The sequence below is a fragment of the Pristiophorus japonicus genome, chromosome 4 (genome assembly GCF_044704955.1).
Source record: "Pristiophorus japonicus isolate sPriJap1 chromosome 4, sPriJap1.hap1, whole genome shotgun sequence".
In the NCBI taxonomy this organism is placed as follows: Eukaryota; Metazoa; Chordata; class Chondrichthyes; family Pristiophoridae; genus Pristiophorus; species Pristiophorus japonicus.
The window spans coordinates 233,447,494-233,591,672 of NC_091980.1; the positions used below are offsets into that span (position 1 = coordinate 233,447,494).

General features: G+C 42.4%; 2 protein-coding genes across 7 annotated transcripts; one reads left to right on the forward strand and one right to left on the reverse strand.

The window, feature by feature from the left end:
* Nucleotides 1-987: 987 nt before the first annotated feature.
* Nucleotides 988-32,892, reverse strand: ap5m1 (adaptor related protein complex 5 subunit mu 1). Of its 5 annotated transcripts, XM_070877474.1 has the most exons (9): nucleotides 32,716-32,799; nucleotides 31,535-31,707; nucleotides 18,708-19,368; nucleotides 17,400-17,627; nucleotides 14,744-14,883; nucleotides 10,723-10,808; nucleotides 8,445-8,572; nucleotides 2,049-2,145; nucleotides 988-1,324 (listed from the first exon to the last, which is right to left on the reverse strand). In XM_070877474.1, exons 3-9 carry the CDS (start codon nucleotides 19,260-19,262, stop codon nucleotides 1,242-1,244), a joined length of 1,317 nt encoding a protein of 438 aa, XP_070733575.1. In that variant the 5' UTR covers nucleotides 19,263-19,368; nucleotides 31,535-31,707; nucleotides 32,716-32,799; the 3' UTR covers nucleotides 988-1,241. The 5 variants fall into 5 exon arrangements, 4 of the variants coding, with proteins under 4 accessions (XP_070733575.1, XP_070733573.1, XP_070733574.1 ...); XM_070877472.1 differs by lacking the exon at nucleotides 31,535-31,707 and having other exon boundaries at nucleotides 32,716-32,892; XM_070877473.1 differs by lacking the exons at nucleotides 31,535-31,707; nucleotides 32,716-32,799 and adding an exon at nucleotides 25,913-25,996.
* Nucleotides 32,893-32,993: 101 nt separating this feature from the next.
* Nucleotides 32,994-112,773, forward strand: exoc5 (exocyst complex component 5). 2 transcript variants are annotated; one of them, XM_070879158.1, is made up of 18 exons: nucleotides 32,994-33,215; nucleotides 42,213-42,307; nucleotides 46,520-46,667; nucleotides 69,637-69,831; nucleotides 72,500-72,564; nucleotides 73,076-73,104; nucleotides 73,538-73,647; nucleotides 76,249-76,293; nucleotides 76,467-76,607; nucleotides 87,481-87,563; nucleotides 91,546-91,755; nucleotides 96,211-96,358; nucleotides 97,504-97,612; nucleotides 102,734-102,854; nucleotides 103,516-103,602; nucleotides 106,386-106,494; nucleotides 108,389-108,604; nucleotides 111,358-112,773. In XM_070879158.1, exons 1-18 carry the CDS (start codon nucleotides 33,189-33,191, stop codon nucleotides 111,544-111,546), a joined length of 2,127 nt encoding a protein of 708 aa, XP_070735259.1. In that variant the 5' UTR covers nucleotides 32,994-33,188; the 3' UTR covers nucleotides 111,547-112,773. The 2 variants fall into 2 exon arrangements, with proteins under 2 accessions (XP_070735259.1, XP_070735260.1); XM_070879159.1 differs by lacking the exon at nucleotides 76,249-76,293.
* The last annotated feature ends 31,406 nt before the right edge of the window (nucleotides 112,774-144,179 follow it).

The window sequence follows — 144,179 nt, forward strand, 5'->3', positions numbered from 1 at the left end:
GAAAGTCCCAGTTTATCCAGTGATTAGCAGCACCGTGCAGACCAGGAAAGTCCCAGTTTATCCAGTGATTAGCAGTTCTGTACAGACCAGGAAAGTCCCAGGTTATCCAGTGATTAGTTGCACCATACCGATCAGGAAAGTCCCAGGTTATCAAGTGATTAGCAGCACCGTACAGACCAGGAAAGTCCCAGTTTATCCAGTGATTAGCAGTTCTGTACAGACCAGGAAAGTCCCAGGTTATCCAGTGATTAGTTGCACCATACCGATCAGGAAAGTCCCAGGTTATCCAGTGATTAGCAGCACTGTACAGACCAGGAAAGCGCCAGTTTAGCCGTGATTAGTAGCACTGTGCAACCAGGAAAGTCCCAGGTTATCCAGTGATTAGCAGCACTGTACAGACCAGGAAAGTCCCAGTTTATCCAGTGATTAGCAGCACCGTACAGAGCAGGAAAGTGCCAGTTTATCCAGTGATTAGCAGCACCATACAGACAAGGAAAGTGCCAGTTTATCCAGTGATTAGCAGCACCGTACAGACCAGGAAAGTGCCAGTTTATCCAGTGATTAGCAGTTCTGTACAGACCAGGAAAGTCCCAGGTTATCCAGTGATTAGTTGCACCGTTCCGATTAGCAGTTCTGTACAGACCAGGAAAGTCCCAGGTGCGTTCCATGGTCTGAGTTAGCTAATCTCTACTGAGATGACAATAGTGACCCTACAATTGGCAGGAAGTGGGGAGGAAGAGAAGAAAATAAAATTCATCAAAGTTTCTGATCCTGACCATCTTACAACAAACTTGTTGGCAAGATGCATAAGTGACGTTGCGGAACCGGGATGAATAACCTCTTGATACTCATTGTCAAGGTTCAGACATTAATAATGATCAATCGAGCACGGTGCTGTAGGGCACCCGTAGAACTGTATCTCAGCAAGGAGTCAATATATTTGAGAGGAGTGCTGGAGAGAACTTCAAAAATTTACAACTCATCGTGTTTGTAATAAACTACTTTATTTCTCAGAACAAGTTTTTCATATTTTATCATAATATTTACAATATTTATTAGTACATCACTTGATCAAACTTTACTGTTACACTTATGGTAAATTCTCACTTTATGCACTTTAAAATAGAGTAGCTTCTGGAACACAACTAAAAATGTACTGACTAATTATTTAAAGAAATGCATAATCAAACTGGTGACTTTTGTTTTGAAATTTTTAGTCCATGTATTTACTCCAAATTGTATTAGGATATTAATGGCCTGCTGGCCACAGGTGCTTCACCTTTGGAGTTCCAGATGTAGTACTCAGACGAAAGCAGTTCCTTGGCTATAAAAACAAAAAGTTACTCAATTAACAAAGAAACGCTGGCCATGTTTCAGTGGAGTGTAGAATTCAGTACTCTCTCTCACACACACACACACATACACACACACACACACACACACACACACAAAGGTCAAACACTGACTAAAGCAACTGCAGACATTTAACAATTGCTACTCTATAAAAATGTCAATTCTGAAATACTATTAAAACATTAAAAGTTTATAATTTATGAATTTGCAATGAACAGGTAGGATACATGTGTCAGTCTAAATTCCAACTGGATAGGAAAGTGCTCCCTCAGTGACTAGCTCAAAAGCAGCATTGACAGATGACTGGAAGCCAGTTGCTTAACTGTCCTTTTGGACAAGAAATGGTATGTGATACAGGGATACTAAAGAAGCTAAAAAGTTTAAACATTGGGGTGAGCGGGGAGAGTAAGGATCAATATTTCTAACTGCCACAATAATTAGATCATAATAAAACCGTGTAGCATTTTTGAGTTGAATAAGGCTTAGCTTATTGGGCAATTACATGTCATATGCCATAAATACAACATGACAAGGCGAATTGGCATGTCAATCTTTTTCTCACTTTACTAGTGTACATTGCTTTCAGCTGTGTAAAAACAGGCAAGACTGACCCCTGCAGGTGAAATTTATTCTGGTTAACAGACAATTCAAAATATTTATGGTTCAGACAATACAAGAAAATTATTGAAGCTTACATGTGATGATTCTGGGTTTTGCTGAAGAGTACACCTGTACAGAATGTTGGTCCACATAGCAACCAGTCAATGTATAATCTGGGATTCGAAAGTAAAGCTGGGTTGATAAAATAGAAGCAAGAAAATATATTAATAGCTTCAGGGCAACACGAGGTTACTCAGGTTTTATTAATCCTAACATTGTCTACTTTGAAAAATGTCCATTATTTAGCTTGCTTTCTGTGTACTCTCAATTGCCACAGTGAATTTCCTCTAGAGGGTGAGATGAGCTGAAGTCTAAATACCTTCATAGCTGGGATATCAACAGATCAGCTGTTCAACAGATCAAGTGTACCCAACTGAACTTTAGGATGAGAGAATTAACTCTGGCCCAAGTTACATGGCTATAACTGTGTCTTGTCCTATTTATAGTTGCTAGATATGAAGCATTTAAGTTAACACCTTTTGCTGAAAGACATGAATTACGTTTTGTTACCTTATTTGAAGAAGTTTTTCTTAAACAATCAGATTATTCTCATAAGATTATACCTTGTTTCCCATTACCAAGCCAACTTTACCGTTAAGCCCCCACCCCCTCATATTTGCAGGAACTCGAGTGGAATGGCTCTTTTAACCAGTTCTTTTTCCTAAAGCTGGATCTTGTGTTCTGCACTGAACAAGTTTATAATCTATCTACAAAATCCATATGAAAAAATATATGAAGAAGACTTAATGGCTTGGAAATCCCAGCCTCCCGGGGTCGGTACGAAATTTTTACGGACCTGGGAAGTCATCAGTAAAGCCGGTTTTCAGCACGCAATGCGCATATTGGAAGCGAGGACATTTTCAAGGGCAAGATTGCGGGATTTACGCATATCTTGCCCAGCAAATGTCCTCAAAACTCTTGCGCCTGATTAAAGCAGGCGCATAGCCTACTTTTATAGGCGTAAGAGTTTAAAAACATAACAAAAACATTAAAATAAAATTTAAAACATATTTATGTTAAAACCCATAATTAAAACTTTTTTTTTTAAATCGGCAAATTTTTTTTCTTTTAAAAACATTTCTATCAACTTTAATTTCTAGTGTATTTATGCTATTTATGTTTTTTTTTAAATGTTTTATGTAGTGTTTGGGGGTGTTTCTCATTCATAGTAATAGGAGTTTCGGATTTACGAAATTCCGATTACTATGAATGAGAAAATACTTTACCGTGATTGGGTGTCCAGGCCCACGTGACTCCTGCGGACATCCCAACGTGAACGCGCTCCGTTGTGCAAGAGGAGGCCTCGAGTCTGGGATCTCTGGTGGGTATTCGACCAAAAGGTAGGTGTGCATCTTCTCTCCTATTTTTAGTCGAATGCCCGTGGGAAGAAGAAACAGGGATTTCTGGGCCATTAAAAATCTGTATTTTCTTGAATAAACAATCTATTTTAACCCATTATTCTGTTCAAAGTCCTTGTTCTATCAAAGTCTATATAGTTGTACTTTGCTTAATTAGAGGTTTGCTTTGAACTAATTATGACATTTAAAGTACTTGTTATTTCATTTGATCTTGTTTGAATCATTTAAACAGCTAGTTCCTTTGAAAAGGTAGGAGCAATCATGACTAAATATTTTAAGTAACATTGGGCCCAAAATTGCCCAGGAGCTGCTGTTTTTTTTGGAGCAACTTGATTTTTCTGGAGTATCTTAAAAATCCCCATTTTGCACATTCAATTTGCCCCAGTGTAAGTGAGTTAGTTAAGATTTTTTTTAGTTTAGTTTTTTTTTCCCCCAAAAGGGGATGTTACCAGCTACCTATGCCCGTTTTGGCCACTTAAGCCAGTTTGGACAGCTAATAGTTGCTCCAAACTAACTTAGGCCAGCGTATGTGGCTACTTGTGGCCGCACAGAAAACCCTTGCGGAGAGTTAAGAAATCAGCGCAGGTAGGTACTTAATGACTTGACTAAATAATGTGAATAGGATCAAACAGCGATACAGGACTGACAAACTTCACAAAGTTAATTTACTATACAACAGAAGCATTCATGGAAGCTTAAACTACAAAAATAAAAGTAGTAAAGAGACAAAACATATTTACATAATTTTTTCAAAATATCCAAAATAAAAAAATAGAAGCACCTCCTGCTCGTAGGAAAGTATTTTCATCAACAGGGTTAAGGAAAGATTTGAATAAGCTTATTAAAATTACTGGCTACACAGTTATCACACCCCCACCTCCCCATCAAAACTCTTCTTTTCTCTCCTCCTTCCCCCCCCCCACCCCGCCAATCAAAAGTCTCCCCGCACCAACCTGTTTCTTATAGCCCTCAGCGCAGGAAGGCAGCCCTGTGCGGCAGGTCACTCGGCCTGGGATGGGGCGAGACGCGTTGGGTCCCACGCTCCAGGCATGCACCATTATAATCATGGGAGGAGCTACTGCGCATGCGGACAGCTGCTGGAACTCTTTTAGGCGCAGGACCCGAGCTCCCAATGGACTCGCCATGCCGCGCCAAGCCCCGGAGTGTCCGTAGAGGGGCCAGAATCCGGGAACATTTTTTTGCCGTCATTTGGATCGCAGGAATTCGGCGCATCTCACGTGAGCGTGCCGAAAAAAAACGAGTGGGCCAAGCCCATTATAAGGACTTTAATTGCTATTGTAGATTAACTCACTTACATATCCTTTGTTATTATATCTTATAAGAAACTAGGTTATCTTGACAAAGATTGAGCAAAGGCAGGGAAGAAAAAAATTGCACAATATAACATTTGAAAACCAAAAATAGTTGAATGATTGTGTCCAAGTATCCAATATGCCATTTCAGTTACAGAAATCTCCCGATTGAAAAGGTCACCTGTTAAATATCTGATACTTTTTTAGACTGATTTAGGTAAGTTAATAGTATGAATAATTACATTTTACTTGTTTCTAAAAATAGTTATACCTAGTCAGAACTTACAGGTAAAATTTATAGAAACATAGAAAATAGATGCAGGAGTAGGCCATTCGGCCCTTCGAGCCTGCACCGCCATTCAATGAGTTCATGGCTGATCATGCAACTTCAGTACCCCATTCCTGCTTTCTCGCCACACCCCTTGATCCCCCTAGTAGTAAGGACTACATCTAACTCCTTTTTGAATATATTTAGTGAATTGGTCTCAACAACTTTCTGTGGTAGAGAATTCCACAGGTTCACCACTCTCTGGGTGAAGAAGTTTCTCCTCATCTCGGTCTTAAGTGGCTTACCCCTTATCCTTAGACTGTGACCCCTGGTTCTGGACTTTCCCAACATTGGGAACATTCTTCCTGCATCTAACCTGTCTAAACCCGTCAGAACTTTAAAGGTTTCTATGAGATCCCCTCTCATTCTTCTGAACTCCAGTCAATACAAGCCCAGTTGATCCAGTCTTTCTTGATATGTCAGTCCCGCCATCCCGGGAATCAGTCTGGTGAACCTTCGCTGCACTCCCTCAATAGCAAGAATGTCCTTCCTCAAGTTAGGAGACCAAAACTGTACACAATACTCCAGGTATGGCCTTACCAAGGCCCTATACAACTGTAGTAACACATCCCTGCCCCTGTACTCAAATCCCCTTGCTATGAAGGCCAACATGCAATTTGCTTTCTTAACCGCCTGCTGTACCTGCATGCCAACCTTCAATGACTGATGTACCATGACACCCAGGTCTCGTTGCACCTCCCCTTTTCCTAATCTGTCACCATTCAGATAATAGTCTGTCTCTCTGTTTTTACCACCAAAGTGGATAACCTCACATTTATCCTAATTATACTTCATCTGCCATGCATTTGCCCACTCACCTAACCGAGCCAAGTCACTCTGCAGTCTCATAGCATCCTCCTCGCAGCTCACACTGCCACCCAACTTAGTGTCATCCGCAAATTTGGAAATACTACATTTAATCCCCTCGTCTAAATCATTAATGTACAATGTAAACAGCTGGGGCCCCAGCACAGAACCTTGTGGTACCCCACTAGTCACTGCCTGCCATTCTGAAAAGTACCCATTTACGCCTACTCTTTGCTTCCTGTTTGCCAACCATTTCTCAATCCACACTACCCCCAATCCCATGTGCTTTAACTTTGCACATTAATCTCTTGTGTGGGACCTTGTCGAAAGCCTTCTGAAAATCCAAATACACCACATCAACTGGTTCTCCCTTGTCCACTCTACTGGAAACATCCTCAAAAAATTCCAGAAGATTTGTCAAGCATGATTTCCCTTTCACAAATCCATGCTGACTTGGACCTATCATGTCACTCTTTCCAAATGCGATGCTATGACATCCTTGATAATTGATTCCATCATTTTACCCACTACCGATGTCAGGCTATAATTCCCTGTTTTCTCTCTCCCTCCTTTTTTAAAAAGTGGGGTTACATTGGCTACCCTCCACTCCATAGGAACTGATCCAGAGTCTATGGAATGTTGGAAAATGACTGTCAATGCATCCGCTATTTCCAAGGCCACCTCCTTAAGTACTCTGGGATGCAGTCCATCAGGCCCTGGGGATTTATCGGCCTTCAATCCCATCAATTTCCCCAACACAATTTCCCAACTAATACGGATTTCCCTCAGTTCCTCCTTCTTACTAGACCCTCTGACCCCTTTTATATCTGGAAGGTTGTTTGTGTCCTCCTTAGTGAATACCGAACCAAAGTACTTGTTCAATTGGTCTGCCATTTCTTTGTTCCCCGTTATGACTTCCCCCGATTCTGACTGCAGGGGACCTATGTTTGTCTTTACTAACCTTTTTCTCTTTACATATCTATAGAAGCTTTTGCAATGTTAATTAAAGCAATGGAAATTAAAGCAATGTTTAGTGTTTGTATGTTTGATTATCATTTAAAAATTGTATTTTGATAATCTACCTACTGGCAGTATTTGGTTTCTAAATTATTCACAGTTTAAACTGATTATTTAGATAATTTTGAATTGAGGAAACTGGCCTGAAATTGTCAGTGTGTCATCAGCAAAGATTGAGGGGACACATACAGTCTTAATTACCAAAGATCAACACAAGTGATTTTGGATTACAAAATGCATTGTTAGCACTGTAAGCATTTATGCGCATTGTGACTTAAAATTTGCTGGAGTTGCCACCTGAATTCACTAAACAGACCATTAATAAGTAACGAGTCAATGTATCTATTGTTACGGAAAATGTTCCCGACTGTGGATCTTTCTATACTCAGCTATTGGATACTTGGACGCAATCATTCAACTATCTCTGGTTTTGAAATGTTATATTGTGCAATTTTTTTTCTTCTATCTTTGCTCAATCTTGGGCAAGATAACCTAGTTTCTTCTAAGATATAACAAAGGATATGTAAGTGAGTTAATCTACAATAGCAATTAAAGTCCTTATAATGTTACTTAAAATATTTAGTCATGAATGCTCCTACCTTTCAAAAATCTTAGAAAGGAACTAGTTGTTTAAATGATTCAAACAAGATCAAATGATACAAGAAGTACTTTAAATGTTGTAATGAGTTCAAAGTGCTGCGGTAATTATACAACTGGCAGTAAAACATTATGGGCTAGAGTTTCTTCTCAAATCGCCTAGATACCGCCTGGCGGTAAATTCCAGTCATTACCGCCGGGCGGTTATCCAATACTATCCGCCCATATATTACCGCCCAAAATGGAAGTTTCATCATTAAGATCCGTTTACCACCGGACCTCAATACCGTCCTGAAAAAGCAGGTCTTACTGGATCTTAAATGGGTATGGACACAGATATGACAGGTTTGTTTGATATTACACAGATCTTTATAGTTCTCCACAGTTTGATATATTTTTAAATGGATTGTAGTATTTTCCAGTGTTATGCAATAATATAAATGGTCTAATAAAGCCTTATTTACTCCTTCAGTCTCTCTCACTCGTTAGTCTCAATCACATTAGTCTCACTCAGCCGCCAGTCTCTCTCCCCCGCCGACCCACCAGTGATCCTTCCCCACCCCCACCACACACAGCGATCTCAGGCTGGCAGTCTCTGGCCTCTCGGGGGGGGGGGGGGGTGGGGAAGCTTGACAGCCGCACGCATGCACAAAGAGCTTGTGAGCCGAAGATTCCAGAGTCAATAGGCCTCCTCTGCCGCACACCGCCTGCTGCACTTTGCTCCCGCACCGCTTCACCGCTGCCGACATGGATCACCCGGAAACCGCGGGAGCGCGCACCAGCGGCATTCCGGCGGTTGAAAAACACCGCTAAGGATCAGGCGGGGACTATTTAAAAGGAAAATCCAGCCCATTGTTTAACTAAAAAGGGCACCCTGCAAATATTTCTCAATTGCAGGATTGTTTGCACTTGACATTTGCACTAGTTTAAATGTACGAACATTACATTTCTAGTTCTTCAAATGACAGGTTTAGATAATCAACTTTAAAATTAAAGGACCAAGCTAAATACCTTAACGTATGCAGTAAGCCCAGTGCAGAACGGATCAGTTGGCTGCACTGAATGGTTTGCTACACCAAACCCAGGGAACATTACTGTGCCAGTTAAAGATATTTCCAAAGATTTAGGGAATTTCTGACCTAAAAATGGAATAAAGCAAACCGTATTTGCAATACAATCATAATACTAAATGCATTAAAATATTCTAATATTCAGTGTATTCCAAATGATTCACCAATATAGCTGATCTCTCAAAATTAATTTCCATAATTTCCTTGGCTTCAAAATTTCCATATAAAGTAATAAAAATACATTTTAAGGCTCTGCAATAACTTTACAGGTTAATAAATAGTACAGAAGCTTCAATTTCACAAAAGGTTTGTTGTTCCATAAGTAGGAGATTGGCTCAGTGGGAAAAGAATCAGCAATGTAAAATATGAAATTGAGTGGTTAGAAAACATACTGGATGATAAACATGTAGGTTACCCTCTATATTATCATTGAGAGAAAATTTGCGGTCAGATGCCTTCAATGTGCAAAAAATCTACAAATTTACCTGGTGGTCTGGGAGGTTCGCAGATTTGCGCTCCTGGGCCTCTCCGGGTACCCGCTGGTAGAGGCCCACATATCCCAGGGGCGCATGTGGTTCGCAAGCACCCCTGGGGTCACGTGGGCTGGTCCAACCATTAAAAGAAGGGCATCCCTATTCATACTTATAGGGTTTCTGTTTGTACGGAACTTCCATAAGTATGAATGGGGATCACTTAAAAACTACACAAGCACATGAAATATATATTTTTTTAAATACATATTTAAAATTTCATTTAATTAAATATGTTTTTAATATGTTTCAACAGGGCTAAAAATAAACTCCTTATTGGACAAGGTTTTTAATATATAAATATGAGTGATGAGTTTAAAAAAAAATAGAATAATAAACTTACGCTAATAAAATCAGGCCTTATGCCTGCTTTTACCAGACGTAAGAATTTAAAGGGCATTCGCTGGGCAGAAGTTGGGTAAATAGTCCAACTCTCCTCCCGCTGGGGTTCATTTCTTTCGGATTTGTACGATTTGTCAAGAGGATTCTTGACAGATCGCAAGTTCCGAGTTTCAACACATGCGCATTGCATGCCTAAACCTGGAGCTTACGTGACCCCTACGGGCGTGGGTGCACCTCGTATGCACCCGCAGGAGCAGCAAATTCAGCTCCATAGTATTCTTTATTCATCAAACATTTGAAATATGCAAGAAATCAGTAAAAGTATAAATCTCTGAAGTCGGATAAACATTTCTGTCGAGCTCTTCAGTACAAAGCAAAATAAATTGACTTTAAACATTATTCAGCATGAATATACAATTACTTCAAATTTGAACAGCTATCACCTATAAGTACAATATCATTATTCCAATTGTTGAAGCAAGCAAACACACATGGAATTAAACCAATGTGAATAAATATGGTGCTCGAGTCATTTAAAGGGAAGCTCTAAACATACAATTTTCCTCCCACTGCCAGAAAAATAAAATATTGCTAAGATCACATGAAATGCTCAGCTATCCTGAGTACACAACTACATTTTTGTTTGGACAATTTATCTCATTCCATTCTCACAAATAATCTCTCTCTCCGTGCCACCTTGTGAACAATAAATGTGCAATTTAATAAGTGACACTGATGACATTGCTGAGCAAAGCCAAATAGCTCCACATACTATACAGTCCGGCCAATTTGAAGTTATCAACATGCTAAACATGCTGGAAATAAACAGTAAAGCCCCTTCTGCATTTCAACAATTTTTCTTCCACTTCTGTACCACTAAAACAGGGGGCCATGTTGAGTGACCGACACCCATTTAAACGCAATATAGATATAGCTCTTTCGGGCATAAACTTATGGTATATAAATTATAGGATTATACAAAGGACTTTCCTTTTACTAGTAAAGCTGAAATTGCTGCAATCATAGCGGGAAAATCCAGCGTGTGGATTTCTGGCACAGACATAAAAGCTCTTTAACAGATTGAGTTAAGTTTCCGTGTGTCATACTGCCTATTAAAGTATAGAGAGTCATTGAGGACACTGCTTTTGTTTAAAAAGAGATAGCATTGTTAATGCTGTACATTTTAACAATATGTTCACTGATCTGTGAGATTAACTGCAAGGTTTAATTTATGAACAGTGAAAACAGATTTATTTAAGTTTCGGGAATGACTACAATATGTTACTTTACAAAAGGAATTCTGTTTCTTAAATCAAATTTAAGTGAAATAGAACAGTCAGAACTAACCGATGATCCAAACCAGCAAGCTTTTTTCTCGTGATACCTCCAGCTGCCCGTGGCTCACCTTGCATTCAGTGTGTACTATTGGACCCCTATTAAGAAATAAACTGATTAGGGTAACTGGACAGTTTAAAACACTTGAAATTCATATATTTTTCTTTATTTGAAACATTTATGTATTCTTTTGTCTTCCTTCAGGAATAATGTTTAAAATTAACAAATATGACACTAAGTAAATCAGAGAATTAGGCTAATACACCAAAATTAAAATAACTAGCAAAATAAAGCCCAGTATATTTATCCTCAATAACAGACTATTGTGAGTTTACTTGATCCCTGTTGACCTTCCTGATGATTGCACACTTGAGACGATTAGGTGCGGTGGCACATTATTAAGACCACTTTCTACAAACCACATAATTTAAATAACGTTACATCTATTGCTAGTACAGGTTGAGCATCCGAATTCCGGAGTTCCAAAATCCGGACAATGGGCCGATCCGTGGGAGGGTCGTCTGGAATCCGGAAAATGTTCCGAAATCCAGACTTTAAAAAAAACGATTACCGCTGCGAGTTGGGCCGAGGGAAGGGGAAAAATACCAAAAAAGAAATTCAAAAAAAAAATTCACAAAACATTCTCAAAACCCTTACCTACTAAATTGCTGAAAAATAATAAAAACTTTAACTTACTTTTTTGCAGGTCTTCAACGCAGGTTTTACCCTGCTGCTGACCCCTGATCCACAGTCGATGTGCCGATCCTGGAACCGCCGACCCCTGACTTGGAACCACCGACCTCTGACCCGGAGCCGACCTCCCCCCACCCGTTACCTCGGCCCAGGCGTTTCGGGACGTTGGAAAGGCGTTCCGAAATCCGGAACTACCCGAATCTTGGCCCGACGTTTCTGGTTTCGGGACGTTGGAAAGGCGTTCCGAAATCCGGAATGGCCTCGGTTCCGAGGTTTCCGGATATCGGACGCTCTACCTGTATCTGCAATATATTATTTACAAAAAGATCAGAATGATACAGCAGGCAGTTTCTGTTTGAATTAGAAAACTGCAAAATCTTGATTTCCTTTTTTAAAAGGAGAGAATTTTGCATTTCTGTCTAAAAAGGGCATTTAGTTCAGTACAGACATAAGTCACAGCAGTCAACATAGGAAGATTTTTGGCAGACTGAGCCCCTATTTGGCTTTCAATGCATGTTCAAGTAGAACTGCATTTTCTAATGCTTTCACTTTTGTAACTATTCTATAGCACATACCAGAATTCTAAGCTTTTAAGCAGAAACTTTGCGCTATTTTTCATGTGGGCAAATGTTTACTGACTTAATTTTGTCTTTAATTAAACTCAATGGGGTTTAGATGAAATATATTAAACATTCTGCATGCTGTCTACAAGAACAATTTAATTCAAAGCACAGGATCAATACACACAACTGTAAGAAGGACTATATGTGGCCAAAAACATTACGATTATAAACCTAACTACTGAAAAGACCTGGAAGGAAAACGTAATTACTATTAAAAATTCTGCAGCATCTAATGAGAAAAAAAAACTTTCAAAAGTTGTTGTGGTTGTATTTTTGTAAACTCACTTTACATCTAGACTATACTAAAATGCATTATTGGGCTATGCAACCCTTTGGAATTTTATTACTTAAATTCAGTGTGGTTATAACAGTGTGAAATAATGGGAGGAAAATTGTGGTTAGAGGCTTCCTTCGTACAAACGCCTCAGACCCGAAAAAAATCTACAAAAGTAACTGGTGGCCCCGGAGGAATGTAGGATCCCAGTCGGAGGCCTAGATTCGCTGCGTAGCGCATGGGAAGATGTACATGCTGGAGTCACGTGGGCCTGGGCCACCAATCATGTACATGCTGGAGTCACATGGGCCTGGACCACCTATCACTATGCAGTATTCTCATAGATAAAAATGGGAACGCTGTACGAGTTTCCATTACTATCAATGAGAATAACCCCCTAAAACACAGCATAATAAATAAATAAATAAAAAAATACCTCACATTTAAAATTAATTGAAATTAAATGTAATTAAATGTTTTAGAAAAAAAAAGTGTTTTGGAATTTTGTGTGTGTTTTAATAGCATTAAAAATACACTTACCTTAATGGAAAGAGTTTTTTTTAAATATAAAAATGAGTGTTTCAATTTTTATATGTTTTAAAAACTTTTATCCTGGTAAAAGTATACTATGCGGCAGCTTTTACCAGGCGCAACAATTTGAAGGATATTCGCTGGGCATGAGTTTGGCAAATAGCCCAATCTCACCCGCCCGGAAGTCCTTCTCCTGGGGATGCGGTGGACCTGTCTTTAGAAATCTTGACAGATTGGAAAAGTCAGGGCGCGATAAACCGGCTTTTGTGAGGCCTCGCTGAGTCCGTGCGCATTCGTACGGACCCGGAGAGGCCGGAATTTTCGGCCCATTATATTCGGATATTCAAGTGCAAATTTATCAGTGGTAGTTCTTTTTTAAATATTTTTAAATTATGCTTTGCAAAATGAAAACATACTACTCTGCACAACAGACGATAGGATAATAATAGAATTCAAAAATTGTCACGGTTGAAAAACCCCTCCAAATAACTTTGTTCTAATAGAATTAACATTTGGTTAAAATGTAAAAACAGTTATTAAAAGTATTTAACAGCCTGGATGTGAATCAATATTGTTAATGTAACTGGTATCTTTAAATGTTAGGCTTGTTTGCAGTGCTTCTAACCATCTATTTAAACTACCAAAGAAAATCCCTTGAACAAACAGTCCACAGGAACAGTATGTATAGCCTGTCCTTTTATATACAGAAAGGAAAATTCACAATGTTCAGAAGCAATTTCCCAAGGAAATGGATTCAGATGACCATGTATCACGCAACAGATGAAATTCTGTTACAATGAGATTTACACCACAATTGTAATCTGCAAATGTGACTACAGAACAACTAATATCTATTCAATTGAAATTAAATTCTGTTTTCTTTAGGATATTCAAGTGCAAATTTATCAGTGGTAGTTCTTTTTTAAAAAAAATATCTGCACTAGTCCCACTTGAGAAAAGGCTGCACTTTTACAAAATCATCCCTATCTATAGCCTCCCAATCCCCACCTTACACAAAATCCAACTCATTCAGAATTCCACTGTCCACATCCTATCCCATACCCACCCATTACCTTCACCTATTTGCCATCCTTTGCCTGAAAGCAAAAGAAAGAGCGAGTCACAAAGCAAACCACTGAACTAGCAGACACCAAGGGGCTGGATTTTCCGGACCTGTCTACCTTTGTTTCGCCCCGGGAGCTCTTCTGGGCGGCCGGCTAGCTTCCAGCACCCCGCCGGGGTTTTCGGGGCTGATTTCGGCAGGGCGCGGAGCATTACCACGCGGAAGAGGCGAACCGGTGTGCAATGCCCCTAGTTGTGACACTGGCTCGATTTTTGAGTCCCGCCCGACCCGTAGCGCTGCATAGAGCGCCGTGCTGGGACCGACTTTGAAAACGGGCCTTCCAACCTATACCAGTTGGTGTGAGGTAAGTAATGTCCACCTCAGGTAAGTGTGATTGTTTTTTCTTTTTTTTTTTGCGATTTATGTTGTGGTGGCATGGGCTATGTATTGGGAATGTTTTTGGTGTTATTCCCCCCCCCACCCCAGTGTTTTTCTCTCCGCAGGCCTCTTGGAGAGCTCCCAGGCCGGCTGGTTAGCTCGGGATTTTCGCATGCTCAGCTGACCTAGCACCCTAAGAGGTGTGCAACATCTCCCTTAGCGCTCTGCTCCACACTCAAGGCCCAGCTGCCCAATTTTGCTGACTGAGGTGCAAACTATACCCGGGCACAAATTTACCGCCCCGAAATGAGCAAATCCGAAAATCCAGCCCCACATTCTCCTGGGCAGTTGAACAGACCGCTTACAATTTGCCCCCACTCCACAAGTTTGCTGGTTATTGTGAATACATTTTCAATGCAAAACACTCATTGGCATAGCATAAATGATTTCTCAAGCTGTCACCTGCTTTACCTGTTGAAGAAGGGAATGTGAGCTTCACAATATTCAAATCCATTTTTGACACTTTCATGAAGTTTCAGATTAACTGCAACCTTTAATTGTTGCTCTTCTTCCTTCATTTGATAAAAACCAAGAATCGGAGGAATTGGTACCTGCAAACAAAGAGTCAGCATCAATATTACTTAACTATTCAAGCTCTAAATTGAAATGAACCACGCTCATTCAGATGACTATATAGATTGACAAGGACTGGCAATTTATGGTTTCTGCTCAAATCAAATTGTAATGGCCTAGAAATTGCAGTCAGAGGCGTACCTCCATGCTGCAAAGAGTTTGGGTCTCAGGCCGAGTAAAGGCCCACGGATCCCAGAGAGGCAGACGGTTTGGAAGTGGCCCTGGGATCTCATGGGCTAGGTCGTCCAATCACAAAAGGAGGATTCCATTACAGTCATTTCCGAACGGAATCTCCTGATGACATACAATGGAATCTGCAAATAATTAAACAATTTATGTAATTCTAACAAATATAAATTTCAATTTTATTCATAAGTCCCTTCATTACACGAAATACAATATTTATTTTGAAAAATATTTGCATAAACTAATTTAAAGTGTTTGTGCATCATTTTTTATTTTTAAATGTTTAATTTAAAATTTATAATAACCCTTACATTGATGAAAGCAGCCCTACTCCTCTTTTTACTAGCTGTAAGAGTTTTGTGGGCAATTTCTGGGCAGTTGTTGGGCAAATAGCCCGTCTCTGTGCCAGCAATACTGGTTTTACTTTTAGTTTGGTAGATATGTCAAAGTGTACCTTGACAGATCACAAATTCCGGGTTTCACGGGCCTGTCGGCGTACACTGAAGACACCGCAATTTCAGGGCCAATGCTTTTTGTCATATTGAAAGATTCTGAAATTGCAGCAAACCTGAACTAAAAATGTGATTAATGAATTTTTAAAAAATATTTCAGTAATTCTGAATCAATTTCTTGTGGAAAATATTGTGATAATTTCAATAGCTTCAAAATTATCACAAGCAAATTGTAATGTTTAAAAAATTTGCATACTAAAAGAATTTTTGGTTTACTTCAGAACTTTTCGACCATCAGCAGAGGTGGGGGTCAGTGAAGGTTAGACAAATCACACAACTTACAGATGCTGATTGTGATCAATTGCTATGGAAGTTGTAGAGTTATAATGGTTGGATAAATGGTTACATTTCTAAATATTGATACGGAAAATTACTTTTCATAGATCAAGAATATTTCATTGACATCACCAAACATTCTGGGAGTTTCATATGCCACAATATGCAACATATTAATTGCATACCACTGGAGCAAGAGGCTGCAGAGTGACTTGGATAGGTTAGGTGAGTGGGCAAATGCATGGCAGATGAAGTACAATGTGGATAAATGTGAGGTTATCCACTTTGGTGGCAAAAACTGAGAGACAGACTATTATCTGAATGGTGACAGATTAGGAAAAGGAAAGGTGCAACGAGACCTGGGTGTCATGGTTCATCAGTCATTGAAGGTTGGCATGCAGGTACAGCAGGCGGTTAAGAAAGCAAATGGCATGTTAGTCTTCATAGTGAGGGGATTTGAGTACAGGGGCAGGGAGGTGTTACTACAGTTGTACAGGGCCTTGGTGAGGCCACACCTACAGTTTTGGTCTCCTAACTTGAGGAAGGACATTCTTGCTATTGAGGGAGTGCAGCGAAGGTTCACCAGACTGATTCCTGGAATGGCATGACTGACATATCAAGAAAGACTGGATCAACTGGGCTTGTATTCACTGGAGTTCAGAAGAATGAGAGGGGATTTCATAGAAACCTTTAAAATTCTGACGGGTTTAGACAGGTTAGATGCAGGAAGAATGTTCCCAATGTTGGGAAAGTCCAGAACCAGGGGTCACAGTCTTAGGATAAGGGGTAAGCCATTTAGGACCGAGATGAGGAGAAACTTCTTCACCTAGAGAGTTGTGAACCTGTTGAATTCTCTACCACAGAAAGTTGAGGCCAATTCACTAAATATATTCAAAAAGGAATTACTACTAGGGGGATCAAGGGGTATGGAGAGAAAGCAGGAATGGGGTACTGAAGTTGCATGTTCAGCCATGAACTCATTGAATGGCGGTGCAGGCTCGAAGGGCCGAATGGCCTACTCCTGCACCTATTTTCTATGTTTCTACATCGCATGGTCTGCAAGTTATTAAAAAAACTGCAAAAAGCTGCAATTTTCTGATGAAAGGGCATCGAACTGAAATGTTAACTCTGTTTCTCTCTCCACAAATGCTGCCTGACCTGCTGGGTATTTCCAGCATTTTCTGTTTTTAGTTGCTGCAATTTACTGGTTGATTTCACGGCAGCTTTGTTTTCCAGCTACAACTTCTTCTGTGTAGGACTGCAAGAGCTCCAACACTCAGAATGCATTTAGGAAACCATCATATACAGGTCTAGAATGAAACTGTATTTCAAACCACAACTTGATTACAACAAAAATGAAGAATCAAATCTTGAAACAGACAATCCAAAGCAAATTAAATACCTCCACTGAAAATGCCCCTTTATTTACACAAGTCTTTTTATAAAGAAGCTGCACCAGTTGTATCAAAATGCACTACAGACCTTTTGTTTTACATTTAATAAATACACTATATTCTGACCTGAGAGGTGTAGTAGCAGAGTTTAAATACATCTAATGGTGGTGTGAAAGGAAATTTGTATGGTCCATTGAACAGTGAATCATCCATATCGTCTACACTGTTAAAAGTAAGGATAGTGGAGTCAACTGCACTAACACAGGGATGCACAAGGATATCCTGGAGAGGAGATCCATTGATGGGTAGATTCAGGCTTACTGTAACAGTTGGCATTATTCCTTCCAGATCGCACTAAATTGGAACAAATGCAGTAAGTTAGAAACAAATCCATGCGAAGGAAATCAGAATCAAGCTTTTTTTAAAAAAAAAGTAAATATAGCAGAGTACTTGCAGTAAATACTTCCAATGTCTAATATAGTATAGGCAATACACAGATATAAATAAAAAGAGCATTTATATAGTGCTTACAGATAATGAATGACTTTTTAAGTGCAGCTACTGTTGTTATAAACACGGCAGCTAATTTGCACGCAGCATGGCCCTGTAAACAGCAATGACATAAATGTTTGGTTCATCTATTGGTTTTGGTTGAAAGATAAATGTTGGCTCGGACACCAGGATCATCTCTCTGTTCATTTTCATATAGAATCGTAGGATCTTTTACACCCCCTTGAACAGGCAGCCTAAGCCTTGGTTTAACATCGCTTTTGAAAGATGGCACCTTTGACAGTGCAGCACTATCAGTATCATCTTCAGGATATGGGCTCATATCCTGGTGTGGGGCTTGAACCAATAACATTCTCACTCTCAAGCAACAGTGCTACCACTGAAGAGAATTCCCTCATGTTATAGGTGCATATGCTGAGTGAGAATGATGTCTTCGGTCAGAATTAGCCCCTTTTTGAGTGTCTTGGTTCATTATAAAAAAGGTACCAATAAAATGGACTCGAGGAATCAAGAGATATGGGGATAGGGCAAAAAAGTGGAGTTGAGGTCAAAGATCAGCCATGATCTTATTGAATGGTGGAGCAGGCTCGATGGGCCATATGGTCTACTCCTGCTCCTAATTCTTATGTTCGTAAGTAAAATAAATTTTATTCATGAAACTAAGCATGAAGCCGTAACTCAATTATGTAGCCTTTCATTTATTTAGTTAGGATTCAGCAGAGAGAAACATATTGAAGTTTACAGCTATAACAAAAAGTGATTTCTCTAAATAAATCAAGAACATAAACGTAAAGCATTTAATCATCCATATCTATGCAGTTTTAGTATTAAAAATGTAAAATGCTCTTAAAGAACACAGCTTCCCTCATTTTAGTTGCACATGTGATTTCTGAAAACAGTTTACTGCACATAAACTGACCTCACCTTACATGTTACAGTTCCATACTCCTGCCATACATCAATGACATCTTTCTTGTCATACTGCATGGATCTAATCTGTTCAGTGACACAGACATTAACCTGTGGTTTCCCTTTGTATATACCAGGCTTCCAAGCTGGCTGCTTTTGCGCCTGCGCTGAAGATGAACTCTGAGAAGCAAGGCTGCCGGAGAGGGTCTGCATCAATCCAAAGTCAGTATCTGTTGCAGTCCCCAACGGACAAGCATGCATCAACATAGCAGGGAGCTGAGCCACTTTGGCAGAAAATTCGGATTCATTTCTTTGCGCCAAGTTTAAAAAGGCCATTAACCCGGTTAGTAGTGCAAATGCGGGAGAAATTCCACATAGATTTATTAACGGTGGGTGGGGAGTCAAAGATTGCTCAACTAAAGGAAGACAAGCATAGAGGATTGCATTTTGTGTCATTACAAGGACAGGCCAAAGAATACCATCTCCAATAGCAACTTCATAAACAGATGTCCTATTTATTCTGCAACAGCTATCTCTGTGTTCCACAAAGTTCTTGTCCACATCAGTCATGCCGAGCTCAACTAACAGCGCATTTAGGAAGATTTGGTCTTCTGGCACCTCTGTATAACTTTTTCCATTGAAAATTCTGGCTCTTTTTTCAACTGTTGGATATCGTCTATAAAATAAAGGCATGTTTTTCTTTTAATAACAAATATCATAGAATTATTATTTATAATATTTGCATGCTTTGTTTAAAGCAGGTGTTTTATATGCATGATGAAATTACCCAAAATGAAAATAATAGATGTAATATTAATGCAAAAGAAGCATTTCACTATTTTATATGTGCAATATAACCTATTTAGCAAATAAACTCTCAAAATCAATTGGATTTTTTTTCTACCCCCACCTTTATTGGGTTTACTATCAATACACCATTGCACAGATCTTTTACTGGCTTGAACCTAGCAGTATTACCAGTGTGCTGTGGTAAACATACTAAAATGTCCAGATTTCACAGATGCAATAATGTATAATATTTGAAAAGGTAGTGAGTGAACATAGTAAACTTTAAATTTCCATGTTTTTTTATTCAAAATAGAAGCAATGTTTGCATTTACTTTATGAAAAAGTGCACTGTAGGTAATAAAAATACTTGCATTTATATACCACCTTATCACATCTCCTACAACTGTACCAAACAGGTCACATACAATAAATAATGGGGCTGAATTTGCTCTCCAACCTGCAAAGAATCTACGAACTTACCTGATGGTCCTGGAGGTTCAGGCACTTGCGCTCCTGGGCTTGCAGGCGTAGGCCTGGGTAGAGGCCCACGTATTTCAGGGGCGCATTTGCTTCGCGAGTGCCCCTGGGATCACATGGACTTGTCCAACCAAAGAAGGGAATCCCCATTTGTGCTCATGGGGATTCGTATGTGCAGAACTCCCATAAGTATGAATGGGGATCACATTAAAAAATACCTCTACATAGCAAATAAATTTCAAAAATACATATTTAAAATTAATTAAAATGGCATTTAATTAAATATTTAAAACAAAAATGTAATACAATTTTTTAAAACATGTTTTAACGGGGCTAAAAAATAAACTTAGCTTATTGCACAGGATTTTTAATGTATAAATGAGTGTTAAAATTTTATTTTTCTTTTTTTTTTTAAAAACTCTTATGCTGGTAAAAGCAGGCCTTACACCTTCTTTTACCAGGCGAAAGAATTTGCTGGGTAGAAGTTGGACAAATGTCCTTCATGGCGGAGAGTTCCTGGGGATGCGTGCAATCTGTCAAGAGAATTCTTGTCGGATCACAAGTTCCGGGTTTTCGCGCATGCCTAAACCCAGAACTTGCGTGGCCCCTACAGGTGCACCTCGTACGTGCTCGTAGGGGCCGTAAATTACGGCCCAATGTTGTAATGTAGTGATGTTGTTAATCCAACGTAGCAGCCATTTTCTATACAGCAAGATCCCAAAACAGCAATGAGATGAATTACCAGTTAATCTTTTTTGGTGGTGTTGATTGAGGAAGAATTTTGGGCAGGACATCCTGTTCTTCTTCGAGTAGTGTTGTGGATTCTTCAACATTCACATGAGCATGCTGATATGGCCTCACTTTAAGGCATCATCCAAAGAAAGCACTTCTACCAATGCAGCACTTCCGCAGCACTGTACTGAAGTGCCAGTGAGTATTGTGTGTTTAGGAGTGATGCTTGAACCTACAGCTACTTATTTAGTGGTGACCGGGATACATAGAAAATAGGTGCAGGAGTAGGCCATTCGGCCCTTCGAGCCTGCACCACCATTCAATAAGATCATGGCTGATCATTCACCTCAGTACCCTGTAAGGGGGAAATGGGATAGCCAGGATTTCAGCCACTGTATCGGCGGTGCAATTCCTGGTAGCAAAGCCTTCTACCCATTTTGTAAATTGATCTATTACTCCCAGGCAGTACATTTTTCCCCTCTGGCTGGGCAGTGGCACAGTAAAATCTATTTGTAGGGCTTCCCAGGGTCCCTTTGGGCAGGGTTGGTGTCCCAGCCGGACCTTTATCTTTTTTCCCGGGTTGTATTTTGCACAGGTTATACACCTCCTACAATAGTTTTCTACGTCTCTCCCCATTCCTTCCCACCACCAACATCGTGACATGGAGTTTATCATGCCGGTCCTACCGGTGAGGGTGTACCTATGGTAGAGATCCAATAGATTCTGTCGGAGACATTCCGGGGCCACCACGTTGTCATCTCTCCTCCACACTCCATCTGCCCCCTTTCTTGCTCCGTTCTGTTCCCATCCTTTTATTTTTTGTGGGCTGGATTCTCCCTGTACCTTGAGTATGTTTATTCCTTCTGTTTGGGTGATACATGAGCCAATTGGGGTCATGTCTGCTTCAGCTGCCTGTCTGGCAGCTTCGTCTGCCCAGGCATTTCCCTGCTGGTGCCTGTTTGTGATTTTTGAGTACGCTTTAATTTTTATTACTGCACGTTCCTGAGGGAGGGGGGAAGCTTCTACCAATCCCTTGACTATCTCTTCATGCCTAATGGGTCCCCCTCCCGAAGTCACGTATCCCCGCCTCTTCCAAGCAGTCATGTAATCGTGCACCACTCCGAAGGCGTACCGGCTATCAGTGTATATGTTGACCCTTTTTTCTGCTGCTAGTTTCAATGCCTTAGTAAGGGCTACCAATTCCGCTACCTGAGCCGATAGATTTCCCTCTAGGGCACCCTTTCCCTGTCTTGCCCATTGTTGTCCACGACTGCCCACCCTGTCCGGGGGGGGGGGGTTCCGTTTACATATCGACGGGATCCATCCACATAAAGATCCATATCTGCCCTTTCGAGTGGGGTTTCCCTAATCTGGCTCCCTTCTCCCTCGCTTCCTGTGGGGTCACACTGGTGCTCCTTGCCTTCGGTGGCTATCCAGCCTACGGGATTATTCCCGCTATCCTTTATGATAGTCAAGGCGCCATTTGGGGGCAAAAGCATTGCTTCCCAATTGGCGCGTCGTGCGTCTGATATCGTCCTCAGCCTCCCAGTGTTGAGCAACTCCACAAGGGTATGTGGTGTATACAGGATAATTTTCCCAGTCATTATGATAGGCTCTCGAACCCTCACGGCCCATGCCGCACAATCAAGGGCTGCGACACACCGAGATAGGCCCGCGGCCACTGCTCCTTGTTTCGTGGAGTAGTATGCGACAGGTCTTTGTCTATCCGCGTGTTCCTGGGTTACCACTGCATTGTAGTGGGTCTCACTATTGTACATATACAGGTGGAAGGGCCTATTCTGATCCGGCAACCCCAAGGCGGGTGCGCTCATAAGGGCGTGTTTAAGCTGTATGAACGCCGCCTCCTGGGGGCGGCCCCAGTCTACAGGCTCCTGGGAGGGTTTACCTTCTTTCACTAGATCCTGTAACAGCTGGGCCACCTCTGCATATTCTGGGATAAAGTTCCGGCAATAATTAAATAGCCCCAGTATCTGTCGGGCCCCTCTCACTGTCCCTGGTCTAGGCATAGTTCTAATAGCCTCCTTCCTATCAGCGGGCATCTGCCTGTTCCCTTGGGATACTACGTATCCCAAATATGTAACCTCCCTTCTTCCGACCTGGGTTTTCCCAGGGTTTGCCTTCAACCCAGAGTGCTGTAAGGCCCCTAATACTGTAGTTAGGGCCACCAGGTGTTATGCCTCAGTACCTGAGGCGATAAGAATATCATCCACGTACTGTAGTACAGTGCTTCCTCCCCCTACATCCAGGGCCTCCAAGATCCCTGACAATGCCCGGTGAAATATTCCCGGGCTATTGTGAAACCCCTGGGGCACCCTGGTCCATGTATATTGTCTCCCCTTTATAGTGAAGGCAAACTTCTTCTGTGACTCCTCCTCTAAAGGTATGGCCCAGAACCCGTTTGCTATGTCAAATACCGTGAAGATTTTATGTTCTGGGTTCAGGCCGTTGAACACAGTAGAAGGGCTCGCCACAATCGAGTATTCCCTTGGGGTGACTTTGTTCAGGGCGGTATAATCAACGTTGAACCTATAAGTCCTGTCGGGTTTCTTCACAGGCCATACTGGTGAATTAGTGGTGGCTGTTACAGGCTTCACCACCCCTTGCGTTTCTAACTCTTGGACTATTTGGTGGACTGCTGCATCAGCCTCGAGTTTTAAGGGATATTGTTTATGTGCCTTATGCTCTGGCCCGGGAATATTAACTGGGTTCATCCGGGCCAGCCCGCAATCTTGCTTGTGCCGTGCCCACAGTGTCGGGTATAGTCGGCAGCCACTGCCCCACATGCCCTTCGTTTCCCATTCGGGCTGTATTGGGACTATCCTTGCCACTCGCTGCTGCGGATGTCTGGTGCAATCGAACTTCTGTTCGGTCTGATGTTTTCCTCCCCATATAATTCAATTACGCTGGGGGTCGAAAAGTGCCCCGACTTCCCTCAAAGTGTCTATCCCTAGTATGGTGCCTTCTGGGTTAGGGCAGCACCAGAATTGGGTGGGTATCATTATGCCCTGTATCTCTATAGGTAATACTTCACTCAATGTTGCTTTTTTAAATCCCCCCCCTATCCCTTTATCCCCTGAATATTGACCGTGGTCTGGGTAAGGGGGAGATCTAGGTTGGTTATGGATACCAATGCTCCCGTGTCTACTAGCATGTTGCACTGCCGGCCCCCTAACACTGTACTAATAAACATACGGGAGTCTAGCGTTGGCCGTTCCAACCTTCCTTCGGGGGCCAGTAACCCCTAGCAGCCACCACTAGCCAGTTTGAGCAGGTTGAGGAGCTCTTCATTAGAGGGTGGCTCCGGCGGGGGCAATATTTTTTGCTGGAGGATCTCCACCAGTTCCTCGCAGGTAATGGGCGTCCCAGTTTGTTTCCCAGTTTGCTGGGGACCCTTTCCTGCCTCCCCCCCCCCCCTCCCGGTGCTCGGCATCTTCTTGCTATGTGTCCTGGTTTATTGCAATTATGGCACCTAAACGTCCCCTTTCCGGCCTCCTTTCGTGGGCATTCTCTGCTAATATGTCCGTCCTGATGGCATGTGTAACACGTCAAGAGGGCGGCGCGGAGGTCCCCATCCCCTTCCTTTCCTTCTGTTGCTAGTGCCATCACCTTAGACACTTTCTCCTTCTGCTCGGCCTTTAGCTCCTCCACATTCTGTGCCCACTTTAAGATCTCATCATAGTCATCCCCTATCTTGAATCCTAGTTTGATTATTTTTTGACGCGCCTCCCCCAGCCCATGCTTAAACATTTCTAGGAATGCCTCGTCATCTTTCTCGGGGTCATTAGCACCGGAGTGGTCCTTATACTCGAGCCATTTCCGCTCCCCATACTCTCTTGCAGTTTCGTTTGGCTTCTGGGTTATCTTTAATATTCTGCTCCAGTTAGTTCTTATAGGTCCCCAACATACATCCATCCCGTGTTTTAGGTCTAGCAACCGCTGTGGCTTGGTCCGGTTCCCTATCGTCATCCAGCCATCATTTTGCACGCCTAGGGTAGCCCTCTGCCAATTTACACTACCGGTTTTGGCCTTTACCAAACTGTGTATGTCTCCTAAGGTTAAGTTATGCGCATCAAACATTTCCTCAACCTTTTGCCAGAACTCTGTATTTCGGCTATTGGGTTTGGGTGTGGGTGTGGGTAGATCCTTTAATAGTGTCTGACTCTCATGCGGGGTGAGGGGAACTTCTTGTATAGTGACGTGAGCGGGTTGCTGTCCATGTGCAGGGGGGTAGCTGTGCGTACGGGAGCTGCCTATATGTATTCATTATATGCCGGGGGCTCTCTCTGTGTTCCACCATCTGGAGGCTCTCCTGCTGATATTTCCTCCAGGGAGGGATACAGTGGAGCGGTTATCGGGGCTGCCTTTGGGTTGGGTATTGCTGATGCACACTGTAGGGGTTTACCGTTCTCCTTTACGCCCCTTTCTAAGGTTGCTATTTTCGTGTTTAATCTCTGAATCAGCTCAACATGGGTGTCTATTTCCCTTACTAGTTCCCGGTAGCAGGTGAGGATGATTGCCTGGGCCATTTTAACCTTGTTTTTGGTCTGACAATCCCACCATTTTTTCTGCCTATCGGGGGCATCCGTGGGCTGCCACCCTCTCCGTTTCATCCCTTCCATTAAGGTTGCATATTTGTTACTTAGTAATTCTAATAGAGACCCTTTGGGTCCCTGGTTACCCTCTCCCCTTTTCCCTTGTTTAATGGCCTGGGGTCCCCGTTCCCTCACCAGCTCCATTTGTTCCTTTACTTGCCGAGTTACCCATCTTCTTCGGGCTATGAGGATTGTGGGTACTCCCTTAAATTCGTGTCAGGTATGCAGGACGCTATTTATATGTCTTCCCTTGGCGCCGTACACTCGTACTGCCACGCTTTGGGTCAATATATCCCGTCACTGCCGGGACGTTGTCTCTATGTCCTCACTCTCTCGTCCCAGCACCGTGCGCTCGTACCGCTTCGGGTCAATAGACCTCCCTCTCCCTCTATATCTTCCCTTGCGTCATACCCTCGCACTGCCGTGCTACCTCCACGTACGCGTTTTAGGATGCACCTTTTGACCCCCTTTCACCCCTAGATCGTCCTTGTCCTCCGTCTCCGTCCCGCCGGGACTCACTACAGATGGTTCTTTTGTACGGATGTCCTTCCCTTGTGGTTTACAATGCCACAGCTCTAACTTGAAGGTGGTAAATTAAAACATACTCACCCCAACAGCTGGGTCATTGTTCCGTTCGGGAAGTCCGTACCCTGCTCGCAGCGCCAAATGCAAGGGGGAAATGGGAAGGCTTCTTTTCCCACGAGGGGGCCCACTGATAGAGGGTCGGCGCTCGCCCCAGCCCACGTAGCAATTCTCGAAGTTAGCAGACAGAGACGGATGGCAAAGTATAACGATCTTTATTATGAACGTCCAGGAACAACCCTCATCACAGCCGCCCGTGAGTGGAGATGCTCCCCGAACAGCACAATCATACAACTCTTATACATTTCAAAAACCCCTCTGTTCCCGGACAAGACCTCCCTAGATCTCTAATTGGACTACCTTATCAGTGCTACTTCTCTAATTGGACTACCTTATCGGTACTACTACGGATTGACAGGTCATGAGCTCTGACTGACAGGCCATGATCTCGTGACCATCTTAGACCGTTCCCAGAGTGGTATCTCTAGCTTGGAATTTGTTATACATTTCCTTTGGTGCCATGAAGTCTATCTCGGGTCTCTTCTCACGGCCTTATCAACGGTCTGTTTAGGTTCTCTCCTATTGACATTCCATGTTGGAATACTATCTGGTATCCCAACCCATAACAGTACCTTCTGGAGCTTTGGTGCTGGAATGTACAAGGCGTGAGAAGAAAGGCGTGAGATGAAAGGCCTTTACCTTCTTATGGGCCAGTACGGAAACCAGCACTTTAACCCTTGTCCCGCTGGTACCCCTAATGCCAAATTTCCCCCTTACAACCCCTTTCCTGCTTTCTCTCCATACCCCTTGATCCCTTTAGCCATCAGGGCCATATCTAACTCCCTCTTGAATATAGTTAATGAACTGGCATCAACAACTCTCTGCGGTAGAGAATTCCAGAGGTTAACAACACTCATCTTGGTCCTAAATGGCTTACCCCTTATCCTTAGACTGTGACCCCTGGTTATGGACTTCCCCAACATCGGGAACATTCTTCCTGCATCTAACCTGTCCAGTCCCGTCAGAATTTTATATGTTTCTATGAGATCCCCTCTCATTCTTCTAAACTCCAGTCTCTCCTCATACGTCAGTCCCGCCATCCCTGGAATCAGTCTGGTGAACCTTCACTGCACTCCCTCAATAGCAAGAACGTCCTTCCTCAGATTAGGAGACCAAAACTGAACACAATATCAAGGCCCTGTACAACTGCATTAAGACCTTCCTGCTCCGAAACTCAAATCCCCTAGCTATGAAGACCAACATGCCATTTGCCTTTTTCACTGCCTGCTGTACCTGCATGCCAACTTTCAAATGACTGATGTACATGACATCCAGGTCTCATTGTACCTCCCCTTTTCCTAATCTGCCGCCATTCAGATAATATTCTGCCATCATGTTTTTAACCACAAAAGTGGATAACCTCACATTTATCCACATTATACTGCGTCTGCCATGCATTTGCCCACTCACCTAACCTGTCCAAGTCAACCTGCAGCCTCTTAGCATCCTCCTCACAGCTCACACCGCCACCCAGCTTAGTGTTATCTGTAAACTTGGAGATATTACACTCAATTCCTTCATCTAAATCATTGATGTATATTGTAAATAGCTGGGGTCCCAGCAGTGAGCCCTGCGGCACCCCACTAGTCACTGCCTTATATTCTGAAAAGGACCCGTTTATTCCTACTCTCTGCTTCCTGTCTGCCAACCAGTTCTTGATCCACAGCAATACGTTACCCCCAATACCATGTGCTTTAATTTTGCACACTAATCTCTTGTGTGGGACCTTGTCAAAAGCCTTTTGAAAGTCCAAATACACCACATGCACTGGTTCTCCCTTGTCCACTTTACTAGTTACATCTTCAAAAAATTCTAAAAGATTTGTCAAGCATGACTTCCCTTTCATAAATCCATGCTGACTTGGACTGATCCTGTCACTGCTTTCCAAATGTGCTGCTATTTCATCTTTAATAATTGATTCCAACATTTTCCCACTACTGATGTCAGGCTAACCGTTTTCTCTCTCCCTCCTTTTTTAAAAATGTGGTGTTACATTAGCTACCCTCCAGTCCATGGGAACTGATCCAGAGTCGATAGACTGTTGGAAAATTATCACCAATGCATCCACTATTTCTAGGGCCACTTCCTTAAGTACTCTGGGATGCAGACTATCAAGGCCCTGGGGATTTATCAGTCTTCAATCCCATCAATTTCCCTAACACAATTTCCTGACTAATAAGGATTTCCTTCAGTTCCTCCTTCTCGCTAGACCCTCGGTCCCCTAGTATTTTCGGTAGGTTATTCGTGTCTTCCTTAGTGAAGACAGAACCAAAAATATTTGTTCAATTGGTCTGCCATTTCATTGTTCCCCATTATAAATTCAGCTGATTCTGACTGCAAGGGACCTACGTTTGTTTTCACTAATCTTTTTCTCTTCACATTTCTATCGAAGCTTTTGCAGTCAGTTTTTATGTTCCCAGCAAGCTTCCTCTCATACTCTATTTTCCCCCTCCTAATTAAACCAACTGAGCCAAGTATCTGTGAAGCTCTTTAAGACATCCTGAGCTCATGCAGGCGCTGTTTAATGCAAATTATTTTCTTTTTCGCCAATTGAAGGAAATACACTTATCAGGACTATTTCAATACTAAAATGTACCAATCAGGTGGATGTCCAATCCAGTACATTTGTAATTTGGTGCTACTGGTATCATTTCTAACCCATTTATACTTGAAATTGAAACTTACTATAAGCCTCTGGTTCATTACCTAAGTTGGCCTGTGGTATGAAATGGGAGATTTCCAATGGTGTTTCTCAGATACAGAAATTTCAATACTTGTATTGGCCGGAGTAACTTACAAAAATTACTAAGCGGAATACCACCAAAGCAAAGTACATCCCTTTTTCACTTTCATCCAAGAATGTTGTGTTCCTCTAATTCAGGCCTCTTGTGCATCCCCTCACTTCCTTTGCCCCAGCAGTGGTGGCTATGCTTCAGCTGTCTCGGCCCTAAGCTCTGGAATTTCGCTCCACCTCTCTCTCCTCCTTTAAGACCCTGCTTAAGATCTCCCTCTTTAACCAAGCATTTAGTCTCCCGACCCAAAAGCAAGAGTGGAGGGAGAGAAATCAAGGGCAAAAACCAAAAAGGGCCACATTACAACATAATTCTAAAAGGACAAAGAGTGTTTAAAAAAAAAGCCTGAAGGCTCTGCGTCTCAATGCAAGGACCATTCGTAATAAGGTGGATGAATTGACTGTGCAGATAGCCGTTAGCGGATATGATGTAATTGGAAACACGGAGACATGGCTCCAAGGTAACCAAGGCAGGGAACTCAACATCCAGGGGTATTCAATATTCAGGAACAAGGACAGGAAGGAAAAGGAGGTGCGGTAGCGTTACTGGTTAAAGAGGTGATTAACGCAATAGTAAGGAAGGACATTAGCTTGGATGATGTGGAATCTATATGGGTAGAGCTGCGAAACACCAGAGGGCAGAAAACGTTAGTGGGAGTTGTGTACAGATCACCAAACAGCAGTAGGGAGGTTGGGGATGGCATCAAACAGGAAATTAGGGATGCCTGCCATTCTGAAAAGGACCCGTTTATTCCGACTCTCTGCTTCCTGTCTGCCAACCAGTTCTCTATCCACGTCAATACATTACCCCCAATACCGTGTGCTTTAATTTTGTACACTAATCTTGTGTGGGACCTTGTCAAAAGCCTTTTGAAAGTCCAAATACACCACATCCATTGGTTCACCCATGTCCACTCTACTAGTTACATCCTCAAAAACTTCTAGAAGATTTGTCAAACATGATATCCCTTTCATAAATCCATGCTGACTTGGACCGATCCTGTCACTGCTTTCCAAATGCGCTGCTATTACATCTTTAATCATTGATTCCAACATTTTCCCCACCACCGATGTCAGGCTAACCGGTCTATAATTCTGTGTTTTCTCTCTCCCTCCTTTTTCAAAAAGTGGTGTTACATTAGCTACCTTCCAGTCCCTAGGAACTGATCCAGAGTCAATAGAATGTTGGAAAATGATCACAAATGCATCCACTATTTCTAGGGCCACTTCCTTAAGTACTCTGGGATGCAGCCTTTCATACCCTGGGGATTTATCAGCCTTCAATCCCATCAATTTCCCTAACACAATTTCCTGACTAATGAGGATTTCCTTCAGTTACTCCTTCTCACTAGACCCTCGAACCCCTAGTATTTCGGGAAGGTTATTTGTGTCTTCCTTAGTGAAGACAGATCCAAAGTATTTGTTCAATTGGTCTGCCATTTCTTTGTTTCCCATTATAAATTCACCTGATTCTGACTGCAAAGGACCTACATTGGTCTTCACTAATCTTTTTCTCTTCACATATTTATAGAAGCTTTTGCAGTCAGTTTTTATGTTCCCAGCAAGCTTCCTCTCATACTTTATTTTCCCCCTCCTAACTGGACCCTTTGTCCTCCTCTGCTGAATTTTAAATTTCTCCCAGTCCTCAGGTTTGCTGCTTTTTCTGGTCAAGTTATATGCTTCTTCCTTGGATTTACAACTATCCCTAATTTCCCTTGTTAGCCATGGTTGAACTACCTTCCCCTTTTTATTTTTACTCCAGACAGGGATGTACAATTATTGAAGTTCATCCATGCAATCTATAAATGTCTGCCATTGCCGATCCACTGTCAACCCTTGAAGTATCATTTGCCAGTCTATCCTAGCCAATTCACGTCTCATACTATCGAAGTTACCTTCCCTTAAGTTCAGGACTCTCGTCTTGTGAATTAACACTGTCACTCTCCATCTTAATAAAGAATTCTACCATATTATGGTCACTCTTCCCCAAGGGGCATCGCACAACAAGATTGCTAATTAGTCCTTTCGCATTACACATCACCCAGTCTAGGATGGCCAGCTCTCTAGTTGGTTCCTTGACATATTGGTCTAGAAAACCATCCCTAATACAGGCCAGGAAATCCTCCTCCACTGTATTGCCACCAGTTTGGTTAGCCCAATCTATATGTAGATTAAAGTCCCCCAACAATATCCAAAGCGGTATATCTGTTTTGGAGGGAGATGACCGCAGGGGACTCCTGCACTGCCTTTCTACTCCTGCTCTGCCTGATGGTCACCCATCCCTATCTGCCTTTGTAACCTTTACCTGTGGTGTGACCAACTCACTGAACATGCTATCCACGACATCCTCAGCATCGCGCATGCTCCAGAGTGAATCCATCCGCAGCTCCAGTGCCGTCATGCGGTATAACAGCAGCTGGATACACTTCCTGCACACATAGTCGTCAGGGACACTGAATTGTGAACCTGTGGAATTCTCTACCACAGAAAGTTGTTGAGGCCAGTTTGTTAGATATATTCAAAAGGGAGTTAGATGTGGCCCTTATGCCTAAAGGGATCAAGGAGTATGGAGAGAAAGCAGGAATGGGGTACTGAAGTTGTATGATCAGCCATGATCACATTGAATGGTGGTGCAGGCTTGAAGGGCTGAATGGCCTACTCCTGCACCTATTTTCTATGTTTCTTCTTTGGCTCGGTGTCAATTTGTTCTGATTGCGCTCCTGTGAATCACCTTGGGGTATTTTCCTACATTAAAAAGGTTTTATATAAATGCAAGCTGTTGTTGTTTTTCTCCCTACCTGCTGGAAGAAATCTTTTCTGAATGCTCTCTTCCCAGTTTTGATGAGACTCAACATTTTGAATCAGGAAGTTGCTCAAGAGCCACTCAGCTTACGTCAGCTCTCTGGCCATTGCTTGACTTGAAGTGTCAGTCACCAGAATGTTGCAAGATGAAATTAAATGAAGATTTCTCCTATCAGGTAAGCAGAGCTTTGGAATATCAAATATGTAAAAAAAAAGGCTAAAACTGATTCAGTGACCCTCAAATGTTCTTGGAATCGAACCTAGCCCTAGTCAATGTGTATAATGTAACATTTTCAGTTCCATTTCCCAAGAAAATCATATTTCCAGTACTTGTATTAAATACATGTAAAATGGTAACAATTGCCTGTGCTTATTTGTACAACATACTTCGCTGAAAGGATATTACTGCATGAAGGTCCCCTTTGCTGCTGAGAAGAGCATGTTAGACTAGTGTCACCCACGGCTCAGTTGGTAGCACCCTCGTCTCTGCATCAGAAAGATTGTGTACTCAAGTCCCACCCCAGATACGCAAGCACAAAATCCCTAGATTGAAACTCCGGTGCAGTACTGAGGGAATGCTGCACTGTTTGGCGATGCCATCTTTCGGATGAAACGTTAGAGCAGAAGGAACCTTGGTTTATCAGGTGGACGCAAAAGATCCCATGGTACTATTTCGAAGAGCAGGGGAGTTATCCAAGGTGTCCTGGCCAGTATTTATCCCTCAATCAACAATATAACAGATTATCTGGTCATTGACAAAAGGTCATCGACCTGAAAAGTTAACTGTTTCTTTCTCCACAAATGTTGTCTGACCTGCTGAGTATTTCCAGCATTTTCTATTTTTATTTCAGATTTCCAACATCCACAATATTTAGCTTTTGTGTTATCTGGTCATGATCACATTGCTGTTTGTGGGAGCTTGATGTGCTCGAATTGGCTGCACTTCAAAATAGAAAATGGTTGTAAAGCGCTCTGGGACGTCCGGTGGTCTTTCGTTTCGTTATTTTCAGTTCTGCTTTTTTTTCCTGAGCAAATAATCATGTTTCCAGTACTTGTTACCATTTTACATGTATTTAGTACAAAATGCCTATTTGTACAACATACTTCGCTGAAAGCAGAGCACTGCCTGCAGATCTGAGGAGAGCCTGATGATTATTCACAGTTTCCACACATTTACCTCGAGAATTTCACCGACGCCGCTTCTCCCCTCTCGAGCCCCACCAGCCAAACCGCCCGAACGCTCATTTCTGCTGAGCTGCGATAGATTGCTATTAAAGCTCTTTCTGTAGAGGCGGCGCCCAATCAGCCCACCGGAGAGGAGCGACCGTCGACACCCAACCTGTTCACGCGGGGGCTGACAACATGGAAACCGCCACGGCGCCTGCGCACTGCCGGTGGGTCAGAGGGCAGGCGCCGGCTGCGCAGTGGCTCCGATTTTACTTTCAGTTGCGCAGGTGGCCGACTTCCGGCCGAGCGGCCGGTGAGGGAGCGCCTGGCAGCAACACTCCTCTCCCACCCAAACACCCCCCCCGGGATCCCACATCGGTCCTCGGCGGGCACATTAGCATCTTCCGGGCCGAACTGTGACTCTTGCTCATTATGTAGGCGTCTAGGCCCACAGTTAACGAGCCGCTCTTGTGTTAGGGCGGAATGGCTACTACAGCGGAACTGTTCGAGGTGGGTCCCCGGCAACAGCGGCGGCGGCGGCGGCTGCTGCCATTCGGTTGTATGTTCTGCCCAAGCCCCTTTGTCAGTGCTCGCACCGAGCCTGATTCATCTCGGGCCTCTGTGCATTGGGTAATTTGGGAAAATGGCTGACTATCCAGATGTGTTGGACACGGAAATGGGCTTTTAATTGTTAACTGTCATTGTAAGGATTTCATGTTTTAAGTTGTCGGTTGTTAGTGTGTTAATTGATGTGATAATTAACGGTGACTCACACTGCACTGTGGTTAATTCAGCAAAATCAGTTATTACTATCGAGTCGCAGAGGCAAGGAGTGGTGTAAGGTTGTTTTCTGTATTGGTCTGATGCACAGCGTTAGAGTCACTCTTCAAAGCTATTTTTATTGCTCAGTTTGGTGTTTATAATCGAATGTACTTTGGCTGTGCACTAAGATTTATTGGTGACTAATCGTAGAAATAAAAACACGATGCCATTTGGTCCATCATGGCCATACTAGCTCAACTGAGAATATCTTGAAATCCTGTTTCCCTGCTCTTGCCTAAATCATTTTAAATGTTATACTATCTGTGAATAACCATTTATAATTTGAGCACTTCTTCTAGTAATAGCCTATGAAAAAGCATTCTTTTAACATACTGCTTCTGTTAATCCTGGATCTAGGCCCCTGTTTAGTGGGTTACCACATAATGAAAACAGTATTACACTAGTTCTTAACTTTTAATAGTTTTGAAAACTTTCATATAGTCCCTTCTGTTCCAGTGAAAAAAGCTGTAATTTTTCAATCCTTTCTTCATAACTATAACTTCTCCTTTCCAGTATAATTGTAGTGAACCTTTTCCCATGGTTCTAATATCCTCTCTGTAACATGATGCCCAGAACCACATGCAATACTTTAAACCAATACAGTCCCACCTCCATCTTCATTGTGAAAAATAAGGTAAAATACTTGAGCATCTCCATCTTCTCCTCACTCTCAACGACAAGATGGCCTTTGTTTACGAGTGGACCACACCCCTTTAGCTATCTGTTTACTTTTTACATTCTTATAACAGCCATTTGTATCTTCCCTTTTATGTTGACTGACAATATTTTATACTTCATTCTTAGCTATTTTTATTTTTTCATAGCTTTTCTCTGAATTATTCCCCCTATATTGTATACTTATTTTGCTCCTGCCTCTCCCTCTCCATCAAACCACAATCTTTGACATACCCCTCTTTACTCAAGAATTATTTAACCTACACCTTATTCATATAACAATCTCGCACTGATCTGTTTTGTGATTTTTTTTTTCAGCCAATTAATCAGACCTAGCTACTATTTCCATCCCACCAAAATTAGCTAATTTCCAGTGCAACACCTTTCACTTGAGCTCTTAATGTCCAGCCTGCAAATATTGCACCTTTAATGAAGACTTGCTTTTATATAGAGCCTTTCACAACCACCGGACATCCCAAAGCGCTTTACAGGCAATGGAGTACTTTAGAAGTGTAGTCACTGTTGTAATGTAGGAAACGTGGCAACTATTTTGCACACAGCAAGCTCCCACAAACAGCAATGTAATAATGATCAGATAATCTGTTTTAGTGATGTTGATTGAGGGATAAATATTGCTCAGGACACTGGAGATAACTCCTCTGCTCTTCTTCAAAATACTGCCATGGGAACCTTTAAGTGCACCTGGGAGCAGATGGTGCCTTAGTTAATGGCGCCTCCGACAGTGCAGCACTCCTTCAGTACTGCATTGGAGTGTCAGCCTCGATTTTTATGTTCAAGTCTCTGGAGTGGACATAGACAAAAGTCTCAAGCCACTTCCAGTTAGTATAAAGAAAAAATGGAGTCCATGTCAAAGAAGGGGATATTGGAGCTAACCAAAAACTTGGTGAAAGGGGTGGGTTTTAAGATTGGTGTTAAGGAAAGGTGGGTAGGGAATTAGTCTGGGGCCTAGGTGGTTGGAAGGCACAGTTGCCAATGGTGGGGGTAAAAGGAGGGGGTGCATAAGAGACTTAAATCAGAGGGACAGAAAGTTCAGTGGAAGGAGTTGTGTAACTCTAGAGGGGTTTATCGAGATGGGGAGGAGTGGGGGGGGGGGACGCTTTAAACACGAATGAGAATTTTAAATTTGAGATGTTGAGGGACTGGGAATTAATGTAGATCAGTGAGCACAGCGGTGATGGGTGATCAGAACATGTGGGATAAGAGAGGGTCAGCAGAGCTTTGGATGAGCTGAGGTTGGAGATGGGAGGCTGATGAGGAAAGCATTGGCACAACTGAATCTGGAGGTGACAAAGGCATGGATGGAGGTTTTGGCAGTAGATGGGCTGAGGTAGGGGCAGAGTGGACAAGGTTATGGAGGTGGAAGTAGGTGGTATTTGGTGGAGATAATATGGGATTGGAAGCTTGGTTTGGGATGAATAGGGGACACAAGTTTGAGCAATCTGGTTAAGCCTGAGATAGTGGCCAGGGAGGGGGAATACATTTGGTGTTGGGGGCTGAAGATAATGGGTTCGGTCCTCCCAATGCTTAAATGGAGGATATTACAGCTCATTCCAGATGGATGTCAGACAAGCTGTCCGAGAGGCGGCGGAAATGTTGGTCACTGTTTCCCAAGTATGTTTATAGTCTGGCTACTTACTTGTCCTGCCTTGTTCCCCAGAATCAGACCTAGTATTGCTTCTTTCCTTGTTGGGTATGCAACATACTGGCAAAAACATTTCGAGATCCATTCTGGAAACCTCTCACCATTCGACCACAAAGTTTTACCTTTATCCCAATCTACCTTGGGATCATTAAAAGCCATCATTATCACAACTGTTTCGATTGCATCCCTCCCTAAATTGCCTACAAATTTCATCATTTCTTTCCTACTATTTGCTGGTCTATACTATATTCCCATATAGCAACAGATTCCTTATTATTTCTTAACTAAACCCAGACTCCATCTGAGTACTGTCATCAATAAAAACTGTAATTGTGTTCTTCATATTATCATCTTCCTTCCTTTTTTTCCTTCTCTAATTCTTCTAAAAATTTTATTGATGGGAATAGAGTTCTCAGCCTCAACTTGATTGAAGGCATGTTTGTATCACATCCCCCTGTTCTAATTAATGTCTCTAGTTCTAATGCCTTACAGATTCTTTTATACTTGATAGTACCCATTTCCTTTTTTATTATTTGATTTATTCTTTTTGCTGAACATTGTATATGCAGTGTCAGCTGTGGATCAATGGGACACACACACCCCTCGGAGTCAGAAGGTTGTGGGTTCAAGTCTTACACCAGGAACCTGAGCACATAAATCTAGGCTGACACTTCAGTGCAGTGCTGAGAGAGTGCTGCACTGTCAGAGGTGCTGTCTTTCGGATGAGACGTTAAACTGAGGTCCTGTCTGCCCCCTCAGGTGGACATAAAAGATCCCATGGCACTATTTCAAAGAGCAGCAGGAGAGTTACCCACACTGTCTTGGCCAAAATTGATCCCTCAATCAAAATAACAAAAAACAGATTATGTGGTCATTGCTGTTTGTGGGAGTTTGCTGTGCATAAGTTGGCTGCTGCATTTCCCACATTATAACAGTGACTACGCTCCAAAAGTAATTCATTGGCTGTAAAACGCTTTGAGATGTCCAGTGGTTGTGAAAGGCGCTATATAAATGCATGTCTCTCTTTCCACCTCCTTTTCCTTTTCCTTTCTTTCACAATGGTCACGATGCAGGTTGTATGTATTAGATTTCATACAATGAAATATTGATCAAGAAGGAAAATAATTGTAAATCTTGAATGCAATTGTATTATTTATATTGAATATTTAACATCTTTTCTTCAAAATGTGGAGATTATTGATGGGTTAGATTTCTTAATGTGCAATGATGACATGATTAATGTGCTGGAGTGTCAGGGGCAGCAAAATAAAAGGCAACAGTCTTAAATTCCATCAGCTTTCTTACTGATCTAATAGGGAACTAAAATTGATTCATTGGTCAACGTATGCGTCTTCTCCACCTACTCACTTGGAAGTGCAGTGATTTATTTTAAAATCATGCTTGACAAATCTTCTAGAAGTTTTTGAGGCTGTAACTAGTAGAGTGGACAAGGGAGAACCAGTGGATGTGGTGTATTTGGACTTTCAAAAGGCTTTTGACAAGGTCCCACACAAGAGATTAGTGTGCAAAATTAAAGCACATGGTATTGGGGGTAATGTATTGACTGGGATAGAGAACTGGTTGGCAGACAGGAAGCAAAGAGTGGGAATAAACCGGTCCTTTTCAGAATGGCAAGCAGTGGGGTGCCGCAAGGTTCAGTGCTGGGACCCCAGCTATTTATAATATACATTAATAATTTAGACGAAGAAATTGAATGTAATATCTCCAAGTTTGCAGATGACACTAAGCTGGGTGGCAGTGTGAGTTGCGAGGAGGCTGCAGGGGGGCTTAGACAGGTTAGGTGAGTGTGCAAATGCTTGGCAGATGCAGTATAATGTGGATACGTGTGAGGTTATCCACTTTGGTGGCAAAAACAGGAAGGCAGATTATTATATGAATGGTGACAGATTAGGAAAAGGGGAGGTGCAATGAGACCTGGATGTCATGGTACATCAGTCATTGAAAGTTGGTATGCAGGTACAGCAGGCGGTGAAGAAGGCAAAGAGTATATTGGGCTTCATAGCTAGGGGATTTGAGTGTAGGAGCAGGGTGGTCTTAATGCAGTTGTACAGGGTCTTGGTGAGGCCTCACCTGGAATATTGTGTTCAGTTTTGGTCTCCTAATCTGAGGAAGGACGTTCTTGCTATTGAGGGAGTGCAGCGAAGGGTCACCAGACTGACTCCCGGGATGGAGGGACTGACATATGAGGAGAGACTGGATCGACTGGGCCTGTATTCACTGGAGTTTAGAAGAATGAGAGGGGATCTCATAGAAACATATAAAATTCTGATGGGACTGGACAAGTTAGATGCAGGAAGAATGTTCCCGATGTTGGGGAAGTCCAGAACCAGGGGTCACAGTCTAAGCCTAAGGGGTAAGCCATTTAGGACTAAGATGAGGAGAAACGTCTTCACTCAGAGTTGTTAACCTGTGGAATTCTGTACCGCAGAGAGTGTTGAGGCCAGTTCGTTAGATATATTCAAGAGGGAGTTAGTTATGGCCCTGACTGCTAAAGGAATCAAGGGGTATGGAGAGAAAGCAGGAAAGGGGTACTGAGGTGAATGATCAGCCATGATATTGAATGATGGTGCAGGCTCGAAGGGCCAAATGGCCTGCTCCTGCACCTATTTTCTATGTTTCTATTTCACTTTAATAGTTGTTACCCATATCTATTCATGTTCCCAGGTTTTTAATTTGTGCTCATTACCCTATCCATTTCATCCTCCTGCAGCTAAAAGTATTTACACTAGAAAACAACAGCTGTTATAAAATGTTAGTATTAAAATATTCTACCTATTTCCTATTGCAATTTTAAGATTAAGGCTTCGTTGTATTTTTAGACAAGTGTAATATATTTGCTCTCTTTTATTCCTATTCAACAAAACTACAAATAGCAAGCCCGGAATGTCTATGAAACATTATTTTACAACAGTTTCTTCCCCCCAAGAATCCAGATAAATATCAACCCGATCCAACCATATAATTTTTGGGTATGAAAACCACACACTACTATTGTATAGTCATCTTGATCAAAGCATAAATGACCCACTTACTCAATTTTTATAAATGTTCTGTTAACTAATTGCAACCACAGCCAGCCTACTTTTAAAATATTTAGATAACTCCAGTGCTGTGTCAAACATGGTTTTAAAAGTGCCCAGGAGGTCCTATTGGATCTGTAAGAATTACCCTAATTTGATTGAAATTGTGTGTGAACATTCTGGCCTGCAATCAAAACATTTGAAGTTTAATCGCCTGGAGTGGAGATCTGCACGTGGCTGTAACCATTCAGACTGGTAGTTGCAGTGCAAAGCACTCATGGATTCAGGGGCATTCATCTTACAACTTTGTTGTGAGTAGCATGGTGTTATATTAGAGCTTTCAACAAGCGGTCTCATGGTATAGTAGGATTTAGGTTTGTGCCTCCAATTCCTAGGTAGCAAGTTTCTAATCTCTGATGTCATTGGGGATGCTTAGTGGAGATTAGGTTTTTCTTCATAGGAAATCAGAAGGAATTAATCCTGGGGCAGTCTTGTTTCTTCTACTGACTGGTTCAATAGTGGGAATGGAGAAGAGAGGTGATTTCCTGAGCACAATCTCGGATGGGAAATACTGTGTAAATATGGTCGGGAGAAACTGTGTTAAGAAATTAAAAATGGGCAGCTGTTCTCTGCCATCTACCAAACAAAATCTCATCAGGGGAAAAATCTTTAGGGCTATGGGGAAACAGGAGTGGGGAGGGGACTAATTGGATAGCTCTTTTTTGAAAAGTCGCAAAAAGAACGATGGGCCGAATGATGACCTCCTGTGCTGTATCTTTGTATGATTTAATGTTAAGAGATCTATTACATCAATTCATAGTAACTATGCAATTTATAGATAAAATATCATATCAAAATGACTCTAAACTCTTCCCATCTTCATCAGAAGGACTTGCAACAGTTTAAGGATATGGCTGACCACCTGCTTCTCACTGCAACAAGAAATAGGCAATAAATGTGGTCTTGCCATCTATCCTGAGAATATTTTTTTAAATTTAGAGTGTAATGACTTGTGTAGACAAAAGAGGCAATGGTTCCACACCAGTTACCTTCCAAAAGCTGACACGAGGACAGTAGTACAAAGGGATCTTTAATATCATCTTTAATAGGAAAATTCATCATCATCATAGGCGGTCCCTCGGAACCGAGGAAGACTTGCATCCACTCCTGAAGTGAGTTCTTTGGTGGCTGAACAGTCAATACGAGAGTCACAGACTCAGTCACAGATGGGACAGATAGTTGTTGAGGGAAGGGGTGGGTCAGACTAGTTTGCCGCACGCTGTTTCTGCTGTCCGCGCTTAATTTCTGCATGCTCGTGGCGTTGAGACTCAAAGTGCTCGGATGCACTTCCTCCACTTAGGGCGGTCTTGGGCCAGGGACTCCCAGGCATCAGTGGGGATGTCGCACTTTATCAGGGAGGCTTTGAGGATGTCCTTGTAGCGTTTCTGCTGCCCACCTTTGGCTCGTTTGCCGTGAGGGAGCTTCGAGTAGGAAGATTAGACCTCTGTTTACTGTCTTACCCAAAGAGGCCACTTTGACAATGTAACTCCTAAGTACTGTATTGGCATATCAATCTAGATTACGTGCTCAGGTTCTAGCATGTGACATGAGCTCGACCATACTCGGGTGGGCCAAGCTGACATCTAAAGGTAGGCAGGTTAACTTCTCCTAATTCTGAAATCTTGGTTTCTTTCTATATAAATTTCATGGTAGCTTTGGGGGAAGGAACTGTTGCTGTAAAATAATGTTTCATAGACTGGGCTTGCTATTAGCAGTTCTGTTGAAAAGGGATAAAATTCGTTATTTACAACTGTCAAAAAAATCAAACACCTAGTTATAGTTCACATCTGCATAGGTATACAGTTTTCAGGAAAGGTTAGGTGTAAGGTTGGTGTTGTGCCTTTTTTTCCCCAAGGAACATCACATATTTGCATTGGCTTTACGCTGAAACGTTGCTGCTCACAAATGTCCTCGATCGTTTCCGCCGCTCCAGGACACGTCTGCCGAAACTGCACATTTACATATCTCCACACCCAAACAAAAGAACGGCTCACCCGCGTTTCATGGATTTTCGCAAATAATACATAGAAAAATTTAGCTGCATCACAGCCCAATGTCACCCGATATCGGCGTAACTGCGATTCTTGGGGTTCAAAAACAATTTGCTTTTTAAGAATTATTTCCTATTGCAACCTGCACTATACTCAAGCAAAATGCTGTCAATCCCAAACCATTACCCCCAACTCTTTCCAAAGGACTAAGCAGTTGGCATGACCTTCTCAATGAGTATACCCCTTCTGTGCCTATTAATGTAGGAACAGCAGCATCTGAGTGTGAGGCACCATGGCAGAACACAGCAGCCCACTTGCTGTTACCCCTATTGGTGATGCTGCATTGACGCATGCTTTATGATGGGTTTTATGGTCCAGCGTAGGTAAATGAGCCCGAAATTTTGGCGTAAGTTCTGGTTGTCCAAATTGACAGAAAATTTGGGCCAGAGTTTTAAATTGTGAACAGTGAATAAAATTGTATATGTTTGTTATGTGTGCAGATGCAGCAGGATTAGCGTAAAAACTTTGATGTGCAATCACATTGGGTGTTGCTGTTGTGTGTTCAATGAATCTTTTTATTTTTTGGGTCTGAGTGATTTTATGCGCCAATCTCAAGTGAGAGTGCAAAATAACCTGCATATGCATATACTCAGGTGAAATAATACATGTGCAGCATCTATTGTTAAGCTAAATTAATACAATGCCTATTTGAAAAGAGTGCAAATAATTCATCTATTGGAGCAGACATTTTCACTATCATAAAAGATCTATGGAATATAAAATAACTTGCTTTTACCTGTCAAAATACATGTATGTCCTGGCTCTGGAATTTCCTCACTAAACCCCTCCACCTCTCTACCTCTCTTTCTACTTCTTTAGATGCTCCTTAAAACGTACATCTTTGACCAACCTCCCTTTCCTCATGTGGCCCATGTCAAATTTTGTTTGATAACGCTCCTTGCTGTAAAAATGCAAGTTGTTATGTAAGAATGATCTCTGGAGGTATACTTTTTTCTTTACATTGTAAATATTGCATTAATAGAAAGTAAATACATTATCAATAATATTTGATAATTGAAATATTAATGTGTTGGAAAATCCCTGAAGGCTTTGCCCCAAGAGTGTATTGGGCATACTGTCAATTTATCCTAATTAGCTATGCTATAATATTTATCAATGTACATTAAATGTGCTTGGCACTTCAAATTTGCATTTCCGGTGTCTGGTGTTATATAGATTTTTATTTTGTTTTCAGGAACCTTTCGATGTTGATGAGTACATAGAACGTCTGGCATGGAGGACACCGGGTGGAGGTTCCAAAGGCGGAGCAGAAGCTTTTGATCCAAAAAGGTGCTGAATTATAATGAAAGCTTTTAGTTCATATTTTTAAACTCCGGAATGGTGTACATCTTTTGTGTGATCTATTTAAAAAAAAAACAGAAGTCTGATGTTATGAGTAACGTTCTAGTCTAATGGATCTTTTTTTGTTCTGGGGTATAAAGTAGTTGGTTTATGTTGTGACAAACTGGAATACATTGGAGCAGTTGACACCTTAGTGCTCCTGATATCATTGGTTGCCATCTTGTAGTCAGAGGTATGTGCGTTAGTAAAATGTAGTTTTTTTTCATTCTTTATGTACAGTTGATACCCCAGCTTGTTTGACAGCTATCATCAGGGCTCGACATTTAGTGAATGCTGATTGAGAGTGTATGCATAACTTATTTAAAATAATTTTAAACTGCCATTGGCTCAAAAGAAAGCTCTCCCTGTTGGGTGTTAACATGTAAAATAAGTCCTGTGCTCCATGTGTGTGAGCAACTGTTATGTCTGCATGATATTCTGGGCCTCTGAAGAAATCCTATAATCTGAGAGAGACAGAACTGTCACAAATAGTCCTAGTTTTTATTAAGTCTCATAAAACACTTGAGACTGTCCTGGTTAGCTTGATGCATTACATTCTTTGGGTGGATGGGGCAGGAAGTATTCTAAGGTCCTTTCAGCAAGGAGTCATGGAGTTTGTCTAAACATTTTTAAAAACGTTCAGTTAAACGGACTACTTCCTGTATTTGTTGTGTGGTTTACAAGAAAACTTGTTAATGCCTCCATTTCATATAGCATGTTTAAAGTGCGCAATTTTTAGATGTTGAGCTGCTATAGTCCTATATATATGGCATGATCTACAAAATGTAAGTAGCAAAACCACTATTTAACGGCAGATGACTATTGCCAAAAGGGTTTTTGTCTCGTGAGACAAGAATGTGATATTGATTTCTAGTGTTTCCAGTATAAAAGGAACTCCTATATTTCCTGGGAACATGAATGACTTCATGCCATCAGACCTACGCTTCATCAGTCTTGAGTGAATTTTTTGTATTGTTTCAATGCATGTTTGGTTACACAAAGTAGATTGTATTTTTTTTAATGTCCTTACACAGCCTCCATATATTGATATTATGAATTCCTCTTGATGGCTTTCATAAAATGTAATTTCTCATTGAGTAGCGAGAACAGTTATTAGGAACATTTGAACATAGAGTTCATTTTTATTTACTGTACCATTCTCCTGGGAAGATGTGAACATCCCAGGATGATGCTTATTTCCTGGAGCATTTAAGATACGATTTGCTGTGATGCACGTTTGCAAATGATGACCTTTAAAAGGGCCCACTTGGTATTGAATAGATACCGCGGTTGCAAACAGTCTGATTTGACCTAAGACTGGGGAGAGGGCTGGAATCAATGGCAAGGGTAAAGAGTTTGCGGCGAGGGCTGGCAACAATTGCTTTGGTTCTCCCAGTGTTTAACTAGACTACATTGCGGCTCATTCAAGATTGGATTTTGAACAAGCAGTCTGACAGCACAGAGGCAGTGGCGGGCCCAAGAGAGGTTGTAGGGAGGTAGGAGTTGTCCATGAGGGTCCTGACGTTCCAGGTCCCGAACTTCATTTTAAAGGAGTGGAAGATGCCTGTGCGTGAGTTCTTTTAACATGGGGTGGCTGTTGCACATTGGCTACCACACGGGCTTAGCTAAGCACGGTCTTGGTCCAGTGGCAAGGAAGACCAAGACGACTGGAGAGCAGGCACTACTGTATGAGCCTAGTTGCCTACGGCGAGATGTTGGCCGCAAGCTTGGCGCTAAGTAGCGCCCTTGATGGTCGGTGGAAGGAAGAGCTGGGTGCTATCAGCATATATGTGAAAACTGGCCTTGGATGATGTCACCAAGAGGCAGCATGTAAATGAGGAAGAGGAGTGGTCCAAAGATAGATCTTTAAGGGACTCCAGAGGTGACGGTGTGGGGATAGGAAGAGAAGCCATTGCCGGAGATGCACTGGTTGTGATTGGATAGCTAAAGGCGGAACCGAGAGAGGACAGCCCCATTGAGCAGGACAACAGAGGGGCGACGTTAGAGGACGGTGTGGTCAAAGGTGTCAAAAACAGCAGAGAGGAAAAGGCGGGAAAATGCACCATGTCACAGTTACAGAGAATGTCACTTTTGACTTTGGCAAAATGAGTTCTGATGGAGGAATTGCTCAGTGCAGAAGTTGAAGGAGAAAATAAGGAATAATGTCCAAGGGAGGTGGAGGGGAACTTGGAATGGAGTCTGGAGAGCAGGAAAGAATGAGGTAGGATTTGGTGATATCGGCTAATCTGCCACTGCTGTGGTTTAGTTGGGGCAGGTGGTGGAAAGTATAGCCAGGCAGGATAGTTTGTGAGAGATAAGGTTTTGCCACCTGTGAGTCAACTTTCAATCAAAGCCATGATATCCATGCAGTTATCCACAATAAGACCATGGACATGTGGAGAGGGGCAGTAATTGTTAATCTGGTGGTGTCCATGGTGAGCAGGATAAGAAGTAGATTAGCGAGATTCGGCCCCATACTTGGTGAGAGCAGAGGATGGGGCAGTTGGATTTGCTGCTCGGATTTGATAGATTATAAATTCAGTAATGGAGCATCTATAAGATTCATTCACATAAGATGAAGGGCATGCAGGTATCTCAGACTTATAGGAAGATGTATAGAAAGAGAAGAATCAAAGTAGTAAGAGAAAGTTTGTGAGAGCCATAAAGATGGAGACGGATAGAAATGTACAAGGATTCAAATAACTAGAACGTAAGCGAGATATACCCACTTTTTATTTCATCTGTGAGCAATATTGCAGAGATCAAGTTTAGCGATGACTGTTTGAGAAAATCAAAGTTTAATTTTTGACACTTTGAATATAAAATAGCAGAGACAAAAGAAAGAATTTGCATTTGTAAACTGGAACAGCAGTGCCAGAATTACAGGTCAGTAATCCATCCATCATCTCTGTGCTGCAATTCATTCAATACACTCAATGAAAAATGTTCATAATTTAGCCCAACATAAGGGGACAAAAGCATGGGTGTGCGAAATACATTATCCCAATAATTTGTCAGGGATATTGGGCCCAAATTTGCCCAGGCGTTCTTTTTTTTTGGGAGCAACTTGATTTTTCTGGAGTATTTTAAAAATCCCCATTCTGCACATTTAATTTGCGCCAGTGTAAGTGAGTTAGTTAGGATTTTTTTTAGTTTTAGTTTTTTTTTTCAAAAGGGGCGTTACCAGCCACCTATGCCCGTTTTGGCCATTTAAGCCAGTTTGGACAGCTAATAGTTGCTCCAAACTAACTTAGGCCAGCGTATGTGACCACTTGTGGCCACACAGAAAACCCTTGCAGAGAGTTAAGAAATCAGCGCAGGTAACCAGAGATTTGGGGGGGGGGGGGGGGGGGAAAGGGAAGCGGAGAGGACCTTGCAAAGTACTAAACACCTTCACAACAACATTCAAGAAGCCTAAAAACCATCAATATTAAATAAAAGATAAAACTTGTCCTACCTTCATAACTCAGCCCGGGAAATCAGCGGGCCTGACGGTGCGAGAGGCCACTCGGCCGGGGATAGGTGTGGGTGGGTGGGACGCCCGGGCGGGGGACAGAGCGCAGGGACTGGCCACACACAACACACAGCAGGCTGGGCTCGCAGAACACAGAGGCTGTAGGTGTCAACTCCGAGGGACTGGTGGACCCCTCCCTCCGAGGGACTGGTGGACCCCTCCCTCCGAGGGACTGGTGGACCCCTCCCTCCGAGGGACTGGTGGACCCCTCTCGTGACTCCACTAGGCCTGGGCTAGGGGCGGGACATCGGGTCCCACGCTGCAGAGGAGCTACTGCGCATGCGCAAAACCTCCAGTGCGCATGCGTTGAGCTGCCGGCACTCTTTTGAGCGCAGGGCCCTAGCTCCGGCCTCTAATTGAATTGACATGCCGCGCCAAGCCATGGGGGAGGCCACAGAGCGGCCAGAATGCGGGGACAACTTTTTGGCGCCGTTTTTATCCTCGGAAGTCGGTGCATCTCACTTGACTGCGTCGAAAAAACGGGTAGGCCAAATTTGGGCCTATAGTAGTTAGCCATATTGGAAGCCTAATTATTTACTTTACCAGTAATTATCAGAAGCCGCAAAAGACATATATTTGTACACACACGTACTTTTTGTTTAGACTAGTATTTGAACATGTTGGATGAACATACACTTGTGCAACAGGCTTTTGGAAGAATTTGTGGACCACATTGAGGAGCTGAAGATGCTGGATGAGCGCATCCAAAGGAGAGTCGAGAAACTTGAACAGCAGTGCCAGAAAGAAGCCAAGGAGTTTGCTAAGAAGGTTCAAGAATTACAGAAGAGCAACCAGGTCAGTACAGAGTGTCTCTGGAATATTGTCAGATTAAAAATGCTGTATTTGGAAGTACACTGTATTTAGACCAACTAGATTGTTTACAATTTAGATTTTAAAACTTGTTCTTTGTACAAAAGAAAGTGCTGTAAATGCACCTGAAAGAGATTAGGGATATTTACGGATATTTACTGCAGTCAAAGTATTGTAATGATCTGTTGAATGCAGCAAGCTCTGTCACCAAACTACTGAAGTTGGTATAGATCAGTTCTCGTTTTTTTTATAATTCATCTTGCATATTGAACTCCTGTGTAATAAGTAAGTTGTAAACAGCAGTGTTTTCATGGTAACTCCTTTACCTGTTGCAGTCACCATCTCTGTTTCCCAAGTACCTAAAATGATTGCCACAGATCATTTCTGCCTTCAGTTCATATGGGATGCCTAATTTCCAATGCCAGTATTGTCACCGCAGGTTATGGTAACAAAAGCACAGCAGCAAGTGATAATCGTAAAATATTTCTGATGGCTTGGAAAAATTTTTGTAACTAGTTCCAATACACATTAAATATCAGAAAAAAACCCAGAAAGATGCAAGGCCGGCAACTAGCAGTGATTGGCCAGAAGTGGAAGAGTCTTTACCACAGCTAACTTGAATTTAAAAAAAAAATCTTGATAGAGGAAGGTAATTGACTCCACTCTGACTGTACATTACCATAGTTTAAAAAAAAATCAGTTGACAACAGGATGCAGCTAAGATAAGAACAGGTATCAAGAATCTGATGCTGATGCTGAGGTATCAGTGGGCAAGTCGCAGATATCCTGCAGTTTACTGTTATGATATTGCTGATTCAACCTTCCAATTGTTCTTTTCATACTATATAGATTGAGCAGAGCTATGTATTTGTGCGTGTTCTGGATGGGGAGTGTTATAAGCATAGACACTTCAATGATTCGTATTTTCCACTCAGACCCAATATTTAAGAGGTGATGCTCAAATAGTGGCTTTGTTGGAGTTGTAGAACAGCATAGGAATACATGAGACCTTAATTTATTCCCCTTCCCCCCCTCCCCCCCAATACTGCTTTATGGCTAATACCTGAATTCTGCCTGATTAATTTTTTTGGAGGGGGTGGGGGTTGCGGGGGGGCTGCAATTGAGGCTTAAATGGGAAATGTTGAGAAAAATAAGGAGAATGTTTTTTTTTAATAAAACATATAATTCAAGTTTGATTCATGTCAATATTATTTTTGATATTGTAGTCATGAAAGAATAATTTCTTAACTAGTTGATCTAACTTTTTTTTCTTTGCTTATGCACCACCTTATTGATTGTGGTTAAAACAGGCAAAACTTTGATCTCTCATTGCCATATAGGGCCCAAATTTCCCTAGGAGTTGCTCCGTTTCTTTTTGGAGCAACTTGATTTTTCTGGAGTATCTTAAAAATCCCCATTCTGCACATTTAATTTGCGCCAGTGGAAGTGAGTTAGTTAGGACTTTTTTTAGTTTAGTTTCTTTTTCAAAAGGGAGCGTTACCAGCCACCTACGCCTGTTTTGGCCATTTAAGTCAGTTTGGGCAGCAAATAGTTGCTCCAAACTAACTTAGGCCAGTGAATGTGCCCACTTGTGGCTGCACAGAAAACCCTTGCGGAGAGTTAAGAAACAGCGTAGGTCGCCGGAGATGGGATGGGTGGGGAAGGAAAGGGACGTGAGAGGACCTTGCAAAGCACTAAACACCTTCACAACAACATTAAAGAAGCATAAAAACCATCAATAATAAATTTAAAAAAAATAATAATAAAACTTAAGTCGCCAAGGTCTCAAGGTTGGGCTAAACAACATATATTAATTCACACCGATTGGCTATCCTATCAACATTAAATGAAATAAAATGCTTTGTCCATTTCAACATATTGACACCCAAAATCTAGTTAAACGATGGATTGACCTGAGAGTTTCTCACTGAAATTAAGCAGCATCGATGCCAGCATGTCTTTAGACTAGCTATGGCCTCCATCTCTGGATAGCATATTAACGTTTCAGATCACCACCAGACTCGCTTATTGTTACGAAAATTCAGAATTTAATATTGCAGAAATATGTTTAACTGCATCAGAACTGGACTTTTCTTTAAAGACAAAATGCTATCCCTCCCACCTGGCTATAACAAAAAAGTTCCTTGTATGTGAGTCCCAACAGCTCGTGTATGCAACTGTGCACACTCTGCTAAGCGATTCACTATGGCTGCTGGTGCTTCTAAACAACACGATTCCATGAACTCTGTGGGAACCTGTCTGACAGACATGCCACTCCTGCTAGCACCCCTAACTTACTTCAACCATGGCTCTGTCTTGTGCAGCATAGTTTACCAGTGCAGTGCTGTTGAAGAGTATTGGGTTGTCTCTTCGGCCAGGGATAGGGGCGGCGAGCATCAGGTCGTCCCTTCGGCCAGGGATAGGGGCGGCGAGCATCGGGTCAAAGCCTGCAAGACGCGCTGGGAGGGCGAGGAGCTACTGTGCATGTGCGCAGACTCCACTGCGCATGCGCACAGCTGCCGGCACTGTTTTTGGCGCAGGGCTGTAGCGCCGTCACCCGCTGATTTTGCCACGCCACGACAAGGCCTACGGCAGTCCACGGAGCGGGGAGAAAACAGAGGTAAATTTTCGGCGTCGTTTTTGGGAGTACAAAGTCGCCGCACCTCAGGCAAGTGCGCCATTTTAACCGGAGGGCCAAATTTTAGCCCAATGTCTTGCACGCCATGTAACAATATTCTTCCATGAAAGACATCCGCTCTTAATTGCATTTACGTGAACAGAATGGCCTGGGTTGCTGGCAGTAGTAAGTATTTGGAAGTTCATTTAAAGGACATCATAATGTTAACGATAATTTTATTTCAGCTGTTTCTGCAGTTATTCACTTTTCATTTATTTTCCTGCCAGCATTCAGGTTTTCAAGAGCCTTGTGTGTCAATTGTGTTTTAAAAAGAATTTGCTTCCAGCACCATTACTTTCATGAAAGGTGGATTTCCATTGGAAAAATTGGACGTATTTGGAAGTGTGGTCCAATGGATGGCTTATCAGGCATGTCAGACTGCAGGAGAGGTGCTATCTGCCCATCTACCAGTACTGACATACCTGCTTCTGATAATAGATGTGCACATATTCCACTTGGGCAGATTATTGCCATACTCCACTTCAACACACAACTAGTGCAAGCAGAGGCTTTAACTACAATGGAAGCTGGGAAATCAACACTAAACTGTAAATATAATGGTTCAGTGGTAGCACCCTCGCCCGAGTCAGAAGGTCGTGGATTAAAGTCCCTCACCAGAGACTTGAGCATATAATCTAGGCTGATACTTTATTGTGGTACTGTGGACGTGCTGCATTGTTGGAGGTATTGTCTTTCAGATGACACCTTAAAGTAAGGCTCCCTCTGCCATCTCAAGTGAACATGAAAGATCCCATGCATTATTCAAGGAAGAGCAGTGGCGTTCTCCTGGTGTCCTGGCCAACATTTATTCCTCAACGACCACCAAAACAGATTTTGTGGTCATTTACCTCATCGCTGTTTGTTGGTTCTTGGTGTGAGCAACATAAGAACATAAGAAATAGGAGCAGGCCATTTGGCCCCTCGAGCCTGCTCCACCATTCATTAAGATCATGGCTGATCTGATCATGGACTCAACTCCACTTCCCTGCCCGTTCCCCATAACCCTTTACTCCCTTATCGCTCAAAGATCTGTATATCTCCGCCTTAAATATATTCAGTGACCCAGCCTCCACAGCTCTCTGGGGCACAGAATTCCATAGATTTACAACCCTCAGAGAAGAAATTTCTTCTCATCTCAGTTTTAAATGGGCGGTCCCTTATTCTAAGGCTATGTCTGCTAGTTTTAGTTTCCCCTATGAGTGGAAAAATGCTCTCTGCATCCACCTTGTCAAGCCCTCATTATCTTATAAGTTTCAATAAGATCACCTCTCATTCTTCTGAATTCGAATGAGTATATGCTCAACCTATCCTCCTAAGTCAACCGCCTCATCTCCGGAATCAACCTAGTGAACCTTCTCTGAACTGTACACAGTACTCCAGGTGTGGCTTCACCAATACCCTGTACAGTTGTAGCAGGACTTCCCTGCTTTTATACTCTGTCCCCCTTGGAAAAAAGGCCAACATTCCATTTGCCTTCCTGATTACTTGTACCTGCATACTAACTTTTTGTGTTTCATGCATAAGGACCCCCAGGTGTCTCTGTACTGCAGCACTTAGCAATTTTTCTCCATTTACATTTTAATCTGCTTTTCTATTATTTCTGCCAAAGTGGATAACCTCACATTTTCCTACATTATACTCCATCTGCCAAATTTTTGCCCACTCACTTAGCCTGTCTATATCCCTTTGCAGATTTTTTTGTGTCCTCCTCACAATTTACTTTCCCACCCATTTTTGTATCATCAGCAAACTTGGCTACATTATACTCTGTCCCTTCATCCAAGTCATTAATATAGATTGTAAATAGTTGAGGCCCCAGCACCAATCCCTGCGGCACCCCACTAGTCACTGTTTGTCAACCAGAAAATTACCCATTTATCCCGTCCCTCTGTTTTCTGTTAGTTAGCCAATCCTCTATCCATGCTAATATATTACCCCAACCCCATGAGCTTTTATCTTGTGCAGTAACCTTTTACGTGGCACCTTATTGAATGCCTTCTGGAAATCCAAATACACCACATCCACTGGTTCCCCCTTATCCACCCTGCTCGTTACATCCTCAAAGAACTCCAGCAAATTTGTCAAACATGATTTCCCTTTCATAAAACCATGTTGACTCTGCTTGATTGAATCATGTTTTTCCAAATGTCCTGCTACTGCTTCCTTAATAATGGACTCCAGCATTTTCCCAATGACAGATGTTAGGCTAACTAGTCTGTAGTTTCCTGGTTTTTGTCTGCCTCCTTTTTAAATAGGGGCGTTAAATTTGCGGTTTTCCAATCCGCACACATTACAGCAGTGACCAACTACAACACTTCAGAAGTACTTCATGAGCTGCAAAGTGCTTTGGGATGTCACAAGGTTGTGAAAGGCACAGCACAAATGCAAGTTCTTTCTTTCTTAACCAACCACAATGTTTAGGTTTCCTTGGAAGCACTCTGACCACAAGTGGTCATTCTTTCAATCGCACTATGCAAAAGGCATGCCATTGTGAACAGTCAGTGTATTCTGGCTGCACACAATATATTACCAAGCATACTTGCAAGCCCTAGCAATGATTATGGGAACTATATTTATATTGTGTGGATCATCAATTAAGCCAGTTGTAAAGTTGTGACATCTGCTGCGAAGACATTTGCAAGCATCATGTAGCATAAAGCCAATACAGCCAGTGAAAGCAACAGCTAGCTGCGGCCTGAAATTTGGCTTCATCTTCTTCCACGCATCATGAAACACTAACTTATGGGGATGGTGCTATGGAATGGCACAAAGACCATTCTCCTTAAATGCCCTCATGTAGCCATCTAGCTGAGGGTTGGGTGCTGAGCTGCTCAGTCAGTTGATTGCAGACACATGCTTGCACCTCAAGTTTCCTTCTGCTTCATTTTTTTGCTGGTCATAAGAACATAAGAAATAGGAGGAGTAGGCCATTTGGCCCCTTGAACCTACACCGCCATTCAATAAGATCATAGCTGATCTGATCTTGGCCTCGACGCCACTTCTCTGCCCGTTCCCTTATCTCGACTCCCTTACCATTCAAAAATCTGTTTATCTCCACCTTAACTGTATTCAATGACCCAGCCTCCACAGCTCTCTGGGGTAGAGAATTCCAAAGATTCCCGACCCTCAGAGAAGAAATTCCTCATTTCCATTTTAAATGAGTGACTCCTTATTCTAAATATATGCCCCCTAGTTCTAAACTCCCCCATGAGGGGAAACATCCTCTTGGCATCTACCCTGTCAAGCCACCTCAGAATCTTATATGTTTCAATAAGATCACTTCTTCTTCTTCTGAACTTAAATGAGTATGGGCCCAACCTGCTCAACCTTTCTTCATAAGACAACCCCTTCATCTCAGGAATCAACCTTGTGAATCTTCTTTGAACTGCCTCCAATGCAAGTATATCCCTCCTTCAATAAGGAGACCAAAACTGCACGTAGTACTCCAGGTGTGGTCTCACCTTTGTCACAGTTGTAGCAGGACTTCCCTACTTTTATACTCCATCCCCCTTGCAATAAAGGCCAACATTCCATTTGTTTTTCATGTACAAGGACCCCCAGATCCCTCTGTAACTCAGCATTTTGAAATCTCTCCCCATTTAAATAATTTGCTTTTTTATTTTTCCCATCAAAGTGGATAATCTCACATTTTCCCACATTATACTCCATCTGCCAAATTTTTGCCCACTCACTTTGCCTATCTATATCCCTTTTCAGATTCATTGCATCTCCACACAACTTGCTTTCCCACCTATCTTTCTATCAGCAAATTTTGGCTACATTATACTCAGTCCCTTCATCCAATTCATTAATATAGATTGTAAATAGTTGAGGCCCCAGCACTGATATCTCTGGCACCCCACTTGTTGCAGTTGGCTAACCTGAAAATGACCCATTTATCCCGGTTTTCTGTAAGCTAGCCAATCCTCGATCCATGCCAATACATTACCCCCCAACCCTGTGTGCTCTTGTGCAGTAACCTTTTATGTGGCACCTTATCCATTGCCTCTGGAAATCCAAATACACGACACCAATGGTTTCCCTTTATCCAACCTGCTCGTTAAAACCTCAAAGAACTGCAGCAAATTTGTCAATATGATTCCCCTTTCATAAAACCATGCTGACTCTAATTGACGGTTATGATTTTCTAAATGTTCTGCTACTACTTCCTTAATAATTCCTAGGTTGATTCCGGAGATGAGGGGGTTGACTTAGGAGGAAAGGTTGGAGGTTGGGCTTCTTCTCATTGGAATTCAGAAGAATGAGGGGTGATCTTATCGAAACATGTAAGATTATGAGGGGGCGTGACAAGGTGGATACAGAGAGGATGCTTCCACTGATAAGGGAGACTAGAACTAGAACTTTATCATTGTTGTTGCCAAATTAAGTTAATCTAGGGGTTAAGTCATGGCAGGAGAGCTCGGACACATTTCATTCTCCTGTGCTATGAGAACTCGGGGATGCTTCCAGTGTCCCTGACGACTACATGTGCGGAAAGTGTGCCCTGCTGCAGCTCCTGACAGACTGCAATGCGGCACTGGAGCTGCGGGTGGATTCACTTTGGAGCATCCGCGATGCTGAGGATGCCGTGAATAACACATTTAGTGAGTTGGTCTTACTGCAGGTAAAGGTTACACAGACAGATAGGGAATGGGAGACCAACAGCAAGAGCAGTGGAAGGAAGGTAGTGCAGGGGTCCCCTGCGGTCATCCCCCTCCAAAACAGATACACGTTTTGGGTACTGCTGGGGGAGGATGACTCATGGGAGAGCAGCAGCAGCCGTGGCACCGTGGATGGCTCTGCTGCACGGTAGGAAAAAGTGGGAGAGCTATAAGTGGTAGGGGATTCTATTGTAAGCGGAATAGATAGACGTTTCTGCGGCTGCAATCAAGACTCCAGGATAGTATGTTGCCTCCCTGGTGCAAGGGTCAAGGATGTCTCGGAGCGGTTGCAGGACACTTTGGAGGGGGAGGGTGAACAGCCAGTTGTTGTGGTGCATGTAGGTACCAACGATATAGGTAAAAAACGGGATGAGGTCCTACAAGCTGAATTTAGGGAGCTAGGAGTTAAATTAAAAAGTAGGACCTCAAAGGTAGTAATCTCAGGATTGCTACCAGTGCCACATGCTAGTCAGAGTAGGAATCGCAGGATAGCTCAGATGAATACATGGCTTGAGGAGTGGTGCAGAAGGGAGGGATTCAAATTTCTGGGACATTGGAACCAGTTCTGGGGGAGGTGGGAACAGTACAAACCGGACGGTCTGCACCTGGGCAGGACCAGAACCAATGTCCTTGGAGTGTTTGCTAGTGCTGTTGGGGAGGGGTTAAACTAATATGGCAGGGAAGTGGGAACTGATGCAGGGAGACAGAGCGAAGTAGAATGGGAGCAGAAGCAAAAGATAGAAAGAAGAAAAGTAAAAGTGGAGAGCAGAGAAACCCAAGGCAAAAATCAAAAAGGGCCACAATTCAGCAAAATTCTACAGAGATAAAGTGTGTTAAAAAGACAAGCCTGAAGGCTCTGTGCCTCAATGTGAGTAGTTTTCGTAATAAGGTGGACGACTTAACTGCAGAGGCAGCAATTAATGAATATGATATAATTGGCATCACGGAGACATGGCTCGAGGGTGACCAAGGCTGGGAACTCAGCATTCAGGAAGGATGGACAAAAAGGAAAAGGTAGGGTAGCGTTGCTGGTTAAAGAGGAAATTAACGCAATAGTAAGGAAGGACATTAGCTTGGATGATGTGGAATCTGTATGGGTGGAGCTGCGGAATACCAATGGGCAGAAAACGCTAGTGGGAGTTGTGTACAGACCACCAAACAGTCGTAGTGAGGTTGGGAACAGCATCAAACAAGAAATTAGGGATGCGTGCACGAAAAGTACAGCAGTTATCATGGGCGACTTTAATCTACATATAGATTGGGCTAATCAAACTGGTAGCAATACGGTGGAGGAGGATTTCTTGGAGTGTATTAGGGATGGTTTTCTAGACCAATATGTTGAGGAACCAAGTAGAGAGCTGGCCATCCTAGACTGGATGATGTGTAATGAGAAAGGACTAATTAGCAATCTTGTTGTGCGAGGCCCCTTGGGGAAGAGTGACAATAATATGGTAGAATTCTTTATTAAGATGGAGTGTGACACAGTTAATTCAGAGACTAGGGTTCTGAATTTAAGGAAAGGTAACTTTGATGGTATGAGACGTGAATTGGCTAGAATAGACTGGCAAATGATACTTAAAGGGTTGGTGGTGGATAGGCAATGGCAAACATTTAAAGATCACATGGATGAACTTCAACAATTGTACATCTCTGTCTGGAGTAAAAATAAAACATGGAAGGTGGCTCAACCGTGGCAAAAAGGGAAATTAAGGATAGTGTTAAATCCAAGGAAGAGGCATATAAATTGGCCAGAAAAAGTAGCAAACCTGAGGACTGGGAGAAATTTAGAATTCAGCAGAAGAGGACAAAGGTTTTAATTAGGAAGGGGAAAATAGAGTATGAGAGGAAGCTTGCCGGGTATATAAAAACTGACTGCAAAAGCTTCTATAGATATGTGAAGAGAAAAAGATTAGTGACGACAAACGTAGGTCCCTTGCAGTCAGATTCAGGTGAATTTATAATGGGGAACAAAGAAATGGCAGACCAGTTGAACAAATACTTGGGTTCTGTCTTCACGAAGGAAGACACAAATAACCTTCCGGAAATACTAGGGGACCGAGGGTCTAGTGAGAAGGAGGAACTGAAGGAAATCCTTATTAGTCGGGAAATTGATGGGATTGAAGGCCGATAAATCCCCAGGGCCTGATAGTCTGCATCCCAGAGTACTTAAGGAAGTGGCCCTAGAAATAGTGGCTGCATTGGTGATAATTTTCCAACAGTCTATCGACTCTGGATCAGTTCCTATGGACTGGAGGGTAGCTAATGTAACACCACTTTTTAAAAAGGGAGGGAGAGAGAAAACTGGGAGTTACAGACCAGTTAGCCTGACATCAGTAGTGGGAAAATGTTGAAATCAATTATTAAAGATGAAATACCAGCGCATTTGGAAAGCAGTGACAGGATCGGTCCAAGTCAGCATGCATTTGTGAAAGGGAAATCATGCTCGACAAATCTTCTAGAATTTTTTGAGGATGTAACTAGTCGAGTGGACAAGGGAGAACCAGTGGATATGGTATATTTGGACTTTCAAAAGGCTTTTGACAAGGTCCCACACAAGAGATTGGTGTGCAAAATTAAAGCACGTGGTATTGGGGGTAATGTACTGATGTGGATAGAGAACTGGTTGGCAGACAAGAAGTAGAGAGTTGGGATAAATGGGTCCTTTTCAGAATGGCAGGCAGTGACTAGTGGGGTGCCGGAGGGTTCAATGCTGGGACCCCAGCTATTTACAATATACATCAATGATTTAGATGAAGGAATTGAGTGTAATATCTCCAAGTTTGCAGATGACACTCAGCTGGGTGGCGGTGTGAGCTGTGAGGAGAACGATAAAAGGCTGCAGGGTGACTTGGACAGGTTAGGTGAATGGGCAAATGCATGGCAGATGCAGTATAATGTGGATAAATGTGAGGTTATCCACTTTGGGGGCAAAAACATGAAGGCAGAATATTATCTGAATGGTGGCAGATTAGGAAAAGGGGAGGTGCAACGAGACCTGAGTGTCATGGTACATCAGTCATTGAAAGTTGGCATGCAGGTACAGCAGGTGGTGAAGAAAGCAAATGGTATTTTGGCCTTTATAGCTAGGGGATTTGAGTATAGGAGCAGGGAGGTCTTACTGCAGTTGGTGAGGCCTCACGTGGAATATTGTGTTCAGTTTTGGTCTCCTAATCTGAGGAAGGACATTCTTGCTATTGAGGGAGTGCAGCGAAGGTTCACCTGACTGATTCGCAGGATGGCAGGACTAACATATGAGGAGAGACTGGATCGACTGGGCCTGTATTCACTGGAGTTTAGAAGGATGAGGGGGGATCTCATAGAAACATATAAAATTCTGACGGGACTGGATAGGTTAGATACAGGCAGAATGTTCCCAATGTTGGGGAAGTCCAGAACCAGGGTACATAGTCTAAGGCTAAGGGGTAAGCCATTTAGCACTGAGATGAGGAGAAACTTCTTCACTGAGTTGTTAACCTGTGGAATTCCATACCGCAGAGAGTTGTTGATCCAGTTCATTGGATATATTCAAGAGGGAGTTAGATATGGCCCTTACGGCTAAAGGGATCAAGGGATATGGAGAGAAAGCAGGAAAGGGATACTGAGGTGAATGATCAGCCATGATCTTATTGAATGGTGGTGCAGGCTCGAAGGGCCGAATGGCCTACTGCACCTATTTTCTATGTTTCTAATCCAGGGAATTTTGGTAGATTACAACCAATGCATCCACTATCTCTGCAGCTACTTCTTTTAAGACCTTAGGATGCAGGCCATCAGGTCCAGAGGACTTGTCCATCTTTCGTCGCATTAGTTTGCTTAGTACTTTTTCTCTAGTGATAGGTTTTAAGTTCCCCCTTCCAATAGACCACTGATTATCATCTATTAGAATGCTTTTAATGTCTTTTACCATGAAGACCGATTCCAAAAACTCTGGTCATCTTGGGGTCTCTCCCTTCTTTCTTTTATTTGTTGATGGGATGTGGGTGTCACTGGCAAGGCCAGCATTTATTGCCCAATCCCTAAATGCCTTTGAGAAGTTGGTGGTGAGCTGCCACCTTGAACCGCTGCAGTCTGTGTGGTGAAGGTACACTCAGTGTTGATAGGGAGCGAGTTCCAGGATTTTGACCCAGTGACAATGAAGGAGTGGTGATATAATTCTAAGTCAGGATGGTGTGTAACTTTGAGGGGAACTTGCAAGTGATGGTGTTCCCATGCACCTGCTGCTCTTGTTCTTATTGCTGGTTTGGCAGCTGCTGTCAAAGAAGCCATGGTGGGCTGCTTTGTCCTGGATGGCGTTGAGTGTTGTTGGAGCTGGAATCATCCAGGCAAGTGGAGAGTATTCTATCTCACTGCTGACTTGTGCCTTGTAGATGGTGGAAAGGCTTTGGGGAGTCGGGAGGGAGTCATTCAGCCTCTGACCTGCTCTTAGAAACACAGAAATTTACAGCGCAGAAGAAGGCCATTTCGGCCCATTGTATCCGCGCCGGCCGGCAAAGAGCCACATGGCCCTCGGTCAGCCGCCCTGAAGATTACATATAAACCTATGAACAATGGCGGAGAAGTAAAGACCATCCGGCCTAACCAGTCTGCCCCACACAATTGCGATACCCCATGTATCGCAACATTTTACACTCCATCCCACCCGGAGCAATGTGATCTCCTGGGAGAGGCAATAAAACAGATAAAAACCCAGACCAATTGGGGGAAAAAATCTGGGAAAATTCCTCTCCGACCCATCCAGGCGATCAAAACTAGTCCAGGAGATCACTCTGGCTGTATTCGATTCCATGATGTACTTAGCATCCAGTTTGCGCCAGCCAACAAGAGATTATCCAGTCTAATCCCACTTACCAGCTCTCGGTCCATAACCCTTCAAAAGTGCACATCCAAGCTCCTTTTAAATGTGGTGGGGGTTTCTGCTTCCACCACCCTTTCAGGCAGTGAGTTCCAGACCCCTGCAACACTCTGCGTGAAGAAGCTTCCCCTCAAATTCCCTCTAAACCTTCCACCAACCACCTTAAACCTATGCCGCCTCATAATTCACCCCTCCACCAAGGGAAATCGGCCTTTGCTATCGACTATATCCAGGCCCCTTAAAATTTTATACATCTCAATGAGGTCCCCCCTCAGCCTCCTCTGTTTCAAGGAGAACAAACTCAGCCTATCCAATCTGTCCTCATAGCTAAGATTTTCTATTCCAGGCAGCATCTTCGTAAATCTCCTCTGCACCCTCTCCAGTGCAATCACGTCCTTTCTATAATACGGCGACCAGAACTGCACACTGTATTCCAGCTGTGGCGTGTGGCTGTCTCTGCAAGATCCTACAAATCCCCTGGGAAGATAGGTGAACCAACATCAGCATTAGCGTCCTCGTCCAGGCTAACATCCCCAGCATTGAAGCACTGACCACACTCGATCAGCTCCGCTGGGCAGGCCACATAGTTCGCATGCCAGACGCGATACTCCCAAAGCAAGTGCTCTACTCGGAGCTCCTTCACGGTAAACGAGCCAAAGGTGGGTAGCGGAAACACTACAAGGACACTCTCGAAGCCTCCCTAATAAAGTGCGACATCCCTACTGACACCTAGGAGTCCGTGGCCCAAGACCGCCCTAAGGGGAGGAAGTGCAAACGAGAGGGCGCAGAGCGCCTCGAGTCTCAATGCCGAAAGCATGCAGAAATCAAGCGCAGGCAGCAGAAAGAGCGTGCGGCAAACCAGTCCCACCCACCCCTTCCCTGAACGACTATCTGTCCCACCTGTGACCGAGTCTGTGGCTCTCGTATTGGAACTGTTCAGCCACCAAAGAACTCACTTCAGGAGTGGAAACAAGTCTTCCTCGATTCTGAGGGACTGCCTATGATGATGATGATGAACCAGTGTATTATACAATTTAAGCATAACCTCTCTGCACTTGTATTCTATGCATCGACCAATAAAGGCAAGCATTCTGTATGTCTTCTTAACCACCTTATCCACCTGGCCTGCTACTTTCAGGGATCTGTGGACAAGCACCAAGGTCCCTTTGTATCCACAGTTATTTATGTGGCTGGTCCAGTTAAGTTTCTGGTCAATGGTGAACACCCAGGATGTTGATAGTGGGAGATTCAGTGATGTTGTTGAATTTCATGGGGCGGTGGTTAGACTCTCTTGTTGGAGATGGTCATTGCCTGGCACTTCTGTGGTGCGAATGTTATTTGCCACTTAGCAGCGGACTGCTTCAATATTTGAGAAGTTGCTAATGGAACTGAATACTGTGCACTCATCAGTGATCATTACCACTACTGACCTTGTGATGGAGGGAAGATAATTGATGAAGCAACTGAAAATGGTTGGGCCTAGGACACTGTCCTGAGGAACTGCTGCAGCGATGTCTTGGGGCTGAGATGATTGGCCTCCAACAACCGCAACCATCTTCCTTTGTGCTAGCTATGACTCTAGCGAGTGGAGAGTTTTCCCCTTGATTCTCATTGACTTCAATTTTACTAAGGTTCCTTGATGCCACACTCGGTCAAATGCTGCCTTGATGTCAAGGGCAGTCACTCTCGCCTCACCTCTGGAATTCAGCTCTTTTGTTCACGTTTGGACCAAGGCTGTAATGAAGTCTGGAGCTGAGTGATCCTGGTGGAACTCAAACTGAGCATGTGCATCAGTGAGCACTGTATTGGTGAGTAAGTGTCACTCTATAGCACTTTCGACAACACCTTTCATTACTTTGCAGATGATTGAGAGTAGACTGATGGGGCGGTAATTGGCCAGATTGGATTTGACTTGCTTTTTGTGGACAGAACATAGCTGGGCAATTTTCCACATGTCTGGTAGATTCCAGTGTTGTAGCTGTACTGGAACAGCTTGGCCAGAGGTGTAACTAGTTCTGGAGCACATGTCTTCAGCATTATAGCTGGGATGTTGTTGGGTCCAATAGCCTTTGCTGAAAACAGTGTGCCCAGCCATTTCCTGATATCACTTGGAGTGAATCAGATTGGCTGAAGACTGGCTTCTGTGATGGTGGGGACCTCAGGAGGAGCCGAGATGGATCATCCACTTGGCACTGCTGGCTGAAGATGGTTGCGAACACTTCAGCCTTATCTTTTGCACTCATGCTAGGCTCCGACATCATTGAGGATGGGGATGTTTATAGAGCCTCCTCCCGTAAGTTGTTTAGTTGTCCACCACCATTCACGACCGGGTGTGGCAGGAGTTAGAGCTTTGATTTGATCCGTTGGTTGTGGGATCGCTTAGCATTGTGATGCATGCTGATTCCGCTGTTCAGCATGCATGTAGTTCTATGTTAAAACTTCACCTGGTTGGCACCTCATTTTTAGGTACACCTGGTGCTGCTCCTGGCATGCTCTTCTATACCCCTCATTGAACCGGGGTTGGTCCCCTAGCTTCAGTTTCAGGTATGAGCCTTTTGTCAGAATTGGAACATATTAAAAATGCACAGCATTTAAAAAGAAACAGAACACAAAGAAGGAAGGAAAGGGGAAACCACGCATATGCACAAACACACCTGTAGTGTGCTTAATGAAAAATGAGAGTTAGTATGAATTCAACAAGACATTTGGAGGTATCATGAGAAATTGAAGACATTTGAGACACCGCGAATATGTGAATATCTGAGGCGGTCAGGTGTAAGGCAGGTAGAAATGAAAGGAAAAAAATCTGACATAACAGAGCAGGATCCAGCATACCGGGAACCTGGAAGATAAATGGAGCAGACCAACAATAAGGATGCAGCCTGTCCATCCAGCATAATGTTCCCAGGGACAGTCCCACCCCAAACACTAACTTGTCCCTCCCTTATCTCCTGTCCTGTTCCTCCCCTTTTCTCCACCCCCGCACCCTCCCCACTCCAGAAATGCTATCACTCCCATCCCAGAGTGGCAACACTTCTTGCTGATGAGAAAGCTGGTGCTATAGTTCAGTTCTGAAGTTACTAAAGTCAGTATTGAGGGCCAGAGGATTGCAAAGTGTCTAATGATAATAGAAACATAGAAAATAGGTGCAGGAGTAGGCCATTGGGCCATTAGGCCAATAGGCATTCGGCCCTTCGAGCCTGCACCACCATTCGATAAGATCATGGCCGATCATTCCCTCAGTACCCCTTTCCTGCTTTCTCTCCATACCCCTTGATCCCTTTAGCTGTAAGGGCCATATCTAACCCCCTCTTGAATATATCTAATGAACTGAAATCAACAACTCTCTGCGGCAGGGAATTCCACAGGTTAACAACTCTCTGAATAAAGAAGTTTCTCCTCATCTCAGTCCTAAATGGCCTACCCCTTATCCTAGGACTGTGGCCCTGGTTCTGGACTTCCCCAACATCATGAACAATCTACCTGTCCCGTCCCATCAGAATCTTGTAAGTTTCTATAAGATCATCTCTCATCCTTCTAAACTACAATGTATAAAGGCCCAGTTGATCCAGTCTCTCATGTGTCAGTCCTGCCATCCCGCGAATCAGTCTGGTAAACCTTCGCTGCACTCCCTCAATAGCAAGAACGTCCTTCCTCAGATTAGGAGACCAAAACTGAACACAATATTCCAGGTGAGACCTCACCAAGGCCCTGTACAACTGCAGTAAGACCTCCCTGCTCCTGTACTCAAATCCCCTAGCTATGAAGGCCAACATACCATTTGCCGCCTTCACTGCCTGTTGTATCTGTATGCCAACTTTCAATGACTGATGAACCATGACACCCAGGTTTCGTTGCACCTCCCCTTTTCCTAATCTGCCACCATTCAGATAATCTGTCTTTGAGTTTTTGCCCCCAAAGTGGATAACCTCACATTTATCCACATTATACTGCATCTGCCATGCATTTGCCCACTCACCTAACCTTCCAAGTCACCCTGCAGCCTCTTAGCATCCCCCTCACAGCTCACACTGCCACCCAGTTTAGTGTCATCTGCAAACTTGGAGATATTACACTCAATTCCTTCATCCAAATCATTGATGTATATTGTAAATAGCTGGGGTCCCAGCACTGAGCCCAGCGGCACTCCACTAGTCACTGCCTGCCATTCTGAAAAGGACCCGTTTATCCCGACTCTCTGCTTCCTGTCTGCCAACCAGTCCTCTATCCACGTCAGTACATTACCCCCAATACCATGTGCTTTAATTTTGCACACCAATCTCTTGTTTGGGACCTTGTCAAAAGCCTTTTGAAAGTCCAAATACATCACATCCACTGGTTCTCCCTTGTCCACTCTACTAGTTACATCCTCAAAAAATTCCAGAAGATTTGTCAAACATGATTTCCCCTTCATAAATCCATGCTGGCTTGGACCGATCCTATCACTGCTTTCCAAATGCGCTGCTATTTCATCCTTAATAATTGATTCCAACATTTTCCTCACCACTGATGTCAGGGTTGTTTGCTCAAGCTCAGGGTCAAACTTGCAGATAGAACTGTGGTGTTCGGCAAAGCAGTTGCCTAATCTGTGTTTGGTATCTCCAATGTAGTGGGGACCGCACCATGAGCAGTGAATACAGAACACTAGTTGGAGGAAGTACATGTAAATTGTTGTCTCGCCCAGAAGGACTGTTTGGGGCTCTGGACAGTAGCATGGAATGAGGTGAATGGGCAGGTATTGCATGTCCTGCACTTAATTGGGATGGTGCCAGGTGAAGGAGAGCAGATGATTGAGGTGGTGGAAGAATGGGAAAATGTATCACTGAAGGAATGGCCTCTTGGGGAGGGGAGGGAAAGATTTGTTTGGATTACCCCACTGCCTCACAGGTTATGTGCATCATAAATGTCTTTAATTTCTCTCATTTTGTCTTCCATTGCCTTATTTTCAGTAGTGGATAGGGGAATGTCTATGGATGTTATTTATATGGGCTTCCAGAAGCCATTTGATAAAGTCCTTCCGAAGAGACTGTTAGCTAAAGTTGAAGCTCATGGAATTGAGGGCAAATTATTGACCTGGTTCGGAAATTGGCTGAGCGGCAGGAGACAGAGTAGGGATAATGGGTAGGTACTGTAATTGGCAGGATGTGACTAGTGGTGTCCTGCAAGGATCTGTGTTGGGGTCTCAACTATTCCACAGTATTTATCAACAACTTAGATGATGGGATAGAAAGCAACATATCCAAGTTTACCAGTGACTCAAAGATAGGTGGCATTGTAAGCAGTGTAGATGGAAGCATAAAATTACAAAGCAATATTAATAGATTAAACAAATGGGCAAAGCTGTGGCAAATGGCTTTCAATGTAAGCAAATGTGAGGTCTTCCACTTTAGACCTAAAAAAGGATAGAACAGTGTACTTTCTAAATGGTGAAAAGTTAGAAACAATGGAGATCCAGAGAGATTTGGGGGTCCATGTATGTAGATTGTTAAAATGTCACGGACAGGTACAGAAAGTGATCAAAAAGAGTAATGGAATGCTGGCCTTTATATCTAGAGTACTAGAATACAAGGGGTTAGAAGTTATGCTACAGCTATACACAGCTTCGACCACACCTGGAGTACTGTGAGCAGTTCTGGGCACCACACTATAGGAAGGATATATTGGCCTTGGTGGGAGTGTAGTGTAGATTTACCAGAATGATACCTGGATTCCTAGGGTTAAATTATGAGGAGAGATTACACAAACTAGGGTTGTATTACCAGTAATTTAGAAGATTAAGGGATAATTTGATCGAACATGTCAAGTTATTAAGAGGAACTGATGAGGTCGATAGAGAGAAACTATTCTGCTGGTTGGGGAGTCTAGGACAAAAATTAGAGCCAGGTTTTTCAGGAATTAAGTTAGGAAATACTTCTACACGCAAAGGATGACAGAAGTTTGGAACTCTTTCGCAAATGGCAATCGATGCTAGGTCAATTGTTGATTTTAAATCTAAGATGGATAGATTTTTGTTAACCATAGGTATTGAGCGATATGGGGCAACGGCAGGTATATGGAGTTAGGTTGCAGATCAGCCATGATCTCATTGAATGGTGAAACAGGCTCAAGGGGTTAAATGGCCTACTGTTCTATGGTCCTAGTTCAGCCATTTAACCATCTCCTGTTTTCTACCAAAACACTCTATAGATCAATGTCTTTCTTCACATGTGTGTGTGTGTTTCTCTCCCCTTTGTGCTGTTCATCTGTAACATATTGCAGTTCTGATGAAAGGTCCACACCTGAAACATTAACTCACTTGTATTCTCTGCAGATTCTGAAAGAGATGCTGAGTGTTTCAAAACATTTGCTTTATTGGTTCAGAATTCCTGTGCCTGCAGTTTTTTTGTTTACTTTGTTTAATCATTCTTTAATGTTGACTTTTTTGGTAGATTTTTTTTTAAGTAATTAAAATTTGAAATGACCATATTTACAAACCATTTGTCACTCCTTAGAATGTTTACCTCTATCTCTAAATCTTTACATCGGATCTGCAGTGCAATATCTTGGATGGAAAATTTAAACTTCGTTTTTTTAATTAAAACTTAAATTAAAACACTGTATTTTGAAGAAATTGTACTAAATTGATATATACTTTGCATCAGGCTTGGAAATATTTAATAGAATGGACTTCAGTGGTATATCATGGTCAACTACATATCGCTTAAACCACCTGTAGTCCTGATCACTATGATTCCTGGATCAGTATTCATAGTCAGATATTTACTGGTATTGAGTATATTGGTGACCTTAAAATATTTGACCGTTATTGGTGATAATAATAGGAGATTGGGAAACCATTTATTGAAACTGGCAATACCTCCTGACCATACATTTCATGCTCACAGTTTAATGTACACAGGAGATCAATCATACAGCATGTTATGCAAAGTTGTTTAGAAGTAGAAATGTTTTAGTGCACAAAAGTATGGCTTGAACATCAAGCACTGCTTTTATTTTGTCTGGGATCTACTGGCTTTTTTTCTGATCTTGTCTTAGAATTTAGGGATAAACATTAAAAAAAACAATTGATAGTATTGTACAGCTACTTGCATTTATATTGTCCCTTTAATGTAGCAAAGTGTCAAAGGTGGAGTGAAAAGGCACTGAGCAAGAGTCAGGCCAGTTGAAGGTGACAGTGATTGAAGAATAAGGTTTTGAGAAGGCTTTTTTCGGTGAGGAGAGGTGGAGCAAGGTGGGGGTACTTGCGTTTATATAGCACTTTACCATGTTTTCAGAATGTCCCAAAGTGTTTCATATTCAGTGAACTGCATTGAAGTGCAGTCACTGTTATTGTGTGAACAATTGTACCAGTCAATTTGCACCCAATGATGTCTCTCAAACAGCAAATTAAATAAATGATCAGTTAATCTATTTTTAGTGGTGCTGCTCAAGGGCGAACTCACTGCTCTTTGAACAGTGGGACAGAATCTTATCTACCTGAACAGGAAAATAAGATCTTGATTAAACCTCTCATCCGAAGATAGCACTTCTAACAATGCAGTGCTCCGTGCATGGAAACACTAGGCTAGGTTATGTACTAAAGTTCTGGAGTGGAGCGTAGATTCGGACTTCTGATTTAGATGAGAATGCTACCAACTGAGCCAAGATGACACTTAGAATTCCAGATTTGAGGTGTAATTGCTGAAGGCTATGCCAATCATGGATTGGGCTGAGACACACTGTAGACCAACTTTGGATGATGCAGGCTGTGAAGGTTGCAGAGATAGAGATAAGTTGTGTGTTGCCGTGTCTGAATTTGTAGGCAACACACAACTTATTTTGAAGTCAATTTGTAGTGTAACATTTTGGGGGTAAGTGAGGTGATTAAAATTGGGATGAAGACTGATTTAATCCTTTGCAATGTAGAACTATCGACCATAGAAGCACTAACTGAAGCTGTAGTGAAGTGTGCAGTCCATATGGCCCAGGTGAAAGTGTTGATTGTTGAAGACATGCTTGACAAATCTTCTGAATTTTTTGAGGATGTAATTAGTAGAGTGGACAAGGGAGAACCAGTGGATGTGGTGTATTTGGATTTGCAAAAGGCTTTTGACAAGGTCCCAAACAAGAGATTGGTGTGCAAAATCAAAGCACATGGTATTGGGGTTAATGTACTGACATGGATAGAGAACTGGTTGACAGACAGGAAGCAGTGAGTCGGGATAAACGGGTCCTTTTCAGAATGGCAGGCAGTGACTAGTGGAGTGCCGCTGGGCTCAGTGCTGGGACCCCAGCCATTTACAATATACATCAATGATTTGGATGAAAGAATTGAGTGTAATATCTCCAAGTTTGCAGATGACATTAAACTGGGTGGCAGTGTGAGCTGTGAGGGGGATGCTAAGAGGCTGCAGGGTGACTTGGAAGGTTAGGTGAGTGGGCAAATGCATGGCAGATGAAGTATAATGTGGATAAATGTGAGGTTATCCACTTTGGGGGCAAAAACGTGAAGACAGAATATTATCTGAATGGCAGCAGATTAGGAAAAGGGGAGGTTCAACGAGACCTGGGTGTCATGGTTCATCAGTCATTGAAAGTTGGCATACAGGTACAGCAGGCGGTGAAGAAGGCAAATGGTATGTTGGCCTTCATAGCTAGGAGATTTGAGTATAGGAGCAGGGAGGTCTTACTGCAATTGTACAGGGTCTTGGTGAGGCCTCACCTGGAATATTGTGTTCAGTTTTGGTCGTCTAATCTGAGGAAGGACATTCTTGCTTTTGAGGAAGTGCAGCGAAGGTTCACCAGGCTGCTTCCTGGGATGGCTGGACTGATATATGAGGAGAGACTGGATCAACTGAGCCTTTATACATTGGAGTTTAGAAGGATGAGAGGGAATCTCATAGAAACATATAAGATTCTGACGGGATGGGACAGGTTAGATGTGGGTAGAATGTTCCCGATGTTTGGGAAGTCCGGAGCCAGGGGACACAGTCTAAGGATAAGGGGTAGGCCATTTAGGACTGAGATGAGGAGAAACTTCTTCACTCAAAGTTGTTAACCTGTGGAATTCCCTGCCGCAGAGAGTTGTTGATGCCAGTTCATTGGATATATTCAAGAGGGAGTTAGATATGGCCCTTACGGCTAAGGGGATCAAGGGGAATGGGGAGAAAGCAGGAAAGGGGTACTGAGGGAATGATCAGCCATGATTTTATTGAATGGTGGTGCGGGCTCGAAGGGCCAAATGGCGTACTCCTGCACCTATTTTCTATGTTTCCATGGGCCCAAGTTTCCACATGATTCGCGCCTGATTTTTAGGAGCAACTGGTGGAGAACGGACTATTTTAGAAATCGCAATTCTCCACATTTTTTTTTCTGCAGTTCTAGTCAGGTAGAACAGTTCTAGTTTAGAACAGAATTTTTTCTTCAAAAGGGGGCGTGTCCGGCCACTGACGGCTGATTTGAAAGTTTCCACAGTGAAAATGTACTCCAAACTAAAGTAGAATGGCGCCAGTGAAGATTTTTGTAGAACTGAAAAAACCTGTTCTACACATTAAAAAATCAGGCGCAGGTTACAAATTAGGCGTCCAGAACGAGGTGGGGGGGAAGGGAACTCATTAAATTCAACAATAAATCCTTATTTATACTTCTACAAATATTATACAAATAAATCCAACCTGAATAAACATTTATAAGCCAAGAAAAGATTAAATAAACTATCTTCCTACCTGTGTGAAAGTGCTTCAGCCAGGGAGAATTCTGCAGCTGTTCGTGCTGCTGAGCGAGAGGGAGGGAGGGAGGGAGAGAGGGAGAGAGGAGGAGGAGGGGGGGGGTGGGGTCGTGGAAGAGAGGGGGGGGGTCATGGAAGAGAGGGGGAGAGGTCGGGGAAGAGAGGGGGGGGTCGGGGAAGAGAGGGGGGGGTGTCGGGGAAGAGAAGGGGGGTGGTCGGGGAACAGGAGCGGGGGTCGGGTCGGCGGGGGGGAGCGGGTCTTGGGTCGGGGCGGGGGGTGAGCGGGTGTCGGGGGGGGGGGGGGGGAGTGGGCCTCGGGGCGGGGTGGGAGCGGGTGTCGGGGCGGGGAGAGAGGGTGTCGGGTCGGGTCTGGTCGGCGGGGGGCGGGAGCGGGTGTCGGGTCGGGTCTGGTCGGCGGGGGGGGGAGCGGGTGTCGGGTCGGGTCTGGTCGGCGGGGGGGAGCGAGTGTCGGGTCTGGTCGGGCGGGGAACAGGAGCTGGCCTTGGGAGGAGCCTCATTCACGCAGCCCCAGTGAGGCCATTGGGCCAGGGCCAGGGCTAGGGGCTGCGTGCTTCGGGCCCCTCCCACACAGTTCGGCGCCTGGAGCTACTGCACTTGCGTGTCCACTGTAGCGCGCATGTGCAGAGGTCCCGGCACTGTTTTCAGCGCAGGGACCTGGCTCCGCCCCCCCCACAGCTCGTGCTGACTGTGCCGAGTGCCACAGGACCTGTAAGTCGGTGGAGAATACCGAGGATTTTTTTAGGCGCCGTTTTAGGCGCGAAAAATGGGCGCCCAGCTCGGAGGGGCGCCCGTTTTTTTTCTTGTGGAAACTTGGGCCCTATGTTTCTATGTAGTGTGGTGGATAGTTCTTATTTTTAAAAAGATAAATCCGAGTACAGTTTGTACTTTTTTAAAAAAAAAGCCTTTCATTCTTAATGACCACTGAATCCTAAATATCATGTGTAAATTAGTAGCTGCTTGTATTAAAGTGAAATATTTGGATAACGTACTACTGCAGTAGTAACCTTAATTTTAGTGCTCCACTTCTGTGCCTGTAGATTGCTTTCCAGCATTTCCAGGAGCTGGATGAACATATCAGCTACGTAGCAACGAAGGTTTGTCACCTTGGAGACCAACTGGAGGGAGTAAATACACCAAGGCAACGGGCTGTAGAGGCACAGAAACTGATGAAATACTTTAATGAGTTTCTGGATGGAGAGCTGAAGTCTGACGTTTTTACAAATCCAGAAAAGGTAAGTGCTGTCAGCAGGATAAAAGTGGTTCAAAGCAGTATGCAGTGCTGCTCTAATTACAAGCTGCTACCATGACTTACCACGGTCAGACTTCAAACCACTGAGAGTCTAAACTTTTCAAAGAGTCTAACAATTTCATTGTTCAGAAATGTAAATTAAAAGTGGTAACCTGCAGAGTGCTGATAAAGCATTTGTATACAAAAATTCAGAAAGTGATGAGGTTGGTATTTTTTTCATTTTATTTTCCAATTTTGCTAATGAAGCTAAGAATTTTGGCTCTTGGCTTAATCATATTCACATGGATAAAGAAGTGAGATTTCCCCCCCCCTCCTTTAGTTATTTTTAATTGAGTTCTATTGTGTGGTTGAAGAATTTTAATAAAAATGTATCAGCAGCATAAATGAGGAAGAGTGAATGTGAGTTAGTATTTAAGAAAAGTTTCTCATTTTTTTGGAAGGCAAAAGCTATAATGTACTTCACCAGTAGTTGAATTTTTAATGTACTTTATTTTAACCCTCTTCAATTCACAATTACTAGCAATAGCCATACTACTGTGTTTGTGTATATGGATATACATTACGTGACTAATTGAGTATAACAGGAAAGCACCTAACATGATCATCCCTTGCTCATCCCGTTGCTGAAACTATTGAAACAAAGTTTAGGAGAGCATATCTCAGCAGTTTGAAGTACTCCTACCTACGCCTCAATCCATTTTCATAGAAGGAGTCATGAAAGTCAAAGTAAAACAGATGCTGGCATCTTATTGTATCAATAGAAATAGTCACGTGTAACCACGAGGATTGTTTTCCATGGAATTCATTGAGAAAGGAAGCACCTGGCGGCAGATGGAACAGAAATAACAGACGGAAGATTAATAACTTTGCTTGGAAAATCACTGAGCCACTGACTGACCACCAGTAGCAAAGAAGAAAATGATGTAAAAAATCAGGGGAAACAGCATATAGAGTTGCACCCACCGACAGTCCAACAAACCACATTGAATAGTCCAATAAATAAAAAATCAAGCTGTTTGAGATTCAACCCTTCCCCTCCACCCACAGAGCAGTTACCCACCTTCACTTTCTTTGAATGAAAACATTTTTTTTCACTTCCCCTCCCCCCCCACAAAACACACAACTATGGAACTGCACCTCCTTGACTGAACAGAGATAGGTGCAACTCCACTGAGCATACATTGCTCCTGGAACGATGCCTCCTGAGTGAAAGTAGATTGCATCTGGACCATTCCTGCCTATACCCACCACAGATTGAAAAACTCCCCCACCCCCAAACTGAGCCGGATTCACAATCTTCCTCACTGCGGAGATCCCCAGCATGCTCAACCCACTGTCCCACAAACCACAAAGAGCAGAAATAAATCTCCACCTTCTTTCAATGTACTCCTCACTCCCTGTCCCCTCCCTCCCCCAAGCAGCGCATACCCACCCTGAGCAGACATAATGCTACCCTCCACCACCATCTGAGATGGTGAGCAGAGATGTTGGCTTCCCTAACAGCCGGAGTGGAGAAATCAGATGCGTCACTCCCCTCCCATTGAGAGGCCCAGTACTTCCTAACCATTCCCCGTCTACTATTTCCCCCTCTCCTCTACACTCCATCCTTTTCCCTTGTCCTCATATAGTCATTACCCCTTCCTCTTCCACCCCCCCCCCTTGAAGAAAAGGGCCCTAGCTTAGTGCCCCTCTACCACCATTGTCTCTCTCATCCACCCCTCCTTCTTGCCATGTCTATCCCCTGTTTCCCCTCCTCCTCCTTCCCCCCCTGTCTTTCTCCCTCCCCATCACTCTTCTGCCCCACCCAGGTCAAGTTGACCATCCACTTTCTAACCTGCTTCACCTGAATGCTGGACTTGGTCTTGACTTCCCCCAGTGCAATGTCATGGAAGATCGACTAGTATTTTAATAGAGTTCCAGTATCCTTTAGTAGTTATATGAGGTGATACATTTTTCAGTGATCATTGCACCCAAAAGTCAATACAACATCTTTTAATACTGGAAATAGAGCACTTAAGAACTTAATGAGATCATATCAGTTATCACAAATTTAAGCAGTTTCATCTGCTCAATATAAATCTTGTCCCAACCACATGATCCTATTAAGAGTTTTGCAGTACTTTGTTGGATTATGTTTTTTTTTTAAATCTTTCTCTGAAATATACATTGCTTCTACGAACTCAAAAACTGCAGAGATCCCAGCATGCTCAACCCCCGTCCCACAAACCACAAGTTAGCAGGAAACTGAGCAACATGAAGATGTGGCACAGTGTTTAGATGGGATGAAGGCCATCAGTGTTGTATATTACTCTTGATTCTCGAACAGAAAATTCAGCACCTTGAAGTCACAAAATAGATTAAAATACTGTTGTAGCCTTTTCTGTTCAAGATTTTTAGCTCTCTTTTTAAGCTTTTGCTTTTATTTTGAATCTCTAAATTACACATGAAATAAGATAATCGGAGATTGAATTTTTCATCAATCATGTTCCTTTTGAAAGACAAACTAACCCTTAAATTTGATGAGCCAGTTTTATATTTGATGTGCTGTTTGTATAGAACTCTTGATTTTTTTTTTGAAGTGGAGAAAAGAACAATATCTTCAACTTCATCGATAATTAAATATTATGTTAATGTGCTGTTTTCTTCTGCAGATTAAGGAGGCAGCTGATATCATTCAGAAGTTGCACCTCATTGCTCAAGAGCTGCCCTTTGACAGGTGGGCCAACCATTCAAATAAGCATTTCATTGTTTAACTTTAAATTGGCAGAAATTTGAATGAAATTGACAGGTGATGACTTGCTTATTAACATATTTTGACACTAATAAAGCAGGATTTAAAAAAAATCATGTTAGCAAAGTAACCACACATAGCAATTAAGTTCTGTTTTCTCTTCCTTGTTTCATGTAAACAACTTTCAGGGCTCAGTGCAGTGAAATATTGAGAATCAGATGCTGAACCAGTGAGACCATGACTGTTTCCAGATGTGTTGATTAAGGATAAGGAGATCTATTATGGATCTATAAATTAATCTATTTTCTCTCACTGCATAGTACTTAAATTTTAAAAATTGTGTATGAATAGTATTATATTTCATAAGTAGCTCTCCAATGTTTATCAGGCATCTGTTGAAAATTGTCACTTGTTTGAAATTCAATAAACATTAAAGGTTGGCAGTAGATGATCTCTTATGGGGTATTTATTTTTAAATTGTTTTTATTCCTTGTAGGTTTGCAGAAGTGAAGTCAAAAATTGCAAGTGAGTTCTTGTAACAATGTTTATGTTCTACCACAATGGCAAGAAAACCCCCAAATTGGCATATTCTAAAACAGTTTGGACACCAACATTATGGCAGTGTGCCCTGAAACGTTGTAGGGACTGGAAGTTAACTTTTGATTGTTAAATACTACAATAGCAGGTTGGTAGAAAGTTGGGGACTGTCCAGTAGCCATAAAACAGATTATTTTCCAAATACTCGTGCCATATTATGATTGATGGGTGTTTCATGTGTCAAGTACAATAAAACTGCCGTCTTAAACAAAAAAATATGCAAAGTGGTACATACTGGATCTTGTGGATACGATCTAAAATCTGCGAATTTGGAACTCCTTACTGATTTAATACCATGATTTTCAGACTTGGTGCTCCCCAAGTACCAAGCAAAGTAAAAGATGATTTATGGTCCTTCAAGGTAAATATCATGACTTGGAATGCCAATTGATTCAAGAATTTACAAATGCGCAGAAGAAAGGTGAAATTTCCAGGATGCGTGAAGTTGCAGCAGTTTTACTCCATTTTAAGGTATTTATTTGAAGAATTTTTCTAACTATTTATGTACTACTAAACTTGTGGCCCTATGGGTTAATCTGTAGAACAAAAAGTTGAAATTATTAAAAAAAAATCTACACAATATTAGACATAAACTAAATCTGAAAGATCTCTTCTACTTCACAGCTGTTAAAATACCTAATTGAAACCTGTAATACGACTTGGGTCTGCAATTGGTGCAGTTCAGGTCTTCACATTATATTTATATATATTTTTTATAATCCTTCCCCCAGCTTGCTCGCGCTCGCGCTCTCTCTCTCTCTCTCTCTCTCTCTCTCTCTTTGCCCTCCCTCCCATCTCTCCCTTTTATTGACATGCAGAGTCTCATTGTGATTGGTCAAATAGTATTACATTTTGCTCTTCAGGTACAGTGCCTTTGTAATTTGAAGATCACTCACTGTTTAATATGATGCGTCACAAAACAAAAGTGTCTGCAGCTATTGCTCACTCGTATTTGCGCACGCACACCTGTCTTTTTTAACTTGATAAAATTTGAGACTTATCTCTTTAAAAAATTTTTTTTTTTTAAGTTACTGGGCTGAAAGTGCTAGAAGCTAAAGAAAAATATCCCCTCACTAGAGCTGACTGATAAGTACTAATGCATCCTGGTGAATTGGGTGCACTGCATATGGTCAGACTACACAATCCAAATCCGGCACGGAATGTCTCAGTAGACAAAAGTATCAAGATCAAGTCTTGACATTTAGCAGAAATTGAGGCCAAGTAAAAACTTTCATGAAAGGACTAAAAGGCACACAAGACAATTTAATGGGTAAAATTAATCATATTTGTAATCTGATTTTTTTTCCGCTTTAAACTTGCTTTGGACATTGCAGTTACCGAGGCAAAAAAAGGCGGATGAAAAAAATCAAAGCATTTAGGTGTCTCATAGCTGTATTCATTTGTTTTTGCCTCCATTGCTTGCTTTCTGGGACTTAATTCCATATATTGAACACTCTTCCTGATATCTTAAATTATTTACCTCTTGCTTGTTTGATCCTTAATCCCTATCTTTCTCACAAGTTACTTTTAAAGTAATTTCCATATTTTCTTTTTGCATACTATTAGCTAGCTTTTATAGATCTAAGATCTACAAGTACCCATTGTTTTCTAACCATGAACTAATTTGTTATCTATTCCTAAGATTTTCACACAATCCTTACAACTTTGTAGGGGTTTTCACAGTCTCCTTGGGATGTCACTCAAAGAAATCAAGGAGGTTGATCAGGCAGGATCTTCCATTCTGAGCCCAGGTTGACTGCTGCTTGTTCATTTATTATTGTAAAGATAGTTCTCGAGTATACTCATGATTTTTATTATTTTACAGGGAGTGAAGCAAGATTAATGGGTCTGTAGTTGCTTGTGTCTGTTTTTATTGCTCTTTGTGGGTGAGAAATGTGTTGGTCTGTTCCCAGTGTACTGGCACCTCTTTAGTGTTCAGTAACTTACTCATTTTAATTATCAATACCTCCCACATCTCGTTCCTAGTTTCTCTTGGGACTATCCTTGGAGATTTTTTGAACCGTTTTATCTTGTCTAGGACTGCCATCTTATTTATAAGTTCATTCATTTTGCAACGGTTATCTCTTTGGGGAGGGCATGTGTTTTAACTTCCTTTGTGAATACTTGGAGGTAGTAAAAATTCAGAATGTTTACTATTGCACTCATCCTTCTGTTTCCAGGCTGTTTGGATATTAATGCTTCTGATGTGATCCAACCCCTGACTACCCTCTTATTGGTCAAGAATTGAAAGAATTTATTGCTGTTATGTTTTGCCTCTGCAATTATGTTTTTTACCCAAGTTCTCTCTTGCCCTCAGATCGCCTTTAATAAATGTGTTTCAGCCTGTCTTATTTCTTTCAGAGTTGATATCATATCTGTTGTATCTATCTCATTAATTTCAATTTGAACGATTTCATATTTATAATTTATTTTATTTGAATCTTTTGTCTCAATTTCTTTTGCCTGCCTCTCTGGTTTCAGATTTTCATCTACTTAAGTGCATCTACTTCACTTGCTTATATTTCATACCTGTTACAGTTTTATATCTACTTCGTCTCTGTTTCATATTCATTTCAATCTCCTCTACCTCATATCTGCTTCAGTCTCTCACATCTACCTCAGTCTCTCACATCTACCTCATACTTGTCAGCGTCTCACATCTACCTTCTATCTATGTCAGACTTCCACAGCTATTTCCTATTTATAAAAGGAAAAATACTGCGGATGCTGGAAATACTAAGCAGATCAGGCAGCATCTCCACAGATACTGCCTGACCAGTTGAGTATTTCCGATGTTTCCTGTTTATACTTGCCATCTATGTCAGCCTCCAGCAGGTATGTGTATATAAGTTGTCCTGCTAACATAAAATATGGATATATTGCTTGCAATTGACTTTTTTTAACTGCATAAGGAAGGGCCATTCATTGGTCTTCGTGGGAAACCATTGCAATCAAGGAACTAAGAATTATGCAATTTTTGTTGAATATTTGAGTTCCAATTTAATCTAGGTGTTTCCGTTTAGACTTTTTGAAATCCTTTTTGAAATATGGAACATATTTTCTCTCTTCCAGGGATATTCTCACTGTGTGGATGTGTATATAAAACAGTGCCAGGAGGTAATCTGCTATAATCCATCCTTTGTGTAGTTGTTTAATTTCCTTCTGTTAAACTGTTCAACACTGACTTTTTAATGTGCAAAATGTATTTTTCTTTCAGCTCTGACTATTTTCTGTAATATCTTAATCCATTGGAATCCATAATTTGTAATAGTAAAATGTTGTATTTGTAGGGTTCCTATTTCAGGAATGATTTATTCGAAGAAACAGCCATGTTATGCCAACGAGTAAATAAAGAAGTTCGGGAAGTCTTCAGCAGTCCAGAGAATGTAATGGCCAAACTTATACAAAATATTTTTGAGATTAAACTTCAGGTAATATTTTACTTAATTAACCAGATTAAATTTAAAATAATTTATTAAAAAAAAGTAAAATCCTAGCTCTGTGAATATCTATTCATGCTGCAACTGATGCTGGTTGTGTTTTTTTGATATGTATGAACCTGTCTTTGAACTATAAATGCTGTTGCAGCAGGGAAAATAATTCACTGAAGGCATTAGCCCATTGACTTAATTAAGCTGATATAGAACCTACCTTTTATAAGTGATGAGCTTCCACCACATATCTGTGCCATCACCAAGAACACCTACTGTTTAATTATAATTAATCTTTATTATACTGATTTTACGATTGTATACTCATTGTATTATTTACAATGTAATTTGAAAATTTTTTTTGTAGTTTTTTTTTTTGCCTGTCTATCTGCTTGCACATTTTGGCTGCCACTTCAGACCCGAGCCTTTCACCCCTTTTTACACTTCCTTCTCCCGCTTTTTCTCCCTTTCCCTCAATGGTCAATATCTAACGTGTTGTAAAATTATTGTGAAGCGCCTTGGGGCGTTTTACTGCAGTTGTTACTATTACTTTTACCTCATAGAATCATAGAAATTTACAGCACATTTTGGCCTGTTGTGGCCGACCAAGAGCTATCCAGTTAATCCCACTTTCCAGCTCTTGGTCCATAGCCCTGTAGATTATGGCACTTTAAGTGCACATCCAAGTATTTTTAAATGTGGTGATACTTTTTGCCTCTACCACCCTTTCAAGCAGTGAGTTCCAGACCCCCACCACCCTCAGGGTGAAGGAATTTCCCCTCGTATCTCCTCTAAACCTCTCCCCATTTACTTAAAATCTATGCCCCCTGGTTGTTGACCCCTCCGCCAAGGGAAGCAGGTCCTTCCTATCCGCTCTATCTAGGCCTCTCATCATTTTATACACCTCAGCCTCCTCTGTTCCAAAGAAAACAGACCCAGCCTCTCCAATCTTTCCTCATAGCCAAAATTCTCCAGGCAACATTCTTGTAAATCTCCTCTGCACCCTTTCCAGTGCAATCACATCTTTCCTGTAATGTGGTGACCAGAACTGCACACAGTACTCAAACTGCGGCCTAACCAGTGTTTTATACAGTTCAAGCCTCAACTAATAAAGGCAAGTATTCTATATGCCTTCTTAACCACCTCTATCTGGCCTGCTACCTTCAGGGATCTGTGGACCTGCACTCTAAGGTCACTTTGTTCCTCTACATTTTTCAGTGTTGTATCATTTAATGGATATTCCCTTGCCTTGTTAGACCTCCCCAAATGCATTACCTCACACTTATCCGGATTGTATTCCATTTGCAACTGTTCTGCCTACCTGACCAGTACATTGATATCTTCCTGCAGTACGCCGCTTTCTTCTTCATTATCAACCTCATAGCCTATTTTAATGTCATCTGCAAACTTATAATTATACCCCCGACATTCAAGTCCAAGTCATTGATATATACCACAAAAAGCACTGAGCCCTGCAGAACCCACTGGATACAGCTTTCCAGTCACAAAAACACCCATCAATCATTACCTTTTATTTTCTGCCTCTGAGCCAATTTTGGATCCAATTTGCCATTTTGCCCTGGATCCCATGGGCTTTTACTTTTGTGACCAGTCTGCCATGTGGGACCTTAACAAAAGCTTTGCTAAAATCCATATACACTATATCATATGCACAGCCCTCATCGACCCTCCTGGTTACCTCCTCGAAGAATTCGATCAAGTTAGTCAGACATGCCTTCCCTTGACGAATCTATGCTGACTGTCCTTGATTAATCCATGTCTTTCCAAATTAAGATTTATCCTGTCCCTCAAGATTTTTTCCAATAATTTTCCCATCATTGAGGTTCAACATTAGCAATCCTCCAGTCCTCTGGCACCACACCTGTAGCCAGAGAGGACTGGAAAATGATGGTCAGAGCCTCTGCTATTTCCTCTTTTGCTTCTCTTAACAGCCTGGGATACATTTCATCTGGACCTGGGATTTATCCACTTTCAAAGCTGCTAAGCCCCTTAACACTTCCCCTCTCACTATGTTTATCTCGTCTAATATTTCACACTTCTCCTCCCTCATTGCAAAGTCTGCATCGCCCCTCTTTTGTGAAAACAGATGCAAAGTATTCATTAAGAATCATATCTCTAACGTCGGCCATCTCCTCCCGTGCCTCAGCTCATCTGCGCAATGCCGACATCCAGTTCTGGATGAGCAGAAATGTTTTCCAATTAAATATTGGAAAGACCGACACCATTGTTTTCGGTCCTCGCCACAAACTCCCTTCCTTAAACACTGACTCCATCCCTTTTCCTCACATCTGTCTGAGGCTGAGCCACACTGTTTGCAACCTTGATGTCATATTTGACCCTGAAATGAGCTTCTGACTACATCTACATTGCATAACTAAGACCGCCTTTTTCCACCACCGTAACATCTCCTGTCTCCGCCCTTGCCTCAGCTCATCCACTGCTGAAACCTTCGTCCATGTTTTTTTTACCGCTGGACTTGACTATTCCAACTCACTTCTGGCTGGCCTCCCACATTCTACCCTACGTAAACTTGACGCCATTCAAAACTCGGCTGCCCGTGTCCTAACTGGCACCAAGTTTTATTCACCCATCACCTCTTTGCTCGTTGACCTACATTGGCTCCTGGTTAAGCAATGTCTCGATTTCAAAATTCTCATCTTTGTTTTCAAATCCCTCCATAACCTCGCCCCTCCCTATCTCTGTAATCTTCTTCAGCCCCGCAACGCCCTGAGATGTGCACTTGTCTAATTCTGCCCTCTTGAGCATCCCTGATTATAATCGCTCAACCATTGGTGGCCGTGTCTTCTGTTGCCTCGGCCCTAAGCGGTGGAATACCTGCCTAAACCGCTCCGCCTCGCTACTTCTCTTTCCTCCTTTAAGACGCTAAAACCTACCTCTTTGGCCGTGACTCCAGGATGGTAGGGTGTCTCCCTGGTGCCAGAGTCAAGGATGTCACAGAGCGGACACAGGCCATTCTGGGCGGAGAGCGTAAACAGCTCGAGGTCGTGGTTCATATCGGGACCATTGACATAGATAGAAAGAGGGATGAGGTCCTGCAGGCAGAATTTAGGAAGTTAGAAGAAAAATTAACGGGTAGGACCTGAAAGGTAATAATCTCTGGGTTACTACCGGTGCCACGTGCTAATGAATATAAGAATAGAAGGATAGAGAGGATGAACATGTGGCTGGAGAGTTGGTGTAGGAGGGAGGGCTTTAAATTTCTGAGGCATTGGGACCGCTTCTGGGGGAGATGGGACCTGTATAAACCGGACGGGCTGCACCTCAACAGCACCGGGACCAATATCCTCACGGGGAGTTTTGCTAGTGCTGTTGGGGAGAGTTTAAACTAGCTTGGCAAGGGGATGGGAACCTGAGAACGAATTCAAAAGGGAAGGAAGTAAAGCAGAAATTAGATAGCAAGAATCTAAAAAGCGAATCTGTAAGACAGGAAACAGGGCTTAGTATGTAGTAAACAAGGAGGTCTTCCTGTGCTAAATGGTATATACTTCAATGCAAGGAGTATAGCGAATAATGCGGATGAGCTAAGACCACAGGTAGACACTTGGGAGTATGACATTATAGCCATTACAGAGACATGGCTGAAAGAGGGGCAAGTTTAGCAGCTCAATATTATTGGTTACAGGATTTTGAGACAAGACCGAGAGGGTGGTAAAAAGGGAGGGGGTGGGGGTCGTGATATTGATTAAAGAAACTATTACCGTGGTGAGGGATGATATGTTAGAGGGATCATCAAATGAGGCCATGTGGGTCGAATTGAAAAATTTAAAAAAGGGCGATCACACTGTGTATTATAGACCCCCAAACAATGGGAGGGAGATAGAAGAGCAAATATGTAGGCACATTTCTGTGAAGTCCAAAAACCATAGGGCAGTAATAGGGGGAATTTTAACTACCTTAATATTAATTGGGACAAATATAGTGTGAAGAGTAGAGGGGGGGCGCGGAATTCTTAAAATGCATTCAAGAGAACTTTTTTAGTCAGTATGTAACAAGCCTAACATGAGAGGGGCTGGTTTTGGATTTAGTTTTGGGGAATGAAGCTGGGCAGGTGGAAAGGGTATTAGTGGGAGAGCACTTGGCTACCAATGACCATAATTCAGTCAGATTCAAGTTACTTATGGATAAGGACGAAGATAGACCAGGAATAAAAGCCCCAAATTGGGGAAAAGCTAACTTTACTAAGTTGAGGAGTGATTTGGCCACAGTGGACTGGAAACAGCTACTTGTGGGTAAATCAGTGTTGGAACAGTGGAAGGCATTCAAGGATGAGATCTGGAGTGCTCAGGCCAAACATGTGCCCTTAAAGAAAAAGGGTGGGAATAACAATTATAGAGCCCCCTGGCTGTTTAGGGACTTACAGGGGAGGATAAAGAAAAAAGGGAAGCTTATGCCATGTACCAATGGCTAAATACTGTAGAATCTTTGGAGGAATATAGAAAGTTCAGAGGTAAAATTAAAAAGGATATTAGGAATCCTAAGAGAGAGCATGAAAAATTCTTGGCAAGTAAAATTAAGGAAAACCCAAAGACGTTCTTTAAATACATTAAGAACAAGAGGATAACTAAAGAAAGGGTAGGGCCTATTAGAGACCATGAGGGTAATCTGTGTGGAGGCGGAAGATGTTTCTAATTTATGGTTTGTATGGTTTCTAATGAATACTTTGTGTGTTTTCACAAAGGAAAGGGGCAATGCAGATATTGTTATTGCGGAGGAGTATGAAATTCTGGATGAAATAAACAGAGTGAGAGAGGAGATATTAAGGGGTTTAGTAGATAAGTCCCCAGGCCCAGATGAAATGCATCCTGGGCTGTTGAGCGAAGTAAAAGAGGAACTAGCAGAGGCCTTGACCATCATCTTCCAGTTCTCTTTGGATTCAGGCATGGTGCTGGAGGACTGTTAATGTAGTACTCTTGTTTAAGAAGGAAGAAAGGGATAGACCGAGTAATTACAGGCCTGTCCGCCTAACCTCTGGTGGGAAAATTATTAGAAAAAATCTTGACCGACAGGATAAATCTACATTTAGAAAGGCAAGGATTAATTAGGGACAGTCAGCACAGATTTGTTAAGGGAAGATCGTGTTTAACTAACCTGATTGAATTTTTTGAGGAGGTAACCAGGAGGGTCGATGAGGGTAGTGCGTACAATATAGTGTATATGGACTTTAGCAAAGCTTTTCATAAGGTCCCACATGGTAGACTGGTCACGAAGGTTAAAGCCCATGGGATCCAGGGCAAAGTGGCAAGTTGGATCCAAAATTGGCTTAGAGGTAGGAAGCAAATGGTAATGGTTGGGTGTTTTTGTGACTGGAAGGATATTTCCAGTGGTGTTCCACAGGGCTCAGTACTGGGTCCCTTGCTTTTTGTGGTATATATCAATGATCAAGATTTGAATATAGGGAGTATGATTAAGAAGTTTTCAGATGACACTAAAATTGGCTCTGTGGTTGATAATGAAGAGGAAAGTCATGGACTGCAGGAGGATATCAATCTACTGGTCAGGTGGACAGAACAGTGGCAAATGTAATTTAATTTGGATAAGTGTGAAGTAATGCACTTGGGGAGGACTAATAAGGAAAGGGTATACATTAAACGGTAGGCCACTTAAAAGTGTAGATGAACAAAGGGACCTTGGAGTGCTTGTCCACAGATCCCTGAAAATAGCAGGCCAGGTGGATAAGCTGGTTAAGAAGGCATATAAAATGCTTGCCTTTATTGGCCGAGGCCTAGAATACAAGATTATGCTTAAATTGTATAATACTCTGGTTAGGCTACAGCTGGAGTATTGCGTGCAGTTCTGGCTGCCTTATTATAGGAAGGACGTGATTGCATTAGAGAGGGTGCAGAGGAGATTTACTGGGATGCTGCCTGGAATGGAAAATCTTAGCTATAAGGACAGATTGGATAGGCTGGGTTTGTTCTCCTTGGAACGCAAGGGCCTATTTCCCTTGGTGGAGGGTGAATTACGAGGGGACATAGTTTTAAGGTGGTTAGTGGAAGGTTTTGAGGGGAGGCTTCTTCACGCAGAGGGTTGTGGGGGTCTGGAACTCACTGCCTGGAAGGGTGGTGCAGGCAGAAACCCCCACCACATTTAAAGAGCTTGGATGTACACTTTTGAAGTGCCGTAACCTGCAGGGTTATGGACCTAGAGCTGGAAAGTGGGATTAGACTGGATAATCTCTTGTTGGCTGACGCAGATACGATGGTAAGTACTGCAGGGAATTGAATATGGCCAGGGTAATCTCATGGACTAGTTTTGATCGCCTGGATGGGTCAGAGAGGAATTTTCCCAGATTTTTTTCTCCCCAATTGGCCTGGGTTTTTAATCTTTTTTTGTCTCCCAGGAGATCACATGACTCCGATTGGGGTGGAGTGTAGAATGTTGCAGTTATGTGGGGCGGACTGGTTGGGCCGGATTCTATTTACTTTTCCGCCATTGTTCATAGGTTTATATGTAACCTTCAGGCTGCTGTCCGAGGGTCGTGTGGCTCTTTGTCAGCCAGCGCGGACACGATGGACCGAAATGGCCTCCTTCTGCGCTGTAGATTTCTAAGTTTCTATGTTTTATTGCACTAGAGAGGGTGCAGAGGAGATTTACTGGGATGCTGCCTGGAATGGAAAATCTTAGCTATAAGGACAGATTGGATAGGCTGGGTTTGTTCTCCTTGGAGCAGAGGAGGCTGAGAGGAGACCTCATTGAAGTGTATAAAATTTTGAGGGATGTGGATATAGTGGAAAGCAAGGGCCTATTTCCCTTGGTGGAGGGTCAGTTACGAGGGGACATAGTTTTAAGGTGGTTAGTGGAAGCTTTTGGTCATCTGCCCTGATTTCTCCTTATGTGGCTCGGTGTCAAATTTTTCATCTTATAATACTCCTGTGAAGCATCTTGGGAAGTTTTACTATGTTAAAGGCGCTATATAAATACAAGTTGTTGCTACTGAAACCTTCATCTGTACCATTGTTACCTCTGGACTTGACTCTTCCAATGCTCTCTTGGCCGGTCTCCCATCTTCCACCCAACATAAACTTGAGCTCTTCCAAAACTCTGCTGCCTATATCCTAACTTACACCGAGTCCAGTTCACCCACCAGCCATGTTACTCGGTGACTTAAATTAACTCCCTGTCCAGTAAAGCCTCAGTTATAATTCTCATACTTGTTTTCAAAACCTTCCACTGCCTCGCCCCCTCCCTATGGGCTCAATTTGCGCCACCAATAGGCACCGTTTTTTTGGCGTCTGCTGATTTTCTTTTGAGCAATCTTGATTTCGCAACTTTTCTCAAAGTTTGTACGCTGGCGGCAACTGTCAGTGCCGGATTTTTTGTACACCAGATTTTTTTGCCGCAGGTCTGGGTGAAAACTGATTTCCGCACCGTTTTTGTCCAATTAAGTGATTTTCCCCAACACTTTTTTTTTAAACGACGGCGCAGAGTGGTCTTAAGTACCGATCAGAAAAATCCTATGTTAAGTTAAGGAAATCGGCACTCAGGTCTGGTCTGTATCAGAGCTGTTTCTTTGCAGTTTTATTCTTGTTCATAAAGACAGTTCATAATCATGTTTTGTACGTTCCTTGCATCTCTTTACACTAAAGATTACTTACTTGTTCTGGTGTTTGGCCCCGGCTCCCGGCCCTGCTGCAATCCTGGGTCGAAAGGACCTTGTTCCCGCCCCCGTTGCAATCTCGAGCCGATTGCCCCCTCAGCTGCAACCCCGTGCTGAATGCACACACCCCCCCCCCCCCCCCTTCCCCGGCGCTGCAACCCCGGGCCAAATGGCCACCCCCTCCCAGACCCGCTTCAATCCCGGGCCAATTGGCCACCTCTGCTGCTTCAATCTTGGCCCGAATGGCCCCCCTGCTTCAATCCTAGGCCGAATGGCCCCACCTTCCACCTCTCCTGATCTTGCTGCAATTCCCCCCCCTCCCCTCCCCTCCCCTGCTCCCTTGGTGCAGCAAGCCCTGGCCGTGGAACTTCAACTTGCAGGTAGGTGGAGCTTCAGCCCTCAGTGTGTCTGTCGTTACCCTAGCAACCTCCCTCAGTGTGTGTCTCGTTACTCTGGCAACCTCAGCTTTTGGCGCAGACGTGAAGCTCCACCCCCAGATTTAACTTCGGGTACCACAGCACCAAAATGAAATTTTACTTTGGTGAAAGTTCCAACTTTTTTTTCCCGGTTGAATCGGGCACAAAAAAATTGGCCGTTAATCCTCCTGGATGTTAAAAATCGGCAAAGAGGAAAATTGAGCCCCATGTCTGTAACCTCCTCCAGCTCTCCAGGATCTTTACACTCTTACAATTCTGTTCTCATGTGCATCCTTGATTGAAATCGCATCACCGTTGGCAGCCATGCCTTCAGCTGCCTATGTCCTAAGCTCTGGAATTTCCTCCCTAAGCCCTTCTGCATTTCTACCTAAACAACAACAACAACAACTTGTATTTATATAGCGGCTTTAATGTAGTAAAACGTTCCAAGGCACTTCACAGGACTATTTTGATACTGAGCCATATAAGGAGAAATTAGAACGTTACTCATAACATATAGACTTCTGTTTTTTTTTTAAACTATATCACACAAAAGATGTATATCATTCCTGCAACAGTTTACAAATATGGACTAAAAGCTTTCATTACAATTCAGCACCTTTTTGGATTAAAAGCTTCTGCTCATCCTTTGGAACCTCCACCTGGTGTCCTCTATGACAGACGTTCTATGTACTCCAACATCGAAAGGTTCCTGAAAACTAAATAAAAATCTATAACACCAGCCACCTGAAATGTAAATTTGAAGTGCCAAGCACATTTAATTTTTTTATCAATGTACATTATGGCATAGCTAATTAGGATAAATTGACAGTATGCCCAATACATCCTTGGGGCAAAGTCTTCAGGGATTTTCTAACGTTAATATTTCAATTATCAAATATTATCCATGTATTTACTTTTTATTAATGCAATATTTACAACTAATATCATTCTCACACAACAACTTGTATTTATTCAGCAAGGTGCGTTATCAAATAAAATTTGACACTGAGCCACGTAAGGAGATTTTAGGAAAGGTGACCAAAAGCTTGGTCAAAAAGGTAGGTTTTTAAGGAGTGTATTTTTCGGAAGCTCATTTCGGGGTTAAATATGAGAACAAGGTTGCAAACAGTGTGGTTCAGCCTCGGACAGATGGAGAGGGATGGAGTCAGTGGCTAGGGAACAGAGTTTGTGGCGGTGACTGAAAATAATGGCTTCGGTCTTCCCAATATTTAATTGGAGAAAATTTCTGCTCATCCAGAACTGGATGTTGGACAAGCAGTCTGACAATTTAGAGACCATCAAGGGGTCGAGAGAAGTGGTGGTGAGGTAGATTTGGGTGTCGTCAGCATACATGTGGAAACTGATGCTATGTTTTCGGATGATGTCGCCAAGGGGCTGCATGGAGATGAGAAATAGGGAGGGGGGCCAAGGATAGATTCATGGGGGACACCAGAGGTAACTGGGAGCAGGATAATAAGTCGTTGCAGGTAATTCTCTGGCTGTGATTAAATAGTTAAAAATGGAACCAGATGTGTTTACTTAAGGCAGTCCTTAAAACCCATCTCTTTTGACCAAGCTTTTGGTCACCTGTTCGAATATCTCCTTATGTGCCTTGGTGTCAGATTTTATTTGATAATGCTCCTGTGAAGTGCCTTGAGATATTTTACTGTTAAAGATGCTTTATAAATTCAAGTTGTTGTTTGTCACATAGCTTAGTTTGGATAAAACATTCAATGACAGCCGACTGAAAGAACTTTAGTCCCATTTTTGTCACTCCGTATACCTTCAGCTTCCATGTCTTTATTAAACTTTATACTACAGTAACAGCAATAAACATCTGGCAGTTCAGCAGTAATTTAGTTGCGATCTTGTTGGCATTCAAACCAGTTCTCATTTGTGACTTGTTGCCAACCTTTGGTTTTTCTGACTTCCTTTGTGCGCATCGGTGCTATCAGTTGGTACAGTTTTTAACTAATTTGCTTCTCAAATGTAAATTCAAACATCACAATTTTTATCATTACAATAGTGTTTGTAATTGCACTTCAATTTTTTTTCTCGCAGAGATGTTTATCTGCTGTGTCCTTTCACTGGTGTTATTGAGCTGTGCGCTGCTGTCACATTAATGTCGCTTTAATTGGTAGTAGATTATGGGGCTGAAGTTGGTCATTCACCCATTTCTCGGCAGTATGTCAATGGTATGTTATTTCATACCGCTGGGGCGAAGTGTGCGTGATTTTCAGTTTTTTTTCTCGGCGGCGGGCGGGGCAGGGTGCAACGGGCGGAGCGGAGTGCAGCCGGTGGCGTACGAGCGGTGAGTCCTTTTCTGTTTATGCACGTGCTGCTGCGAAGCTCCGCCCCCCCCGAGAGGCACAGACCAGAATCGACAGAGACTGCCGGCCTGAGAGCAATAATGTAGGTAAGTGACGCAGGGCGGGTGGAGATTGGGAGAGATTGCTTCTTTGGGGGGGCTGGGGGAGGGGGGGTGACAAATAAAAACGTTTTCATAGGTGAAGATGCATACTGCCGACTGAAGATTGCCTTAAAACCACCTTTTGCAGGGTGGTCTGCAGGGTCGGTGATATGTCGGTGGTAAGTCATCAATTTGGCAATTTTGGGCAGCGTGTCGGTAGTATGCATACCGCCCGGCAGTATGTCGCTGATGAATTTCCCGCTGAGTGGTATGTTGATATTTTTCAATCAATTTCGCGATTTTGGGCGGTATGTGGGTGGTATGCAGTATGTCCACTAAATTCGGGCCCATGTATTCAGAAATTCTGCAGAATTGAAAGCGATTGTCCTTTTCATATCTGTTTAGAGTTTTATCCGAGATCGATTAGAAGAATGTAAAAGGTCTGATGCAGAACAATATTTAAAGAACCTGTATGATCTATACACAAGGTAAGATGTTGCCATAGTATTGTACTTTTAAATTTAAGAAACTCGTACTTCTGTTTCAAGTATTGTGCCTTAAATAGCATGTATGGACCATTTATCAAGAAAAATGTCAATCATTGTCTTAAACAAATTAAGATATTGCTTCCCATGATGCATGTTACAATTCGTATGTGCGGGTGGGGTAAGGAGGTGAGATACTAATCCTTATATATGTAAAGATCTGTATTTCTTTGGGATAAGAAAGTAACAAGTATTCTTGAAAGTTAACTTTGCCTCATTTTGACTTAAAATGCAATTTTGCCAGTGACATGATTGATATACTGCATCTGTTGAGATCAATGAGCTTTTCCATCAATGCAGTGATACTTTTGCAATTTTCTTTAATACAGTATTCTATAGTAAAATGTAGTTTCTGAAAACTAAATTGACCAGTATGATAATTAAATATTTTTCAAAATGTAATGTGTGTCATACCATTTTTGTTGTATTTTAATAGCTCAAAAAATGTGTGGATAACATTTAGTTCATCTGTTTTTGTCAGTGATAATTTGTCAATCAAATTTAATTGGACCAATCAATATTTCTTGATTTATATTGCAAGAAAATAAATAACTTATTGTCTGTCCTGTGTTTTTGGAAATTAATTCTCTTTCCCCCCCCCCCCCTTCAGAAAATAACCCTGTAACCAGTTCTCTGTGCTCAGTAACTACCCAACAAAGTGATTTGATTGAGACATTTTGCTTCTGGGAAGACTGCTCTAAATTGGTTAACACTGACTGAAAGATCCTTAAATTTAAAAAAAATACTGACTTTGGGCATTGTTGATTTGAGTCAATCGATGCAGTTACAGTACCCATTGACTTTGTAACTGGGGTCAAAAGTGCTGACAGTACCAAAAATGCACAACATGAAAAAGAGGATTATCTGAAAGGTTAAAAGACTGACTTCCATCAATATAAAATCCCCACATAAGTGTGGTGGAAATAAGGCTCTGCCAGTTAAAAACAGATCAACAGGGTGTAGATAGAAATGTGGGGGTGTTGTGGTGGCTGGGAGGAGGAGAAGGGGAAATTATTTTAAAGCCTCAAAAAAGGAAATTCAAGAATAAGAAAGAAGGGCAAAATGGTAAATTGGGACTGCATCCCATACTCTACTCAGTGCAGTGAGTTGTGATTGCGACCTTAATTTCCAATTGAAGCTCCCAATGGGCCATACATTGCTTCTTTCTTGGTATGCTTGATTTTATATTCTTTGTTTCTTGTACTTCGCTTCAGCTCTGAAATTCAGTCTCTCGTATGTAACAAATACATACCTCTGAAATCCAGTTCCTCAAAAGTAGCAAAACCACTGAACATTTGCAACACTGAAACAAAGAAAACTCAAGAGTGGCCTGATTAGAGCACATGTTAACCCGGTTTTGGGTCTTTAATTACGCACCTCAGAATGCATTGAGAAATGACTTCAATTTATAGCATCACTGTAGTGAATAACACATATCCAATGAAACTTTTTGCAGCCCAGTGTTACAGACCCAATTTATGGAATCGGATTTTGCAGATATGGAACCAGAAAATGAAAAGATGTCCTGAATTCAGTATCATTTGTCATTAGTCCTGGACTTAACATGTCATGGGATACATGGTACTTATCGCAGAGTATTGAGAGAGTCGGGAGGACATTTGTGAACCACTGGTGATCATTCATGAGTCATTACACACTGGAGAAGTACCAGTAGATTGGAAACTAGCTAATGTGATGCCCTATTACAAAAAGGGTGACAAAAAATGAAATCGGCAACTACAGACTTACAATGTCACTTTAATCCTGTGTAAAATAATAAAATTGATTATCAGGAGTAAATTTGAGGATTATCCATATAATCTACTAAACACCAGTCGACATGGATTCCTGTTTAATCAAATGACATCCCAAGTGGACTGTGGAAAGTGCTACAGCATAGTGTACTGAGACTTCCAAAAGGCATTTGACAAAGTTCTACAAAGAAGGATAATCATTAAAGTAAAAGCTGTGGGGATTCAGGGAAAATCCTGATAAGAAATGGGCTGAAGGGTGGAAAATAATGGGTGGTAGTTAGGGGACTTATCAGGATGGGGGGTTGGAAGGTCAGTGGGGGGGAATGAGGGGTATCATTGGGATCATTGCTGTTTCTTATTTATGTTAGTGACTTGGATTCAGAAATTTGAGATGCGTTGCTTACATTTTCAGATGTTCTTAAACTAGGAGAGTCAAAGCATTCAGAGGAGGCAACTCGCAAATTACAATAAGTTGCACATTATATACAAGGGGGCAGAACAGTGGCAGAAAAAACTTTATACAGCTAAGTGTACATTGGAAGGAAAAAATGGGCAGCATATGAAAGGTACTGAAATGGCCAAACATGAAGTGGAAAGAAACTCAATCATAGTAAACTTGACGCTCAACATGTTTTTCCAATACAGAGCATCAATCAGCAAAGCCAATAGAATATGGCCAAAGTAGTTCAATACATGCCCAACAAATTCCAATTTAAACTGTATTGTTCCCTGATGTCACCTCACCTTCAGTGCTGTATGCAGTTCTGTTTATTAAAACACGGGAGACATTCAGGCACTGGAGGCAGTGCAGAGAAGACCCATGAGACTGATCAGTAGTGTTGGAAATCTAAATTATGAGGAAAGGCTGGAGAAACTTAAGCTTTTCAGCTTTGAAAGGAGGCAATACATATATATATTTTAGATATATTTATATATTAGATATAAGAACATAAGAAATAGGAGCAGGCCATAAGGCCCCTCCGCCACTCAATAAGATCATGGCTGATCTGATCATGGACTCAGCTCCATTTTCCCGCCCACTCCCCATGACCCCTCATTTCTCCCCCCGCCACCCCATCGCTCAAGAAACTGTCTATTTCGGTCTTAAATTTATTTAATGTCCCAGCTTCCACAGCTCTCTGAGGCAGCGAATTCCACAGATTCACAACCTTCAGAGAACAAATTTCTCCATCTCAGTTCTAAATGGGCGGCCCGTTATTCTAAAATCATGCCCTCTAGTTCTCGTCTCCCCCACCAGTAAGCTAGAATGCTAATAGAATAGAATGCTAATAAATGGTATCGGCAAAGTAAATCTGGAAAGTTAATTCAAACTAAATTGCAAGCATAAAAAAAGGGGTCAGTAGTTCAAACGAGTTTATAAAAAAAATTGAGGATTGATATCAAAGATTTTCTTGACTCACAGTGATCATTATGCAATGGACTTCCAGATAGAGAAGTGAAGGTAAACACCTTGGATTCACTTAAGAAATAATTGGATGCTGCAATGAGGGACATGAGGGTCTTTCTGGATGGATGAACCCAAGGTGACTAGCCTTCCTCATCTGTAAATATATTGTGACATACCTCTAGCAACAATCTCCTCTGCTTGGGAGATTATTTTAATGTCAGTACTTGTACTGCAGTTACACAGTATGAGTACTTTGCTAATCCCCTTCAATTCTGGTTGATGGCTACACTTCAAGCTATTATTAAATATTTTATGTCAACTAAGCCAGTAAACTGCTTTTGTATTTGCACTTTTTGCCTGAATTTCCTTCAGTTTTCCTTGGTTTGCAATATGCATCATTAGAGAGCAAAACCCAAACAGCAGATTCTTGCAAGACTTCTGTTTTTAACAGATTATTCAGAGTAGCATAGTGGCACAACATGTCAGTTCATTAATATGCTATGCCTTGAATGATGGAATACAGATTTAAATTAAAACAAGTGTGGCAGTATTCAAAATCACACATTTAAACCTCAACTGGGCTCCCTGGAGAACATGTCATGTTGAGGTAAAGTACTTCACAAATGGAAGGGAAACTTAAAAGTCAAATCAGCTTGGTCTGATATTTTTTTAAGCTATCTAGCAGTTGGTTGAGTACTATTGGTAAGGGCTTGGGAACAGCTAATAAATGTAATCATTTTTGTGTGTTGCCTCTACCATACAGGACCACAAATTTAGCAAGCAAGTTAGCAGAGTTCGACCTTGGCACTGATAAACAGACCTTTCTGGCTAAGATGATCAAAGGCATTTTCATTTCATACCTGGAAAATTATATAGAAATTGAGACTGGCTACTTGAAAAGTAGGAGTAGTATGGTGTTACAACGTTATTACGATTCTAAAAATCATCAAAAGAGGTCTTATGGCTCTGGAGGGTAAGTGGATTACTTGAAAATGAAGCAAATTTTTAAGAAAATAATCTTGGTGGTTTGTATTTTCTGACAATGTCATCTTTTTTACATCAGGTCTCTTGCTGATCGGTACCCTAACTTTTAGATTGGGAACAAATTAACAGTTTTGAGATGGCATCAAGACTTTAGCTCAGTAATTAAATCACTGCCATAAATTGGGTGTTGTAAGTATGAGGTGATAGTTTGACTTGCATTTTAAAGATGAAATAAGATGGGCAATACTCATTAAAGTCTTGATCTGACTAATCTTTGCTGACAGTATTCAAAATCACTGGGACTTCAAGACTACATTTCTTAAAATGTTTTATTCTAAAGGTTATAGTTTGTAATAAATAATTTTTCTAACCTTATCAACATAATTGAATTCAAAATAATCTAGTTTTTTGAAGCAAGATATAGTAGTACATGATCTCTTCAAAGCTGCCTCAATAACAAATCAAGTGTAATCAGTTTATGAAGCCTGTAGCAAAGACTGATTGATGTGTGAAACACAATTTCAGAAGAAGATTAAACTGGGTCATATTCATCTATTGAAAGCAATTGGCAATAGGTCAATCCAAAAGAATGGGTCAGTGATTTCTGTTCCCTGGCCTTGCGCCACTTTTTCCTGAAGGTGACCCATTGTAGAAATTATTTAATACCACGTCATTGACTATTTTCATTTTACAGACTTTGTAGTTTGAGTTGTTAACTGTCAGTTCAGCAGAGTAAAATATTTCCTTAAAAGTTGTACAGCTTTACATGTTACATTTTATGGAGCAAGTCTATGAAGATCTACATTTCTCTCTCTTTGCGCTTTGTTAATATACTTATCACACAAGTTATTTATATTGCAATCAAACAATTCAACAAAAAGATTCATACAATAAAGGTTTCCCATCTTCGATGGGTAGCCATATACAGTGCCAATTTAATAATTATTTTGGTGACTGAGTTTACTTCAGGCCTGACTTCCAATTTGGATTTCACAGAAGAGTCTAGAAACCAGCTTAGCTTGTCTATACATGAAGCAGGTTTATGAATTTATCTAATTAAATACCATGACCTGAAAGCACAGCAGGTGCACTCCAGCATCAATATGGCCCCTTTTGTAATGCTTGGTATTTCTGTACAATTACATAATTCAATTTAAGGGACAGTACTTTGAAAAAGCATTTGCAAATGCAGCACTGTGAAGTGTGAAGAAACTAATTTGTAATTTCTATGCAGCTGATTTTTTTTTTTAAAGTTGCCTAGTTTGCTCAAGTGTGTGCGTATATATTAACTGTATACACCCAAGTTTGTTTCCCCATATTAAATTTTTTTGAATTCTGATGAATGTAAAAGTAATTTCCTTTTAGGCGAAAAGTCAATGTGTTTGATTCAGGAGCAAAATGTTAATTCTCCTTTTTGCAATTGTCTAATACTTTCAGTGCTGCAAAGCTACATTGAAAAATGGCATTAGTGCCCTTTGGTAAAACCACCCCGTTTACGATATAAATGATTCATCCACAAACTTGAACACTGACCTGTCAACTCTGTTTCAAAATGCTTCATTTAAGTTTTAACCAGACTTCAGAATTGTCTGCCCCTTATCAAAGCTTTCTGTAAATATTGGCCCTGAAATTCCGATATCCCGGGTCCATACGAAGTTTCTACGGACCCGGGAAGGCATCAGAAAAGGCGGTTTTCAGCGCGCAATGCGCATGCGCTGAAAACCGGCATTTCCGATCTGTCAAGTTTCTGGCTTGACAAATCCTCCGTATCTCGGGAGCGAGGACACTTGCAGGGCAAGATTTCCAATATTTACGAATATCTTGTCCTGCAAATGTCCTTTAAAATCTTGCACTTGAAAAAGCAGGCGTATAGCTTATTTTTACAGGCGTAAGAGGTCAAAAACATAGAAAAAACATGATTAAAATAAAAATTAAAAAAGCACATTTATGTTAAAACCTTTCCCACTCAGATAATTTTATTTTAAACCCTAACCCTAACTTTCTTTTAAAAATTGGGAATTTTTTTTAATTTAAAAAAATGTGTAACGTTTTTAATTTCTATTTGTTTATTGTGTGAGGTGTTTTTTAAAATGTTTTGTATAGTGTTTGTGCTTTTTGGGATTTTTCTCGTTCATAGTAAGTTACGAATCTCTTATTACTATGAATGAGAAAATACTTACCTGTGGATTGGGTGTCCAGGCACCCGTGACTCCTGTGGACATCCTGACGTGCACTCGCTGCGCATCGTTGTGAATCGGAAGTTCCAATGTGTGCAGCAGCTCCAGGTAAGTACGCAGTTTATTTCTGTTTTTTCAGGATTTACCTGTGGGAAGCCCTCCTTGGAATTTCAGGGCATTATACTTAGTCTTTTAAAACACTAGTGTCAGAACTACAATTAAAACAGCACACAGTTATTTGGCATTATTAAAGTAGTAGTATATTTTTGAAAACTGCGCAATAAACTGTTTTCTGAATTTTTTTCCCCATGCAATAGATTATACAATTTAAGTCTGCCTAATTTTATACTTTCAGACTAGACAACATTATAACGTCATACATGCTATAGCAATAGGAAAACGGGCCTTATAAACACCTGCAAGCAAATTGCAGGCTGTTTTGAAGGCATTTACAATTTCAAGATAAGCATTTTAAAAAAATAATTCTGTTTTATTTTAATTTCACTAATTTTTTTTAACAGTTTAATTTGGGCAGTTTTAGCGTTGAAATTTAATCATGAGTGATTATATCTTCAATTTATGCCAGGCGAGTCAATATTTTTGAGTCAAATAAGTCGCTAGGTGAATACTGCATATAATATTCAATGTCAGAGAGTATCTTAAGATGGGCTGCTGGTGTCAGAAGATCATCATTTTCAAAATTCTCTCTATCCTCACTAATTTAATTTAATTCTGGCTCAGGTTGGCTCAAAGCTTTGATCGAAGTTTCGGTGATCAGAGTCATTAACTGCAATTATATTCAGACTGAGGAACATTAGTAAGGATTGGTTCTGTTTGCTGAAATTGCTCCCAAATGGTTGGCTTCGATTTCTTCAAACGCCACCAAATTCTCCTTTATTGCCCATACACAAATGACAATAGTAGTTTGTAATGTTGCTCTGGGTCACAAGATCTTAACATCTAGCAACATTCACAAGTACAACATCCACAAACTTTGAGAGTTCAGTCATGGCCTCGTAAGCAGCTAGTCTCTTTCTAGCCACAAACATCCATCAGCTGCAGCTTGGAAGTGCTATTCTTTGGAAGACTGACTGATTCTGCAATCATTAGGTCAGGAATTTCAGGATGCACACGGTAGTTATCCATTAACATGCCCCTACCCTGAGCTTGAAATTTTCTATCCAGAGATTAAACACACTACTCAAAAACTGTATGTCACCCAAGATTGCCGATTTGAAGTGGTAATTGATGCCTCCAGGGAAGTGTCAAACATTGTTGAAACATCTTAGCTAACCGAGCGCCCAGAAGAGGAGTCACGTGCTTTCCAGCAACGCACTTTCTGTCGTAAAAGCCGAGAATCCCACCGGTAGAAGCTTCCAGAAAAGTCACGTTTCATCAACGTTAAAACACATCACGAGGCTGGCGGATTTGAAGTAATGCAAGCAGAGCTGATGAAAACCATTTGTCAGTTCAGGAGTCACTTCTCTGATTGCTTTCATTTCTTGATCCATCCCCAGTTGACTAGAGAGATCACTAAACCTGATATCTTGTGCAATTTTGATGGGACTTTTCCAGTAAAATGTGTTCCGAAATTTCGGGGACATTTTTATTGCAAGCTGCCTTGGACTATTCAAGAAGTTCTTCATCAACGCCCTTGAGTGTAGAAGTGCATAACTGTTTAATGGCTGCCCGAGTGATGCCATTATTGTAAAATTAGCTCTGCTATGGGTAACAATGTCCGAAATAACTTCCTGCCTTTGTAAGAAGATGGAGTAATTATGAGCAAACTATTAAAACAGATCATTTTGTGGTCATTAAAATTTGTACAAGCAATTAAAACATTGAAGGGTTACACGCGGAAGAGAGCACGAGAGCTACACCGCTGCAGAGAACATAGTATGAAAGTTACACGCCGAGAGAGGGCTAATCAGCAAGCTGCCTTTACCCAGTAAACCTGCAGGGAATCAGAAGAGACCAGGGATCAGTAATTTTGTGTCCTGAACTCCCTAAAAAAGGACAAGTTCTGTACGGCTATAACAATATGCAAATTCAAATGAGTATAAAATGTCAAGCACAGTAGGGACAGTCACCACCATAACATTATGTGGGTTATAACGATAGGTGACTTAACATTATGCAATCGCGACTTTTCTTTTGCTAATGGTATACTTTTATACATGTTTGTAGTTTTATATAAGTACAGTTGTAAATCTTTGTGCACCTAAATTGTGGACCATTTTGTGAAATAATGGCTGTGCAATTTGTAGGATTCAGGATCTAAAAGAGCGAATTCGCCAACGTACCAACTTACCACTGGGGCCAAGTATTGACACACATGGCGAGACCTTCCTGTCACAGGAGGTAGTTGTCAATCTTTTGCAGGAGACCAGGCAGGCCTTTGAGAGGTGCCATAGGGTAAGAATGTTACAAAATTAATTTGTCATTTATATCATTGTACAGGTATTGTACTTTTGAGATTGGAACTGTGCAATAGTTTTCCTCAAGTAGGCCACAAATAGTAGTGTATCACTGCTGACGCATTCCAGTTTACCACTTTGCAAACTTCTGCAAGAGGTTATTCTGGAGAAATTTTTCTTTGTGCCAACTCAATGGGCCCAAATTTCCCCAGGAGTGTTTTTTTGGAGCAACTTGATTTTCCTGGAGTATCTTTTTAGTTGCATTTCTGGCCATTTAATTTGCGCCAGTGTAAGTGAGTTAGTTATGTTTTTTTTTAAAGTTTTTTTTTCCAAAGGGGCACGAAACCAGCCACTTGTGTCTGTTTTGGCATTTAAGCAAGTTTAGACAGCTAAACATTACTCCAAACTAACTTAGGCCAGCGTAAGTGGACACTCTTGTATGTTCAAAAAAACCTTGCGGTGACTTAAGAGATCAGTGCAGGCAGCCAGAGATAGGGGTGGGGAAGGGGACCTTGCAAAGCACTAAACACCTTCACAACAACATTAAAGAAGCATAAATACATTTAAAGTGCAAAACAAAACAGTACATTTGCACTAAGCACGAAACAAAGCACAAAAAGTAATACGCAATTAATTAACAAACAAAAAATAGAAGGTACCCTGCACCTAAAGCACCAAGACCAAAGTAATAATCAATCAATCAGTAAATAACAAATAAAAAATAGAAGTCCTACCTTAGGGAACGCAGCGGGCCGCCGATGAGGGAGCCCATTCGGCCAGGGATAGGTGCTACACGGTTCAGCCCCACCCACACAGCCTGCAGTGGCACTCATAGATTCGGCCTGCCAGGAGCTACTGCACATGCGCGCAGACTCTAGCGCGCATGTGCAGAGGTCCAGGCACTGTTTTCAGCGCTGGGACCTGGCTCCGCCCCCAATCCAATGGGCCACGCTACGCTACCACCGAGGAGAGGCTGGGGAGCGGCCAAAATCGGGAGGAAGATTTTCGGCACGCTTGGAGGTGGACAAAAACGGCGCACCTTGGGTGAGGGTGCCAGACAAAGGGGTTGGGGAAATTTGAGCCCAATATAACTATTATATTCAGCAGCACCCACTTTTACTAATTCTATCATTTTATTTATAGCTGTCTGACTCTTCTGATTTACCAAAGAATGCTTTTCGAATATTTACTATTCTCGTGGAGTATTTGTGTGTTGAGCATATTGACTATGCCCTAGAGATTGGACTTGCAGGTAATTCCCATTATTGGAATGTTCATTGTATGGAAGTTTCTCTGTGAATGAGTAAAATGTTGTATTTTCACTAAATTTGTGACCGGCCAACTTCCCTTCCTAGCCCCTATTTTAGCTGATATTGCAAGTGGATTGCTCTCCTCAGGCATTGTCCAGCTGCCTTTCAAAACCGTTATCGTTGCTGCCTCATCAAAAAAAACAGCATTGATCCCTGTGCCCTCACTAACTACCATTACATTGCCAACTTCCCTTTCTTCTCCAACATCCTTGAGCATGTTGTTATCTCCCATTTCCCCTGCACCTCCATGTTTGAGTCACTCCAACCAAGTTTCTGTCACTTAGACAGCACTGTCATGGCCCTAACCAAAGTCGCAAATGACGATCACTGTGATGGAGGTGCCATTATTCCTCATCATCCTTGACCTCTGCAGCCTTTGACTTATTTCATCTTAGGCAATTTCTAAATTTCTAAGTATGATCCACCCATTACAACAAGTTTCTAAAATGATTTCCGGGGTTGCACCTCCATCACTCTTATCTGGAAGTCCATTCCAGTATGTTGATTACTTTGTGTGAAGAAGGACTTCCTGATGAGTCTGTAGGGGGAAATTGGGAAGGCTTCTCCTCCCACGAGCGGGCCCCCTGATATAGAGGGTCGACACTCGCCCCAACCCGCGTAGCAGTTCTCGAAGTTAGCTGACAGAGACGAATGGCAAGGTATAACGATCTTTTATTACGAACGTCCGGGAAAACCTCTCATCACAGTCGCCTGTGAGTGGAGATGCTCTCCAAACAGCACAATCATACAACTTTTATACATTTCAAAAACCCCTCTGTTCCCTGGTAAGACCTCCCTAGATCTCTAATTGGACATAAGATATTCTTATCCATGGGTGAATTTGAATATTAAGTCCAATGTCCCACAGCTTTGAGTACCAGGGCTGATCAGCCAGCATTGCGTTAGTGTCTCTCTCTAGGTTGTATACTTCTTCCATCAGCCGGATATACTGTCGTCTCTGATTCTGGATTCCTTGCACCAAATGTAATAGTTCCTCATTTAATTCCGGTATCTATTTGCCTTGCGGTTCCCATGCCGCCTCCATGTACCCTTCTCGGGGGGTATCTGTGACTGTTCCATGGATGATTTCCGTTGTCTTGGGATGTATGTGATATCCATTTATGTCTATTTCTCCCTTGGGTCTGAATCAGAAGTTAGGGCTAATGAGGACACTGGGTGACTCCTCCCCTGGTCTTAATCGTGTGGTTGGCTGCCCCCGTGCTCACTTACCACTCTCCATTTCCTCGCGGGGCAGCGATGGTCTGAAGATCGTGTTTAAGAGGAGTGATACTCAGCATACATCCATTTATCTGGTGGAATCCACAATCATCATTCGTCATTCGTGGCGTACCTCGACATAAAATCACTTGGTTATTTTTATAGCAGTCGGTTATGGCAATGCCTCTGGTACTGTTGTTAATTTTAATCAACCGTCTGGCAGGCTGGTGGTCACGCAACCGAGTTTGGTTTCTTACTTCACCGATATTATCGATCTGATATAAGGGGTCTCCCTTTGTTACATCATACTGTGGTATGGACAACACAAATCCGATCATATTCACCCTCCCAGTAATACATCTGAATTTTGGCACCCATGCGTGACTATTCCTCTGTACTTCGCAGGTGTTATTAATTTTTTTATCTAGAGTCCAATTGTTAAGTATGCTGTTTGGGATCCAATCTGGTATGTCCCCATTCTGGAGTTGCTCCAAGTTATGTTGTACTTCACGTAATAATATCCAGGCCCCTATCTCAGCTTGTAATCATTTACTTATGTTGTTCCCCATTGCGTGGATCAAATTTATTGTCTTGGCATGCTTCTGTAATGTATAGGCCACCTGTAACAGTTCCCCTTCCGCGCCATCTCCCAACCGCGCTTGTAGGGCTTGGTTATTTATGTCCCTTCCCAATAAACCCCGTAAGATTTGCGTCAAGGTATTGACCCGGTCGTCTATTGCATACAGGTCTATAGTATTCACTGTTGCAAGGCCCGCAACGTAACCCGTGTCCAGCGTTTCCAGTATATCCCTTTTTGTTCGACCTCGTTCTATCCCCTTTCTGATATTGAATCTCATGGTTGTGGATTCCGGGCCTTCAAGGATTCGCTGAGTCAGATTCTAGTACAGACTTAGAGTCTCATTCCCACAGAAGCTAGGAAGGATGATATCCGTGAGGTTTAGGGCCACCGTAAGTAGCCGTTGCCGCATCCCAAAATGCATCCTCTTCTTAGATTCCCTTATTACTAGTCCCCCTGTGGCTCCCGTCTTTATGGACGGGCTTATGGGGGGACTTGCGTGGTTGTGCTGGGAAGAGTTGTTGTTCCCAGGGTGGTTGTCGGGGCAGCGGTCAGGCTTCCTTTGGGCGTGTTTGGTGTCCCAGCCGGACCTTTATTCCGGGTCCACTACATTGTCATCTTTCCTCCACACTCCATCCACCCCCCTTTTTAGGTTGTATTCCTTCTTGTTTGCGCTGCGCATGATCAATACCGGCTTCTCTGTTATTACCGTGTCACACTTCGGGACATACACCTTATATTCCAGAGACCTTCCTTGGTTCATTTTATCCTATTGGCCAGTTTTCCTAAACATCCTGGGGTCCCACCCCACTTTTTGCTCCGTTCTGTTCCCACCCTTCTGTTCTTGCGGGGTGGATTTGGCTGCTTGTTTTGCAACTTCGTCCGCCCAGGCATGAGCTTCTAGAACTGAAATTCCATCCAGTTGGATTTCTGCGCCCTTCCCCTTTTGGTCCTATGAACTTGATCCTGTCCTCGGAATCTACTGGCGCCCTTGGCATCGCCAGCCTGCTGCATTACAACCTTACTTAATACACTATACATAGCCATGCATTAAAATAAGTTTTGTCCTTGCTCCAGTCCTTGGCTGCTGGGATGCATATTTCGGCAGTTAAATTAAACAAAGCCCTATAGTTCATGCAGTTGTGTCTTTCCTGCGTGTGCTATATCTCGCGTAGTCCATCTGTTTTATCCAGTGCTTGTGTGGGCCTTAAGGTTCCCAGTAATATGAGTCTCCAGGGTCGAAGTAGCTGCTGTGGTCCCATCTCGGTGAGTGTTTTATCTGCAAATTTTAAACATATCCTGGTCGTCACCAGGTGTTAGGTTCTGGTCTACTCATCTTTTATCCATGCATGTCGAGGTCACTGTGAAATCGGAGGTAAGGGTTAGGTTGGGTTTGTGGACTCCACTTACCCACTGTGGGGTACATTGGCTCTATTGCCATAGGTGATGGTGCTATGGCTGCGCACTGCACTATCCGTCTGGTCCCATTTAAAAAAAATCTCTTCCAGCTTATTTATCTTAGCTTTTAACTCTTGAATTTGTTTTGTTTGAGTATCTTTCTTTTGTATCAGGCGAGTATTATTACATAGGCTAGTTCTGTTTTATTTTTATTCTGACTATCCCACCATTTCCTCGATCTGTCAGGTGAGTCTTTTTTATTCTATTAAGAAATCCAAATTAATCACGTCCAGTATAAAACAGCTGTCAATGAAAAGGGTTAACTCCTTTACAGGTTTGTAAGAAGGCCTGATGTCATTATGTGACTTCGCGTAATCATCCAAAAAAATTTTTTAAGTCTTTGTGCCTTCAAAACTTGCTTAGAAATTAGGAGTCGTTAAAACAGCAGAAATCATTAGTAAAGCCGTCATAATAAAAGTCTTTTCATTAGATTAAACTCCAATTTTTTCTTAACTTCTAATTCAAGTACTTGCCAAAGATTTTTTTTTAATTGATTTAAAACGAGACCACACATTTTTAATAGCTATTTTGTTTACTGAAATCCAATTTTAAAATTCAGTAAGCTTTTCTAATTCCCAGTTTTTTTTCTTTCTGTGCTGAGTTCGCATAGTTTAGATCTTTTCTCCTCGTTATTTTCAAAATCCTTTTGCTTCTTTAGACTGTTGGGTACTTTTCTTGATAAACAACGTCCATTTTGGAAATCTTTCAAACTGCAGTGAAACTTTCTCGTAATTTAAAATCATTATCAATGGAGAGTGTCTTTTACCTCTTCAAATTCTTTTTTAAAAATTAAACCAATATCTTTTTCACAGCCGATATCAACGAGTATTTAGTAAGTTATGTCTTTTTCCATCGCAAACACCCTTTTTTTTTTTCAGCACCTATTTAGTACGTTATGTCTTTTTTTTTCAGATCTCCTTTCTTCAAATTATGTTTTGTATTTTACACGGAGGGCTTGTGTCTGCATAAATTTGTTAATTTAAAATCATCAGACAATCGAAGACACTTTTTCTTTCAAATTCGTTCAATTTGTTTTCTTTCAAAGTTGTGTCTTTATCTTCTTTAACCCTTGTCCCGCTGGTACCCCTAATGCCAAATTTTTCTCTTACAAGTCCTAAATGTTCTTTTTACTAATTAGCACCTGGGACAATACAATTTAATTTGAAGTAATATTCTGGATTTACCTTTTCGCCTTCCTTGACTATTTTGCATGCTCTATAAAATCGCCTCTCAAATACCTCCTTTCCAAGATGAAAGCCCCAGCTCTCTTCTCTAGACTTTCCTTGTTACTAATCTCCACTCTTTCACCATCTGAATGCCTCCTTTTGTTTGTTGGTACTATATTCAGTCCCCCCACCTATCTCAACATAACTATTTTTAAAATAAAGAAACACAATTCTTTGGTTATTCCCAAGATTTGTCCTGAATTCCCACAGCTTTGAGTATAACTAATAGCCTTTAGTTTGGAAGTTGTGGTGAACCATGTCATGGGACCGTCCCATTCTCCTTGAGTCGTCTCTTCCTCTGAGAAATCGAAAGGGTGAGGCAGGAACTTCACTTTGTGGAAACATTTTGACTGCTGTTTACCGATGATTGATTTCATGTTTTTATAGTGAATTGAAATGAGACTGATGAGGCTTTAGTTGCCTGTATCTTTTATCACACTTTTTGAATTTGAGTACCACAAGTCTGCTTCTGTGAACCGTATGATTAATAAAGCAGATAAACAATATTTAATTAACTGTGTTCTGATAATTGGACCTCGATATGATTGAAATCTGAGAAAAAGTTATCTTTTTTTTCCCCTCAGCAATCCCGTCTACAGATTCCAAGACTGCAATTCTTTACTTTTTAGATGTTGTACAACAGGCAAATACCATTTTTCATTTGTTTGACAAACAGTTTAATGACCACCTCATGCCACTGATTAGGTGAGAGAATTTTGTTAATTGATTCAAACACTTTTTTAATTGATAACTATTATGGAAATAATCATATGGAACTCATTTATTAGTGAGAATTTAAAATGTAACAGATCTTAACTTTTCTGCGTACCTCCCTCATGCATGCTTAATGTGGAGTATTTGGACAATCATGTTGTACCCTCCGTGTTTACATAAGCAACAAAGTTCTCGGAATGGTGAACAACTTCTAATGGAGATCGCTTTTCCAATAATTTATGATATTTAATTTGAAAACTAAATGTGGCTGGACTGTTAAAGTGAAGACAAGATTTTGCAACATGAAATACAGAAATATGGTACCTATCTTCCGAGCAAATTATGAGTTCTGTATGTTCGTTAGGGAAACTGGGACTTGATTTCAAAGTGCATTTATAGCAATGTAAACACTTCTTTAAAGTTTGGAATCTAATCTAAAATGTAGTAAATTGTCAAACAATATCCTTAAACGCCCGTTGTGAAAATGATTGATTTGATTGGCTTCAAAAATCCTGAAAAGATCTTTTTTTGAAAATAAAGTTGCAAATAAACTTTTCTCTCAGAATCTCACTTCTATCTGTAAGGGGTTACCCTCATTCAAAGTCTGGGCAGTAAAATAAGTAAATGTTTGATTTAACAATTGTACTTGCAGCTCTTCTCCTAAACTGACTGAGTGCCTGCAGAAGAAGAAAGAGGTGATTGAACAGATGGAAGTTAAACTGGATACAGGCATTGACCGGTAAATAGAAATTCATCACAACATGCCCATTTCAGGGATGTCATTAAACCCCTCAGTTTTTCATCTGTCTATACAGCATCTCATTATCATTTAGTTAATCATCCATCGGGCATCTGTTAGATAAAGCCTTTCACTAAACAGTGTTATCTTTAAGCTGCTTAATCATTAAACAAAATAAACATTTTTCTCTCATTAAAAAAAATCATTTTTTTGTACTGTAGAAAACCTTTTATCCAAATGAATGGGAGATTCTAAAGTTTCAGTAATTGAAAATTGAGAGTACAATTTTCATTTGTATTGATGTAAATGAGTTTTAATTTAAAGAAGATTTTTGAAGGTTCTGCAGTATCTAACTTTCTATCATAAAAAATCTCTGACACTAATATGGTTGATTACTGTGCATTTTACATTTGTATGGGCAAGCACAATGGTAAACTCGTATTTACGTTCCAGTGATTTGATTCTATTAATGGGCCAGGTTATGTAATAGCTGAACATTTCTTTTTGCATTTGTTAATTTCCACCAGTTTTTTTTTTATTGGAAATGTCTGATTTTATATGAGCAAATTATTTTTGAGTTGGGGTCGAATGTCAAGGTCTTTTGACTCTTTGAAACTACAATGGCACAGTCTCCCAAATTAGATACAGTGGCCTAGCTCAGTTTTGTAAGTTTAGAGTCGTAGAATTGTACAGCACAGAAGAAGGGTTTCTTGGACACAGCTATCCAATTAGTCACACTCCCCTGCTCTTTCCCAAATTTTCTTTTTCAAGTACATATACAATACCCTTTTGATATTGAATCTGCTTCCACTACCTTTACAGACGGTGCATTCCAGATCATCATAACTGTCTGTGTTTTAAACAAAAAAAATTATCCATCTTTCCACTGGTTCTATACCAATTGCCTTTAAATCTGTTTTTTTTTTATTCGTTCATGGGATGTGGGCATCGCTGGTAAGGCCAGCATTTTTTTCCTCTGGTTACTGACCCACCCGCCAGTGGAAACCGTGTTTCCTATCAAAATCCATCATCATTTTGAACAGGTGCCGTAACCTACAGAACTACGACCAAGAGCTGGAAAGTGGGATTAGGCTGGATAGCTCTTGGTCGGCCAGCACAGACACGATGGGCCAAAATGGCCTCATTCGTGCTGTAAATTTCTATGATTTTATGATCTCTGTTAAATCTCCCCTTAAATTCCTCTGCTCTAAGGAGAACAATCCCAGCTTCTCTAATCCCTTCACATAACTGAAGTCCCTCATACAAACATAAGAACAGTGACAGACAATTGTGTTACTTTGTGAATCACAATAGTCTAATGTGTGGTCAGTGGCGCGGCAAAGCAAAGGCGCTTGTCACTGGTCACGCTTGTCACTGGCTTCGAAGAAAGCTGCCCATAGAGAACTGGCTAGCTCTGTAGCTTTCTCGACGTGCAATTAATTGCAGCACTCTAATGGTAGTTCCAAACGAAGAGCTGTAATGACATCATCAAGCTTTTTAATCAGCCAATCACATCGACGAATTCTCAGACAGCAAACCAGGAAATGAAAAACAGCTTTTATCCGTATTTTAAAAAAAAAATGTAAGAGCGAAATAAAGATTGGGAGTTTCACATGGGGATAAAGTAGAAGTTGAAATATCCTCAACAAACTTCCAACGTTTAAATTTTTTTTTTTTTTTATCATACTGGAGAAATTTAACACTCCACAAATATAAAAAATAGTTTTTCAGGGCCGGCATGGTGGTTTAGCAGTCAATACAGTGTTAAAACCCCAGTTACATCTATTCCAACAAGGATTAACATTTAGTGGGGTCCTCAACAGCGATATTGTAGTGGAAACCTCCAAGTTTTCATAATTTTCACTGATTGCCAGTTGTTGGTTGGGATGAGGGGGTCCACAGCACAGTCTGAGTCGGAGCAGTGAACGACTGACTGCAACTTCAGGATTTCCACGTTTAGGTACACAAGCAATAAATCCTGAAGTTGCGTTCAGTTTCAAAGGGGTCATGCTGGTGAAAGCTGACAGTTCGCCATCATTACCCACTGCAAAATCTGGGCCAATATATATACTCTGCACCTCACTGAAACCATATGATGATCTGGGAGAGGCCAAAAAATAGATTAAAAACCCAGGCTAAATTGGGGGTATCAAATCTGGGAAATTCTTCTCCAATCCCCTTGGGCAATCGAAACTAGTTCAGGAGGACACTCTGACCCTGAATTCTACACAGTACCTACCTTTTGTCCAAGGTGATCTCCAGTCCAGCTCTCGCTTAAAGAATTTCAGCAAATCTGCATCCAACTGCTTTAATGCTTTTCTCTGAAAAGTGCAGCATTCACCCAGCCTACATGCATAACACTGTACTTTACCAATTTAAATATCATTTGCCCATCACAAGCCCAATCCCTCAATATCCACCTGAAGCATTTGAGCACCATTTATAGCCCTGACCATCTCTCAATCTTTTTATCATCTGCAAATTTGCAGATAGTGCCCCGACACCTACATCTAGATCATTAATAAAAATAGTAAAGAGCAATGGCTAGATCAGAATTCTTTACTGTAGGAATCTCCAGTAACAAACATTTTAAAGTTTTTAAATATTGCAGATATACATATTTCAAAAGTTACTCTTTTTACAGAATTTAGATTGAAATTTATACTATCTATAATATATGCTATTCCTTCATTGCATTTTTAAAAATTGTGTAGTCCTGTACCAACATAGAATAAAGTAACTGCTTTATCTCACAATAAAAGTACCCACTTTGTTCTGTGAAGGACGTTGAATTGCATGATTGGACATATGAAGCACATCCTGGCTGTTGAACAGAAAAAGACAGACTTCAAACCGGAGGATGAAAACAACGTACTAATACAATATACAAATGTATGTATCCACAAACCACTGTACAGTTTGTAGAACATATCACAGAAAATCAGCTCCATTTTATTGTACATAAAAATTGTATATTCTATTTAATCCTCCCAAATGACCATGCCACATGATTGTGCTGAAAGTTTTAGGGTAGAATTACTGATCTGCAATCCATTACCTCCAAAGCTGCTGCTTTCAGACTGAATCTCGTGCTAATTTTTTTTAGCCTCCTATTTTTTTTACTTCACTATTAATTTTATGGTGAGAAAGAGAGAATTTTTCATTGATATCGTGTCTTGTTGCATCCTTGGGACATTCCAAAGCACTTCACATCCAAGACATTACTTTTTGAAGTGCAGTTACTGTTATGTAAGAAAACATGACAGCCAATTTGTACCCAGAAAGATTCTACAAACAGCAAATGAAGGATCAGTAAATCTGCTTTTTAATGGTTGAGGGAGGAATGTTGGTTATACCACTTGGAGAACTTTATGCTCATTGAAGAGTGCCACATAATCTATTGGTTACCTCAACATGCTTCGGTTTAGTGTCCCATTCAAAAGATGGCACCTGCATCAATGCAACGATCCCTTGGTACTGAACTGAAATAAACCTACATTACATATTTAATTCCTGGAATGGAGCTTGAAACCTGATCATTTGACTGACAAAAGTGTAACCAAACGAGAGATTGTTTTTGATAAGTATCAATAAGGAGTGGGGCTTTCCTATAAATTCCACAACGTCCGTTGCTCATGTCTTAGGACAATGGACTTGGCAGCAGAATTGGCTGACTTTTTCCTCTGCATACCGTTTAACAACCTGCTGCCCACGGTACTATAGGATGTTTGGAGGAGTTTAATGTGGCAAGCTATAGTTGGCTCATGGAGTTAGGACATTGCGTTAATTTCTGCCATTGGAGTTTGGATGCAAGCTAGCTAGATGACATGAAAAGTTGTGAAGTGCTGCATTTTCTTTACCATTAATTTCTTTGGGGATTTTCCTGATCATCCGGCATAGCTTTAGCAGATCATCTGCGGAAACCTTGAGTTTTGAATACTGTGCTTAGTCTGAGCTACCTGATTTTTACCACACAAGATTCTGTGGTATTACTGTAATTGAACATATCTTCCATGATCGTGACGAAGCCATTACCTTCCTTTATTCCCTGGAGGGAAGTTGGGCTAATCTTATGAGTCATCACTTGCTCACAGTTTAAAGTCTTATCTGGAAATTGGGCAACATTTGGAATTTGCTAGTTCGACATATTACACAATGCACTTTTTATAGTTAGGACCGCTGAGTTCACATACATTTGTGTATAAAATAAAATTCTTGACAAAAACAGCTAGCTGGAATAATAGATTGACATGTCAGGTTTTGGTCAGTAATGATAACAGCATATACCTCACACAGTATTTTATGCAGTGATCCTTAGAATTGCCAATGTTTTGCCAAGTTCTGCATTCATTTTGTTGCCTACATAGCTGCTTTAGGAACACATCAAGTTATAATCTCAGCAGGAGTCTGATTGCAAAGCAGCTCCCCGAGTCTTTGTTAATTTGGGATGCATGTTTTGTATACGAATGTTGTATGCTTATCCTCTCGTGTTTGAAAACTAAATATAGATGTACATATATTTTGGTTTAAATATTAAAGCTTGATTTGGTGAATGTGATTTGTCGGGGGGGGGGTGGGGGTGTGGCTACAGGTAAAGTTATTACAAGTTAAATGTTTATCCGTTATTATTTACCAACCTTGAAACAATTACAAATAGAATTGAATGTTTTATCACAGAGATTTGGAACAACTGCGGTTGGTATAGAATGTAATGTCCCATTTTTACTAAATAGAATACAGTAGCAAACGGTATTAATGTCACACTTTCTATGACTTTTTTGGGTAGGCTTGTGTCAAAGTCTGTGGCTATGTTGGAAAGCAAGTCGAAAAAAATCGAAATTCAATGGATGGGAAGAATGTAGATACTGTTCTAACAGAATTTGGAGTTCGCTTCCATCGTCTAATTCATGAGCACCTTCAGCAGTATACATACAGTTCGATGGGTGGCATGCTCGCTATCTGTGATGTAGCTGAATATCGGAAGTGTGCCAAAGAATTTAAGGTGTTGTATACACTCTTAATATTAACCTATTGACTTTATGTGGCTTTGTACTGTTAATACTTTGCACTGCCATTTGCTGATTATGTAATATTTTCTTATCTCTTTGAATACGAGTTCAAATTAAGTGATTAGGTTGCATATGTTACCATAACTATCGTGATTAGAGGTTTTTAAAAAAAAAAAGTTTTCTTAAATGGATCCAATTTAATTTTGACAATCCCCCCCCCCTCAAAAAAAATGCAAATTCAATAGAAAAGCTGCCTCCCCATCACTTTAACCATCTGACTGTCTTAGAAAGCCTCAACGTTTTCATTGATTCATATAGTCTGTTCTCTTAATTGCATAGGAATTTTCATTGCTGTATAATTTTGTAGTTTGTTTCATCTTATTGTCTTTTACTGAATAATGTTATGTTGTAAGGGCCCTTTTTAATTTGTCAGGCATAATACAATGTAGTTAAGAGTAACAACATTAGCACTTAAATTTTTTTTAACCATAAAGCCTTTAATCCAAACACATGTGCTTGCATTTTAGAAATTATAGACAATCATTTAAGTAGAGTAGTGAAATGCAACAATGCAGACGTATTCAGCAAATCCACATTCAGAATTGAGGATCAGACAGGCCTGCCCCATTTTCAGTAAATTAATTGATTCATTTCTGCTTGTATCACCAGATGGTCTTGCATTTCAGTCTTATGCTAGAGACTTACTAAGAACAAAGAATTATATATGGAAATTTGAATTAGTGGATCAAAATAATTTAAATGCTTTAGTTATAATTATGGTATGTTTGTCTCCATTATAATACAGCAGAGGAAAATGAAACCCTGTGTAGCTATGGAAATATAGATTTGCTGAAAAGCTAATGGCTGATTTATTCCAAGGTTACAAACTTTTACTTGATATGTAACTTACTGAAATAAAATAGAAAATGCTGGATGTGCACACTTGGTCAGTTATCATCTGTGGAGACAATAAACAAGTTATTTAAAGTGTAATACTTTCACAGAACTAACAACAACTTGTGTGTATATATATATATAATAGGAGCAGTAGTAGGCCATTCGACCCTTCAAGTCTGCACCACCATTCAATATGATCCTCTTATCACAACACCATATTCCCGCTTTTTCCCTGTACCCCTTGACGTCTTAAAACATCCCAAGGTACTTTACAGAAGTGTTCTCAAACAAAATTTGACACTGTGCCACTTAAGGAGATATTGGAACTGACGTGGTTTTAAGGAGTGCTTTAAAGGAGGAGAGAGAGAGACACACAGCGGGGTTTAAGGAGAGAATTCGAGTTTCGGGCCAAGGCAGCCAAGGTTGGAGCGTTTTAAAATTGGATGTGTAAGAGGCCAGAATTAGAGGAGCACAGAGATCTTGGGAGGGTTGTAGGACTGGAAGAGATTATAGAGATCGGAAGGGACGAGGCTGTGTAGAGATTTGAAAACGAGAATGAGAATTTTAAAATTGAGGTGTTGCTGGACCTGATGGGTGTACAGCTGAAATGTTAACTTGTCTGTTCACACCACGGATGCTGACTGACCCGCTCAGTGCTTCCACCATTTTCTGTTTTGGTTGATTATCAACATTTGCAGTTTTTTTGGTCTTTTATTCAACTAAAGCAGCATTTTGTTCACATTATTTATTGTAAACCCATTTGTATTCATTTGAATCCTATTTTTCTTGCCATGAAATTCCAAAATAGGAAACTATTTATAACTTTTTTTTCTTTAATTTGGCTTTTATTTCATAAACACTTAAACTTGCTATAAATAACCTGACTTTCAATATATAAAACCACCTAGGCCAACACCATGGTGTGAATTGCACTGTGTTGCACTTCATTGGAGTCATGAACATGTTGCTAATGTGAGAGCTTTCACCACACAGTTAATTCTGTTATCCCTCCACACTTGATTTGTAGCATTTCCTTAACTCTTTCTCTGTTCTTTTGCTTCTTTTTAAAAAGCATTTTATTTCAATTCCGTTTCTATTTTTGTTTCTTTAAACCTACGTAATATTGTATCTAAACAACTTGACTGCTGAAGTACTTTATAATAGATTTTTTTTGTAAACCCTTTTCATTTCTTTACGAGCCAGCTTTTTAAAAATGCTATATCAACCCTCCAGACTTCACACTTTGTTATAACTGAAAAACTGAAATGGATCAGGGTATTTCCGTATCTAGTTTCCTGATCAAACAATTAAACTGTGTGACACTGATACTATTTACTTGATAAGAATTAGACTTAAAAAAAAATGAATCCCAGTCTGACCTGTAATCTAGTCGAGCATTAATTTGAAGAATGCAGTGCAAATACATCTACCAGTTAATTAGCAGAATAATACATGGTGCCCTTTTTTTTAAAAAAACATATCCTCTGACTTACTTTGACAGCTTCACAAGTGATTCACTACTATATTCATCTTTAATTAAATAAACATGCATGTAGCGCACACCACTACAAATTTTCTGTTACACTCTTCTATCAGCGTTTCTCAGTCACACTTAATCATCAACTAATCTAGACAAGTTTATATTTCTCAACAAATGATTCTAGATAGTGGGTATTTTTTGGGGGAAAACAAGTTTCCTGCCAAAACTATTGTTTCTCCTATTTGGTACATGCCTTCTGCATTCTTCAGGTTACAAAAGTTGTTTTTCCCTCCCCAAAGATGTAATTTGCTCTCTGTAGAATTACTGCAACTCCTACTTTAATTGAGCATTTTCTGCTTTTCCTTACAGATCCCCTTGGTGTTGCAACTTTTTGACACGCTACATGCACTCTGTAATCTTCTGGTAGTAGCACCTGACAACCTTAAGCAAGTCTGTTCTGGAGAACAACTGACTAATCTTGACAAGAACATCCTTCATGCGTTTGTGCAGTTACGGTCCGACTACAGATCAGCGCGTCTTGGTCGTCACTTCAGCTGAAATCCTTGATTTTTGAATCTGAATATGGTGTCAGAGCTTGACGTTCTGGACTTTTCAGGCTTAGGCTGTTTGGAACTTTGGAAGCTTTAACTACAGGGCATTCCAATACCTGTTACATAGCCATTCACAAATACAATTGATGGGATATTTATGACTTCACTAAAAGGCAGCCATTATTGAACGGTGTTTCATTCAAAAACAGGCTGAGCTAATCCAAGCTAAACACAAGTAATATTTTTGCACAATTTATGCTCTAACAATAAATTATCTGGAGCTGAACCTATCAGAAGCTACTAACATAATTCAAGTTTTGCATATGTTACAAAATTCATGTTCAAAATTAAATACAATCAGGGAGGTTGTTGAAGCACTGAATATTAAATTTAAAGCTCAGTTCTATAAACACTTGTTTGAAGAAAATGTAGAGTGTTTTATCCAGGTATAATGGATTCACTTCCTCTTGCTGTACACAGATGTAACACTATATTAATAGGAGTATATTTGTTTATACAGGTCTTTGATTAAACAGCTACAGCAGGTGCCTCTGCATATGGAACATAGTTATTGCTTCATGGGATAATTTGTTGGTCAGGAAATGGGGTGTTGAGGAAGATGCAATGCAGCACGGTGATGCTATTCCTATGTAAGTTAACTTAGCAATTTTAGTCTTAATGAGCTACTGCAGGTAGTGCTCTAGTAATATTACCTTTGCCATCTCTGGTGTTGAGATTACTGCTCCATTGTGGCAATAACATAAAACTGCTAAAGGTGAAAAAAGAATTGAGCATTCTGGAAATCATTGCTCTTGTAAGTTATGGGAGGGAATGCTTTTCTGTTTCTCAAAATTACTGAGTTTTAATCTTATTTGCCATTAAAAAATAAACATCAGTAATTTCAACAAAGTTCAATTTATTTTGTAGATCATTTAAGTGTTCTCAACAAAGTTTGATCAGTGTGTCTGCCAGTGCTACAAACCGAATTGGTCGATCATTTTTACATTTTGTATGGTTCCTTTTTGACATTCTATAATGAATTTACATTATTCCTGAATGGTTGTATTAGCTGTAATTATTTGCTGTGCATGCATGCTGTGCAGTATTTCTTTTTGAGTATGAAGAGTAAAAGGTTGGAAACGACAAGTGGCGGGAAAACTGCAGAATTCTTCCACTGATTAAATTGTAAACACCGCTTCATCATTAAACTGCAAATACCCCCGTGTACACAGTAGTGAAGCATTTCTCTTTATTTCTGAACTACTGTTAATAACCCCAGATACTGTGTTATGGTGCATATGGGGAAAGAGAAGATGTTGTAAGATTTGAATATTCTTGAGTGGTCAGCACAAAAGATTTTTAAATCGGAAACACCCTTTTCCATATGATTTGATAAGTTATGAAAAGTCATGATTGTTTAACTCGTAAACCTCATTTCATGACTAAAGATATAGTAAAAGTTCACGGGATTGGGGATAATATATTAGCATGGATAGAGGATTGGCTAACTAACAGAACAGAGTCGGGATAAATGGTTCATTCTCTGGTTGGCAGCCAGTAACTAGTGGGGTGCTGCAGGAATCAGTGCTGGGACCCCATCTATTTACAATATACATTAATGACTTGGAAGAAGGGACTGAGTGTAACGTAGCCAAGTTTGCTGACAATACAAAGATGGCAGGAAAAGCACTGTGAGGAGGACACAAAAAATGTGCAAAAGGACATAGACAGGATAAGTGAATGGGCAAACATTTGGCAGATGGAGTATAATGTTGGAAAGTGTGAGGTCATGCACTTTGGCAGAAAAAAATCAATGAGCAAGTTATTATTTAAATGGAGAAAGATTGCAAAGTGCTGCAGTACAGTGGGACCTGGGGGTACTTGTGCATGAAATGCAAAAGGATAGTATGCAAGTACAGCAAGTGATCAGGAAGGCCAATGGTATCTTGGCCTTTATTGCAAAGGGGATGGAGTATAAAAGCAGGGAAGTCTTGCTACAGCTATACAAGATATTGGTGAGGCCACACCTGGAATACTGCATGCAGTTTTACATAGAAACATAGAAAATAGGTGCAGGAGTAGGCCATTCAGCCCTTTGAGCCTGCACCACCATTCAATAAAATCATGGCTGATCATTCCCTCAGTACCCCTTTCCTGCTTTCTCTCCATACCCCTTGATCCCTTTAGCTGTAAGGGCCATATCTAACTCCCTCTTGAATATATCCAATGAACTGGCATCAACAACTCTCTGCGGCAGGGAATTCCACAGGTTAACAACTCTCTGAATGAAGAAGTTTCTCCTCATCTCAGACCTAAATGGCCTACCCCTTATCCTAAGACTGTCCCCTGGTTCTGGACTTCCCCAACATCGGGAACATTCTACCTGCATCTAACCTGTCCCGTCCTGTCAGAATCTTATATGTTTCTATGAGATCCCCCCCCCTCATCCTTCTAAACTCCAATGTATAAAGGCCCAGTTGATCCAGTCTCCTCATATGTCAGTCCAGCCCTTCTGGGAATCCGTCTGGTAAACCTTCGCTGCACTCCCTCAATAGCAAGAACGTCCTTCCTCAGATTAGGAGACCAAAACTGAACACAATATTCCACGTGAGGCCTCACCAAGGCCCTGTACAACTGCAGTAAGACCTCCCTGCTCCTATACTGAAATCCCCTAGCTATGAAGACCAACATACCATTTGCCTTCTTTACCGCCTGCTGTACCTGTATGCCAACTTTCAATGACTGATGAACCATGACACCCAGGTCTCATTGCACCTTCCCTTTTCCTAATCTGCCGCCATTCAGATAATCTGTCTTTGCGTTTTTGCTCCCAAAGTGGATAACCTCACATTTATCCACATTATACTGCATCTGCCATGCATTTGCCCACTCACCTAACCTGTCCAAGTCACCCTGCAGCCTCTTAGCATCCCCCTCACAGCTCTCACTGCCTCCCAGTTTAGTGTCATCTGCAAACTTGGAGATATTACACTCAATTCCTTCATCTAAATCATTGATGTATATTGTAAATAGCTGGGGTCCCAGCACTGAGCCCTGCGGCACTCCACTAGTCACTGCCTGCCATTCTGAAAAGGATCCGTTTATCCCGACTCTCTGCTTCCTGTCTGCCAACCAGTTCTCTATCCACATCAGTATTACCTCCAATATCATGTGCTTTGATTTTGCACACCAATCTCTTGGTTTCCATATTTATGAAAGGAGGCAGTTCAGAGAAGGTCTTACTAGGTTGATTCCGGGGATGAGGCGGTTGATTTATGAGGAAAGGTTGAGTAGGTTGGGCCTCTACTCATTGGAATTCAGAAGAATGAGAGGTGAACTTATCGAAACGTATAAGATTATGAGGGGGCTTGACAAGGTGGATGAAGAGAGGATGGGGGAGTCTAGAACTAGAGAGCATAACCTTAGAATAAGGAGCCACCCATTTAAAACAGATGAGAAATTTCTTTTGAGGGTTGTAAATCTGTGGAATTCACTGCCTCAGAGAGCTGTGGAAGCTGGGATATTGAATAAATTTAAGAAATAGACAGTTTCTTAAACGACCAGGGGTTATGGGGAGCGGGCGGGGAAGTGGAGCGGAGTCCATGATCAGATCAGCCATGATCTTATTGAATGGCGGAGCAGGCTCGAGGGGCCGTATCGCTTACTCCTGTTCCTATTTCTTATGTTCTTATTAAGTGCAGGGCCGTGAACTCTATAAATGAAAGAAGGAAAGACAAACCCATTGAGGTACCTTACTGTCTTGAGTTTTCTGATACTAGATAAGCATTTTTGAAACTACTTTATTGAATATATGTTATGTTAGACTCCCTTTGCTGACCATTTAGCAACAGGTATCTTGCAGCTAGTGGGAGTAATGTAATGCAGGCTGGAAACTTATCCCCATTATCATCTTTGACTCTCAGTGGGCCATGTAGTAATTCTAGCAATACAGTCTACTCAAAGTTGTTGAATCTGAATTAAAATTACCTCTTGTTTTATTAAACTTAATTTGAGCAGCTAGATAATTCAATTTTTTTCAAATAAAAAGACTTGGATTAACAGGAGTACACTATAGAATGATGGACTTCCATTCAAGGTTTTGAAAATAGGTTAAACTAAGCTGATTTCAAAGAACCCCTAGCTAAAGCTATGTGCTGGCAACAAGGATCAGATAGCTTTATGCAATTGGTGCGAAAACCCCAGATAAACCTCGATAACATGATCTTCAATTTTCGGATAAAATTGCAAACACAGTGATGCATGCAAGTATGTATTTAATAATCACAATGATGCAAGTCAACACTTGCAGCAGCATCTCTGTGTCTGTGTTTCTCTCTTTCCTGTCTCTTCCTCCAGGCCCTTCAGCTATCTAGGTGTTGCCTTATTTTTCCCCTTGCCTTTCCTGAGAAGCAGCAGGAGCCACAAGTCCACCGTTTCACAGTCCCAACCCCTTTGGCTTGTTAACAAAGTAAACATATATTGTGGTCTTACTGTTGGAAACTGATACATTGCTCTTCAAAGTTTTCATAGTTTCCCCCAAAGGTAAATTGGTGGATTGAACAGTGAGTTGGGTTCCTCTAGGATCATCTTTAGTGTCATTTTGTGAAGCTTTTGCTTTATTATCTGAGTCAACAATTAAAGGGCTTTTGAGAGAGAAAGCCTGGAAATCATTATTGTCTGTATTTCGCTCACTTAATCAGGGTCCTCCTTGCTTCTAAGCAGATTCTAAAGTTCATAGATCAATTTATTAGCACTGAAGTTTTTATTAGGTTTTGGTTAGCAGGAGAATTGTTGAATAATTTCATATCCTTTGATAGAGAATCCAAAAAGCTCCTTTGGTTCAGCGTCCATTTGTTTTGGTTATGCCTCTGCGAATTGCTTTTAAATGTTTTTTCTATGTTAAGGTTGATAGATAAATGCGAGTTATTACTTCATTTTATTCAGAAGAGCAAGAGGGCTTAGGTCAGTTTTTTTTTGTGTTCCAAAATTTGAGAAACTTGGATTCAGGGACCACAATTAAGCTGTGAACCTCTGTCAGTTATAAGGGCTCCTATGTTTAAGATTATTACCAAAAGAATGGAGGGAGAGATTAGGATTTTTTTTAACAGAGTTGTTAGGACATGGGATGTCCTGCCAGAAACAGTAATGGAAGCAGAATCCATTATCGCTTTTGCAAGGGCAGTGGATAAATACATTTAAAAGGATCTGGGGAAGGGAAGAGTAATGGGATAAATACTTCTGTGCTGTAAAATTCCACCTATACTTGATGTGCTCCCTGAAAGTGTGTACAGTTTTACTACATGACAAGCGAGCCATATGTGGGCAGAGGAAACCTTTTAAGGACACCCTCAAAGCCTCCTTGATTAAGTGCAACATCCCCACCGGAACCTGGGAATCCCTGGCCAAAGATCCCCCTAAGTGGAGGAAGAGCATCCGGGAGGGTGCTGAGCACCTCTAATCTCGTCGCCAAGAGCGTGAAGAGGTCAAGCGCAGGCAGCGGAAGGAGCGTGCGGCAAACCAGTCCCACCCACCCCTTCCCTCGACTAATGTCTGTCCCACCTGTGACAGGATCTGTGGCTCTCATTGGACTGTTCAGCCACCAAAGAACTCACTTCAGGAGTGGAAGCAAGTCTTCTTCGATTCTGAGGGACTGCTTATGATAAGTGGTAAACAACTATTCAAAATACAAGGTGTTACATTTCTACTTGTCCGCTATGCTTAGTACTCAGCACTATTTATAAGGGCATCACCTCACAGGGTTACACATGTACGTTCCTTTAGCTAATCCAGCTATGTTTTCGAGAATTGGATTGTAGGGCAGTTGCCTTGCTTGCAGCAGTTGGATCTCCCTAATCTGGAGAATTCACAATCGATTCTGTCATTGAAAGGCTCCTGTAATGGAGTTGAAGAGATTTGCCCTTTGATGCCTCAGTTAGAAATTTCTGAATTAGTTCATATCCTGCTTGATGGGAGAAAGTAGTTGGTCTCCATTGCAATGTGATGGTTATTCGTGCCCTTTCCCGCCAATAGAGGATAACTAGGGCAGTTACTGTCTGATCTTTTAAGTTTACATAGCACATTAGAGCTGCTGCTGTTTTTGACTTGAGACCTAAACCTGACACCTCCGTAAGCGCTTGTATCCTTTTTAAGTCCATGTTTGCTTTTGATCTAAAACTGGCACCCTGGAAGATTTGTTCTGCGCTGCCTTTGTCTCAGCCACGTAAATCTGTGTTCCATGATTTTGTGGTTGAACAACTCTATCTCCTAAGGCATGAAGATAACAATGACTTGCATTCTCATCCAAAATTGCTGCCCAAGTTATGTTGGAATTTTATTTGACTTGGGGATTACAGTCACTTTAAATGCAGCACCTCACCAATGTGAGAAGATGCTATGTCTTTTTACTAAAGCTTTGGTCACCCCGACTTCAAACTATGCCCAACCCATTTGCTGGTCAACTATATCTGTACACTTATTTTTCAGGACACAAAACTTCCTTCACTCAGCCCCACTTATTGGAGTATGAAATTTTATTTGGGCCAGTCAATAACAGTTAGGAAGGAAGACTTGCATTTATATAGCGCTTTTCACAACCATCGGACGTCTCAAAGCGCTTTACAGCCAATGAAGTACTTTTTGAAATGTAGTCACTGCTGCAGTATAGAAAACGCAGCAGCCAATTTGCACACAGCAAGCTCCCACAAACAGCAATGACCAGATAATTTTTTGGGGATGCTGATTGAGGGATAAATATTGGCTAGAACACTAATAAGTGGGGCTGAGCGAAGGAAGTTTTATGTCCTGAAAAATATGTGTACAGATATAGTTGACCAGCAAATGGGTCAGGCATAGTTTGAAGTCGGGGTGACCAAAGCTTTAGTAAAAAATAAGTGTATAGATATAGTTGACCAGGAAGTGTGCTGGGCATAGTTTGAGGTCATGGTGTCCAAAGCATTATTATATAAGATAATTGTATTACCCTGAGTCATTGCACACTTTTCTAAAACAGTATTTCTTTGATATTGCTGGTAAAAAAGATTTGATAGAATTTTGCTTAATTTTGCTTTGGCATTTAAATACTATCTTTCATCCTTGTCCTGCAAGGAATAAAGTATGCAGATTGCACTTGTCATTCTGGGACCATGGATCATCTTTTCTCCTCGCCTCTGCTTACTGTGGTAACTTTTCAAATTTTAAATCTATACCTTTAATCCGCTGTATTGTTGATGTGCTTCCTCTCTACCATTTGATCCCAAAGAAAAGGGAACATAGATGATAATTAGTTTTATACTAGGTAGCCCATTCTAGTCAAAGAAAGTGAAGATGGCTACCTGAACGTACACCTTACGTTACATGAGTCTCGACAAATATTTAGTCAATATGGTGCACTGCAAAATCAAACAAACTGAGCCAGTTGATAGTTTTGGCCATGTGCCTCTCATCTGACTGCCTTATTGATCACCAGCAAAAATCATTCAACTAAAATAACGTGGCATGGTGGGCAATCCTACTGCAGTACATTTATCAAATTTATGGGGTGCAGTAGCATAGTGGTTGTTACTCGACTAGTAAACCAGAGGCCTCGACTAATGATCTAGAGACGCGAGTTCAAATCCCACCATGATGGTTGGGGAATTTTAAAATTCAGTTAATTAAATAAATCTGGAATAAAAAGCTAGTACCAGTAATGGTGACTATGAAATTACCGGATTATCGTAAAATCCCATCTGATTCACTAATATCCTTTTTAGGGAAGGAAATCTGCCGTCTTTACCTGGTCTGGCCTACATGTGATTCCAGACTCACAGCAATGTGGTTGACTCTTAACTGCTCTTTGAAATGGCCGAGCAAGCCACCCCATCACCTTCTCAAGGGCAGTTAGGGATGGGCAATAAATGCTGGCCTTGCCAGTGCTGCCCAAATCCCATGAATAAATTTTTTAAAAAATTGATAGACCTCCAGTGGCCATAAGAATATTGCATTATATTTGCTATATTACTGAGGGAAATTTTGATAACTGAGCTTTAGTGTATGTTCCGTTAACTAATGTCTAGGTGAATTTGGTGAACGCATAATGTACAGAATGATTTTTTTAATTGAATTTCTCTCGAGGTACAGTAATTCTTATTCAGTTTGCCTTTGGACTGAGTTATGTCAGATGCCTGCTGGGACTCTGGCTTGGCTCAGCTCAACACTGAAAATATCTGGATTTCCCACTTCTCGCATCAGTGAAGAATTTGTGCTACCAAAAAAATTGAAAGACTTGTGCTTTCATTTTGTCTTTTCCTTTTTGGGTAAAATTGGAGGGATCATCAATTTTGTACAGTATTTCCAATTATTTTCCAGTTCTAAAATGAATAATTTATTTTGTGTATACTAATGATTCCTACCCAATCATTGGTATACACCTGCAAAGATCGATTTTGTAATATGCACAACACAATTTTTGTGTACTTTATATATTAAAAAACCCAAGCTGGTTACTTACGAAATATATTTACACATTTTAATACTGCCAAAAATTGAAAGCACAAACAAAGTGAACATTACTCAAAAATTAGCCAGTGAGATTAATAATGTTTGATATGTATGCATGCATCAGTATATAGAACCCTAAAGTTGATCACGAAGGAATTAAAAACATCAAATTACGCTCGCCCAGTTTTCCAAACATCTTCCACGACCAATACTGTAATTTCACTTCATACCTGTAGATGGCGGGCTTTGATAACTACAGTGAGTTTCTTAGCATATTTTTAAACAAAAATAAGTTCTTCATTGAAATTTCTCTGAAATCTCTGCTAATATTTAATCCAAAAATTGTCACAATGGGTAAATAGCAGTTATTGTGAGTAGATTGTTTTTAATTACTGTAAAAGTTGGCTTTTGATCATTTAAAATTTAACATTTTAACTGTTGATCTCAAACCAAGACCTATCTGCGACCAGTTATTTTAGGATTGGCTGTAGCCTGTTATTTGAAGCATATGAAAACAAGAAATTGAAGTGAAATGGGACATTCTCTGAAGAGTGCAATGTCTAAACTTCTTGTAATTAGAACTTCAATGTGAAATGTAAAATTTAATGGTTGTCGCAATTGTTAAAAAAGGACCCAGTAAGCATTTTTTTAAATGGTGTCCATGTATCTGAATTAATGTTTAAATAAATTGTTTAATGAAAGTAATTTTAGACTATGAATATATTTAGATTTCATTGACTATCAGACAATATAGGATGTGCTACAAAAAATGTACTTCCTTTAGATGCATCTAAATCTCTCAGCAGATATTTAGTATCAGTCTGATATGATGCATGTCCATTTTCTGGTGCCTGGGTGTTAATTCCACAATTCTACTGACAAGTTCCTTCATTGTCTCCTCCATTTTAATTGTAAACAGCTACTGTACTTTGTAATAATTTGCCATACATAATTATAAATTGATTTTCTAAATGGAAGTTGAATCATATGCAACTTTTATCTAAATGTTCTTTGTAGACTTTAATAACTGATAGCAGAAAAAACCTAAATAAGTTTCATCATTCTACAATCAAAATATTAAATCTTAAAGCAGACTTTTCTGACATTTATTTCTTGTCCTTTAGATGATTTTTGGTAAATTCCTGATGTAATGTTATCTAATTAAAGAACTCTAGTGACTGTCAGTTAAACTTTTTTATTACCTACTTAATCATGTGAACTTTCACTTTGAACGTCGGAAGGTCTATTCAACTGGGAGAAGCAGAGAAAGATACAGGGATATGGGGAGAGAGCAGGGCAGTGGAATTTGTTTTGGATTGCTCTAACATAGAGCTTGCACAGATAAGATGACTAAATGATTACCTTGCCTGCTATAAGATTAGGCCTGGATTTTGCGGTAAGGATGATGGTGGGGTTTATGGAGTAAATCGGACAGCAACTTCCGGCATCTGCACTTGCGTAGTTAAACGGAGGTGCCTGTCAGATTCTGGAGGAGGGGTTCAATCCCCGACCCCAAGTGCATCCGATCCCAGGAATCTTTCTATGAGGTTTCCTGATGGGAAGGGGGAGCTTGGGAGGCCGGGGGAAACACTCCTGCACCTCGTGGCCCACACAGAGTGCTATGAAGATACTTACCTTCTCCTCGAAGCTGTCCATGCCTCCCTTCAGCTGCCAGGTTTCCCGAGGTCTGGGAAACCTGGCCAGCCACTATAAAACCTGCAAAGTAGGTTAAATCAGAAGCTGCCAACCTCATTAAAATATTTGCATTGCCACCCCAGCCCTTGTCTCACCTCCGGTAAACCCAGAAGTGGGCAGTTTCAGGTCGGGTTTAAGATTTTTAAAATTTTAATCTCTTACCCAACCCCAGTCCCTGCATTTTTGGCTGTTAAAATTCAGCCCTGTGTGTCTGAGAGAATTCTTCAAACTGGTTGAGTTGACATGCTGGGCTGGATTTTACAAAGCTCAGCAGGTCCGTGACGGGTGATGTCGGTGGTGGGTGCCGGCCTCGCTACTGGCTCCAGCCAACTGACCAAATTGATTTTCCCCTGATAGGGCTTGTTCAGTCCGCCCAGCCAATTGAAGGAAGCGGGACTGATTGTCATTTGATACGTCATCAGCTGGTTTCCTTAAAGGGACCATGTGCAAATTTATTTTCATCATCATAGGCAGTCCCTCGGAGTTGGGGATGATTTGCTTCCACACTAGAAATGAGTTCTCAGGTGACTGAAGAGCCAATGCGGGACCTACAGTCTTTGTCACAGGTGAGGCAGACGCTGGTTGGAGGAACAGCTGGGTGGGGTGGCTGGGTTGCTCCTTCCGCTGTCGACACTTGGCTTCAGTTTGCTCTCGGCGAAGAGACTCGGTGTTCAGCGACTTCCCGGATGCTTTTCCTCCGCTTTGGGCGGTCTTGGGCCAGGGATTCCCAGGTGTCGGTGGGGATGACCCATTTTTTCAAGGAGGCTTTGAGGGTATCCTTGAAGCATTTCCTCTGCCCAATTGGGGCTCGCTTGCCGTGTCGGAGCTCCGAGTTGAGTGCTTGTTTTGGGAGTCTCGTGACGGGCTCGAGGACGATGTGGCCCGTTCAGCGAAGCTGATCGAGCGTGGTCAGTGCTTCGAGGCTGGAGATATTGGCCTAAGCGAGGATACTGACGTTGGTGCACTTATCCTGCCAATGGATTTCCAGGATCTTGCAGAGGCAGCGTTGGTGGTACTTCTCCAGTGTTTTGAGGTGCCTGCTGTACATAGCCCATGTCTCTGAGCCATATAGCAGGGCGGGTATCATCACTGCTCTGTAGACCATGAGCTTGGTGCCGGGTTGGAGGTCCTGGTCTTCAAACACTCTCTTCCTCAGGCGACCGAAGGCTGCACTGGCAAACTGAAGGCGGTGTTGGACCTCGTCGTCGATGTCTGCCCTTGAGGACAGTAGGCTCCCGAGGTATGGAAAATAGTCCATGTTGTCCAAGGTCTCGTCGTGCATTTTGATAACCGGGAGGCAGTGCTGTGTGGCGGGGGCAGGTTAGTGGAGGACCTTTGTCTTACGGATGTTTTAGTGTAAGGCCATGCTCTCGTATGCCTCGGTGAAGGTGTTGACGATGGCTTGAAGTTCAGCCTCCGAGTGTGCGCAGACACAGGCATCGTCTGCATACTGTAGTTCGATGATGGAGGATTGGACGACCTTGGATCTGGCCTGGAGGTGGCGGAGGTTGAACAGATTCCCGTTTGTCCTGTAATTTAGCTCCACCCCAGCGGGGAGCTTGCCGAGGGTGAGGTGGAGCATTGCAGCAAGGAAGATCGAGAAGAGCGTTGGTGCGATGACACAGCCTTGCTTGACCCCGGTCAGAACGTGGAATGGGTCTGTGGTGGATCCGTTGGTCAGGATCTCGGCTTGCATGTCATCGTGGAGCAGGTGGAGAATGGTGACAAACTTTTGAGGGCAGCCGAATCTGAGGAGGACGCTCCATAATCCCTCACGGTTGACAGTGTTGAAAGCTTTTGTGAGGTCAAAGGAGGCCATGTACAGGGGTTGTTGTTCCCTGCATTTCTCTTGTATCTGTTGCACAGTGAAGATCATGTGCCCCTGAGTGGGCGGAATCTGTATTGCGACTCTGGGAGGGGTTCTTCAGACACACGGAGAAGGTGATTCAGGAGGATTCTTGCGATGACTTTCCCGGTGGTCGACAGCAGGGAGATTCCTCTGTAGTTTCCGCAGTCAGACCTGTCACCTTTCTTGAAGATGGTTACGATTACAGTGTCTGAGATCTCCTGGCATGATCTCCTCTTCCAGATAAGAGAGATGAGGTCATGGATCCGCGCCAGTAGTGCTTCTCCGCCATGTTTTAGTGCTTCGGCGGGGATTCCATCTGCTCCTGATGACTTGTTCTTCGGTTGTCGGATGTCCTTTTCAATTTTGTGCCGGGCTGGGGTTGTGCTGAGATGGTGGCGGGTAGCATGCTGCGGGATAGAGTCAAGGACACTCATGTTGAAGACAGAGTCTCGGTTGAGGAGATCCTTGAAGTAATCCTTCCGGCAAGCACTGATTGACTCTCTGTCCTTGATGAGCATCTCTCCATTCTTGGTCTGCAGTGGGGTAGGGCCTTGGGGTGCTTGGACCGTAGGTCATCTTGATTGCACTGAAGAATCCTTGCACGTTGTGGTTATTGGCTAGCTGCTGGATTTCTTGAGTTTTCTCCGCCCATCATCTGTTCTTTAGGTCACGGGTTTTTTGTTGAGCCTTGGCCTTCAGACGTTTGTAGAGCTGCTTTCTTGCCCTCAAGTTGCGTCGCTGCTTCCAGTTCAAGAATGCCTTGCGCTTGCGGCATATTAGCTCCTGGATCTCCTGGTCGTTCTCGTCGAACCAGTCTTGGTGTTTCCTGGTCGAGAGACCGAGCGTCTTCGCAGGTGCTGATTATGGAGGCCTTGAGGGTTGACCAGGCCCTGTGGACACTCTGCATCTCTGAGTCACTGAGAGTCGTCAGGTTGGTAGCGAGGCACTGGCTGAATAGGGCTTTCTTAGCAGTGTCTTTGAGTGCTCTGGCGTTGATTTTCCTGTGGCATTGTTTCTGTTGTCGCTGTTTTGGGGCAATGTTGATGGTGATGACAGAGCGAATTAGGCAGTGGTCCATCCAGCAATCATCAGCTCCTGTCATGACGTGGGTGATGCGCACGTCTTTGCGGTCCTTCGCTCGGACGATGACATAGTCTAGCAGATGTCAGTGCTTGGAGCAAGGGTGTTGCCAAGAAGCTTTATATTTGTCCTTCTGACGGAACAGGGTATTTGTTATGACGAGGCCATGTTCTAAGCATTTCATCAGGAGGAGGGTGGCATTGGAGTTGGCTTTCCCTACCTCTTCTCTGCCGATCGTACCTCCCCAGAGGTCAGTGTCCTTTCCGACTCTGGCGTTGAAGTCACCAAGGAGGATCAGCTCGTCGCTTGTTGGGACTCGGGACAGGGATTGTTTGAGGCTGGACTAGAATTCCTCTTTGGTCTCGTCTGTAGCTTCCAGTGTTGGGGCGTATGCATTGAAGATCGTAGTGCACTGGTTCTGGGCTAGGGTGAGCTGAAGAGTCATGAGGCGTTCATTTATCCCACAGCGGGAATCTGTGAGATGGCCCACTAGTTCGTTTTTTACGGCAAAGCCAACCCCATGGAGGCAGAATTCTGCTTCTGGTTTGCCTTTCCAGAAGAAGGTGTAGCCACCACCTTGTTCGCTGAGCTGGCCTTCCCTTGCCTGCCAGGTCTCACTTAGGGCGGTGATGTCAATGTTGAAGCAGCCGAGTTCCTGGGCAACGATAGCGGTGCGGCTTTCCGGTCTGTTGCTGTTAGGGTTGTCCATGACGGTCCTGACGTTCTAGGTCCAGAACTTCATCTTAAAGTGTGGAAGATGCCTGTGCATGAGTTCTTTTAACGTGGGGTGGCCATTGCACTCCAGCTACCACACAGGTTTGACAGAGCAAGATCTTGGTCCAGTGGCAAGGGGATCCAAGATGACTGGAGACCAGGCTCTGCTGTATGGGCCTAGTTCATACACACACACACATGCTCCTACTGTCCTCCTTCCTGCAGGGCCTCTATCCTTGGGTTTCGTAGGATGCAATGGCAGTCTCACGAACTCTCTGCTGGTCTGCGCTACGCCGCTCCTGTGCCACAGCCCTGCTGCTGTCCTCCGACCTTCGATCTCCCATTGCCCTCCGGGCTTCCGCTGTCCTCCGGGCTCCTGCTGTCCCCCGACCTCTCCTGGTCCCCGACCCCACCACTGAGCTCCACCTCGCACCAAGAGACACCAACCAATCCGCTACCTGGGATGCTGTGATGTCTGGTTTGTCACTCGCTTTGCCTTCGTCACACTCTCAAGCTGGCTCGTGCTGCTCCCTGTGGTGGCTGGCTCCTGCCAACGCCGTGGTGTTTCCCCTCCGGTCGATTCCTGCCGACGTTGCCAAATTTATTTTGACAGTTGTGCTGTCAATTTTCTACAGCATTGAGGTGCTGCAAATACTGACGAACACCGCACAGAGGTGCACGGCTGCACCCAGGCTCTCCCATGGCATGCAAGGAGGTTCTCTTCCCTTCTAATGGGTGGAAGAGACCTCCCAGGAGACCAACACAGCCTGGTTGCACATTGCACAGGAGGACACAAGCAAGGATGTCATCACGAGGATCTGGCTGCAGTGGCGCAAACCTTTCAATTATCTCAGTAGATCGTGAAACATTAGTACAAAGCCACATTGAACCTCATCCTGCATGCTACTCATCACATCCCCATCACTCTGCCTTCCCTACCCTATTCCTGCACATGCTTACACCTCCACCCAACCCTCTTTCTACATTATCACTTCCCCATCTCACTATCCACCCCTCACAATCACCCTCACCCTAGTGTTATCATACCAACTAACAACACTAAAGGTGTTTTATGCAATGTTCATGTAAAGTTTCTGTTAATGTGGAGTCAACATGGAATCCTTTATTTTGAACACTTTGCATTCTTGGATAGATCTGTGTGCACCTTTGGAAGTGGCCTAGTGAGTTGCAGTAAATGGTGAGACGCAACAGTACCCCCCGCAGTGGTGATGAGTGTGAAAGGAATGGCTTGGGCATTGTAGAGATGCTTTATGGTGTTGGTGTGGTGTGGTGCCAACCTGGTGCATCATGTGGCAGCCACGGTATGCAGCGTCAAGTGAAGTACATGTGGCCATCCCTGGCGTTCCGGGTAGCAATGTGGTCGAGTGCTGATGCCCTGTGTCCTGTGCAGCATCAGTTGATTGTGGAGAAGGTTGGTGCTGCTGTTGGTGCTGCTGGTGTTGGGGATGATCGTGGTGGGATTCTGAGGACCAGGATGAAATAGTTTCAAGGGCACCAATGCTGATTGAGTAGATAGCAGGTGAAGTAGAGATGTCCGCAGCGATCTGTCAATGGTGGGAGAGGTAATAAGGCCAGACTGGATGGAGACTTGTGTAAAGACTTGTAGAATTCTGAATCTATAGTGAAAATGCAGTTTCGAGAAACTAGTGGCTAAGGGAAAATATCTGATTCAGCTGGAAGTTTTGACTTGATATTTGAAGCTGCCAACTCATCAGCTGAAAGAATGGCAAGTTACCTCCTGCCTCAGCTTCACTGACGAGGTCTAGGCACAGCGGGAAACCGGTGGGTGACCTGTCAAAATCAAAAAGCTGGGGAAAAAGCATTAAGTGGCTGTAAACAAGTCACTAATGGTTTCAGTTACATCCACCGCTGCTGCGTGTCGGGTCTGCTCAGCGCTGGCCGTCTTGATATTTGAGAAAGGCGCGTGGTGGTGTTTGACAGTGGGGTCCTGACTCGCTGTCACAAAAATATATTTTCCCACCCGACCTGCCACTGATTAACCTGCTGATCCCCCTGGAAAATTCTGCCCGCTGTTGTAGGCCCTGTTCACGTATGCCCCAGATCCTCTGTAGAGGGTGCCGCACTGAAATGGATCTTTAATTACCGTAAGTTACCATGCAAAAGCCCACGAAAAGTCTGAAGGTAGCTGCAAGCGTAATGAACTGTGAACACCGTTTCTTTGCAGCTGACTGCAAATTCTGGGCCATTGATAATTCTACAGGAGGGGAAGGGATATGACAGCCAGCAAACTTTACTAAACTACTTTTTTGTTTGATATTTTAAATATATACAGTTTCAATGGTTGGAGGCCGAGTGAATTAATATATTGACCATTTACCTTTTAGGACCCAGATTCAAATCCAGCAAGGGTAATGGGATAAAAGGCCATGAGGGTACTTGGTGTAGTAAGTGCTCTTCTGGAGTGAGTTGTTAAGAAATATTAAGGCAGAGCAGAAGGAACTTTATATTCCTACCCTCAGGAGCATTGATGTAGATAGCAAGTGTTGAAAAATATTTAGTTTATTGCCTTGACTTCCCTCGCCTTCATGAGCACAAAAATATTCCAACAAAAGGTAAACAAAAATGATTAGATTTAACATTTTGGACTGTTTGTAATTTCATTGGGGACAAAGCTATAGAAAACCTTTAGGTTCATGATTGAAAGCTACTGCAATAATTTAGAATAGTTAATTAAAAAATCAAATCTACATTTTACCAGTGCTACTATTTACATCATCCTGGTTTCAGTGTGGACAGTGTAAACACCAATATTGATTTTAATAGGGTTACTGACTAGGTCTGCATTGGCATAAAAGCTTGGATTGTACTGCCTCAAATATTAGCTGACAATAATGTGCTTTACACCTTAATCAGAATCTGAGAAGGATCTCTGAAGGATAGTTCCAGAAACAAATCAGTTTTATGACATAGTGCATGTATTTAAGCTGCATATATATTGCTGCCAAAATGCATATTCTGGAAGATGAATATTTTATATTCTCCAAATGGATTTTTGTGGGTTTGTGCGAGTTGCTGTGTACTTTCACTTCAAAGTTATAACCTTACAATTGCATTAAAGTTCAGATATGTTTCATTTTATAATACTGGACCTGAAAATAATAAAAAAATATCTCTTAAGCTGTTATTTCCTATATGGTCATTCCCTTAAGTCATTGATTTCTAAACCAGAATGTTTCCTTCAGGAAACATACTCGTTCCTTATTCGGATAGACTGACCTTTCCTCTCTAATATACTTTTGATGACTCCTTGGTTTAATCTGATTAATTGATTTCAGAAGTGCAGCAGTGGTGTTGATACAGTTGGCCCCAGTGTCCTTGGTCTAGGATTGTATTCTTTGGAATTTAGAAGATTAAGGGGTGATCTGATTGATGTTTTAAAGATATTAAGGGGAACAGATAGGGTAGATAGAGAGGAACTATTTCTGCTGGTTGGAGAGTCTAGGACTAGGGAGCATAGTCAAATACTTAGAAGCCAAATCTTACAGGAGTGAAGTTAGGAAACACTTTTACACACAAAGGGCTAGAAATTTGGCAGGTTTGCGCCCGTTTAGCGCCATGGCAAAGCTGAAAAGTAATTTTTTGGGGCGTTAAACGAGTCGCATAAAATTTAGCGCCCGGGTGGAAAATTCAGCAGCAGTTTTGTGTTGGCAGTAAAAATTATCGGCAACCCGTTTGTTTAGCTGTTTTATGACGTCAATCGGCATGCCACCCTGCGCTATCGCCAGGGGCGTAAAATTTGCAAATATCGCCATTTTTATGGCCAGCCCAAAATCACGTACGAAAAAATCAACTCTTACCAGATCGGATCTAGGGAGCACTCGGCTCTAATGGCACCATCTTGAACAACGGAGCAGAATTTCATTGCATAAAAGGATTTGGACGGAAGACTGCATTTTACACAGTGAGCTTTATGTTCGTTCATAGTTCATTTTTAAGGATCGTTAAGGACCTTTAAAAGAATGGGGGCTATAATATCACTGCCATTATTCCTGGCTGCTTTTTCTATGCAGCATCGAGCTCGAAGAAGGCTTATTCAAGAGCATTTTGAGCTTAATCGAAGAGCTCGCAGACGTAAGGGGAGGAGGCCTTACTCCCCAACGACGTTACAGGGAACATGGTTCATACCTGCAGCTGTCTGAGGCACAGTGCGTTCAAAGGCTGCGCTTCTGAAAAGAGGTGGTCACAGAGATATGTCAGCTCATAAAGGCAGACTTACAGCCTACCAGCAGCAATAGGACTGCACTGCCCGTCGAGGTGAAGATGACTGCGGCATTTGCCTTCTATGCCTCCGGCTCCTTTCAGGCATCAGCAGGGGACATTTCCTCCACCTTGCAGCACGCTGCACATTGCTGCACTGTATGCACACAGGATGGACTTTCCCAATGACCAAGGAGGCACAGAATGAAAGGGCTGTAGGTTTTGCATGAATTCCTGGCTTCCTCAAGGTTCAGGCTGCCATTGATTGTACGCATATTGCCCTGTGAGCACCTTTTGGAGGATCCCGAGATTTACCGAAACTGAAAGGGATTCCACTCCAGGAACGTACAGATCTTCTGCAACCATACTCAGTGTGTCATGGCAATAAATGCCCAATTTCCAGGGAGCATCCATGATGCTTCCATCTTGTGTGAGAGCATTATCTCCGGCCTATTCAAGCATCAGCCATGTCATGTATGTAACCACAATGTAACACCACTGTATTACTGTATACTCTCAACCTAGATGCACACCTTGACCACAAGGGGTGAACCTGTGGGAGACACTCCTTACCTGATCACACAGGTATAAAAAGGGAGGTCCCATGCAGAGTCATCGTCTTTGGAGTCCTGCGAATAAAGAGTTACGGTCACAGAGTGATCTTGTCCCCAGAATGTGCCTCGTGTGGTTTCATGCTGTAGAGTAAGGACTTTACATTGGTTTTGGGGGGACTGTCAGCAACGGGCTTTTGATCGGGCGTGAAACCTACTTTGTTCAAACAAATTGTTGACCCTGTATGATCCTGTGAATGTGTGAAAATGTATAAGCAATAGAGACAGTGAAGTGAACAAAGGAATCATGGAAGAATAACTAAAAGAATGTCAGACTACAAATATTACAACATCAGCACAAATAACAGACTCGCTCAAGGTCTTAGTTACTAGTCACGCCAGTAAAATTGTAACATTTACAAGCAATGGGTGAGAAAGCTCTTTGTGAGAAAAAGTTGCTATAACCACTTGCCCGTATCTAATTGGGCAAGGAAGGCCAGGTATCAGCTCATGAGTGGACAAAGGGAAGGAGGGATCACAAAGGATAGGGTGAACTGAATGTCCCTCAATTGTATTACGTACTGAAAGTGTATAACCGTTGCGCCCCTACATTGTAACGGGGCTTGTCCGAGGGAAGTGGACGTACTCTGAGGGAGAGCGTTCCTTTGTTCTGATAAGTCCTGGCCGGTAAAACAAATAATAAAAACTGCTTTGTTATAAGCTGCTTTGGTGTTCGTGTGTCAGTGTATTCGCTGAAACAGATTGAGGGAAAAATAATCCGTATTTACATTTGGTGTCAGAAGTGGGATCTCAACAGACGACTGCCGAAAACTTGCGAATTAAGAGCCAGACTAGCCTTGGACGAGACGGGAGGAAAGTGGCCACTGAAGTGAGTACGCTTTAAAATACCACTTCAGTTTCCTTCAGTTCCAAAAGTCTGAGGAAAGTTTGGCCACTCGCTGGTTCTCAGTTAGTGTCTGAACGAGATCCAGGTCAATCTGGTGAATACCTTCTAAACTTAGGAAATAAGTGTCCAAGTCAGGTGTGACGTCGACCTTGTATATCACTTGGCCCATCTAGGCACTGATTGGATTTAAATCGCACGGCGACGCGAACTGCGGGGCAACGCGGAAGGATAGGGAAATCTGGAAACTAGAACAAATTAAGTAAGGCTTATCGCGCGATGACGCAAACAGGAAAACCGCGCGGCGACACGGAGGGATAGAAAATAGCGCGGCGACGCGGAAAATAGGGAATAAGTGTCCAAGTCAGGTGTGATGTCGATCTTGTATATCACTTGGCCCGTCTAGGCACTGATTGGATTTAAATTGCATGGCAACGCGAACAGCGGGGCGATGCAGAGGATAAGGCTAGGTTAGATAGGGCTAGTTTAAATCGCGCGGAGACGCGAACCGCGGGGTGACGCGGAGGATAGAGCTAGGTTAGATAGGGCTAGTTTAAATCGTGCGGCGGCATGAACCGCGGGGCGACGTGGAGAATAGGGCTAGGTTAGATAGGGGTAGTTTAAATCACGCGGCGACACGGAGGATAGGGCTAGGTTAGATAGGGCTAGTTTAAATCGTGTGGCGACGTGAACCGTGGGGCAACACAGAGGATACAGCTAGATTAAATAGGGCTAGTTTAAATCACGCGGCGACGCGAACCGTGGAGCGACGCGGAAGATAGGGCTAGGTTAGATAGGGCTAGTTTAAATTGCGCGGCGACGTGAACCGCGGGGCGACGCGGAGGATAGGTCTAGGTTAGATAGGGCTAGTTTAAATTGCGCGGCAACGCGAACTGTGGGGCGATGCGGAGGATAGGGCTAGTTTAAATCGCGCGGCGATGTGGAGGAAAAAAAACGCGCGGCGAAGTGGAGGTTAAGGAATTACGTAAAATTAAGCCGCGGGGCGACGTGGGACTGTGTAAATTTAAAATTGTACTTATTCCAGGTACGGCGTCGATCTTGTATATCACTTGGTCCGCCAAGGCTCTGGATAAGATAACTTTATTCCACCGTGGGGCGACACGGGAACAATTGGGACTAATTAGGACGCTGATCCTATGCGGGGCAACACGAGGATGGGTAATTTAGATAAAACTACGAATTCCCTGAAAGATCATGGATCCAATAATAGAGCCGGCCAAAACAATTAATAGGAAAGAAGAGAGACTTTTGTGAATGTCTGTTTTGAATGAGAAGTACTTGTGTGATTTTGACTGCAGAATGAAAGCCTGTTTGGGAAACCGGGGAGTTGTGGTTTGTTTTAACTCCACCCACTTTTTCAAACAGAGTGAAAGTTTTTTTAACCCTTCGCAGTGTTGTCCTGTATGTGGGAAGTTTAAGAGTGTGAACCTTATTGAATTACATTTTAAGTTAGGAACGCAGGTGTGGATATATTCGGACGATAAGTTACGGAGCTAGGAAATGCACATAGGATAGGTTTGTTGAGTAAAAGATAAAAAAATACATGGTCCCGGTGGTTGAAAAAAAAAGAATTTATTTGACACGCTCACTTACTTGTCGAAAGAAAACATGCAATGATTGATTACATTGGGTTGAAGGACATAAATTTAGTCTCGGAATGAGATAAAGAATGCCTTTTAAAAAGCTTCTAAGCTCAAAAAAAAAAGTTTTAAATAAAGATTGAAATTACAAAGTTTGAATTGGGATTTTGAGATATTAAGAGAAGGCACAGCAAAATACTGAGGTGGATTTAAAAAAAAATTATTATATTAAATCTGATCTCTTAAAGAAAATAGGAGATATAAAACTAAAAGGTTTGGAAACAATCTAGAAATACCTTCAGGAATCAGGTCAAACTCCTGGGCGAGTGGCGAGCTATCTGCGAAGGTGTAAAAGGGACTTTTGAAAAATGTTAAAAACAGCAAGCTTTAGCAGTTTAGAAGAGACATTGTAACGACCTTGAAACTGGAAAGATTGAGATAACAAAAAGCAGCCCTCTCAGCCTACGTGCCAGACTCCCCTCTAGTTATGGAAAAGACGAAAAAAAAGACGCAACCTTGAAAGAAAACGTGTCTTCGATTGTCTGATTATTTTAAATTAACAAATTTACCGAGACCCGAGCCCTCTGTGTAAAATACAAAACCTAATTTGAAGAAAGGAGATCTTAAAAAAAAACGTAACGTACTAAATAGGTGCTGAAAGGAAAAAGTGTTCTGAGATAGAAAAGGACATAACTTACTAAATACTAGCTGATATTTGCTGTGAAAAAGATATTGGCTTAATTGAAAAATTTTGGAAGAGGTAAAAGACACTCTCCATTGATAATGATTTTAAATTATGAGAAAGTTCCACTGCAGTTTGAAAAGATGCATCACTTCTGTCAAGTTGGCAGGAGAACGTCACTAAATTAGGACTCTCATTGACAGAAGGAGGACATGTTAAAACCGTAGACGTCTTTAAAAAAAAGAGTGCGCACACGAGAAACGTACTAAGAGTTCCACTGGGACCTCTGAGAAAGGTATCGACAGACTACGTAGTGAAATGGTTGGCCTTGCATTGACCGAGGCTGATGATGAAATTGAATTTCAGTAAACAAAATAGCTATTAAAAATGTGTGGTCTCGTTTTAAATCAATTTAAAAAAAAAAATCTTTGGAAAGTATTTGAATTAGAAGTTAAAAAAAAATTGGAGTTTAATCTAAAATGCTGCCTTTCGTGATGAGAAGACTTTTATTATGACGGCTTTACTAATGATTTCTGCTGTTTAACGGATTCCTAATTTCTAAGCAAGTTTTGAAGGCACAAAGACTTTTTTTTTCAGATGATTACATGAAGTCACGTAATGACATCAGGTCTTCTTACAAACCTGTAAAGGAGTTAACCCTTTCCATTGACAGCCGTTTTATACTGAACATTATTAATTTGGATTTCTTAATAGAATAAAGACTCACCTGACAGATAAAGGAAATGGTGGGATAGTCAGAATAAAATAGAACTAGCTTATGTAATAATACTTAACTCAAACAAAACAAATTGAGGAGTTAAAAGGCTAAGATAAATAAGCTGAAAGAGATTTAAAAAAACGGGACCAGACAGATATAGATAGTACAGTGCACAGCCATAGCACCATCACCTGTGGCAAAAGAGCCAATGTACCCCAAGGTGGGGAAATCCACAAACCCAACCTAACCCTGACCTCCGATTTCACGGAGTGACCTCGACATGCATGGATAAAAGATGAGTCAGACTAAAACCTTGCAAAGGATAAGTCAGCCTCGGAAAAACCAATGCCAACCATCCAAGATGTCATTAAAGCACAGGAGGACGCTCCTGAAAAAGATAAACTGTTGTGGAAAGATTGTGGATGTACTTATGACAATGTTTCTAAACTCTGGACCATTCCCGTGGAACAGACTTGCATGTCTGACGAGTTGGCCCTATGGGTTATTGAATGTATGCACTTTGCTACTCATTGTGGAGCAAGAACAACAAGTGACACGCTTTTGGCCACTTGGTGGCACCCTAGACTCCAGGCGCTGGCCCAGAACATCAGTAGTCGCTGCCTTGTTTGCCAACAGCATAATCCAGGGAAGGGAGTCCCCTGTGATTGGGGTAAGACGCCCCTACCAGAAGGTCCCTTTGAGACCTTGCAGTTGGACTACATTGAGTTGCAAAGAGTTCAGTGTTACAAATATGTGTTAGTAATAGTAGATGTGTTTAGCAAATGGATCGAAGCCTACCCTACCCTGGACTGTTGTTAAGGTGCTAATGAGGGAAATTGTTCTTAGATATGCTATCCCAGCTCGACTGAGTTCCAATAATGGCCCTCACTTTATTGGCCAAGTTAACAAAGAATTCTGTTCCCAGATGCGCATTAACCAGCAGCTGCATTGTGCCTACCGACCCCAAGCTGCGGGATTAGTTGAACGTGCTAATCAAACTCTTGCTACCAGATTTGCAAGTTTGGTTTTATCAATTGGCTCAAACTCCTTCCCATAGCCCTATTCCAGATCCGAACTACTCCCACCGGTAAGGCTAGACTGACCCCCGCTGAGGTCATTTATGGTAGGCCCCTTAGGACCCCATGGAATCAGAATGTCCCCTCTACTGTCCAATTCCACCACATGACTGAGGAAATGACCACCTATATTCTTGCCCTGACTCAGGCTCTGCGAATAGCCCACAACCAGGTTCGAGATGCTCACCTCGACCTCCCAGTTTTGCCTGAATTGTCCCTCGTGGCACCAGGGAAGTATGTCCTGATTAAGACATGGATTCGAAAGGGATTAGAGCCACGATGGGAGGGGCCTTTTCAGGTGTTACTTACTACCCCCACTGCAGCTAAGTTTGAGGGGAGAAGTGCCTGGGTTCACCTGCACCACTGCAAGCTCACCACCCTCTTTTACTGGTTATCCTAACCCCTGTTCCAGACTTCCTCTTCTCCATAGCTGAATAAGGTCCTTCCTAGGAGCATCCCGACTAACCGAGTGGGTCCCGAGGAGAACAGTTTGAACCCTTGCCCGTAGTGATAGACAACCAGCTACACCGACGGTGACCTGAGAAGAGAGGCGAGAAAACCGAACTCTTTGAATCAGCAAAATATTTGGACTATTTATCCTTGTCCATAGAGACGCTACAAGAAACATTTTGTTTTCGAGTAATTGTTAACCTAGAGTGATAAGATGAAACTGTGTCTGTGTGCCACAGTCTGTATAGTAGTGTTGGTGTACGTCAAGTGCGGCGCGTGGGAAGCGAGACTGAAGCGAGAGCTCCATGTAAACACGTTCCTATATATGTCTTATGTTTATGCGCGAAACGGGAACTTTTCTAGTTGCTGGGTGTGTTCACATATCCCTATACATTCCAAAGGGGGAATTCCGTTGCGCCCCGTTCCACTGACCCTAACTGAGACTGTCAAGTGGCTTCTGAGCCAGACTAGCATGAGCGGAGAGGGGCCAATGCAAATACGAAAGATGAAAGGCGGGTCAAGAGAGGGATTACGGAGGGCAGCAGAGCATCATACTGTTACCATGTGGACAACCACGGGGACGTCACCGAGTGGGAGAGTGCTGGGTACCCCATTAGTCAAACGTTCCAGGGATGGTACCAACCACCCTATGACCATAAGAAGGAACCCCCATTCTTAGTCCTGATGGGGATCGGGAGGCCAACCGGGGCCATATGTTTAACCCAAAATGACACCAGCAGAAAGGTACATATCATAGGGTACTGCGATTGCCCACACAACCTCAACATCACAACAGGTGCATGAGTCACTATCCTCTCTTACCTTCCGACTAAAACAGGTGGAGGTCTGTGGGCCCAGTCTTGGGACCCCAACATAATATATATATATAAAGGCAGTGCATAACGGCACGTATTTTGTGTGCGGGCATAGGGCATACCCCTGGTTACCTAGGCGATGGACAGGGTCCTGCTATTTGGGATATGTGGTGCCATTTGTGCGGCAAACACGTACCCTGGCGGAAGCACATGCCTCCAGTCGACACAGGCGAGCCCTCACCCCCGCCGAAAGGTTCTTTGGGGTCATGATGTTCCCATTCAGGATAGAACGCACCATGGATGAAGTACAGAACCTAGAGAGGGTATTGGAACAGATAGCTAACTATACTGCTGAAGCTCTGGAGGGCATCACGGCCGAAATGGTAGCGATACGGACCGTGGCATTACAAAACTGAATGGCCCTCGATTATCTGTTAGCTGAGAAAGGGGGAACGTGTGCCCTGATAGGATCTGAATGTTGCACTTACATTCCCGATAGTTCAGAAAACATAACCAATCTCGCTGGTCACATAAGAAGGGAGGTAAAGAAGTTATCCACCCCTGCAGGAGTAGTAGGCTTGTTTGATTGGCTGTTAGGTGGATTCTGGGGATCGTATCTAATGCATGGAGCAATTATTCTCATCGTAGTAATAATTACCTGTTGCTTGATTATTGGTTGTTTTAACCTTTGTTGTAAAGTCATGATGGTAAGGTTAGCAAACCCTCTTGTGGCCATGGGCTCCTGGGTTATGATCCAGCAAACTAAAGACCTACTCGACAAGGAGGATCAGGAAAGAGAGTGTGAACGGCTGAATGCGATACTCCTGGAATAGTCACCAGGGTTATCATGGAATGATAAAAGGGGGGAATGTGAATGTGTGAAAATGTATAAGCAATAGAGACAGTGAAGTGAACAAAGGAATCATGGAAGAATAACTAAAAGAATGTCAGACTGCAAATATTACAACATCAGCACAAATAACAGACTCACTCAAGGTCTTAGTTACTAGTCACGCCAGTAAAATTGTAACATTTACAAGCAATGGGTGAGAAAGCTCTTTGTGAGAAAAAGTTGCTATAACCACTTGCCCGTATCTAATTGGGCAAGGAAGGCCAGGTATCGGCTCATGAGTGGACAAAGGGAAGGAGGGATCACAAAGGATAGGGTGAACTGAATGTCCCTCAATTGTATTACGTACTGAAAGTGTATAACCATTGCGCCCCTACATTGTAACGGGGCTTGTCCGAGGGAAGTGGATGCACTCTGAGGGAGAGCGTTCCTTTGTTCTGATAAGTCCCGGCCGGTAAAACAAATAATAAAAACTGCTTTGTTATAAGCAGCTTTGGTGTTCGTGTGTCAGTGTATTCGCTGAAACAGATTGAGGGAAAAAGAATCCGTATTTACAATCCCTGTAAAAAATTGGTTCTGACATGTGATGCATCGTCCTATGGGGTTGGGTGCGTGTTGCAGCAGGGCAATGCTGAGGGTCAACTACAACCTGTGGCTTATGTCTCCAGGTTGCGCTCTCAAGCAGAACGGGGATATGGGATGGTTGAGAAGGAAGCGCTTGCATGTGTCGATGGTGTAAAAAAAATGCATCAGTACCTCTTCGGTAGGAAGTTTGAATTAAAGATGGACCACAAGCCATTAACATCCCTGTTGTCAGACAGCAAGGCTATCAATGCCAACGCATCAGCTCGCATACAGCGATGGGCTCTCGCACTGGCTGCCTATGACTACTCCATCCGGCACCGGCCCGGCACTGAAAATTGCGTTGGTGCACTCAGCAGGCTTCCACTGGCCACCACTGAGGGGGCAGCGGAGCAAAGCACCGAGATGGTCATGGCTGTCGATGCCTTTGACAGCGCAGGCTCCCCCATCACAGCCCGCCAGATGAAAATCTGGACAAACAGAGATCCCCTCCTATCCCTGATTAAGAAATGTGTCCTGACTGGGGATTGGGCGCCCGCACACGGAGTATGCCCTGAGGAGGTCAGACTGTTCCACATCCAAGCTGACTGCCTACTATGGGGCAGCAGGGTAGTTATGCCCCAGAAGGGCAGGGAGGCATTCATCAGGGAACTCCACAGCGAGCACCCAGACATTGTGCTGATGAAGGCCATTGCCCGGTCACACGTTTGGTGGCCTGGAATTGATTCAGACCTGGAACACTGTGTTCGCAGGCGCACGACGCGTGCCGAGCTGGGTAATGCCCCGAGGGAGGCCCCGCTCAGCTCGTGGCCCTGGCCCACCAGGCCATGGTCATGCATTCATGTTGACTATGCGGACTCGTTCATGGGTAAGATGTTCCTTATTGTGGTCGATGTGTACTCGAAATGGATCGAGTGCATCATTCTGAATTCATGCACGTCATCCACCACTGTGGAAAGCCTACGTGCGATCTTTGCAACCCATGGCTTGCCAGACATCCTGGTTAGTGATAATGGCCCATGTTTCACAAGCTACGAATTCCGAGAGTTTATGTTGGGCAATGGCATCAACCACATCAGGACGGCGCCGTTCAAGCCGGCCTCCAATGGCCAGGCGGAACGTGCGGTCCAAATCATTAAGCAAGGTATGCTCAGGATTCAAAGACCCTCCCTACAATGCCGCCTATCGCGTCTTCTGCTGGCCTATAGATTCCGACTGCACTCGCTCACGGGGGTCCTGCACACAGAGCTACTAATGAAACGGACACTCAAAACTCGGTTGTCCCTCATTCACCCAGTCCTTACCGACATAGTTGAGGGCAAGCGCAAGTCACAAAACGAGTACCATTACCGTAATGCAAGGGGGAGATGTATAGAAATAAATTATCCTGTATTCGTCCTCAATCACGCCATGGGGCCCAAATGGCTTGAGGTCACTGTAATTGACAAAGAGGGGAATAGGGTCATCGTGGTAAAACTCAACAATGGTCAGATATGCTGTAAGCATCTGGACCAAGTAAAAAAAAGGTTAAGCATCGACACGGAGGAACCTGAAGAAGACCATGAGATGGAGCTCACAACACCCCCAGTGAATGAGCAACAAGAGCAATCAGAAGAATGCACAGTCCCTGCGGTCAGCCCGGACAGGCCGGAATCACCACAGGTGACAGACACTCACGTCAGTGTCTAACAACCAGAGCCCCAACTGCGGCGCTCCACGAGGGAGCGTAGACCACCTGAAAGACTAAACCTATGATCCCAATAAGAATTTGGGGAGGGGCGGGGAGGTGATGTCATGTGTGTAACCACAATGCAACACCACTGTATTACTGTATACTCTCAACCTAGATGCATACCTTGACCACAAGGGGTGAACTTGTGGAAGATACTCCTTACCCGATCACACAGATATAAAAAGGGAGGTCCCACGCAGGGTCATTGTCTTTGGAGTCCTGCGAATGAATAGTTAAGGTCACAGAGTGACCTTGTCCCCAGAGTGTGCCTCGTGTGGTTTCATACTGTAGAGTAAGGACTTTACAAGCCACAAAGCCAGAGCTGGATGCTGGGGGACAAAGGTTATGGCCTCGCCACCTGGCTCATGACCCCCCCTCCGGAACCTTCAGACACAAGCCGAGCATCGCTATCATGACAGCCATATAGCACACACAACATCGTCGAAAAGACAATTGGTGTGCTCAAGCAGTGCTTCCGATTCCTGGACCACTCTGGAGGCTGCCTGCAATATTCCCCTCAGCAGGTCTCTAAGTTCACTGTGGTGTGCTGCATGATACACAACTTAGCTATCATGTGGGGACAGAATGTGCCACTGGGGATTGCAGAACCACCTCAGGAGAGAGGGGAGGAGGGGGAGCCTGGCAGTAAAGCCATCCCACCACCCCAACCACCACCACAGGGGAAGCCTTGTGGAGCTTTCACTACTGCAAAAGCCTTACGTCAGCAGCTCATAATTCATCGCTTTGCTTGAACAGTGAACGGCACGTTTCACCGTTGCCTGCCCACTCTATCCCACCATGTTGACTATTCCCCCTCTTATTATGCAAATGAGACACTACACAGGAATGGTTAACATGAACAAAATAATTTATTTAACATAGTGACTTGAATAAGATTTATTAAACATTGTAAACGTAATTTGGAAACTGGAATAAAATGTATTAAACATTCTAGGAATTTTTAATAACTTAACAGAATTGGGAAACTTTGAAAACTTTTATAAAATAGCAACAACAACGAAAGAAGAACCCTGCACCGAACGTCTTTTACCTGCGGCCCCTTGTCTTTTCCCCCCCTCCCACTCCCTCGCGCCATGACCGTACACAAGGTGGTACCAACACGTCGTGCACCGACACGGCCAGAGTCTTGCTCTAAAAGGGGGATAGACAATGGCATGTGTGGATCCCCTGGAGAAGCTCGGGTATGGAAGGCCCGGCTTCTGAGTGGTGACTCTCTTGCTTGGCCTGACCACTCACAGGTGATGTGGATCTGGGTGCTGTGACAATAGGGACTGCAGTGCTAAAGGTCAAGACCATCAATTGGGTGGGGTCATTGACAGCCACGACAATCTGCGACATGCCCTTCCTCGTGTCCGCCGATAGTGCTGCAAAATGCTTGCGGGAAAAGCACCCAAGACCTCCTAGAGCTGCTGGCTGAGCTGGACACTCTCCCTGGACAGTCCCATCATGTCCAGGTGTGTGTCTGCCTCTTTATCAGCAGACCAGCTTTGATGATTCACCCTCCGGAGAGACGGCACAGAGGATTCAACTCTGGGAGTGCGTGGCTGCATGCCACTTGGACCCGGGACCTCGGATTGGTCAAAGCCTGAGACTGTGTCTTCCTGGTCAGAGCTACTGGCCACAACCAAAAGAGTTGTTGGTTGCATTGGCCCCCCCCACCCCCACCCCCCGGAATAGCTCCATGACGTTGCCCCAATCCGAGCCCACAAACACTGCATCACATTGCCCCAACCCTAGCCCACAGACACTGCATCACATTGCCCCAACCCTAGCCCACAAACACTGCATCACATTGCCCCAACCCTAGCCCACAGACACTGCATCACATTGCCCCAACCCTAGTCCACAGACACTGCATCACATTGCCCCAACCCTAGCCCACAAACACTGCATCACATTGCCCCAACCCTAGCCCACAGACACTGCATCACATTGCCCCAACCCTAGCCCACAGACACTGCATCACATTGCCCCAACGAAGCCCGGAGGTTTTTCAGGACTTACCCTCAGTTTCGAACAGGGGATCAGCACCCCGCAGGTAGTTGACCTCCCTGAGGCACCGATCATAGCTGCCACGCGCTCTTCCTGGTCCGTTAACGGCAGTGTCTGGAGTGGACCACCGCCTGTGCGCCACTGCTCCCGGTGGTTATGCAACAACTTTCCCTGCAAAGGTGACAATTGGAATGGTTACCAGAGGGCCCTTCTGTTCTTGTGGCGCACACAGATAGCCATCAAAGCACTTATACCATACTGTGTGCATTTAATACAGTCCTCTGTTTAATGGGCCTGGTAGTTGCAGGTGGTTCATGAGGAAGACATTGAGGTGCAGAAACATCATTTAAGATGTCAAAAAGCAGTCATACTAATGTGTAACGATCATTCACGGCAAATAAGGTGCAGCACTAAGCTTACCTATACCAACATGTGTCAGATTTACAATTTAAGTAATGAACGAGTGCATGAATAAAAATATTACTTACTCTGATGACCCTGCAATGGTCATTGAACTTTTTCCTACATTGTTGATGCTCCTTCTTGGTATTATCGACTGAAGAAACTTCCTCAGCCACGCTGGTCCACAGACGCATTTTGCTCAGCTGGGAGGGGTTTACCAACACCCCTCCTATTAAATTCCCCCATCTGATTTGCACAGCTGCAATCAGGGCCTTGTTTGCTTCATAGCTAAACTGTTGGGCTCTCTGCCTGATGGAGTTCCCTTCCATTGTGGCTGCCCTGTAAAAAATAGCGGATTCAGCTCTGGATGTACTGCGCATGCGCAGTCGCACCCTGACAGCTGACCAGAATCGCGGGAAGAAGAAAAAAATCGGAGAAAAAAATAATTGTAAAAAATAACTTGCGCATGCGCAGAAGGTCCATTCCCCCCCCCCCCCCCCCACCCCACAAATTTCGGCTCCAGCGCACAAATTCACTCGTGCAAGGCCGAATTTAGCACTATCGCTTTCACTGGTCACTGTTTGGTGAATTTTGCGACGTCCAGCGATAACACTACCCCGGCGCTAAAAAAAAAATAACTCCACGATTATCGCCCAAAAACAGACGAAATCGTTAATATCCGAATTTCTAGACCAAAGGGTGGTAGAAGTTTGGAACTTTCTTCCGCAAATGGCAGTAATCCTAGGTCAATTGTTAATTTTAAATCGATTTGATAGATTTTTTTGTGAACCAAAGCTATTAAGGGACATGGGGCAAAGGCTGGTACATTAAGGAGCTTTGTTTTAAAGTTGATAATTAGCTATGTTGTTGGAACAGTGTGGTGCAATTGACCCGAGATGTCTGATGCTGACACTGGTTGTCCAAAGAGAAATATTATTCCATTCTTCAGCTTGATATGCATACAAATCACCAAACATAAATGTTTCTAGTTGCCCAAGGTTCTTAGTAATCATTTCTTTGCTAATCTCTGCTTCCATAAAATGCTGATGATGTCTTGACAGCCTTTCATAACTTGGTTAATCTCCTACAGTAAATATTGAAGAGCTAAACTTCCTTGAGCTGAACCAAATCTCTCCAGATCCTGTGGCCTGAAAACAGGAGTGCCGAGGGTGGAGCATTAGTGCATGCACCTGTTAGAATCATAGAAATTTACAGCACGGAAGAAGGCCATTTCGGCCCATCGTGTCTGCGCCGGCCGACCAAGAGCTCTCCAGCTTAATCCCACTTTCCAGCTCTAGGTCCATAGCCCTGTAGGTTACGGCACTTTAAATGCACATCCAAGTACCTTTTAAATGTGGTGAGGGTTTCTGCCTCTACCACCCTTTCAGGCAGTGAGTTCCAGACCCTCACCACCCTCTGAGTGAAGAAATTTCCCCTCATATCTCCTCTAAACCTCCCCGCAATTACTTTAAATCTATGCCGCCTGGTTGTTGACCCCTCTGCCAAGGGAAACAGGTCCTTCCTATCCACTCTATCCAGGCCCCTGATAATTTTGTACACCTCAATCGGATCTCCCCTTAGCCTTCTCTGTTCCAAAGAATACAGACCCAGAATTTCCAATCTTTCCTCATAGCCAAAATTCTCCAGTCCAGCCAACATTCTTGTAAATCTCCTTGTTATGTATTTAACCCTTTGTAATTTGCATTACACCTGACCACCAGAGGGCCCACCTGTTGGAGCCCCAAGGGGTCCCAGCATCCCTTGGGAGCACAGTATATAAGAAGGCCACCCACGAGGTATCTGCACTCTGGAATCTTAATAAAGGAGCTAAGGTCACTCTTGCCCATTACACACAGTACTCAGTCTCGCCATTTATTATGAGTGTAACAATTGGCGACGAGGTAACGAACAACCGCATGAAAATACAAAGAACAGTCGGCATAGAAACATAGAAACATAAAAATTAGGTGCAGGAGCAGGCTATTCGGCCCTTCGAGCCTGCACCGCCATTCAATAAGATCATGGCTGATCATTCAACCTCAGTATCCCTTTCCTGCTTTCTCTCCATACCCCTTGATCCTTTTGGCCATAAGGGCCATATCTAACTCTCTTTTGAATATATCTAACGAACTGGCCTCAACAACTTTCTGTGGTAGAGAATTCCACAGGTTAACCACTCTCTGAGTGAAGAAGTTTCTCCTCATCTCGG

Bases quoted from the DNA above. Each gene is read 5' to 3' on its own strand.
- ap5m1 (XM_070877472.1), bottom strand. From the start codon at position 32,783: ATGAGCGTTCGGGCGGTTTGGCTGGTGGGGCTCGAGAGGGGAGAAGCG. The intron at 19,369-32,715 runs GTAAATGTGTGG...TTTATTTTATAG, and splicing joins GCGTCGGTGAAATTCTCGAG to ACGATATCCAACAGTTGAAA. The intron at 1,325-2,048 runs GTAAGCTTCAAT...TTGTTTTTATAG, and splicing joins AAAACCCAGAATCATCACAT to CCAAGGAACTGCTTTCGTCT.
- exoc5 (XM_070879158.1), top strand. From the start codon at position 33,189: ATGGCTACTACAGCGGAACTGTTCGAG. The intron at 42,308-46,519 runs GTGCTGAATTAT...CTTGTGCAACAG, and splicing joins GAAGCTTTTGATCCAAAAAG to GCTTTTGGAAGAATTTGTGG. The intron at 96,359-97,503 runs GTAAGAATGTTA...TTTTATTTATAG, and splicing joins CCTTTGAGAGGTGCCATAGG to CTGTCTGACTCTTCTGATTT.